The following is a 119,658-nucleotide window of genomic DNA, read 5'->3' as shown; positions in this document are numbered from 1 at the left end:
TTCCATCCTCAGCACCAGTTGAGAGATTATTTAGCAAGGCAATACAAGTTTTAACACCTAGGCGTAATAGGTTAAATGATAGAACTTTTGAAATGATTTTATGTTGTAGATCAAACATGGTTTGACTTATCATTATTGTTTTTCCAAATGTTAGCTAACAGCGTCATTGTATTATTATAAAATTAAGTCAGAGAATGACATTTCATATGTATTTTAAAAATAAACTATTTTATTTTATGTTAATAAGTAATATGTTTTAAATAAGTATGTATTTTTTTTTTTTGGCAATACAAGTTGTAACACTTAGGCATAATAGGTTAAATGAAAGAACTTTTGAAATGATTTTATGTTGTAGGGTTTGACTTATTATTATTTTAAAAACTGTTATTATTTTTTTTTCAAATGTTAGCTAACAGCTTCATTGTATTATTATAAAATTAAGTCAGAGAATGACATTTCATATGTATTTGAAAAATAAACTATTTTATTTTATGTAAATTTTTAATGTCTTAAATATATGATGTATTTAAAAAAAAATAATAGCTATATAACTGAATATTTGCAAAATTAAACATGAAATTATCTGATATTTATCTAGATAAAAATGTAATAATTTTTATCTTTATCTAGATAAAATTTAGTATAACTATCTTTATCTTTATCTAGATAAAATTAGGTACTGTTATCTTTATCTTTATCTAGATAAATTATTAGTTATCTATTCCCAACACTGCTTATTGTATAAAATGTTTGTATAGATTGTAATTATTCTTTTAATAAAAAAAAAAAAAAATATTTAAAAAAAATTTAAAAAAATATAAATAATGTAGGTACCTATAAAATAAATTCCAAATTAAACAAATCACATTCATTATGTATCCGGCTCACTCGGTCATTTGTAGTTAATACAACAATAAACTTAAAAAAACTATTAATATAGGTAATTTTAACGCCATCAGCTTTTACAGTATGAATAAAAAAGTAGTAGTAATAATAATATTATCTGTGACTTGGTGAGGCGCTGTCGTACGGTCAATCTGCAGCGGAAACGCACTGAGCGTACGTACCAAACGCAGTTGCTAGCTATCGGATGGATGATGCATTTTTAGCAAAATATCCTTGCCACACAAACAAGCGTTTTAACCCCACCCACTCAAAAACCTACAACAACAAAAACTACCCTATCAACCCCAACACACAATGAAATATGTTGCCACGGGTGCCACTAAAAAATAATAATAATAAAAACATAATCTAAAAATTTTAAGTGCCTACAAATAATAATTTTAAATAATCGAATATAACTAAAATTGTTTAGATGAATCGACTAGATTAATAAATATGTAATTTCATTCAAATTTGGACTTGAAACAATTTTTAATAAAAAACTGCATATTTTTTTTTTTGCACTATTTATATGAAACCTTGTTTTAAATTGTCACTCCTCAGCTATGAAAGCTGAATGTTTTATACACTTCAAAAACTAAATAATTTGTAAATTTTCAATTTACTTAGTGTTGTCAAAATGAGAACTATGGTTATAAAAAAAACGTGCATAATATGCATTTTCTTTCTAACTCCTATTATATCACCTTATGGAGAACCTTGTACTAAGTTTCCAAACTTTTTGACTTAATAGAAATAAAAACAAAATAAAACAGAAAATTTCGAATGTCTATAAAAAATACATCTTAAAAAGTCTTAATTATTTTGAAAATTTATACAAATATAAACGAAAGTTATGTGATAATTACAATGAAACATTAACAATTGAGCACATTGGCATCATCAGCCTCAAATACCGAACCACGCAAGATACTTAAAATCCTGTTTCACTCCACCAAGCAGTTATAGATGATACATTAACAATACAGCTACAATCAGTACATTTTAATAATATTAAAGTTGTACAATTTAAAACAAAATGTAATGTATATACCTAAATGTTTTTTTCTTGTTTAACTTATGATCAAATGTAAGCTAAAAACCTTTGTTGTTGAAGTGTAAATAAACTTTAAAAAAAAATCTATTAAGATACATTTAATACATTTTATTTTTATATAGGATATTAATATATTATTGGCAGTTACATTTGAGTTACAAAAAATTAAGTTTAATTTATTTATCCGGGGCATGTTAAGACTCTGATCCCTTACGATATTCAACGCTAAATCTTCAGAGTTTTAGGTCGAAATTAAATTGGAATTACATTCAGCAAAATGGGGATCAGAAATGTTTTTAATAAAATTGTATTCTGTAATACCAACGTTGAATTTCTTTACTGTAAAATTCCGTTGAAACCTGTTATTAAAAGTAAAATAAATTAGCTAATATAAATATACAGGGTGATTCTTTTATCAAACAACACTCATTATTTGAAAAAGTATCGACTTTTTTCAAATTTTTTTTTTTTCAAAATTGTAGATTTATGCTGTTCTAGAATTGTATATCTTTTTTATATTTTTCACCCTTATATTTATTAGGTAAACCACTGTCAACTTTTGATTTTCAAATGGTAACCTATACTTAAAATTTCATAATTGAATAAAACTATTTTTTTCATTAATTAATACGTTCTAATTTTCATTTTTCGTTAATCCGTTGATGAGATATTGCTCCTCAAAGTTAGGTGGTTTTGGGAGATAGTTATAGTGTGTAAATGTGTTATACCACTTATACCTCGTCAGTAGATACCGCAGCTATCAGGATTTTTATGTCCCAGGGCAAAAGATATCACACTTTTCAAATCAATTCAAGTAGTAGGTACAGTAAGCTTAAGTTGTGCCCCTAAATGTATTTTATAATACCCATTTGACTGGGTGTAATGTAGTTCGCCCCACTGGTCATAATAATACTTATCTAATATAAAGACCAGAAGTTAAAAGTAATAAATTCGATATCATTCGAACCCAAGATATACCTAATAGTGATAAATGATATTAATTGTACCTACTAACTCGCTACATTAACTTATTGTCATGATGTCATATTTTAAGTAATCGGACCATTAGTGTCACTCGTGGTGCCGTGGTGGCATACCTACTCACGTCGTATACCCCCGACGACCCCCCTCCATATCTATGGAGTACGCCGTAACCATAGACATAACATTATGTCTATGGCCGTGACGGACTACGGATAAGAAGACAGAACAACACGGGTAATACGATATGGTTTATTAGGCTGATTTGCGATTAGGTAAAATCGTGAGTAAAACTAATTTTGATCAGCTGTTATTTGTTTTGTACGCTGTGGACGATTAAAGTCTGGTACCATGGTTACATGATATGGAAGTAAACCTTATACCTGGTTAACGTAAATCACATACCAACAATACGTTGAGTGAATAAACGGTTATAATTTAGGTTAAAATGTTATAAGACAAGTCATAACAACAATATTTGAATCGTGAGTCGGTAATAAGTAATAACTAATAAAGTATTTTATTTGTTAATACTTAACAATTTTAAATGTTTAAATTTTAATGGTGAATTTATAATATTATTAGTTCTTGTATATACTTAAATTATAATATTTACCACATATTGTATTTTATTTAGTAATTTAATTAAACATTTAAGTACCTAAATTGGTTAATCTCACGTGAATTGGATACTTTGCAAGTGCATTTGTACAATGTACCTATTGGTAAGTTTTACTAGTTGATAAATGCAAGCAAAAATTAAAATTAATAAAACAATCTATCTCATTAGCTTAAAGAACACTTAAACTTCACATACCTATTCAATCACAAGCGATGAGAAAAGTTGTACAGATGCAGTATGTAAAATAGCGCATGCCAAACAGGCCTACTATAAAAAAATAAATCTTTTACCTCAAATAGATTAAGTTTGGACAACAGAAAATCACTTATAAAAGGCTTTGTGTGGAATGTAGATCTACATATATGGAGCAGATATTGGGACACTACTGAAGACTGAGAAAGTCAAAATAAAAGCTTTTAAAGTATTATTGTTGGAAAACGCTGAAATTCAATAGACAGAAAAGATAAAAAAATTTTGAGGTATTTAGGAGAATCAAAAATCAATACGGAGTACGCTAAGATTGAGAAGAAAAGCATGGATCGGACACGTTATAAGGAGGAAACCTGTAAAAGGAAGGGCTAGAACTCCATTTCTGAAGCAAGTGATTGAAGGTACTAGAATAGGAACATACTGAAAGTTGAAGAGGAATGTAAGTGGAGAGGGACATCAAAAATCATTTAACCGATTTTCGGAATGAAAAAAAAAATGTATTGAAAACTAAAAATTGTGCTAATGTTAAAGCTTTATAATTTGTATGCTAGTTTATAATTTAAATTAGGTGACAACATCAATCATTACAACTTAAAAGATAATATACATAGATATAGATATTTATTTTGTGTTTAATATGTAGATTATGTCCTAAATCAAATTAAGAATTTTTAAGTGGCTATGTGATTAATAATTATTTTATTTTTATTTTTTACGGACAAGCCCTTTAACAAAAAAGATATAATAATCAAAACATCCAAAAACATTAGTCTACTGTGCTACATTGTATAATGTCATAATGATAAATACTAAATTATTTCTGTCAATGATTGGTGTTGTCACCAAATAATAATTAGTACTAAATTCAAGTTAGAATATTATTAATACCATTTTTAAATTTTACTTTTTAAGTCTGGGGTGATTGAAAAGTTTGTTTTAATTTTTTGAATACATGTTTTATCTTTACTCATATTTTGCATATTAACTGCAAAACGAACATTTAGATTAAACTGTATCATCATTTTGAAATAGGTTTTTCATAGTCCTAGGCTTATTAAAGTAAAATTGTTTAACGGTTCATAATAATATCAGTATAATATGTGAGGAATTTTGTTGTGAACAGGGTTCAGGGCTAAACAGAACCTAAAATCATCAAATCAAACGCTTAAAAAAACATTTAAATAATCAAAATTAAGCAATCTAAAAAATGGTTATTCTCTCCCTAGTTTTTGTTAGTGGTTATCACTTGCATCTTATTAAAGTAGAAAATATACATTAAAAAATTTAAAACGTGGGGTGCTATAATATTTTATATTTTAAAAACATTAAATTGAGGGTATTTCACTATAATAATGATAGTTAAATCTAAAAAAATAAGAGGTGCTAAAGACCCTTTTGCACACTCTAGTTGTGCCAATGGTCTCAAACCCTGTTCGCGACATTGAAAATATGATTTTTTTTACATAAAATATAATTATAAAAATTGATCAGTGCCATATATGTATATTTGGACGTATGTCATTGTTTATTTAAATAGCTACATATTGATTAAATTCATGTGATTGGTCAAAAAGACCTAGTCCTACAACGTATATTACAACTATTGAAGCGATGTATGGTGAATTATTTATATTATACTAATATTTGATTTGAAATTGTAAATGTATTAAATTGAAATTGTAAACATAAAAAAAAATGTTGTTTATACTTAATATTAAATTAGTTCAGAGTATTGTATTTCCAGATTTGTAATAAACATATGTACCATAGTGTTATGTACTTGTCTAACTTCTTTATTCAATGTGCATGTGCTCAAATGATACTTTATATGAGAAGAGGTACAATATTTGATTTGTTAAAAAACAAAATTATCATTAAAAAACTTAAATCCTAATAGGCATTTACATGTTCAAAGTATCCATATGGTAAACAGCATTAAAAAGATATATTAAATCTATAATAATAATTAACACATTATTTTGTATTAGTTAAATCTACCAAAGCTATACACAGTTATATGTATATTATATGTATAAAAAAATAAATTAAGTTACCTATTAAGTTAATTTATTGTTAATATTATGCCATTAAGGTCCATTATTAGATATGGTTATTATATAATATATTGTACATTTATTATTAATTGTTATTGCACTCATTTATCATTGAAAATACCATTGGTTATTACTTTTGATAATACCATAGAATACCTAAATAACTAAAATTAATTTTGCCAATAGTGTGTGTAGGATGGTAGGATGGTGTAGGATTAATAAGTTTGAAGTCGTATTCAGTGCTTACTGTTTAGATTTTTGTTTTTATTATTAATTTAAAAATCTTAAAATTAATGAACTAAGCAAGTTCGTTGGGGTGTGAATGTTTGGTGTGGGATTATTGATGAGTATTTAATTGGTCCATATTTTTTTGAGGAAAATCTTAATGGCAATAAGTATCTTGGTTTTTTGAAAGATGATATACCCATACTATTGGAAAATATTTCACTTCAACAGCGCTTGAATTTGATTTGGCAGCAAGATGGTGCACCAGCACATAATACCTTGGCTGTACGTGCATACCTCAATAAGATGTATGGAGACGATAACTGGTTTGGAACTCACAGCCCCATTATTCAATGGCCACCTCGTTCCCCCGATTTGAGTGTTCTTGACTTCTTTTTTTGGGGCCATCTAAAAAATGAAGTGTATAAAGAAAAATGCAATAGTGTGGAGGAACTTAAACAAAGAATAAGAGATTGTTGCAACAAAATTGAAAACTCAATATTGAAAAAATCTACTTCCTCTGAAGTATTAAAACATTTTTGTTTAACTGAAGATGGCAAGCAATTTGAACATAAGCTAAAATATAAATAACATGTATTTTTTATTCAAATTGTATACAAATACATACATGTATATTTATGTATGTATGTTACATTTTTTCCATTCTTAACCAAAGTTTGTTAAAATTTATATTTAATATGAATTCTTATACTTACGAACGAATGAATTTTTGGCAGGCACATGTACATCAAGTTAATAAATTGGTCTTGGAATTTTATTGAAAATAACAAAATAAGTAAGTTGATAAATTAAACATATTTAAATATTTAACTAGAGCTCCAGTTAACTAGATCAGCTAGTTCGTTAAAACTACAAAGGCACAGAATATTATTTATTATGATAATATTATTGTGAAAATGTGAAATTTATTAAGTTTACTACTGTAGACTGTAGTACACAAGTAATTAGTACTTGGTAGTATCGGTCGCTGACGCCATAGCACCATGCTATAAATTATACTGACCAGTAACGAGTAACAGACAACGGAAAATAAATTACTGTACACTACAGCAGTGATTTAAAACAGTTAACAGTTGTTACAACTGTAGTACAGGCTGTCTACTAGAGTAACAAAAACGGGATTTTATTTGTGACAAATAAACAGTAAGTTACTATTTATTTTGTAAATACACATATTGGTAACACTGTATTTTCTTTATGATAGACAGTTGTTGTATTAGTTGTAATGATAAACCATGGACAACAGTAACTTTTATGGACTAAACACTAAAATAATTCTGTATTTCCGTATGTTATTCTATGGTGTGTTGGAGCATAGAATAGAGGTGAGATCGTGATCGAAGCTACAAACAGAAGCAGACCAATAATAAAAGTAATATTATGATCGTGTGTTATTGTATGTAGGTATTATCGGCGATCAGGTACAAAGATTATCGCCGCTATATCTTGGGTTGAACGATATCGAATTTATTACTTATAACTTCTGGTCTTTATAATTGATAATAATTATTACGACCACTGACCATTGACGTAATCACCTTCGTGGGGTGAACTTCGTGTCTCCCTGCAAAATGGGCATAATAAAATACATTTAGGGGCTCTAAGTACTTTATGAACTGATTTGAAAAGTGTGATATCTTTTGCACTGGGACATAAAAATCCTGATAGCTGCGGTATCTGCTGACGAGGTATAACACATTTACATATTACGATAACTATTTCCCAAAACCACCTAACTTTGAGGAGCAATATCTCATCAACGGATTAACGAAAAATGAAAATTAGAACGTATTAATTAATGAAAAAAATAGTTTTATTCAATTATGAAATTTTAAGTATAGGTTACCATTTGAAAATCAAAAGTTGACAGTGGTTTACCTAATAAATATAAGGGTGAAAAATATAAAAAAGATATACAATTCTAGAACAGCATAAATCTACAATTTTGAAAAAAAAAAAATTTGAAAAAAGTCAATACTTTTTCAAATAATGAGTGTTGTTTGATAAAAGAATCACCCTGTATAAAAAGTAAATAATGGTTTACCTTTCATCAATCTCCTTAAAGTATCATTATGATCGTCTAATACATTCCTTTGGTATATTAAAAAATGTTGAGGCCTAATTTCATATGATGGTTTTTCAAACAATGCAATACGCCTATATTGAACCCATACAGCTGCGTTGAGCCGTAAAATAATATACAATTTAATAGAACCAGATTCATTATGTAACCGACTGTCATTCTTGGTATATATTCAATATATTATTACCAAACATAAATATAAGCAGTGTTCGGAACGTACACTAAAAAAATGAATTCGTGCACGTTCAGTTCTTAAAAAAGGAACAGTTTATTGGCAGTTTATATAAAAAACCACTAACATATAGGACAACCGAAAAAGAAAAAACAATTTAGACTTTAGAGCATATACATTTTCTAAAGTATCTAAACCATATGTATTGATTTATAAATTGTCAAATTTATTTAAAAGTATAAACGTCATTAACGTTCTATTTGAAAAAAACGAGTGGCGTTCGCGTATCGTTGTATTACTAAGAACATGAACGTGTTCGTCAACGATGACGTTCTTTCCAAACACTGAAACATAGTAATTTTAACGACATTAAATATTTCAATGTAAATATACTCTAGAAATTATGAAGTACAAATATACAATCTGTTATTAAATTTAGAAAATGAATGCACAAAGTGGTAAAGTAGAAAATATTGAGAAAAGAAAAATACTTAAAAAAAATAAAAACTTCAATTTTTGGAGCACCGCAATATGAGAAAATTATTCAAGTGATTATAAAATATAAGAAAATAATTGGGTTTGAATATTTGCGAATAATCTAGAAATATCATATTAAATGACTTTAACACAAATGAGCATTCAAATATAATCTACATTCGAAAAGATTTGTATGTCATTCCACGACTTTGACGCCACCGAATAATCGGATTCGGGTTCGGACTGAAGGCATTGACGGACCGTAATAGCTGCACACCAAGCGGGCGCCCATCAGACGTGCGCCGGGTGGAACTCGAAAGTCACTATATCTATGCCATCTGCGAACTAGGTCCGTCGTACCAGTACAGCCGACCACTTCGTCAGAACGTAATTCCCAAGAATTTTTACGAATATACAATCTATTATTGAATTTACAAAATGAATGCACAAAGTGGTAAAGTAGAAAAAATTGAGAAATGAAAATATCTAAAAAAAATTCAAACGGAGATAATTGTTTGAGAAACAAAATATCATGGGGAAGTTGCTTGAATTTCATATTCAAAGCAGAATATTTTTCTAAGTATTTTGATTCATAATAATCGAATTTAGGACGAGTAGTTTATGTGTTGTGTATTTAAAGTTTTGACAAGCGGAGTAGTGGACAAACATTTTACGGGTTAACCCCGTACCACTCAACTCCGCCAATCTAAACTTTAAATACATACAACACATAAACTACTCGTCCTAAATTCGATTTTTATGAATCAAAATACTTAGAAAAATATTCTGCTTTGGAATATGAAATTAAAACTTAATGTTGTCATTCAAAAAAGTAAAAAAACTTATAAAATTATAAGGATAAAAAATATTTAAAAATATAATTTTTTAATAAAAACGTTGGTTTTTTAACAACTTGAAACCATGCAAAAAATATTTTGAAAAAAGTAAATACTTTTCGAGATAATTAGTGTACCCACTTAAAAGAATCACTCTGTATAATTATTCAGTGAAAATTTCATGTATCCGAAATAATTCGTCAAGAGTTAACACCTATAGCAAAAATAATGGTTTCTCTTTCCTTGGTATCCCCCGGCACTTGAAAACTATATTGAGAATTTTAAATTTCTAAACATATTAAAAACGAAAAGACATACATTACAGTGAAACAATACATTCCTCATTCAAATTCTGATTGGATTGGATCTAATATACTTAAAAAAATTTAAAAAAGGAACATTTTTTGATGAAGAACATCATATGGACAAGCTAATCTAGTGATTGAAAACTAAGTAAAACAGTCGAAACGACTTTAACACAAATGAGCATTCAAATATAATCTACATTCGAAAAGATTTGTATGTCATTCCACGACTTTGACGCCACCGAATAATCGGATTCGGGTTCGGACTGAAGGCATTGACGGACCGTAATAGCTGCACACCAAGCGGGCGCCCATCAGACGTGCGCCGGGTGGAACTCGAAAGTCACTGGATCTATGCCATCTGCGAACTAGGTCCGTCGTACCAGTACAGCCGACCACTTCGTCAGAACGTAATTCCCAAGAATTTTTACGAATATACAATCGTTTATTGAATTTACAAAATGAATGCACAAAGTGGTAAAGTAGAAAAAATTGAGAAATGAAAATATCTAAAAAAAATTCAAACGGAGATAATTGTTTGAGAAACAAAATATCATGGGGAAGTTATTCGTGTAATTGCAAAATATACGGAAGAAGGTAAAATTGAAAATATGGGAAAAATCAAAAAACACTATCAATATGAATATGCGAAACATATTATGAATGTTTGAATCCTATTATCCAAGTGCTAAAACTAAAACGCTGTAATAATTTGAAAAATAATCAGAAAATAAATAGTTAGAGTGGGCAGACACGTTCTATAGCTGCGGTGAAAAACGTTTAAAAGGAAAATCAACAGAAAGTGTCCAATAATATAATCAAACACAGAAATACCAAATTAATTATTAGCACCGTGAGATTATGTAAAAAGACCTACAGAGTTAAATCCACGAGAGTATGGATAATACTTGTACTATAATAAATTTTTTACTCATGGTCGTTCCGGTGTGCTGTAGAGCTTCGAATGAAGACCGTGTTCCTTGCAGAGGGACAAGAGTGTTTCGGTGAACCATTTGAACTCTGAGTGGAATGAAACTGTTTGGCCGTGTCTTGTGTTCGCATGATCCCAGTTGTTAGTAGATGTTCTTCATTGTTCAGCTGCGAGTGTACTGATGTATTTTGTGATACGCACTTGTATTTAAAGGCATGGTGATTGCGTCGATGCGTCGCGCAGGTGCCGCCCATAGTCGTTTGTAATTTGGCGTTGCGCGGCGTAGGTACCGCCCACAGTTGTCTGCCATTGGGTGTTGCGCTCCGTTTAACCTGACGTCACGGACGCTGCGTGTTGCCGTACGGTGTTGTGGTTACGTGTTGCTACGCTCTTAGTTGTTATTATTGTGATTGCTTTTCGGCGGGTTGGTGCGTCATTCTTTTTGATTTATCTCTGAATTTGATTGATTAAAAATATACTGATTAAGCGACAATTTATGATTTTGAAACGTATAAAGCGTCATCAACTTTTGACTGATAACAATTGTGTTTCTGTTCTTATCATAGTTCGTTGCGCAATCAGCTGTATATTATGTTTAATCCTAATTTCGTAATTTATCTTGTATCAGTTTATTCATTTATATGTGCCGCTCGCCCGCTCTAGATCATCAAAATCGTGGAGTTCGTTACATGCATAACATTCATTAGGACATTACACGTGGGTTTTTGTTTGGCAGAATTTTGAATGGGCACCCGTAGGTTTCTGCCATGCCTGGTTTGGAAGCGGCGGCCCCTCTCTCCAGACATCGCGAAATGCCCAAAGAGCGATGCCGCCCGTGACCGAAATTGTGAGTAAGTGAGTCAGTAACAATATTGCAAATTTTGAAATCCTGCCATTTTGAAATGGCACAATATTAAGGGCTCATTTTCTTACAGTGTCCTAAGCTACTAGAGGTTAATCTGTGTTTTAAATTTCAAAAGTTTATCTTAAGAGGAAACAGAGATATATGGGTTAGAAAAAAAGGGCGAATTGGTTCGTGTAAAGATACACTGGCATTGCTGTAACTTGGCCTGGCGCACTGCCGTGCGCTCAGATAACTTGTATAATATGTATAGACGGTATAGTCAACGTTAGGTCAATAACGTGGGCTGGAGTAATGTATGAAAAAAAGATACTCGGTAAGTGAAAATGCCAAGCAAAAAGTTCGTGTTTTGACAAATTAAATCGAACAGATTCGTTTGATTAAGTCTTCATACATAAATATATATAGGTATATTATATTATATAAATATTCTAAAATTCGAATGAAATAAAATTACACAACAAAAAACGATTAGTAATTATTAATCTTTTTATCACCTATTCATATGTGATGCCTATCATATCATTACCTAATGATGGTCGAATTCCGTAGTTTTATATTGTTCCTACAATTAAGTAGGTTTAAATTCTGACGCAAATACGCAATATTTTTATATTTTATAATGAATATTTTTTAGTTTTAGATAAATTTGAGTAATTATTCTATGTTTCACTTTAGGTGGATAAATATTTTACCCCATCTAATAAACTATCGATTGTCATACAAAATATTTAAATCATTTGATTAGCAGAACGTTACTGAAATAAGACATATAAAACGAATGAACAAAGAATAATAATTAAACAATTTCACAGTAAAACGATTTCAATTTTATTCTGTCAAATCATTAACACATTTTATGATCATATAATGCAATATTGACGCTTTATAAGTAACGTGCTAAATGTCCCAAAAAGTTTATTTATTTATCGTACAGTAAAAAATATGACAGGTATGTATATTTTTCAATGATGAAATACGTCTGCTGGAGGCCATAACCAGAAAGTTGGTACAGATTGAAAGGGTCAACGAAGATGTCAGTATAATACTCGTAGAACATTAAACAGCCGTCTTTAATTAAAATAATTGAAACAATAATAACAACAACGTTGTGAACAGAAGTGTTCCCATTAATTTTTTCGAGAGTATACTATATTATCATCAAATATAAATATTGAATACAGTAAAAATATTTTTCTTATGGTTTATAGAAGTAAAGCCAGTAAAGAGTGTGTCAATAATATGGAAAAAATGTTTAACCAAATTTTTTATACATTCCTATAATATTATGTATATTTCGTCAATCTTTATAAATAATGTATAATAATGGTATAATATCGATTATGATTGATAGCATACCCAATATACCCATAATATTGAAAAAAATTATTGAGAGTATACGGCGTATATGTAGCATACCCTATGGGAACACCCCTGGTTGGGCTGGTTGTGAATTGATATGATCATTGTTTCTACGCTGTCTGGTTGTTTAAATATATTTATAGATCATCTGACCAAACAGTTGGAATATCTCGACTTGAAAAGGAAGCCATGATCACCAAATTAAATTCACCTTCGCCGTACGTTACTAAGCTTACGACCCAGTTGGGGTCGCTAAAACATCAGAATCGATGCGAGTGTAATCCATAAATTAGTAAATTTCAAACGGTGTTTTTCGAGCTTCGAATGTTTTTTTTATAACAATTATAATCAATAAATATAAATTACTTAATGTATAATAGAGTACAATTTGTTTATCTAATTTATTCTAAAAATAGTGGGTAAGTGGATGGTGTTAAATTTGAATTCAATGATATGACGATTCTGCATTTTTAAAACACTAGGTGTGTTTTTGCTGTATACATAACACATATAGGTATACCCATTATAAAACGTAACATATAGCTAAATAATTATAATTCAGTACTCAGGTCCTGGCGTCCATTGGATTAGTGAGGAAAATGCGTATCACACTATCAACACTGAAATGAGACTCGACATGGTTTTCCAGTTAATTCTGAGGTAAAACATAAAATAAAGCAAGTTTTAATTTTTTTCGAGTTGTTTTCATTTAAAATATGTGTGCATGCCATCAGCGTTTATCTATATATTATATATTATATATAATATATTATATATTATATATTATATATAATATTATATATATTATTATATTATATATTATAATGGACTCGTTACTCGCCCATAAAATATTAAATATTTACTTGAAAACTAAAGTAGAAATTACTGTAACCATCTATAATGTATAAGTAAAAACCGTATAAGTTACAAAATGTAGCAGCTTTTATACATCAAATAAAACCATGTAAGGTTCAAACCAGTAAGCTTTATTATAAACTTAAGACCACTTATAGTATAATAATTGTTGTTTTTAATCTAATAAATATATTTTATAACATATTTATAATAGATAATTAATTTACTAAATACTAATAACATATTATAATAAATAGTAGCAATATGTGCTACCATTAAAAACTTACTATAAAAGTTGATACACATAAATTTAGTATTTATCACACAATCGATTTCATGTAAATATTTATTCATTATTTAAGTATCTATAGAAAATATCTTTAAAATAATCTTAATTGAAGTATTTATTTACTATACTCAATACTACCAAAAAAAAAAAAATAAATAAATAAATATATAACATAGGAAATCACGAAAATAATGATGTACCCATAAATTATTTTGATTAGTTAAAACATGTGTATTATTTGCGTAATTTTATTTTATTCTCGTTTTGCTTTTATGGTATAGAAAAATTTAGAAATGTGCTTCCAAACAGTTTTTACGCCATAATAAAGTAATATCGAGACGACAAACGCAATGACTAAAAGTGTGCTGATTACATCAATCAAAAAGTATTGGTACCACGTCAGATTCAGACCATGATATTTTAAGTGTGGCGCTCCTTTATGACGCAAAACGTAATCCGTCCAGTAGACCACAGATTCTGCAGGCGACATGGGTCGATCTTTAAACAACTTGGAAGCAATTTTGGCGTTTTTCTGATACCTGTACACAATAGTTGTATAAAGTGAGAATTGTTATTGAGTTTTATTGAAAGACATAACATTTCTCACCTATCGTTGTTGACCATCTTAGAAACGGCGTTGAACAACGTTTTTTCAGTGACTGATAACAGGTCTATACTGATCGCCATACCGGCAACTACCAAGTTGTCAATATTTCTCGATTGATCGTAAAAGAACGGGAATCCTAGTACAGGCACACCCGCGTCCACTGCCTCGTACACTCCAGACATTCCTCCATGACTGATAAACAGTTTTACATTAGGATGCACTAAAAAGTAAGTTCGGAATTAAATTATTATAATACTATATATAGTTATATAGTCTAGTATATTAATAGTAGCAATACGACATGATATCAGTAACTAGTCGCGTACTAAGTATGTCACGTTGTGGAAACCATTTACGAGTCATAACGTTCTTTGGTTTGTCTTTCATTTCACCATCGTATTTCCACAACACCTTCTGCGGAACCCTGGACAGCGCCTCCCGGAACGCGCCCTGAACGTTTTCCGGTAACGACGACATCGAAACTATAGATCCAAATGTAAAGTAGATCACTCCGTGTGTCGCGTCTTCGATGAATTCCAAAATATCCTTTTAAAAATTAAGCCATTTGTATGAATAAAACATAGGTATTTTAAGTTTTTAAATTCTACTGTAAAGCCATCACTAGGTGTCTCTAATGAGGGATTTCCTACCATGTTATCATTAGTTCATAGTTTTTCTTTCTATTCGCCATAATTATTACTTATTGTACTCCCCTGTATGGATTGTAATATTTCAAAATAAAATCATATTTAAAAAAAAAAGTTTTTAAATTTCATAATAATTCGAACGTTATATTGCAGGAAACTAAGTATCTGCGCGCGTATGGCGGTTTAACGAATCACGTTGCTATATTATGTGTGTTACATATAAGGTCTGTAAAATCTAAATCATATGAGTTAACCTAACCACTTAATATAATTTCTTATAAACATACGAAATTATAAAAAATTGGTGCATTTATGCATATATTAGCACAGTGATTCTCATAATTCGTAATTCTGTAGGTATAGGTTAGGTACAAAAGTTTGAACTTTCATAAAATATAGGTAAGGTAACTCTAGAAATGATGCTTGGATGATTTTCTTATCACCTTAATTCTTTATAATATCGATGATAAACCAAATATTTATTTTATTTTCATTTAATGCAGATATGTCCACGACCTGCTAGATTGCTCTCACTTCCCGAAGAGCTCCGTAGAGCACACCTTGATAACTACTGTACAAAACTAATATTATTGTTTGGTCACCTTTGAGAGGATGTCAGAGCGCAATATTTATTTTTTTTCTGGCCCACGTGGCCACGCACAGTATAGATAAAACGCTTTCACTTATAATTCTATAATCGATTGTTTTAAAATTTTTGAGTAGATGATCTTAGAGTGTAAAATAACATGCTATACAAATTATGAAGTATAATATTTTTTAGGTTATGACATATCAGTTTTATATTTTGTTATTATTTGAATTTATATTCGATTTAAAAAAAAAAAATGCATATTTAAATGATTTTTAAATGGTTTTGAAACAATATTTAGGCAAACCGATATGTCACACTATCAAAAATATTATTCTTGGTAATTTTAGTAATGAATAATTTCACTCTATAAGATTAATAAAAATATCAAAAAAATGCGTTTTGTCCGCGTGGGTGAAAGAAAAAGAAAACACAGATCGCGCTGACATGCTCTTTATGTATGTTAATGTAAATTTACAGGTGTTATCCAACTTAAAGTTAAGAACATTATTATCTATGTTTGGATATAAACATTTTTAACGAATTATGATATATTGTATAATAATAATATGTACTGTGAAAAATACGTATACTCTCGTACAACTACTAGAAATCAATAAAAATTGATAACGTTCTTACCTTTACGTTTGATAACAATGTGGGTGTGATGTCCTCTTTATTACCTTTGGTATCGGTTCGGGTGGGGTTAGATGTATGCCGCCGATTTGTACGATGTCCGGCGTCAGCGGTCTAGACGGTTCGCTGATGAAATGCGTGTTGGTGAAAATCACCGACGGTTTGACCAGATGGACGGCATCGTAAGGCCGAGGGTCTGTCCGCCGCTGCTTCCATTCGGCGTACCACGTCAACGTTGAACAGTACACCGTTAGCGCCGCGTTGGCAAATCGTTCTGCAAACGTTTTGGGAGTTCCGTGGCCAGACAGCAAGTGCCCCGCGGCCGCCGGGTTCGAGAAGTGTCCGGTCAGCGGACGTTCGTGGAACGACGCGAGCGGCGATGACAACACGTGCACCATAGGCACGCCAAGAACGGTGGCCACGTACGCCACGCACTCTGACATAAACGGTTCGGTGACTACCAAGTCGAATTGTTGGCCCACCCCGTTCATGATGTCCGCCATCAGTCGGTGTCCGTAAATCGCATCGCAACTCGCTCGTGTGATGTTCACCATGATCGGCATCAAGTTCCGCGTGCTGCTGATCGTTTCAATCAGGTACGTGGCATCCACGTCCAAGAGCGGTGGCCTTTGCACTGCAGACACGTCCACCTCTGTGTAACCTTCCCGGTTACCGTCCAGGGACGAAGTGAACACTGTCACGTTGTGGCCGCGGTCCGTCAGCACTCGCAGCACGCGTCGCATCATGTTCCAGTGACTCTTGTCTGGCACCGTAGGCACCGCTAGGATGTTCGCGGCACCGACTTCGGTCCACTGGAATATTGCTGGACACGCACAAAATACAATCAACATTGACACGAAGCTCGACATGGTTTTTCACCGTTTTCTGTCACACAATATAAAATAATCTTTATTACGGAGAGAAAAACTCAAGTTACAAACACAGTATAGTTACTCGATAGTTCGAAATTCAACGGACCGAGTTAAAAATTTGATTTATAGAGGTTTTCGATTTACCGAGTGCATATGTTTGAATAATCGAGGGAAAAAAATTAATTCAAATTAAAAAGAGGTAAACAATTGTATGTATGTACAAATTACATTTATTTATTATAAATACATATATTTTGCAATTATTAATTGACATTTATTTATTATATTATTATATTTTACATAATAAAGAAATCTGTTATTTATTTTATTTTTTTGTGATAAATTGCTGGCCACAATCTGGTCCATATAGCGTTGTCTAACTTACTGATAGTAAGGTTTTAATTCTAATTATAGAGTATGTCCCACCGACAGACATTTCGTATTATCGAGGGGACTGGAATACATGTATTTTCTTCTAATTATAGAGGTTTTCTCAGGGGACTGCGCGTTTAGTTCGATTTATGGAGTTTTTCGAATTATTGAGTAAAAACTGTAATAAGTTAATAACACATTGAGGAACAGTATAATATACCTAACATAAGTAATAATTGTTCCCTTAATAACATTTTAAATTATTAATTATGAATTTTTATTTTTCATATTTAAACACGATGGGAACTCATTTTTAATACTACCTTTATTAAAAAAAAATCGACAAAAACCGTATTATTTGCTACCATAAGAAACACTTATAGGAAAAGATACCAACATACTTGCTTATGTAGAACATTTCTCTAGTTCACTTATCAGTTGTAGGTACCTACTTCAAATAAAAAGCACTCGATAAGAGCAATCGTTTTGGACGTTTTGTTCATTTCTTTTATAATGTACCTAGCGTATAAATACTGACAAAACTTAAAACTCCGCAACATACACCGAAATGAGTTCTCGTTCATCATGGCATATTTTGAAGGAAAAACATTTTAAGAAGTTATTAAAAATTTACTTTAAGTCATGAATTTGAGTAATATGATTATTGAACCAAGTATGTGGAAGTTTCAAGGCAAGACCTCATAGATAACAAAAATAAACCACTTAAAGGCGGTATAAGATTGAACAAATAACTCGTAGGAGTTTGTTTTTAAGAAATATTAAGCTTTAATTTATATATATATTCTGCATATTATTATCTTTGACAGTTAACTTAAAATATGGTATGATCTATAGTAATATTGTAGGTACGTATGGGTGACGTGTAGGGTTCGGTGTATACCTACATATGTTATCGTGGTAAAACGTCAAACTAACTTGTTTTTTGCAATAGAATATTATACAAAAACATGATTATATTTTAAAAATTAAATGTACGCACTGAAATATATTAAGTATTATTCATTAGGTTATAATTATGTACAGACAATGTTGTTCATAATTTTGAACGAATAAAACTTAACCTAATAATTTTAAATTCATCATTGCTATACAGTATAATTTACATTTTTAAACTTAGTTATATTTATTACTAAATTAGCTGCCTAACTGTTTGTATAGCGTTTTAGGTACGTTAGAATAGTTTCTTTTTCTTTTCCTTCGCCTTCTCTTCTACGTTACAATAGTTGATAAAATATAATATGTTTAGATAAATAACCTATGTGTTATGCAATATAAAAACACTTTTACTCACTTATGATGTGTTGAATGTTTACTCGAGCACCAAAGAAGAAACTTTCGTATAATATGTGACTACTACATACACAATAATATAAAATCTTTGCCGGTCGCATTTAAAGCATACACAATTTGAGAAGATTAAATCCATACATCCATATACCAATTATATTGCAATGACTATTTTTCATTTATAGGATACTTCAATCAAATCACTGATGGAAAGATAATTTATGGTCAATGTATATAAATGAAGTAATAGTTTGCTTATAACTTATAAGTAAGTACTTACTCACTAAAATAATAAATGTTAATATGAAATAAACAGTAAACATCTTAAAATTTATTCGATCTAAGTTTAACCACTCGAACGATAAAAACTTGTGTGAACGTCACGTCCGTCACGATAGGTGTTACAAAGCATATACAGTGTAGATTATCGTTTATCACATACGTTTAGCAAGCTGCATATTGTCACGTCGTTTTCATAGTTATTGACTCAGAGGCCAGTGAGTAAATTTAACTTGAATAGATAGTGTGTATAGACGTATAGTCGCTATATATCAATAAACGTATTTAACTTAACCAGTATGATGATATTATGTACAAGGTATACTAGGCATATTTTTTTTATCGATATAAAATAAGAATTGTATGCTGATACAGAAAAAAATTATATGTGATTTCATTTTTTTCAAAAACGATCTTTTGTAATACTGTATTCAAATCATATCTAGAAAAAATAATGAATACATATAGTCTGTTTTATCACAAGTTCATAAACCACTGGCGTAGTCAGGATTTCTAAAAGGGAGAAGGACAACAAAAAATATTAATAAATATAATTTATATATTATGGCTGTATTGATTATACACCGTAGGTGCTTGTAAGTATCATAAATACTTATCACATATTATATAATTTATGATATACTTGATGTACTGATATAAACAATCAGCGCCCATTTATAACTTTAAAATAAACGATCGTTGGGTTCCAGTGGCGTAGCCAGGGGGGGGGTTTGGGTGTTATAACCCTCCCCCTCAGCCGTATTTATATCAAAAATATAATGTTTATAATATAGGAATACAATCATTTGGTCGTGGTAAAATGTATTCTGTTATTAAAACCCCCCCCCTAAAAAAAATCCTGGCTACGCCACTGTAATGGGTTCGATGTAAAACATCGTCTCCGTATAAATAATATCATAAATAATTACTTATGGTATCGGTTCGGTCGCGCAGTCGGTGTGAAAAAAATGACGTATGAACCGCCTAGTTGCACGATGCATCCGGTACTATTGCTATATTATACGACGGGCGATATACGTGGTTCGGTGAAAAATCATCAGACCGGATGCTGACCGAATGGCGCACGGTTTAATAAACAGATTAATTCTGGCATTAAGGGTGTACAGCTAAGGATCGTTCCCCTGGAGCTACTGTTCAATTGGGGCCACATCATCATCATCGACGTCGAACCTATAAGAGGCGCAGACCGTCAGCGCTACACATCGGCATTTCGTTCGGCGGCCAATGTTTTAGAAGCGCTGCGCTCGGAAACCACGTGCGTTATATAGAGACGTACACTCAATACATTTTTAGGAAAAAAGTAAACATGCGTTCTTATTACTTTACAGAGTCAATTAGTTATTGTACAGTTATCAAAATAGAACGAGCCTATGAACTTTCGATTTGCTTTATTTTTTCGAATGGTCAAATGCATTTATCCGTTTGAATACTGTTTTCAGTGCGTTATGATAGTCACAATTACAAATGTGTGGCCAGTGCTCGCTTCACTTACCTATGTAATGCATTAAACATCCGAATAAACTAAGAAAGAAGCAGTAATACGTTCGTTTATGGAACGATACCATAAAATTATCATATTATAATTATACACAGGTACCTGCAATTTTAATAAAAACAAAACGCTAGATTGACCGATGATTGAAGTAATTAAAGGTCTCATATTTTAAACTGAAAACTGCTAAATTTCAATAAATATAGGTACATCATTAATAAGGATTGAGATTATTAAGATTTAAATAATATTAACAACTAAATATTATTTAACTATAAAAACTACTAGAAAGACAAATCAATCATACTCGAATATGGAAAAAAATGTAATAAAAGTCGATTTTAGGTAAAAATAAGTTCAAGAAGCATAAGGTATTCAAATAAAAAACATTACGCGGGATTAATAACCATTTAAGTGTTGAAGCGTTTGAAGAAAAAATGTTGAGGTTGTTCAAAGCTAGTGGATTAATTCGAATATGAGGGAGCCAAGAAAGTCAGTAATCTAGTGAAGACTTGGATAGTTAATACCGTGGTAAAACTTTTAGCTTTTGAAGAAGTTTTTCGAATTTAATAATTTATGTTTACAGACTTTACACTTTTACAGTACCTTGACAAATTTAAATGCGTTTAAATATTTAATAAATTTTTATATTTATTTACTTATTTGTCCCGACAAACATCAAACGAGACGCCTTTTGTCCCGTTTTTAGAAGATGATCCCTTGTAATCCCGTTTTATCCTTATTATTATGTGTAAAATAAAATATATTAAGCTTTTTCAACATTATTTAAATTGTTAGATAAAAAACTTATTAAAAAATGGTCATGGTTTTTTTTTAGAGTATCTACCTTAAACTGTTTGTCCCATTTATTTTTTTATAAGAATGATCACCCGCCTACCTTAAATGTAAGTGCCTAGTAAATGGTAATGAAATATGGTAATGTTTAGTATGGAATGGTTAATATCGATAAAAAGTCGAAATATGTACTGAAATAGATAATTTGGTCATATAGTTATAAAAATAAGTTAAAGATTATAAAATTTACTATACTTATAATACTATTAAACTTGGCTTATGAACATTTAAATTTATGAACATAAGCCAAGTAACTACTCGAACGATGAGAGCCTGGAGTGAAAATGTCACGATACCGCAAAGTGTATTGTCGCATAGTATTTTGTGATTGTAGGGCTCAGGTTCAGTGGGTTAACTTAACTTGAATAAACAGTTTAGTCACTAAACAACAATTTACACACATAATAACTTTTTCCTTTATGATAGCACATACAAGAGGAAGGTACCTATAGTTCTGTCTTCAGAGGACTCCACACCCGCGTATGTTGTCTCTACCTTACGAACGTACAATATGTAAAAAAAATTGTAGCGTGGTAACTTTACCCCCTCTTTATTTATAATACCATAACCGAAATTTTACAACGCATTGGGAAAAACTTAATGTGCTGCAGCGTTTTTTTTTTTTTATACAGGGCGATTCTTTTAAGTGGGTACACTAATTATCTCGAAAAGTGTTTACTTTTTTCAAAATATTTTTTTAAATGGTTTCATGTTGTTAAAAAACCAACGTTTTTATTAAAAAATTATATTTTTTATCCTTATCATTTTTTAAGTTTTTTACTTTTTTGAATGACAACATAGAGTTTTAATTTCATATTCAAAAGCAGAATATTTTTCTAAGTATTTTGATTCATAATAATCGAATTTAGGACGAGTAGTTTATGAGTTATATGAATTTAAAGTTTTGACAAGCGGAGTAGTGGACAAACATTTTACGGGGTAACCCCGTACCACTCCACTCTGCCAATCTAAACTTTAAATACTTATAACTCAAAAACTACTCGTCCTAGATTCGATTTTCAGACAAATTGAAAATTTCAGTCGTCTATAAATATCTCAAAAAAAGTCAAAATATTTTGAAAATTAATTCATGAAAAGAAAATGCCAATCTAAATAACTGATAAAATTTTCAAGTATCTACGACGTATACTTTTTGAATAATAACAAATATTTAAAATCGTTTGAGGATAAATCGTTATCGTAACGCTATTTCGTAAAAATTTAAAATTCAAACGCACTTAAAATTTTTCCTATAATGATGCTTCGAGTTTTCTCTATAGCTACTTGAAGGAAAACTTATCAAAAACTTAGTGTTGTATTTTTAATCCTTAGTTATAAACGCAAACAATTTTATGATTTTTCAACTTCAAAATTACTTGCAAATTTTCGCATTTTCGACAGATTTCGTAAAATTTTGAACTATAAACGCTTATTAAAAAAATTGTGACTTACGATTTTTAAATTTTTTTAGCTACAATAAGAACAACTCATAAGGTACCTTGTATTCACTTTACAAGTTTTTTTGGTCGTCCAAAATTTTTTACCAACACTTCAAAAAAAAATTGAAAATTTCAGTGGTCTATAAATAACTCAAAAAAGTTAAAAAAATTTGAAAATTATGCTGTATATAGATAAAACTAACATAAACATTTGGTGAAAATTTCAAGTATTTACAGTGATTATATTTTGAATGACAACCATATAAAAAAATCGATTTGGTCGAAAATTGATTTTGCGTAAAAATACCCGTTTTTCTTTCATTTTTTTGTTGTTTTTCTCGATTTTGTTGAAAACTATTGGAAAATGTTAACTTTTGACCTCTATAATGCACCAAACATCTTCAATTTTACATCGGAAATCACCCCCAAAGTTTGAAATCGAAGCATTATTTCAACTAGTTATGCTGTACACAGACACAAAAAAAAAACACACATCATTGTAAAATCAATACATTCATCACTTCGTTCAGAATCTAAAAAAAAAGAAAAGAAAATATAACACATTATGTATTTAAAAACCGTTCATATGCAATACAAATTTTTAAAGTATAGAAATATGTAGTGCATGTCAAAAATATGTCAAAATATGCGAAATAAAACTTTGTATTTCAGATTTATTAACTATTATTAAAACTTATAGCTTCCTAACTATTTTTTGGACTGTTTAGAAAAAAACACACAAATGCATATAAATTCGGGCCCTAAATTAAACATTTATTATACGAGTACACTATTTTTAACAAGTAAAACATTTATTATCTGTGTACTTTAATTTTATTTTATTCACGTTTTTCTTTGACACTATTAAATAATGTTGAAATATGTTTACAAATCATTTTTAAACTGTAATAAATTATGAAATAGACAATAAACCAAATGAATAAAAATGTGATTATTACATCAATTAAAAAATATTCATACCACTGCAGGTTAAGAGCGTGAGATTTTAAATGTGATGCTCCTTTATGACGTAAAATGTACTCTGTCCAGTAAACCACAGATTCTGCAGGTGACATGGGTCGATCTTTGAACCGTTCAGAAGTGATTTTAGCGTTTTTCTGGTACCTGTGTTAGATATACATCACAGTAGTGGTGAATATCAATTTAACATTTTATTAAATGGCGTAAACTTCCTCACCTGTCGTTGTTGACAATCTTCAAAATAGCATTTAAAAACGTCTCTTTGGTGACGGAAAACAAGTCCATAGATATCGCCATCCCAGCGTCGACCAGATTATCAATATTTCTCGGTTGATCGAAGCAAAGTGGAAACCCGAGTACAGGCACAGCTGCGTCAACAGCTTCGTATACTCCAGATATTCCTCCATGACTGATAAACAGTTTCATATTAGGATGCACTACATAATAAAAATAATGCCAGATTAAAATTAATAATTAACATTATAATTCAGTATGTAAAATGTGATGGTATACAGTATAACTGTATAGTCTATAATATATATTTATACATGTCATAATTTCAACATATCTGCACGTACAGAGAATATCCCGTTGTGGAAACCATTTCCGTATCATCACATTTTTTGGTATACCCGTCATTTCACCTTCGTATTTCCACAGTACTTTTTGCGGAACCCGAAAGAGAGCTTCTCGTAACGCGCTCTGAACATTTTCCGGTAACGACGTCATCAAAATCGTCGAGCCTAACGTAAAATAAATCACACCATGAGGCGCTACGTCGATGAATTCCAATATGTCCTGTTAAAAATGTAGACCTTATTAAGTATGGCACTTGTATAATTCCCAAGGTGTTATAAACTTATAAAGTATATAACTAATATCAAATAAACAAACTGTAATAGACTATATTATATTGAATACCTTTGGTATCGGTCCTGGCGGTGTTAGATGGATGCCGCCGATTTGCACGACGTCCGGTGTCAGTGGCCTCGAAGGTTCGGTGATGAAGTGCGTGTTGGTGAAAATTACCGACGGTTTGGCCAGATCGACTGCATCGAACGGCCGGGGATCGGATTCTCGTAACCGGCGATCTTCTTGCCACAAAATCCATGAAACGTAAATCGTTTGCAACGTGTTGGCGAAACGATCGACAAACTTTTTGGGAACGCTACGGTGGAACAGCAAGTTAGAGACGGCCGCAGGGTTGGCGACGTGACCGAAGAATGAACGTTCCGTGTACGTGATTATGGGCGGTGGGACGACGTATATGACGGGAACGCGGAGAACGGTGGCCGCGTACGACACGCAATCCGAAATGAGCGCATGGGCGACCACCACTTCAATTGAATGCGATCGGCTGTCCAAGAAGAGTTCTCGCATCCGCGGATGTTCGAATATGGTTCCGCAGTTGTTCCGGGTAGAGTTCAAGTTGAACGCGATCATCGTCCGCGTAGACTGAAAACTTTTAAAGTGCGATACGTTCATCCCGACCCTCATCACCATGGCGTCAGATACGTCCACCTCGGTGTAAAAAGGACGATCGCCGTCCAAAAACGGTGTAAACACGGTCACGTTGTGGCCGCGGTCAGTCAATGCCCGTAGTACGGCCCGCATCATGTTCCAATTGCTCTTGCCGCCGTGCGTCTGCACCGCCAAGATGTTGGCTGCATCGATCGGCGTCCACGGCAGGAATGGTGTTGAACACGCACATAACGTGATCATTAGCACCAAGAAACTTAATCTCGTGGTTTTCATTGTATAGTTCCTTAAGTTCTGTTAAAACGAACTGTAAATTAAGAAAATGGGCATTGCTGCATGCATTAAACATAATACACATAGCACGTTATTGGCTACTATTTTAGATTCTGATTGAAGGTATGAATTGTATAGACTTTGCAATAAGATGTTTTTTTTTTTCATTCTCGGTATAGGACAAAGGTTGTAGAAGTACTTAATAAATGTCGGTTTGATAAAAAAAATTTTTAAAAAAGAGATTTTTTACTTGAAACTGATTTTAGTTGGTATTATACCAAATTATGGGGAACCTTGTATTGATTATTCAAGTTTTTTACAGTGAATAAAATTTTTTTGACATTTAAAGAATAAGATCTAAATAAAACGGCAAATTTAAAAAGTCTATAAGGTTAGGTTAGACTTACTTAAAAAAGGTTAGAATATTTTGACAATTTTATCAAGTAAAGAAATTAATAAAATAAACATATGGTGTAAATTTAAAATGTTTACAGTTATTTGTTTTTGAATAACAACAAAATAATAAGTACCTATGTCGGTACAAAAAAATTTAATGAATATCCAATATTGTATTTCAAATGCTCATAAAAATTTAATTCGATTTTCCGGTAGCAATGTTTATTTGATAAAAGTAGACTCATGCAGAATCGTGTATTGAATTTTCAAATCTTAGTTTTAAAAAAAAAAATTTTAATGAATTTTCAACTAAAGTAAATTGTAAATTTTCGTGATTTTTACGTATTTTGTTAACATTCAAACTTTCAATACTTATTAAAAAAATTGTGACTATCTATTTTTAATATTTTTTAACTACCACTATGACAATATATTATGTATTGTATTAAATTTTCAAGCATTTTTACTCAATTAATACAATTTTATTGTCATTAATAAAAAAAAAGATTGAAAATTTCCATAAATAACTTAAAAATATTTGAAATATTTGAAATATTTTGAAAATTTTATCAAAAATATAACAAATTATCGTAGATAAATGCAATTTTCATTGAATGTTTTGTACTGGAATTTAATATTTTTGATAAAATTTTTAAAATATTTCAAATATTTTTAAGTTATTTATGGACATTTGAAATTTTCAGTCTTTTTATCAAATATATAAAATTCCAATATAAACATTAAACATTCAATGAAAATTGCATGTATCTACCGTAATTTATTTTAGAGTTAAACCATTATCTAAAATCATTTTTCTCAAAAATTGATTTTGAGTAAAAATCACAGTTTTTCATAATTTTAGATTCTGAGCGGAGCGAGGAATGTATTGATTTTACCATGAAGTGTGTTTTTTTTCTGTCATCACGTTATGGAGCAATAAAAGTACTTCGATTTTTGACTTCAGTACCTCGTTCGATCAGAAAGTGAATTTAGTTGATACTTAGGGGGGTCAAAAGTAAAAAATTATTAATATTTTTCTAAATAATCGGGATAAACAAACTAAAATTAAGGGAAAAACGATAAATTTTACGCACAATCAGTTTTCAACTAGGAACGATTTTGGTTTTTGATATAACTTTAAAATAAATGACCATACATACATGAAATTTTCCGTTTCCGCTCAGAATCGTTTTTTGTATACAATAATAAAATATCATTGGATTCAAATTTAATTCCAACCATTACAGTAACCCACTTATTGTAACCTAATGTACAGGAGAGCAACACCCACGACTACTACTTTTAGATTCTGAACGAAAGAACTTCATAAAAGTTTTTTACATGCATTCAAATTTTAATTTTGACAAAATACATATTAATCACGAAAATTCGCAAAACTTATTTTAAACTAGAAATTCATAAGGTATTTTCCTTTTATATCTAAGATTTGAAAATTTAAAACAAGGCTCTTACATATTTTTACAATAACAGTTGAAAAATAAAATAAATATATAGCCACAATTTTTTTTTACATGCATTCAAATTTTAATTTTGACAATATACGTAAAAATCACAAAAATTCGTAAATTATTTTAATCTAGAAATTCATAAAAAATTTTCTTTTTAAATCTAAGATTTTAAAATTTTTAATAATCTATAATATACAGGATGTTATAACGTTCAGAATCGTTTTTCGTATACAATGATACCAGCTATCATTGCATTCAAATTTAACCTACCTTAGTCAGAGGTCCACCCCACCCCCAATGTACAGCAGAGCGATACCCACATACCCGATTTTTTTTTTTTGTGTGTGTGTGTACAGCATAACTAGTCTAAATAATGCTTCAATTTCAAACTTTGGGGGTGATTTCCGATGTAAAAGCGAATATCCTTGGTGCATTATAAAGGTTAAAAGTAAACATTTTCCAACAGTTTTCAAAAAAATTGAGAAAAACAAAAAAAAAATGACAGAAACGGAAATTTTTACGCAAAACCAGTTTTCGACAAAATCGATTTTTTTATATGGTTGTGATTCAAAAACTAATCACTGTAAATACTTGAAATTCTCACTAAATATTTATGTTAGTAATATCTATATACAGTTTAATTTTCAAAAAATGTTGACTTTTTATGAGTTATTTATAGACCACTGAAATTTTTGATTTTTTTGAGAATTTTTTTTTGAAGTGCCAGTAAAAAAATGTTGGATGACCAAAAAAACTTGAAAATTTAATACAAGGTTCCTTATGAGTTGTTCTTATTGAAGCTAAAAAAATTAAAAATCGTTAGTCACAATTTTTTTTATAAGCGTTTATAGTTCAAATTTTTACGAAATCTGTCGAAAACGCGAAATTTTGCAAGTAATCTTGAAGTTGAAAAATCATAAAATTGTCTGTGTTTATAACTAAGGATTAAAAATATAACAGTAAGTTTTCCTTCAAGTAGCTATAGAGAAAACTCCAAGCGTCATTATAGGAAAAATTTTAAGTGCGTTTGAATTTTAAATTTTTACGAAATAGCGTAACGATAACGATTTATCCTGAAACGATTTTAAATATTTGTTATTATTCAAAAAGTATATGTAGTAGATACTTGAAAATTTTACCAGTTATTAAGATTGGCATTTGCTTTACATGATTTAATTTTCAAAATATTTTGACTTTTTTTGAGATATTTATAGACAACTAAAATTTTCAATTTTACTAAAATTTGTCGCTAAATTTTTTTTAGCCCTATAAAAAGACTTGAAATTTTAATACAAAGTTTCTCATAAGTTATTCTTATAGTTATTAAAAAATTATAAGAAGAAATATGCACAATTTTTTTTATTAGCATTTGAAGTTCAAATATTGACAAAAATTCGTCATAACCATGAATATTCGCAAATTATTTTGAAGTTGAAAAATCATAAAAATGTTTGTGTTCATAACTAAGGATTAAAAATACAACACTAAGTTTTCTATAAGTTTTTCTTTAAGTAGGTACCCATAGAGAAAACTCGAAGCGTCATTATAGGATAAATGTTTTGAGTGTTTGAGTTTTAAATTTTTACGAAATCAGGTATATGTATATCTATGATAATATAAGGTATTATGAATTATGATAACTACATGCAATGTTTTTGGAAAAATTGATTAACCATGCCTTATTCAAAATGCGTCCTAATTGAAAAAAAATATATTTGTTTCAAAATATAATATATGACAATATTTAAATATATAATATATCCTAGACTGACAAATCATCTTCGTTCAGAATCATTTTTCGTATACAATGACACCTATCATTGCATTCAAATCTAACCAACTCTAGTCAGACGTCCACCCCACCACCTAATGTACAGCAGAGCGACATCCACTTACCCGCTTTTATTTTTTCCCCGGTGTTTTTATAACTACTAGAAATTTCAAAATTTGACCTCCTTAATGCACCAACTAGATTGACTTTCCAACCAAAAAAGCTACTGAAGTTAAAAATAGAAGCATTATTTCGACAACGTATCGCGTACATACACACGCATACACAAAATTAATTAATTAATAATAAACACACATCATTGTGAAATCAATCCATTCTCATCGCTCCACTCAGAACCTAAAATATGATAAACGCAAAAACAATCTGATGAACTTCAAAGAAGTAGGGACTTCTAAAGAATTTAAAAATATTTTAAAGACTATTCAAATACAAATGCTATAATAATGTACCTATTTAAATACGTATTCTAATCAATTTGAAAGTATTTTTAACAAGACTGCTGTTTATTATGTAGTGCTATATTACTGCTATTGGTACGTTACGATACTTAAAAATATATTATATGCCTAGAACTAGATAGATAACTTTTTCAATACCTATATAATAGAACACTCATATTACTCACCTTTCGGATTGTTGAAGTTCACTAGATTACTAAATATTAAGCTATCATAGCTACTTATAATAATTAATATAATTATATTATAGATGCCATGGCCGATCGTATAAATCGCATAAAAAGATAAAACAGCTACATTGCAATAACGACCTACAATTTATAATACATCAATTATCAATCCACTAATATAAAAAGACAAATGTTAAATATATAAAAGATAATTATTTATGACTTTATGATTAGGTACACCAGTGTTTATTGTGTTTACACGTACTATAAGTTCGTAACATAATACTTATTCAATATAGAAGTTTAAACCATTAAAATGACGAAAACCTATGAGAATGTCACGATACCAAAAAGCATATACCTACGCTAAGGTTATATTTTACAGAATATTATATTTATAGTAGAATAAAGTATTTTTGTTGTACCTAATATATAAATGATTGTCATTATATATAGTTACGTCTTGGGAAGATGAAGTAAAAACATGCATCAAAAAGTCGCGTTTAAAGCCTAGAATATAGAAATTATATATTATCTCAAATATGATAGTTGAATGTTTGTGGCTTATAAACTCATTATTTTTTTTAATTTTCACAACAGTTTTTCTGACTAATGCTTCATCGTAGGGTTCAGAAATGAGATCATACATTGGATTTTTCCTAATTTTAACTAATAAAAATATAAGGTAGTTAATACCTATCTATGTATATTCATTTATTTAAGTTTAAAAATTAAGAACGATAAGATGATTCAACTGATATTATATAGAGTATAATATTATCTAAATTACAATAGGTCTACCGTAAAAATCACAGCACACTACTCAACATTTTCCTTTTACAAAAAAATCTATGAATCATAAACCCATTTTTGTTAATTATTAACCATGGCAACGAAAACTGTACAAAACATTGATTAAAAAACATTTTCGTGTATCCAGGTTGAAAACAAAATATTCATGTTAACATATTTTAATAAGTTCAGATGAATTGTCATACAGTAAATTTTGTTTAAGTATAATTTACTATGATCAACAGTTAAAGAGTAATAACAATTAAGTACATGCAGAACACGACTGTTATAAATAGTCATCATATAGTAAAACATTTAATATTTGTGTAATTTAATTGATATGTCTTCTGTCAGGAGCAATTAATAATTATATAAATGTATGCTACACCGAGAGCGTTACCATTACATAGTCACCGTATGCGTGGCGATTTTTCTGACAGATTTCGAGTTGCCATGACAACCAAACAATAACAAAGATAAAATTAATGTTAGAGTGTTGGGTTGCCCCTAGCAACAGATTATTAATAATAATAGAATAACGTTGCCATCCTTATTATATTTAATAGATTCTAAGCATAACGATAATAATTAATATTTTTAAATTATTAACTTTTTACTTCTTATATCAAATGAAATCTACAGTAGCCGCATGACATCGCATGCCATAATATACATGTATCGATATATTTGCATGAAGCGTCAATACTCTCTTTTTTATTCACGTTTTTCTTTGACACTATGGAAAAATGTATAAATATGTTTGTGAATCTTTTTTAGGCCATAATAAGTTATTAACAATATAACAAACACAATAAATAATAAAGTCAAAATTATATGATTATATCAATCAAAAAATATTCTTACCACGTCAGGTTATGAGCGCGTGCGATTTTGAATGTGATACTCCGCCCAGTAAATGTTTTCAATGGTTATGAGAACAAGACCATGACAACAAGGTGGCCAATCAAATGTTGCGATTAAAAATCTCAGGTTACTACAGTGGTATGCAATTTTAAGTCATCGGAATGTAGAATTTGGTCGGAGCTACTTGAAATATATGTAGATGCAATTTACAGAAACGAAAAACATAATTTTCTGCAAAGCTGTATTTATGGTAAACAACACAGAGTCATTCACATCGAGTAATATTAAAACTAAAAAAAGAACTAGCGTTGTATGCTACCTACCTGTACTTTGGTCGCGTTATATATGTTATCTACCTTTCGGTTGATATCTACTTTGTACTGAGATTGATATTGCAGGTATAACCGTATAATTATAAACATCTATAATACACTCTACAGCCTACACTTTACACATATAATAGTTAGTAGATACATGACTTACGGTTTGGCTCGTAAAAGTGGTGTGTAATTAAATTATTTTTTGTCGAATCAAAATGAAAAATTGTATTGACTTTTATAGACATGTTATTTGCAATGACAAAACTTGCAACGATTTTTTAAAACAACATGGTGTTTTGACCACTGCTAAAGTATGACAACAATAAATTCAAATAATAAAGTATGTGGATGAGGGGCTATTAAGGAATATATGAAGAATACCCAAAAAAGTGATGAAGAAGGTAAAATTATTATAGAAAAATGTTAACGTTGTCAGAAGAAAGGATGCCAAATATTTCAGTCCATCAGAAAACAAAATAAATTTTTACTTATGTTGACGAAAATGGAAAAAAGTGTCAAAGTAAAATAGGCATAAAAACAAGTGGTGCCACCAACTTATTGGAATGGCAGTTAATGGGAGAGTGGTTCACTTAATGCATCCAAGAACCTTTTTGACTAGTTTTTTGAAGATATGAAAAAAAGTTCTTTCATTTAATAATGCCCAGATGCCCAGACGATACCTACAATTTACAGCTTCCAGGGCGGAAAATTGTAGATAACATACAAGGCCAACAAACAATAATTGTGGTAGTGTTACGTACCCTATCAATATTCAAAACATAGTGTACGTTTCTACTATGAGTGGTTGATATAACTAAGTAGGCAATTAACATAAAATAACATGCCGAGGTCATTGTAAAACACCAGACTAGATAATTAAACTATAAAAGCATTGTCACACGTCTCTTCTCGGAAAAGGTCTCTGTTACTAAGAAAGGATGTGAATCGACCAGAATAACCAATTACGCCAGGAGACTCAAACTCTGCCTTGTGCCAGATTTCACCACCACATACTACCACCTACTCCTACTGATACGAGCATATATAAGGGAAACCACGACAAGAGCTCGTCAGACGGTTTTTAAAATGTGAGCCAGACGGTTAGGGACATTTAAGACGCTTAGAGGCAGGTCGTAAAACCACTCATTGTCATTTAAAACAATATTTCAGAGTAAGGTCGTAACACCGCTCACCAACACCTTTATAGCATATAAACTGTATTTTTGAATCAAGTTTTAATAAATTGTGAAAATAAAGACATTATTACATTGTATACATCAATATTTCATCTCTACGTTGATGTATGAATCGACGTTCAGTCGGGACGTAACAGTAGATACATTTTTCATGTAGATAGCATACGACGCAAGTTCCCTAAATAACTACATAATAAAAAGTGAAAAATAAATTTGAACTATTTTTAAATACAGTAAAAAATTAGTTGAATGTTTCAGTAATTTCTTTAAGAGGTGGTTGTAATCTGGAATATAAAAATGCTGAAGTTTAAGCCATATTGGATAAATTTGGTATCAAAGCATGGGACGAGTGTACCTACGGGCTACCATCACACCTCAGCAACATAGCAAAGTGGAAAGGTCAATGAGAACAATCGTAGAAATGGCCAGAGCTATGTTCTTTACAGCAAAAATTTGTCTAAGACAATTTAGGCAAAATCAGTGAATACAGTCGTATATACAATACATTTTCCTCATGTTACTTGTTGAATGATATCAACTATTGTCTATTTTTATCTTTTTTCGGTGTATTGTGATAATAAATATAACTGAGTATTTGATCAAAGATTGCTCGTTTTACACATTATTCAATGTTAAATATCAGGGCTTGAAACCGATTTCAAAACCGGTTTGAGAAATCGGTATAAACCGTTAAAAACCCGAAATCAAAATCGAAAATGAAACCGAAAAAAATTGGATACCGGTATTGTAGTCTAAAACCGAAACAGTAAAAATTTGGATACCGGTATTAAAGTCAAAACCGAAATCGAAAAATTGAATATCGGTATTATAATCTAAAACCAAAACCGAAAAAAATTGGATACCGGTATTATAATTTAAAACCGAAACCGCAAAAAATTTGATACCGGTATTAAATTTAAAACCGAAATCGGAAAAAATTGGAAACCGTTATTATCACATCTCAATTTTTTTAATTTTAATATTTTAAATAATGCTTTTGTTTAATTAACGTAAATTATTTTAAAATGTACGTAAATACGTAAATCGAATTGATACACCCATGGGATCATGATTAAAATATTGATAACCATTTCACTATTTGAAAAATTAATATAGTTGTTTTATTATAAATTATAATAGGTAGTAATGAATAATAAATAATATTAATTATTGAGGCAATAGCCGTCATCAAAACAATAGAATACATACAAAAACAAAACAAAATGCTAACAAATAATCTGATACTCACTGATTCATTGAGCACACTACGAAGCTTAGAAAATACTACAAACCCATCTGACATTGCTAAGAACATACAAGAAAAAACCAACGAACTAAAGCTTAGGGGAACAAATATCACTTTCATTTGGGTATCAGGACACACAAATATAAGGGGGAACGAGACGGCAGACCAAGCAGCAAAGGGAAGCGGCACAACCTAACAACCAGAATATATACAGTTCCTGGACATAGTAACATATGACGACATCAAAACCCAAATTAAAAGCAATACACTAATAAAATGGCAAACGCACTGGTCAAAACAACGGACCAAACTCAATGAAATAAAAAGCACAATCCTAAGTTGGAAAAATCAATATCTCAGCAGAAGAGAAAAAATTATTATAAATCGTCTCCGAATAGGCCACACAAGGATGACACATAAACACCTCATGGCCAAAGAAGAACCCCCTCAATGTGCAGCCTGCGGGGTTACACTAACTGTGAAACATATAATAACAGAGTGTTATCAATATTCAGAAGTTTTGGAGAAATACAACATTCCACCCAACTTGTATGGAGCTCTGGGACCGAGCAACGAGACCACATCGAACATGATAGCCTTTCTCAAAGGATCGGATTTATACAACAAAATTTAAACATATTGATAAAAAAAAAAAAATTGTAACATTAACTTAAATAGTAACCATATGTAGTTAGCATCATATAAACATTGTAATATTCTTAACATTGTATCTTAACAAAAAACTAATAGCCTTTGTTGTTGATGTTTTTTTAGTTCAATAAAAAAAAAAAAAAAAATATTAATTATTTATCGGTAGCACATTTGACAGACGAAAGCCCGTATATGTGTCTTTAAAAAATTTAAATATTGGCTTTGGTGTAAAACAATGTGGTAATATAAAATAGTACTTGCAATAATAATTAATTATAATAGTTGATTATTATAGGTAACAGGAACCATAATTTTTTTCTGTTATAAATAGTTAAAATTATATTTTAATTTTTATACTTTTCAGTGTTCATAAATTTGTGTTTAACTATCCAAAAAAAAAAAATTCAAGTGTGAAAATACTATATTATTGTGAATTTATAATCCTTTTTTACTATAGGTATTATATTTATTTTGTCTTTAAAACAATCTAGTATTATTTCATTGTTATTCATAAAATGTATATAAAAAAAAACAGAACAGGGAGAAGGTTTGCATCAGAAAAAATATAGTCTAGTGATAAATGTAGGTACTATCTTTAAAGTTTAAACCATTGACATAATTTTGTTCTAGGTTCCTTAAAGCTTGTAATTTGTAGTATAAAATTACAAAATCACTATCAAAACCATAATTTCATAATATCGATATTGGAAAGTTGAAACCGAAATCGTAAAATTTCAAAACCAGTATCCAAAATCGAAACTGAAACCGATATTTCGTAATACCGGTATTGAAAAATTGAAACCGAAACCGAAAATTTTAGAAACCGGTATCCAAAATCGAAACCGAAATCAAAATTTTTCAATCGGTTTCAAGCCCTGTTAAATATTCACTCGTTAAAACACACAAATGGATAGACGGGAAGCAAGCATCTCAAACATCCTGTCAGAAGTTCTCCACCCAGACAACATAAGACAAATAATAAGCTTTATTACTAAGTCCAACCTTATCAATAGTATTTAATATGTAACCCAAATAACATCTAAATAATTTAGAGTTAAACTCATTGTTGCCAATGGCCATAGTTGCCGAAGCTTAATTCAAATAAAAAAAAAACACACACACACAAAATTTGAATAAACTAAAACAGAAAGTTAGGAACCGTTGTACATCCATTAATAAATGCATTTATTTTTTTTAAAACTATTTCATAATAATGGTACCATGATCGAATTAATCAAACTCCAAGATGAAAAAAATTTAATTAAAATTGACTCCTGAGAGTAACACAAAATTCAAGGAAAAAGGGGCCAAAACAATTTGATATAACTAAAATTGCAAGATATCAAAAATCAATGAAATGTTTTGGCATTGAAAGGAGAAATTTTAGTTAAATTAATTTGAACTCTTTGTTCAAAGATAGTCGATTGATGATTTAAATACGAGGGACCCGAGTAAGTCTATTATATGTTTTTAATTTTTTTTTTTTTTTTGATTAATGAGAATAAAATTGTATTCGTTGGGTAAAAATGTTTCAAAATTTAATACAAGGTTCCCAATGAGTTTATATAATAGCAATTGGAAAATATTAAAAATGCATAGGCACGACATTTTGTATATCCATTCAAAGTTCAAATATTGACAAAATTTATTTAACTGAAAATTTACAAATTCTTTAGTTGTTAAAAATATATAATACGTTTACATTGTATAGCTAAGGATTGAAAATTACATCGAGAAATCAAGCTACTGTTTTTATGTGATACGTATTTATTAAGTGTAATCAAAACGAATCCCCATTTGTTATAATTTTATTACCTCATTAACCTTAACAATATTATTAAGTTATATCAGTCCCATTTTATTATGCAACATTGTAATATTAATAATAATAGTTATAAGTAAAACGAATGTATACCCATATTCCATATACGGTATAGTGGAATGGATAGGCTAGGAATCTAGGATGTTTAAAATTCAGCACAATACCTGTACACAACTTCTAGCGCCGTCTAAAGGAACTATGAATTACTATTATAGGTACTTTTATTATGAATAATAATAATTAAAAGTTCGTAATAATAAACTTCTAAATTAAATTAAACATAATTTATATCGTAATATAGTGTCATAACTTACAATATAAGGAACCTTAGTGAAGTACATTTTATAGTTCACAAAATAAGGAACAATAAAAACCAATTATATTAAATACAATAAAATTATTATAATATATATATAATATACATATATAGGTATAAGTTATTTAAGATAAGTATAAAATTATGGTTTACATTGATGATCCCATCAAATTTCAATAAAAAAGTCTTGAGTACCTACTAAGAGGAAGTCTTCTATAGTAAGTTATATATGACATTATCTATACTGATCTCCAGACTAATTGACTGCATTAATATTTAATACATTACAACATTGATGTAATAAGGAAAAAGTATTATTGGTAACAGCCAAAATTTCATTTGAGTAATTTTTATAAATTTTAAAAAATAAAAATATAAATAATTATTATATTAAATATATTTACTCAAATATATCGATAAGGAATCGTCGAAGTATTGTTATAACGGTAAAATAATTTTCATATTAAAAATATATATATTGTTATTCAGTAGGCGGTATAGTCGTATAGGTATTCGATAAAGACATGAATCGCTTAATATACAAAAACAAAAACAATTTTTTTCCACAATTTTATTGAGACTTGAGAAAATACTTATTACCTATATTATAGACCCTATATAGGAGACGTGACTGATTCGTGTTGTTTTATTTAGTTTATTCACGTTTTGCTTTGAGATTATAGAAATATTTATTGATGTGTTTAATAATCATTTTTAAACAATAATAAATTGTGAACAATATGACAATCGCAGTAAATAATAATGTGAAAATTACATCAACCAAAAAATATTGATACCACGAAAGATTTAGTGCGTGAGACTTTAAATGTGAAGCTCCGTTATGGCGTAATACGTACTCAGTCCAGTAAACTACAGAGTCCGCGGGTGACATGGGTCGGTCTTTGAACCGTTTGGAAGCAATTTTAGCGTTTTTCTCGTACCTAAAAATGGTTAAAAATAATAATAATAATTTTATTTTTTAAAAACGGAACAATTATTACTTTTCATCGTTGACAATTTTCAAAATGGCATTCATTAGCGTATCTCCGGTAATAGATAACAGATCCATAGATATAGCCATCCCGGCGTCGACCAGATTGTCAATATTTCTCGGTTGATCGTAGAAAAACGGAAATCCAAGTACAGGTACACCCGCGTCCACAGCTTCGTATAATCCGGATATGCCTCCGTGACTTATGAACAGTTTCATATTGGGATGCACTATATGTACATAATTTAATCATATTATAATCAATAGTTCGAGATATTGTTCAGTACTAAATTATAGTGTATATGTCATCATTTAATTATCTCGGCACGTACCAAGTATATCGCGTTGTGGAAACCATTTCCGCGTCATCACATTCTTAGGTTTGCCAGCCATTTCGCCTTCATACTTCCACAACACCTTTTGCGGAACCCGAGCGAGCGTCTCTAGTAACGTGCTCTGAACATTTTTCGGTAACGACGCCATCGAAATCACAGAACCAAACGTGAAGTAAATAACACCGTGAGGCGCATCGTCAATGAATTCCAAAATATCCTGTCGACATGATGTAAAACGACCGTATAATTCTTCAGAATTTAAATACAAGTCATAAATCCATAATTCAAGTTCAGTTGCATAGGAAAGGTTATAGGCAAATGGAACCCTACGACAAAAATGCAAATTTCTATAAGGTTACAAGATTTAATTTTAAATGTTGAAGTGTCTTCAATTTTTTATCAGTGAGGTTAAAAACATGTTAAAAGTGATTGTATATAACAAATGTTTCATAAACATTAAAATATTGTACACGACTGAAATGAAATACCATTTCCCACTTTTCAGTTTATTTGGCGTGGCATCTACTATATGTATTATTAGTCTGTACCAAACTACCAAATATATAAAAGCGCGCCGGGTGGCACACGAAAATCGGTCGAAACTCGCACATGGACTGGCGACCAATGATGACAGGGCGAATAGACTCGGCCAGGGGGGTCCGAGGGTAATTTGGATGCGCTTTAATTTGGTACAAATTTTTAGGTACTGTATTTACGTGTATAAACTATATATGGTACTGTTATTATATTATTTATAACATATTATTATGGTATACATCAAATATTCGAATACCTTTGGTATCGATCCTGGCGGGGTCAGATGTATACCGCCGATTTGCACGATGTCCGGTGTCAGTGGCCTAGAAGGTTCGGTGATGAAGTGCGTGTTGGTAAATGTCAATGACGGTCTGACCAAATCCACGGCATCGAACGGTCGGGGCTCGGATTTTCTGAGTCTCCGTTCGTAGCTCCACAACAGCCATGACCCGTAAACCGTTTGTATGATGTTGGAAAAACGGTCAACGAACGTCTTGGGTACAGCGCGTCGGGACAACAAGTTGGAGACAGCCGCGAGATTGGGGATGTGGCCGAAGAACGAACGCTCCGAGTACGTGACAATGGGTGGTGGCATAACGTATATGGCGGGTACGCGGAGAACGGTGGCCGCGTACGACACGCAATCCATCTCGAGAGCTTCGACGATTACCGCGTCGAATAACCGCGACCGGTGGCCGTTCAAGATTTCTCGCATCCGCGGGTGGTCGAATACGATTCCACAGTTTGTGCGCGACGAGTTCGCGATGTGATCCATTATCGTCCGCGTGGACTGACAACTCGTAACCAACGTCGCGTTCAATCCTACCCTAACCTCCAGGTTACCGGAAACGTCCACCTCTGTGTAACCGTCTCTGTCACCGTCCACGAACGGCGTGAACGCGATTACGGTGTGGCCGCGATCAGTTAACGCCTTCATTACGCCTTGCATCACATTCCAGTGGCTCTTGCTGTGGATTGTGTGCACAGCCAGGAAGTTCGCGGCTCCGACCGACGTCCACGGGTGGACAAACGATAAGGCGATCAATAAGATCAGAAGACGCGAAGTCATTGTTCGCAGATCATTAAGAACTGTGACCTGGAATTATTCATACAACTTAATTAAAAGTGCATTTTACTCCTTCATGCGAACATAAGTTACAATAAAAAAATGTAATGACTAATAGCTTATTCTTAAAATATTATTTTATTTTCGTTTTAGCGTTCTCCTGTTCTTGCCGTCCTGTAACTTTGTTAGGTTAAGTTTTTTTTTTATAAATCAAAGTTATAGCTCTATTTTGTTTTAAAAATCCCCAACACTTCCTTGTCTGATCGTAAACGTCGACGTATTATACTTCATTTTCCCGGACGATAAAGATAATTTTTTAGACCTGTTATTTTCTTTTGTGATGTAATTCTGTAGATTTAGTGATGAAAAATACAACAATAATATTAACTATTTAATAATAAATGCTGCAATAAAGTTTACTGTAAATATGTAAATTTGCTTATTGGTTTTTAGGTTATTACGAAAAGTTGCCATAATATAGGTACGTGTAGTTGTAGTACAACCTTACAAAAACTTTAATCTTCAGTGCTAAGGCAAACGTGGACCTTTTGGATGATTTTTGTAAAGTTCAAACAGAATTATTATAATGTCAACCGTAAAGTTGGTATTAAAAATATTCGTGTTATAACAATTTACGAGGAGTGTCCAGCAACGTCCAATAATATATTCATGTACAAATTGTTGTACGGGTTTTTGTAAGTTCATGCATCATATACATGTTAGGAGGTAGCATACTTATTTCATGACTTCATGTACCTATATGGTTATTGTAATTTTGTTTCATAAGTACCTACCTAGTTTAAAACTAAAAATAATTTAAAGTTAATAACATATAATATAGCTATTAATTATTATCACTATTTTTAATAAGTGATTAGTTATTGGTTTATTACAATTTTGTTTGATACTTACCTTTAAAATTTTAAAAATTGTATCGCCTCGTACAATAGTAGTTATTTTTTTTTAATTTAAAATATGAAAGGCAAAGAAAAATTACATGTAAAAATTTCACATGAAATACAATCTGTTGGAATTTAATATACTTAACACTAGCATTTTAATATCTACGAAACATAAATCGTTCATTATATAAGTAGGTATAACTAATATGTGTACATATATAAAAGTACCTACACGGCGTGAACCTATATAAGTAATTTATGATTAAATTTAACTAAATCACGTTAATATATTATATGCATATTAACAATCAACTTCTAACTTGTATATTAAACATAGTATACTAATTATATGTAATGTGTACCTATAATTATTAGATAAAAATTAATAATAATATATACCTTTATAATTTATCAATATAGGTTAAAGACTGCAGCTAACACAATTTACTTTAAGTACATGGTACAATAATACATATAGTAATATGTTAACATTAAATTAAGGGGTAATTAAAAAATATCGTTTAATTAATTCTGTTGTTTAATCTTTAATAGTACTTATTTATTTGTATTAGGTATTATAATTTATAAAATTTTAACTTTTAAATTATATAATTTAAGGAAAATGTATAACATTTTAGTATTTAATTTTAAATTAAATGATTAATATATGATTATAGTATTATTAGATAAAATTATGTGTACGCATATGTGGCCCCTAATATAATGTTCAATGTTCAAATAGCGATAACAGTAAGACTTGTTTTCTTCCATTGATAAGGGCCCACAACCGAGTATAGTCTTCTAATCAGGATAGGACAAACAAGGGCGAAAGCACTATACAAGGCTATTAAATATATATGGGTCATCGTAAGCTTTACGCTTCAATTTGTTACCGAGTTGTTGACGATTTAAAAAGTTCCTTGTCGTGCTCATGATTTAAAGCACTAAAAATTATTTCATTATTTTCGTTCATTTTAAAATAACACTTGCATAAACGTTTTGAACACGACTTACTCTGAACATTATCGTTTAAAAATTTTTAGAAAGCGAATTTGTATCCTTTAATGCAATATAATAATTAATTTTTTTCACTGAACATTTTAACTATTTCTAGATTTTCCGTTTTAAAGATAAAGAAATAAAATAAAACTATGATAATTTGATATGGAATGTAGAAGTGTGACTAATGCTAACGTAGTAACATGAACTAACAAATTGAAAGGTGGTATTTACAGATAAGATATCCATAATCGAGATTATCTACGAGATTATTACCAAACATTATTGACAGTGCGCGGCTGAAAAACCTGTGGACGCAATTTATACATGTCGCGAGAAAACCACGGACGCAACTCGGATGGGTCGTGACAAAACTACGGACGCAACTCGGACAAAATATAATTTATAGACACAATTCGAATGCGCTGATATATGTATATCTAGTATTCTAGCCTAAATCAGGGCTTTGTATTATCTAGTTTATCAAGTTATGTAAATATATATATATATATAAGTATTTCTATTGTGTGCAATGAATAGCATTAGAAATCAATTAGATATACCAATGTTATTATATACGCATAATGTTCTCATAAAATATAATACGCGCAATACGTATAATATTGATTATTCGTGTACCTTTAATTGAATTCTATTCATATTTTTCTGTTAGAGACTTACAGTTTTTGTTCATGGCAATACTAAAAATATGTTTATAAATCATTTTTATACCACAATAAATTATAAACAAAACGACAAATGTGATGAATAAAAACGTGCTTATTATATCAACCGAAAAATATTGATACCACGTCGAATTCAGAGCATGGGATTTCAAATTTAGTGCTCCGTTATGGCGAAGAACGTATACTCTACCCAATGAACCACTGACTCCGCTGGAGACATGAGCCGGTCCTTGAACCGTTCAGAAGCGATTTTTGCGTTTTTCTGGTACCTGTGAGTTGAGGGAATAGTATTAAAATATTTTATTTAATGGCATAGAATGTCTTACCTGTCGTTGTTGGCAATTTCCAAAACGAAATTTAAAAACTTTCTTATTCGGTAACAGATAACAAATCCATAGATATAGCCATCCCGGCGTCGACCAGATTTTCAATATTTCTTGGTTGGTCGTAGTAAAAAGGGATTCTATAACAGGCACCCCCCCCCCCCGCCCACAGCTTCCTACACTCCGGATATGCCTCCGTGAGTGATAAACAGTTTCACATTGGGATGCACTATACATAATAATGTCAGATTATATAATTTACGTGAACATTAGACAATTATTATATAGGTATAATCATAATATTATAGTCTGGTATGAACTACATATTATATTTTAGTCGTGATTCAAATAAGTTTTCACACACCAAGTAAATCGCGTTGCGGAAACTATTTTCGCGTCGTTGCGTTCTTCGGTTTATCTGCCATTTCGCCTCCGTATTTCCACAACACCTTTTGTGAAACTTGAGCGAGCGCATTTCGAAACGCGTTCTGAACATTTTTTGGTAACGACGACATCGAAACCACCGACCCGAATGTGAAGTAAATCACCCCATGAGGTGCGTCTTTAATAAATTCCAAAATATCCTGTCAACAAGTAAATCTATTATTTAAAAAAAAAACTTCGAAAAGATCATAACGCAGGTACTGTTGCGTAGAATATGCAGATATCTCGAAAAGCACAGTGCGAATATTCTTATCGCTTTATTAATAATAATGTATACATTTTGTAAGATGTATGTTTTATGCATATTACATATAGATATCTTATGAATTACCCCTATACTAGAGGAATAAAGTTTTGTAAACGCTAATTTTTTTATGAAACGCGGTAAAAATTGAACAAAAAAATAATTATAGTTTTCTCTTTTCTACAGCTGATTTTGAAAATAATAATAACCCCTTTTTTTGTTTATCCATACAATATGTACCCCATCACGACGTCCACTTAATATTATCTTTGGTATCGGTTTGGGCGGAGTCAGATGTATGCCACCGATTTGAACGACGCCCGGAGTTAGCGATCGAGCTGGTTCGGTGATGTTAGAGAAATATTATTATAATATTATAAAATGCGTATTAGAGAAAATCATCGACGGTCTGACCGATGTTCTATATGATGTCGTACGGTCGTGGATCGGTCCGCCGGAGCTGCCATTCAGCATACCACATCAGCGCCGAACAGTAAGTACACCGTTAGCACCACATTCGCGAAACGCTCGGCAAACGTTTCTGGAGTGCCGCGGCTTAACAGCACGTGCCCTGGGGCCGCCGGATTCGGTACGTGGCCGGTCATCGAACGTTCCAGGTACGTGATGATCGGCGGTGGAACTACGTTAACCATGGGCACGTTGAGTACGGTGGCCACGTAAGCCACGCACTCTGACACCAATGGTTCGGTGACGACCAAATCGAACACCTGCGCCGCCGTCCCGTTCAAGATAGATGCCCACAGGGGTGTTCCCATAGGGTATGCTACATATACGCCGTATACTCTCAAGAATTTTTTTCAATATTATGGGTATACTGCGTATGCTATCAATCATAATCGATATTATACCATTATTATACAATATTTATAAAGATTGACGAAATATACATAATATTATAGGAATGAATAAAAAATTTGGTTAAACATTTTTTCCATATTATTGACACACTCTTTACTGGCTTTAATTCTATAAACCATAAGAAAAATATTTTTACTGTATTAAATATTTATATTTGATGATAATATAGTATACTCTCAACAAAATTAATGGGAACACTTCTGGATGCCCACCATCTGTTGGTGTTCGTAAACCATGTCACAATCTGCCCGCGTGATTTTCACCATGTTCGTCATCAACTTTTACGTGGAGCCAAAGTTTTCAATCAGAAGCGTGGCGTCCAGGTCGAGTTTTGACTCCGTTGGATCCGATACGTCCAACTCGGTGTAACCGTTCCGACTGCCGTCCAAAAACGGAGTGAACACGGTCACGGTGTGGCCGCGGTCAGTCAAAGCATGCAGCACGGCTCGCATCACGTTCCAGTGGCTTTTGCCAGCGACCGTCTACACCGCAAGGATGTTCGCGGCACCGGCGGTCGTCAACTGAAGCAGCGCTGGCCACACGTAAAACACAATCACCACCACGGCGGAGCTCGACGTGGCTTTTCCAGAAGTATTACCGTTTTCTAAATATAGATGGGTAAATGATAGTCTGTATTATTTAACCATGTTTATGGTGCCTATACCAACGTACCACTATGAACTCGCAGGCAATAAGGGAAATAATTGCGCGGCGAAGCGGGTTATACCGAGAACCAAATACTTATTATGAGCATTTTCAGGGTTGGTGGTGATGAGTGAGAGGATATAACGACCGACAGGTAATAATTTAAGTATTTTAATACTTATAACGACAGGTAGTAAAAAATATGACAATATAATGCCTTTTTCGGGTTATGGTGTGCGGATTGCAGAATCGTGTTTTAAGACAGTATTTTGTTTTTAGATATAATTTCTTTATATGAAGCAATATAAAGAAATACGACGATTTAATGCATGCTTTTTCATCGTGTGGCCGAGAAACCAGTTACCAAAGGCAAAAAATACTAATTTATCTTATATTAGCCATGATAGTCTTATAGTCTGTAAGATATAACCTGCAATAGCAATATCGATTTTGTCAACAATTGGTGTTGCATAAAATATATTCCTGTTTTTCCGAGATTATTTAGTGAAATTAAAGGAAATTTTCAATTTTTGACTTCAAACTACTGACTACAGTAGTCTAATTTACTAGGTACTTATACGTTATACCAGAAACTATATTCTCGAATTTAAAGATTGAATCACTTTTTTTAACCTACAATACGCGTTTACACACAAAAATATAAGCATTGTTGATCGCCGATATAGCTTCTACGAGTTCGGCGGTTGGCTATACCGACTTGCGGTGTATAGGACGTAAGGTTACCCAAATGAATACAAACTTATTAATTAATGACTAATACAATACAACCATTGTCGCGAAAAATACAATGAATTATACATAAAACCAATATATAAAAAAGGGGAGCGCGCCCTGGAATAAATACAACCATATACCAATAATATAAGATAAAAGGCACAATAAGTGCACAATATGCAAAATCTAATACAAATACAAAAAAAAAAATACAATAATAATAATAGCAACGATACCGCTGGTCACAATGATGGCGGGATCCCACGACGATGACGGATATATATTGATGTGGATGGTTTGCGCGATCTCCCGAAATCGCCAAATTATATTTTAGAAGCTCGGCGATGGTGAGTTCGTTGACCTCCCGATATATATATATGTTACCAGCCACACAAGACCTCCGCGACTTAATACATATGCACGCGACAATGCGAGCACTTGCGACAACGTGTGACGGGTGGTGTCGGACGTCGGTGAGTCAACCCGCACACGAAAAAATACAACAAAACCGACCGACGATCGATGCAATTACCACAAACTATTATAAATTATAATGCTATCGATACACGGCATATAACTTGTCGGTTGACACACGAAAACAACGTGTTATATCAAAGGCGACCGACACACGGTCACGGTAAACGATCAAGCGTAGCGAAAACGCGGTGTGTCGAGTACGACAACCACACGGCAGAGAGAGGTCGCAGACGGCGAAAAAAGTCAAATCGTCGGACACCAACAGGACGCGACGGTGCTTGCAGCCGGCGACACAAACGATGATGGGAGGGGCGGGGAGATGCTCGGGCTCATCGGCGCCGTCAACGCGGCAGGTCGTAAAAGTTGCACGACGGCGCGAAGCCGTTTCGTGTTCGAACAAGCATTGTAAAGCAAGGTTCCCTTTATATCTAAAAATAGTAAAAACTAACCTGCAGTCTTTATGAGTAATTATTTGTTTGATAATTAAAATTATTTTTGTCGATAATATTCCATCGGAGATTACCGTTTACCTATAAATTATAATACATTCGTTAGGTATGAAATATAGAAGATAGAAGGTTCATATCTCTTTCGGTTAGAGGTTTAATAAATTAAAATGTAGTCATTCATTTACTGTACTTATTAATACGAGGCATGTGATACACGTCACATCCACCAATTATTGTACCTCATGAAACAAATAAACGAATAGATAGAAGAACAAACTAAGATCATCATAGATGAACGTGATTAAAATAATATTATGTTTATGATTAATAATTCACTTTGATGCACAATGAACTACAACATCGCGTGTAATGTGTATCGACTTTGGTAAACATATTATGGCAGTTATGTATTTTCGACTGTCAGTTATCATTCATCATACTTATCACAATTTTTATTTTATAGATTTTTTTAGCCTTTAATGTTTAAATAAGTAACATAAAATATTGGAACAAAAAACTACACAAATAGGTAGGTACCTTTACTCTATAGGTGAACATATCCACTATATGTTTAGTTCAAAAAGTAGGTTCATGTGTGCGACGTGCGAGCAAATACCTTGTACCTTGTCCTTAACTTCAAAATTAATTGTTGTTTCCAAAAACTTTTACACATGTAAAAGTCTAATACAAGCTGATGCTTAACAAACAAATAATAATGGTTGTTTCACGTTTAATATCAAAAAAATTAAAAATTACATAACCATGCTTCAAAACAATATTGTGTACCACTCCTATACTTACTTATTTGTGAATACTTAATAATTACACAATACATTTCTTAAAAAGCCAAGAAGCAGAATAAAAAAAAAGTCACTTATTATGATAATATAATAAATTTATTTATTTTATTCTAATGGTAATTGGTAACAAGTTTTATGCTTATGATAACTAAATTTATAATAAGATAATTTTTCGGTAAAAAAATAACTACTCTTTTACATAGATTATACATATGTTATATACAATTATTATCCAGTCTATATTTCAATAAAAATTAAAGTAATTTATAAATAATATTGTTGAATAAACAAAACAAACTTAATATAAAATAAATTAATATGTATGGAACTGATTGATAGGTATAACATTAAAAATAATCATTAATATAATAATTCTATAAAATATGGTAGCATTAACAATTAACATACTCGAACAATATACTTAATTAGTTATTAGTAATAAATTATTGTGTTTGTATTATATATAAGTGTGCGCAGAAGGTCTTACAACTGAACCTTCATTTTTTGGAGATCACCATGACACATAAAACAGATTACATAGAACAATAAGTCAATAATCAATTTTCAATTATCTGTATGTATTACAAAACTGTAACCAATAACAATTATCTATACTTTCTAAACATAATGTACATAATAGCCAATATATTAAATTCAAATTTTTTTCCTGAGTACCTTTCATTCATCTAATACAGAAAACGTTACTGTAAACATGTAGAATTGATATATTGTCCTGTACAGATATGGAGTTCTTGGTTTATTGACATTACTCATTGAAGTGACAAATTAGACACAAGTTACTGCCTGTTGGTAATACATAATTAATTAAATATGAAATAATTGTAATAAATTGAATAGTTGCTTTTAACTTTACCTATCAAATGATCATAATTGTTATGTGCTACCTTCAATCAATTCCATCTTTAAGTTTTCAAATAAACATTTTTTATCTTTGGTAAAGCACAATTTAATACCAGCAAATGTATTGGGTGTACATTCTAGAAGTGGCATACAATAGGTATGATTTTTGATAGTACAATTAATTTAATAAATATTACTTTGCAATTTAAATTCTTAAAATATTCTTACTGATGTTTTTATATTATTGAAGGTATTTGATTTTAGTAACGAATCATTTTATCCATTTGTTCCTGAAACAACATAATTTTTTTTTTAAGATTTTCATAAAGGTTTATTAGTTTCTTATATTTCCATTTAATGTTAATTATTTTATCACTTGTAAAAAGAAAAAAAATAGTTTGTACGTATTGTTTTATCTGAGATTTTTGATTTAACCATATCCCTGCAAAAGCCCTTGTATAAAGATTTACAAAACACTAACCTTTAAAGTTTCGATTGTTGAGGAATAGCGTCTAATTTTTTGATGAAGTACTTTTATTTTTTTTCTTAAATCATGTATAGTTTTTTGTTGTGTCATTGCAATAGTTTCCCAATTCTTCTTTGGGGGTTGAAAAGTGATTTTGAAACTCTCTGATATTTTAAAGCCAGGATCTAAAAATATATACAAAAATTAACGCAATGAAAAAAAAAATCATATGATGATAAAATATAGGTAGATAAAAATTACTTTCATTATTTCTTAATGTGTGAATACTTGATTGGGGTATATCTAACACACAAGATTCGCTGGCATTTAATGTGTGGACTACACAATCTGATGGATTGATTGATTTTTGGAAACCTATATCTTCAGATATAATCGACTCTTCAGGAAGTTTCAGCACATAAGTATGGTCTGATAAATTACCATGACGTTTTCTTGCAGGCATTCGAGAGGATTTTAATCCCAAATCCATAACTTTTTTCAGAGAAGCATTATGTTTTTCATTTTCCTGAGAGTTAAAAATACTTGGAACAGCAGTATGTGTTAACTTAATAAGATCAGGTCTTTTTTGATAATCATTAATAGTAAAATGTGCTTCACAAATCAAGGTATTATTTGTGGGAACAAAGTTTTCTCTACCAAGTGCTTGTATCCATTGTGATCTACGGTTTACGTCCCTAGGAAATCTATCAAAACACAAAAAATTATAGATTTTTACAAGTTGCAGCAGTAGCGTCATAGCATATTTTATTAACCAGTTCAAATTTAAAAAAACAATACATCTACATAACTGTCTTTACTATCTGTAAAAATTGAATTATTATTATTATTATAGTCACTTGCGAAAAAAGCAGTGGCTTAGACCCCCTCCTCCCACAAAAAATATAGCCCCCAAAAATAAATTTGAAGATTTTTAAGGTCCCTTATAGATAGACCTGACCTTTCGAATCTCACAATATTTGCATCTATGACTATGACATAATAGACATAAAGAACTTAATTCGTAATAATTGTAAGTAAATTATTCTAACTATCCGCCGACAGAAACCACCAACGATTTGTGGCATTATTGCTGTTCAATTTGAACCAATAACCAATTAGAAAGAATGTTAGAAGCTATTGCAGGTAGACAACTTACTTCAATTTAATAACTACTGATAAATGATAATAGAGTATTGATATGATTGTATCGAATACAAGCATTAGAAGCAAACAAAATCTAAGATAATATGTCACTTACCTGAAATATTTGATTTTACCATTGCCTTTACTCTTGCAACCACGTACACAACAAGATGTTGGCATTTTAAAATATATAGTGTTGTCAACTGTTCCCAAATATTAAAATACGTTTGATTAAAATTAAAATCATACGGAAAAGATAAAAAAAATTGTAAGTTTGATTTAAAAAATATAAATTAAAACGTTCAAACGAATTACCATGTGACGGATAAATCGCTTTTAATGATAATATTATATTCCTATTCAAGGGCTCAAGGCTATTACAACATTTACAACACTATCTGAGATAACAGTTGACTTGGCCCTGCTTCGATATATTTTCAATCGCAATTCGGTAGCACTGAACTGAAATTACTAAATTATTATAGTAAATACCATAGTGAAACAACAAAAAATTCAATAATGACGATTCTTCATATTATAATGTTGGATAAGATATTATCCTGATATTGAAACTGAAAACTGAAATTTTCAAAAATTATTCCAAATTAAATAAAAGGTGTAAGGGAAATTATGGAGTGTTGATAGCTTAAACCCAATTTCAAAATACACAGAGTTATATAGGTACCCAATCTGGCGGTAAAGCACGATTGAGCATAGAATATTTTATGCGATGTTGCCATATTCACTTTGCCAACATTTTAAAATTATTATCACTTGTTATTACCATAGACCTTATATAGACCTTATAAGGTCTATGGTTATTACGTTATTACACCAATTATTATGATATATGACGCGAACCGTGATCCGTGAGCCGAGCTCCTCGACTTTATCGACAATGTTATCGATTAATAAATTAGTTCCGGAGCAAAACGATGTTTTAGACATTTAGCATCGGGGGCAAATGCCAAATATAAGATAATTAAGATACAATTCCAAAATTATTAAAGAAATAATATCAGTGTTTGATGTTCGATCACATACTATAGTCGTGTGTAGACAGTTATAGTGCGTTTCGTATAAGTGCTTTTATAGTTTCAATTTTTTTAATATGGATATAAGTGATATAACAATTATTTTATCAGAGAGAGGCAAAGAATTGGCCTTAGTGAATTTATACACATATAAATTAACTGGATAGCGCAAAAAAGATTAATCTTTTAAGACGGAGGTGTACGAAACTACGAATAGTAAATGTTCAGCAATAATGTTCTCAGGTTTAGTTAACGTAAAGTGATTGAAACTGCTAGACAACATAAACACGATCAAAATTCTATTGAAAAAATAGAAACACAAGTTTTGAGAGAAAATTTCAAGAGAAAAGCTGAAGAATCAATTTTCCCACGGCCACTTAAAATTATTCCCAACGAACTTATTTAAATAAATATTTTTGTACCTATAATACAGTTCAAAATTGAAAATGGCAACGTTGCAGAGTTTTTTATGCTCAATCGTGTTGGTTTTCTTTTGTATTCCAATTTCCTTTGATACGCCGACAATTTATGCTCAATCGTGTTGCGAAAAAGGTGTTTTATGCTCAATCGTGTCGCAGCCCAATCTGGAGACTGGAGAGCGGTTTTAAATATTGGTTGAATTAAATAAAGCAAGGTACACCATTGTCAATTTGCACATGAACTGAAACCATCATACATCGATATAGGTAGTGCTGTAATCAGTGGCGGCTCGTGGCTTGGACGACGGGACGATCGCACCCCCTACTAAAATTAATTAAAAGAAGAAAATTTATTAATTTTTTTAATTCTATAATTTAAAAAAAATAATTTTTATTAAGACCTAACTTAAATTTCTAGTATATTTTGTCGTATGCGAACATTAAATTTGTTTCCCTTAGATACCAGGAGCATATGGGTACGCTGGTACGCATGCACACACGAGCAGTGTATAGACGACCGGCAGCGTCGTCCAGACGTAATTCTGAATACGTACATTATAACCGATGGCACCGCAGTCGTGTGCGTGCGGGTACGTTTTAGCTGCGAACTTATTGCGGGGTCTGGACGACCGGCAGCGTCGTCCATAAAGAAAAATATTAGTGTTTATTTTTAAAATTAACCGTATACGCTCGTTGTTATCGGTTGCTAATCGCTATTGTTATTGTCAATTATTATCTTGAAACATTTTTATTATTTATGACACTTTAATAATAAAATAATATATACATGTATACATGCGTGTACATTTGAACTGCGGTCTTATATACGCGTTTTTGACGACTGGTAGCGTCGTCCGTGATATAATTATAATATTATTTTCATTTCTATTTTCTTCTGCGGCCTGCGAGGCTGCGACTAGTAGGAAGCGGCTAAGATTGTCGTCATTGCATACATCTTATAACTTGTAAGTGAACAATTTATTATTTTTTTATTTTAATTACCTATTTCAACATGTCAAATAATGTTATAATAAATGTTTCATTTTATTATTTTCATTATACTTAATTTGACAATTTGTTATATCTATGACTAGGGGGCAGGGCATTAATGTATTATATTTAAAGTCGCACCCCCATCACCAGCACCCACGAGCCGCCACTGGCTGTAATAATGTTTGATCATTTTCCCGCTAATACATATTTAATTACATATTCCCTTTAATCTAGATATCAGAATTGATTAATAATTTAATAAGTTTTGTCAAAAAATAAATGGCATTATAGGTACCAACATGAATAGTGTTACAGGCACCATTATAATAAGACTTATATTATTTTAAAAATGATTGATTGACTACCACGGTCATTAGTGCCAACATGGGTGAGTAAGTTCCCAGGGGCGAATTTATGGGGGGGGGAGCTGAGGGGGCTTCAGCCGAAATCCAGGAATTGTTTATGAAGTCTGCTTATTATGTCCTATCAGATGTAAATTTTCTAACTCATATAGGCTGAATTGGGAATTTCAGTTGGAGAAAATACCACAGCCCCCCCCCCCTAAAAAAAAATTATAAATACGCCCCTGTAAGTTGCTATATGTATAATATATTTATGATTTATTATTCAATTTTTTTTAGTTTTATTATAACTTAAAAAAAATTTTATTTTAAAAATTTAAACGGCTACCACAAGAGAATAATATTATTAAAAATATCCTCTATTCAGATTTTGATAGTTCTCTAAGCATAAATATATGTATTAGAAACTTCTAAGAACTATTAAAAATGAATTTATACTTAACATTAAATATTATTAAAAATAATGTATTAAAAAATTGAGTATAGTTAGACAATTAAAGTATTTAAATTTGATCTATATTAATATTGTATACATTATAAAAAATACCAATAAGTGTTAACTATAATACATTTTAATAAAAGTAATAATTACAAAAACAATACAATTAATATAAAAAAATATCTTGCAAAAATATCATCTTACTCAATTAATACAAGTGAATTAATATTTGCTATATTCACTATAACGAGGAGGTGTATTCCAAACAGCACTCGATGTACGTTGTTTATCACGGATATTCCAGCCTTTGAACATTTCTTTAAGACTCATACTTTTTGGACAGTCAAAGAATAAGTCCCTTTCTTTAGAATCAACATAATATTGAAGTTCAAGTACAGCTTTTCTATTTTCTCCTAAAGATTTTTTAATTCATATTTTTATAATAATTAGTTTATTCAGCTATATTAGTTATACTTAGTTGATGATAGATATACATACGTTTTGCCCAGTTTGGAACAGGTTTTTTGGGTCCAGATTCATCTTCAGAAGAATCACGAGCGGATACGTCATTCAAACCATAATCATTTTTGTTATCAATCTTTAATAAACAATTTAATAAATTACAAGACTCAATAATTAAAATTTAGGTATGAATAAACATACCTAGAATTAATTAGAATAACTCAACAATACCATGCGTGTATCAACTCAACAAAACACTAATTTTTTTCAAGTTGAAATGATTAAAAGAAAAAAAGAAAAATTTGGACAAATGGAATACAACCATGAGGCACTGCTTAAATATTAAACATCAACTGCATACAAAGATTCCAATCTAAAGCTCAACATATAATTTTGAAAGCACCATTTTATGTCTCAAATCACAATCTTCATACTGATCTTAAATTATTGTATGTCTCTGAGCTAGTCAAAACTTACTACAAACTTTTTATCAAAAGGTCTCTTAGATCACCATAAAAATTCCTTAATTTCCAATCTATCATCTGTCCCAAGTAACCCAATTAAAAGACTTAAAAGACATTGATGTTGTGATCCCCAAGCCTAACTAGCTTAATTTTATCATGTTCTAGTACCTCCACAGTCTGTCTAATCTATCATTTTATCGTATGATTATTCCATACATTTTTTAATCATTCTATTTTGTAACAAATTGAATAATAGTAAAAAAAAAAAACACTAAATACATAAAATATTTATTATGCAATAATATATGAACAATATACCTAATATGATTAACTAATCTATAAAATTAAATATTATGAGTAATACGTAACAATGTATGAAGAGATTAGGTAAGGTTAGGAGATTTAACATACATTTTTTTATTCTCAATTTGAGGAATTAAAAACGCATGTATACATTTGATTTATTCAATTTTAGAAAAGAAACCATCTTACTTTTGACTTTGGTAATGTTGCTGATGAAGTAGATATATTTGAAGGTAATGCTTTAGGATAAAGTGCCGATTTACTTTTTTCTGGTCTGTAAATAATTTAATACGTAAATAAACAAATTGTGTGCTTATTTAGCATTTATAGATAAACTAAGTACAATTATTTTCAATTTAAAAATATATATGTATATGCTTTCTTACTTAGTTTCATTTTTCTTTTTTAATTCATTCTCTTTTATAATGCGATTCATCTCAAGTTTTTGCTACAATAATTACATTAAGTTAGAATATTTTTTTAATAAAATTACAAATACACAGTAAAAATTAATCATAAAATAATTTATTACTATTTTTAAAAGTTTTGCTTCTTCGGCTAGTTTACGCTTAGCATTAATCTCAGCTAATCTAAGTTCAGCTAGCTTTTGTTTCTTTAATGCTTCTTCTTTCATCATTGTTTCTTTTTCTTTTTGTTTTTCTTCTTTTTTCTTCTTCTCTTCAGCAGCTTTTTTAATTCTTTCTTCAGCACGTTTTATTTGTTCTTCTCTCTGTTTAGCAGCCCTTAAATGTTGATCATCAAATTTTCTATGGACAATTAAATACAAATAATAAGTAGTTGAATATTCATTAGAATATAATAATAAGCTTCAAACTAAATACATACCATCTTCTACAAACAAATGGAGGAAATTATAATAATACCACCTTATTTTTAACATGGAAAAGCAATCAATAGATTTATTGCAAAATAACAAATTATTAAAAATTGTGGATGAAATTAGTTATAATGGAATGTTTCAATTTTTAACGATTAAGAGGATACTGTGTTGTCGTACTTGTCTATGTTATCTCCGTCTTACTAAAATATATAATATACTAAAATGTATCTTCAGCAGTTCAAATTTGGTACAGTTAACTTAGAGAGATTTGACATATTATCAAACTTAAATGTAAGAACATTATCTCTGTTCTCTTGTTGGTTTTTTTACCATATTTTTTTAATTCTTAAGTGAAACATGAGCATTTTAAAATATTAATATCTTATAAACACTACTCACTTAAAAATTAAAACATCATGAAAAATAATCAAGAACACAAATTATGATTTTACATTAAACTTTGATTATAGGTCAAAAAAAAATTAAGTGAAAAACACCAAATTGGAGCTGCTGAACTCCAATTTCAACATATGCGTTGGTAAGAAGGAGACAACAGATGAGAGACATGACGTTCTATTAAGATTAATTGATTATTAGTTATAAAATAACTAAAATATTTAAGAAAATAAATTTTATCGGACATTTTTAATTTCTGGTAATTAAAACTTATAAGAAATATTGTATTAAATTTTCAAACCTTAAGTATTAAAAATAACAATTTTTTATGTTCAAAATGTCAAGATATTAACTATACATAAGTTCCTAATCTATTTATAACATTATGTACCTACATTCTTCACAAGTTTGACAAATATTTGATATATAAAATGATCACTCGTGATAAAAAATTGAGACCAAGTACTAATAAAAGATAATTAATAATTGAGATATGAAGAAAGAACTTACAAGGTATCTTGTATATTTCACTAAAAATAAAACATTTTATCATACATTTGTACATGAAAATTGTATTGTGTGTAATTAATGCTAATATAAATGTTTGGTGAAAATTTGAAGTCTCAACAGTTATTAATTTTGAACTAGGTACATAAAAAAAAAAAAAACATCTATTTTGTCGAAACTAGTCTATCCACATTTTTTTTTTTATTTTTTGTTTATTTTTTATAATACGATAAATATTATGCTTTTGACACTCAAATATCAAATAAATATAATTTTCTACTAGAAAGCACCATTAAATGTTGAATTATTTTTACTGCATTAAAAGGGGATGATAAACATGAATAATAAAAAACAAAAAAAAAAATTGTAAAATCCCTATACAGAGTGATTTTTTTATCATGAACCACTTATTATTTCAAAAAGTTTCAATGTTTTTGAAAATATTTTTTTTTTAAAGTTTCATGTTGTTAAAAAACAACGTTTTTATTTAAAAAAATATGTTTTTAAATATTTTTTGTCCTTATAATTTTTAAGATTTTTACTTTTTTGAACGGCAACCTAGAGTTTTAATTTCATATTCCAAAGCAGAATATTTTTCTAAGTATTTTGATACATAAAAATCGAATTTTGGACGAGTATTCTATGAGTTATAAGTATTTAAAGTTTAGAGAAGTAGAGTAGTGGAAAAACTTTGCGGGGTAACCTCGAACCACTCCACACTACCAATCTAAACTTTAAATACTTATAATTCATAAACTACTCTTCCAAAATTCGATTTTTACGTATCAAAATACTTAGAAAATATTCTGCTTTAAAAAAATATTTTCAAAAACATTGATACTTTTTGAAACAATGAGTTGTTCATGATAAAAAATTCAACCTGTATATTCATCAAAATTAAAATAATTGTGTAATGATTGAAGATTATCTTGCTTGTGAATTGTATGAAAACTCGAGAAATCAATAGTGGCCTTTCTTTAGTACAAATGTATAATTAATATTCATTATGCTATCTATCAGAAATAGTTAACAGCATAAGCATGATATGATAGAAAAAAAAATATTTAAAAAAAGAATTTAAAACACAAATAAAATCTGTGCAAGAGAACATTTAGATGTTGAAAGATGTTATAAACAGTATTAATAATAAATAAACAATATTTTTAAGCAATAAGTATCAAGACAGACAGACTATTAATAAAAATTAATAATACTGAAATACCTCTGGTCTGCTTTGGATTTAAGATATCTTTCTTTAATTTTTTCAGCTTCGTTTTCTCTGATTTGATGAGGAGTTTGTGTTTGAAGATCTTCTAATAATTTTACTGGCGTTGATATTTGTTTTTCTAATGGCACATATAATACATTAGTTTTTTTTGCATCAATATTATTTTCTTCTTGAAGTTTTCTTTTCATTGTTCTGGTCATAAGTGATTTTTCTTCTATATTAACATCAATATCTTCTAATTTTTCACGCCGTTTATTCTTAATTTGAGATTCAAGACTGCAAATTATATAAATACATAAAATTAAGAAAAATAATTACTAGTTATCTTGAATATTAAAAAAAATGTTATACTTTTTTTTCTTAGAATTAATTTTTACTAATGTTTCAGGTTGTTTAGAATTGGATTGTTCAGTATTAATTGAAGATTCTTCTGGTAAATCAACAATTATCTCCAATTTTTTTGTTGGATTTTTTGCTGACAATCTTTTAGTTAAATCATAAGTTTTATTGGCATTAGTTTCCTTTATATGGGTTCCAATATCTGGAGAAAACATTCCAGGAGATACAGGTTCTTCAAAATTTCTCTTAACTTTTTTATCAATTACAAAAGTTGAATTCGCTGTTGGACAAGCAATAGAGGCTATATCCATAAAAGTAGATAAAGCTCTTGCTCGGCTGGCTCCTAAAATAAAACCAAGATAATAATTAAAAAAGAAATTTTTTAATCCAAAATTATCTATAACTTATTTAAAAGTAATTATTATAAATATACATATTAGCATTGATTATAAACTCTATGGATCACTAACTGTGGTACAAATTTTATTTTTACCACAGTAAGCAATATAGTATTTATAATCAATGATATTGGGGATAGGTAAACAAACATATAACAATTAAAAACATGACATTTAAATACAATTAATTTATAGCTTAATTTATTTATTTACCAAGAGTTAGTCAAGATAAAATTTATATAAAGAGGAATACTAATTTATTTTTTTAAATACACAACAATATATATATAAATCAGTTATTACTTGTAGAAGATCCAAAACTGCTGATAGTTGATGATTCTCTAATGCCTTTTATTTTATCTGATGCAATCTATAAAAGTTCAAATATATATTGATAATTTATTAAATATGATATAACATATATACTTCATAGAAAACAATAATATATCTAAGTAAATTTATCATATATATTTCAAGATAATACAGACAAGTAAAACATTAGTTGACTTAAATGAACTTTAAACAGTACTTATAACCAAAATGAAAAGAAAATTGCAGAATGATTGTACTCTTTGATAAAAATATTATTGATACAGTTTGTTTCTACTACAACAGGTAAATAAATATAATTTTAAAAAAAAAGTGCTAAAATAGTCATAAATTTCAGTGCCATAGTCAAAATATAAAACAATTATGGGTTTGTTAAATTACCATGATATTATATTTCTAAGTTAACTGGAATAATACGATTTAAAAGTTATAATTAAAGATCCAATTTATATTTTATTAAAACATCTAAAACATGATGTTAATATTAACTAAAAATCTTAAATCTTCTCAATGTATTCTTCAAGAAATTTAAAAAATATGCATAAATAATCAATGAACATATTGATATTTTATTTAATATGCAATATTAATATTTTTTTTAAAACATTTATTGAATTTAATTTTTGATTTTATCAGCATAAAAATTATTGCAGCATTCCAAGTTAGACACGATGAATGGCACGGAAACTTATGATAGGTTATATAACACTGTGTGTGTTATTGCGGTAAATGGAAAAACGTTCACAGAAAAGACTATAAATTTATTGCAATAAAATCAAATAAAAACATAATTGTACCTACATAAATTATTAATTATTTTTTGATTGACTCTAATTATTCAAATAATAAGTAACTATTATTTTCACACAAGATTTTCTCATTAAAGCCCAATATAGTTCATAAAAATAAAGTTACGATGGTAATAAATTACATTCAAACATGCATTAAATATTAAATAAATAATAATTTTACTTTATCTAATAGGTACCTATGGATAAGTGCGAAAAAACATTGCTTATCTGTATGAGTGTTAAAAATTGTACGTGTATAATTTACTAGGGAAAATTAAGTGTTGATGTATTCCTATAATCCTATCTAATATAAGACATAATATAAAGATGAAATGTGATTTAATTTTTTTTTTAATTAAACATTTACTGGTATAATAAACAAATTAGTATAACATGTAAAACGTAATTTGTGTATTGAGTGTTAATAAATTTATTTTCCCGGTTACGTTTTTCTGGCATTTATTATTGCGATTAGTTTTACATACAATTGAGGCTTGTCTTGTAGTTCTGCGAACAGGTGGAACAGCTGGTTGTTGAAAACTTGGTTCAGCCGCAAAGAGATCTCCAACCTGATCAATTTTTGTTTCTAAACAATATAAATAATCAATTTAAACTTTACTTTTAAATAAAAATTTCACTAGTCAATTATCAGAAACTTAAAAATACTCAACAGTCAAATTTGTGTAAACACATATTGCAGGAGTAGCTCATTAATTACATGGAATAAAGTCTACAACTTACTTGATTGTCTTTTGGATATATTTTTTTCAGGCACATTCTGTGCTGATTGTAATAACTCATTATAAATAGTATCTAGTTTAGATGATTGTATCTATAATAAACGTAAAAATTTTACTTAGGTAGATATTTAATAACAAAAAGGATTAATTACTTTTGATCTTATATCTCTATACAGATTTAATAAATGTGAATAATTTAAGTAACTAACCTGAAAACAATTATCCATTTCCGTAATACCATTTTCTGTCAATGATGAAAACAACTTATAAATTTCAAATATATCTGTTGATTGACAATCCATTTTTCAATATGGAATACTGAAACATTTATGATACATCTTTAAATTAACGCTGTGTCTAGAGCACCGAGCACCGGCGCCACTGGTCTGGAGTACTGGACGCCCGGATGGATAATAGAGCACCGGGCGCCCGGTAACACTGTAGAGTAGCGGGTCACACTGTAGAGTAGCGGGTCACACTGTAATTGTAAAAATATGATAATAATCATCGAGATCACGATTTAAGATATACAGGTTGCCCATCGGCATATAAGGTGAGAACCAAATTGAGTTCTTTGTGGTTCTGGAAATTACAGTAAGCGCTCCATGTGAAAGAAAAGTTAACTACCGTATCGCTGCCGGTTGCCACATTGCCTGCTGAATTTTAAATTTTCTATTTTCAGTTTCGTGTAATAAATAATAATTACAAAAGAATTATTCTTTTTACTAATTTAATTTTACAATTTTATATTATTTCCCAAACATTTAAGATTTTATTGAAGTCTACTTTCAAGCAGTACAAGTATAACAGTAATAATAAATAATAAATTATAATGTAAGCTATATAGATTTTTTTATTTTATTATAATTATCAAGCTATATAAAACAACCAATATATTTATTTATGAACTAATTAATTTATACACTTTTTACATTTATGTCCTAGCTACTTATTACCTTCTTAATCATGATTTAACTAATTATGACAATTTTTTTTAGTTCGGCACTGTTTTTTATTTGCTTGATTTATCAAAATAACAAAGTTTTGTTTGCGATTGCGACCAAGTAGTAGTAGTAAGTACTTAAAGTATATTTATATGTATGTATCTTAGATCGTGGAATAGAATCTATATTATCTATAATTCCAATATTCCATACCTATTACCCTACCAATATGGCCATAATATGGCATATTGCATATACCATAAATTCAAATTATTAAATATTTAGTGTGATAAACTGATAATTAGTTCGAGTCGTTCGAGATTTAAATTGTGATAGTAGGGAGCGCTAGCGTCGTTTTCCACAGCTGTGAGTCAATCTCATCTTCATACTTCAATCATTTCGGTATAGGTCGATGGGCAACCTGTATATCTTAAATCGTGATCGAGATATATAAACTATAGTTATAATCATAGTCCGTGATCTCGATGTATATAATCACAGATATATAAAAATACTAGATAGCAGCTGCAGCCGACTTCTATAGTACATACCACGGCTATATCCATAGCCGTGCTTCTAAGACCGTGGTTTACAAATTTAACTGATATGATAAGTGATAAGATACTATTTTGGAGGGCTGTAATATTTTAAATTTTGTTGGGACGTAAGACTTAAAAAATTTTTTTTCCTTATTATATTTATCTGGAACTATTTGATTGGAGCTAAAATTTGGAACCTTTTATTATTTGTAAAAAAATTTTATATTTTAATATTATATTTGCATGTAATTACATAGAACAATATGGTAATCGCGAGCTATTTATAACTATTAAGCATCTCAAACACATAAACAACTTGATGAATCTTAATAATAATAATAATAAGATACATGTATTATGTTATTATTTTGTAATTATAAACGAGCAAATATTACATATTAAGCATACTGTTTTTTATTTTATAAATATAAATTTTGATAAATGTACAAGACTTCCAGTAAGTACAGTTGTTATTAATCTTTTTTAAGTATATACATATTACTATGGTTTATTATTGCTGTGCTTGGGGCTGTTCAAATAAAAGAGTGCCTAATAGTGGCATTCATTTTTTTGCGTAAGTATATTTTAAAAAAACTGACATCAATGACAGTTTCAGACAAACTAATTATTTCTAAAATGTTCAGCTTTTCTTTAAAAAATAAAGAACGTACTGAAAATTGGTTAAAAAATATTAATAGGAAAGGGTTTATTCCAACTGAGTATAGTAGGTTGTGTAGTAAGCATTTTCTCCCTAGTGATTTTAAACCTTATAATAAGGAAAATGGTCGTTTACGTTTGAATGATAATGCAATACCATCAGTATTTAATTCAACAACTGAAGAAGTTCTTTGCCAGAGTTTAATAGAAAATCATGAAGTTGAAGTAGAAGGTCCTCTTGATTTGAGTATGTCTAAGTTAGATGAAGAACTTCCAGTCACACTTCAGACATCTGTATTGGTCAGTGATATTATAACTACACCTAAAACATCCACTGTATTATTTCCAGAACTTCAAATTACACCAAAAAGAGGTAGACCCCAAAACTCAATTATCATTCCAAAAACAAAAAAAAAAACAAAACAAAGCTTAAAACATTACAAAAAAGAGTACTTAGACTTAAAAAAAAAATTAATAATTTAAAAGAACTTTTACAAGACATAAAAGAGAAAGATTTAATTGACGAAAATGGTTTTTATGTCATATTAGAAGACTTTGATGGCATGTCTAGGGAAATCTTCGATAATCAGTTGAAAAACAAAAATAAAAATGCTAAAGGTCGAAGATACAGCGATGAGCTTAAAAAATTTGCACTTACTTTGAATTATTACTCTCCAAAAGCTTACAAGTACTGTCGGTTAGTATGCATTTCAGAAATTCACTTTATTAAATAATATATTTGTTTGGTAGAAAAACTTTAAAATTTAGTACAAGGCTTCTAACACATTTTAACAATAGCAGTTGAAAAATAAAATAAATTCATAGTCACAATTTTTTTTTACAAGGATTCAAAGTTTGAATTTTGACAACATACGTAAAAATCACGAAAATTCATAAATTATTTTATGCTAGAAATTCATAAAAAATGTTCCTTTTATATCTAAGATTTGAAAATTTTTAATAATCTATAATATATCCTAGACAGATAAACCGTCTCTGGTCAGAATCGTTTTTCGTATACAATGATTTAATATCATTGGATTCAAATTTAATTCTATCCATTACAGTAACCCATTTGTAACCTACTGTACAGCAGAGCGACATCCTCGACTTACCCGCCTTTTTGTCTTTGTAGTGACTTAAAACTCTTTCACATTCATCGAAAGAGGAAAAAACATCTAAAAGTTTCATATTTGGAAAAAACTTTAACTTTGAAAAAAACAAAACTGCAAACTATATTATATACTGTGCTGTACTGTACTATACTCGCCATGAGGTTGAAGGGCAAGATACTTATAAAGGTTGGTAAGGCCAATTTTTTTTTTTTAATTAAGGTTTTCGAGTTTTCCTAATAAAATTACTATTATTATATATTTAAATTAGACGCCAATATTCAAAAGCAGCATGTAATTTACAGTGTGACCCGGTACTCTACAGTGTTTCCGGGCGCCCGGTGCTCTAGACACAGCCGCGTTTAACGCTGTACAATAGTATTATAAATTATAAATATAGTTCAAAGAAAATCAGATCATTCAAAGAAGGTACGATAAATCAGTAAAATTACAATTTTAGAGCCTGCAATAGATAGCTGTAGAGCAGACAATAACAACCTACAGGTCAGGGTTATTGTCCACAATGTCATAGTGTTTATATTATGTGGTATCCAGCCGGTTTACAAAATACACACTAAACTAAATAACAAAGACTAGTAGAACTCGTCAATTTGCTATTTAAAATAATACCTAGCATAAAGTTTAGATTAAAAATTGATTTAATTTAAAACAAAACTTTAATTAATCCGGCAAAATCTTAACTGCTGCATCCAACAGCCGATGCAATATTTTATGCATTCAAATTTCCAACAGTATTGTTTCTGTAACTTACTATGGTCATAAAAAAGTTAGTAATAACTATAGTAAGGTAGGCGAGATTGACAAAATTTAAAATGCACAATGTTCACAATTATTGCTCACACATATTGTACTGTACAATTTGTACAAGTAGTTATTGACAACGGAAAATGACTCAACTCAACATATATACGACCGGTACGAAATTTTATAATTAAAAATTCTAACTAACGAACAAAATAATTAAATACGCTAGTAGGTACGTACCACAGAAGGGCAACGACAACGGTGAACGGATTACGAAATAGTACTGTACACTAATTACTAATTCCCTAAAGGAATTTGGAATAAGACATGCTAAGGCACATAACACAACATTTTAATAAATAGTGTAAAATAATTATTAATCAATAATATTTAAATATTAAAACAAGAAATTCTACAGTTGAGTTTTCCGTTAAAAATTAAACTCTCCGGCGGTGGGTCATCCTTCGCGAGCGCACGCCGGCGTCGCCGCACACTGCAGTAGTGCAGTCTGATGTCTGAAATGCGCAATCAAGAGTCAAGACAAATAATTGAGGTATATCTGTATTCAGCAACAATACGTATTTGAATCTTGTATGCGTATCCCCACTGTTTCCTATGTGTTGAGTTCTCCGATTTTCATGGTATAACATATGCGACAAATGAGAGACGGAGAACGGAACTCGGAAAAATGTGGGGAATTATATGCGTGTCATCAGTGGCGGCGCTAGGCGTGGGCGGTGTGGGCCATTGCCCACGGCCTCACACCTCAAAGGGCCTCGCGTTCCATAGGGCTTTATAATTAACCATAGAGAAATATGACAGAAGTTAAAAAAATTTTTAAAAGGGCTTCTTTAAGTCCACTTCGCCCACATGTAACTTTTACCTCGCCACGCCACTGCGTGTCATGATGTTGCTGACATACCTATTGGCTATTGTTCTAAGCCTATATACATTTTGTCATGTGCGCAATAACTGTCAATAACGTGCCAACTAATGCCTCAATTCCGGTGGCGGAATATTTGTGTGGAGCCAAATTATTTTATCCATCAGAGCTTAAGTTATCACGTATTATTTATTATCAGTATATTTTGATAAGATATTTCATAATAATAATATTGAATTGATTAGAATAATTATTTAATAATTAATAATTATAACATTTAGAGTATACCAGTATACACATTTCTAAATAATAATCTATAATAATTTATATTATTAATTATTACCTTATTTTACTGTTTTTTTAGTCATATACTTAGTATACTTGGTCAAAACTTGCTTAACTTTGAATAAAACTGATCCAAATTTTATATTTATGACCAAAAATGGCAAAAATTCCCAATTTATTATAAATAAATAATTTTCTTATGTCAAAATGGAAAAGGGGATCTCATAGTTGGTCGATCGACTTTCAAAGATACACACATTATTATATTTTTTTTTAATTGCACCAATACATGCATTCGTTTCTGCATCCAATGTTGAAACTGTTCCTCTTACAAAAAACAATAAATCGGAAAGAGGAAAAATGGCACCACAAAAAAGGATTTTTAATAAAAACAATTTTTGACTTACTACCTATTACATTTACATTTTTTTATTTTAATATTGAATATGACTACATTTATTTTACTTTTAATTTCATTTGATTAATTTTTAAAATTTTACATTTAATTTTTTTAAATATGGGGTGTAATGATAGATCGCTTCCACGTAGTACACCCTGGGCAATGTCAATGACCTATGACTAGAAGAGGACGCTACACCCGCATGTGTTGTCGCCGTCTTACAAGTACGTAACATTGCAAAAACTGTTTCACGGGAAAGAACCGAGAAGGCTACAGTCATAACTAAAAAACGAAATTCTCACCACAGATAAAAGGGAATTTCGACTGTGCAACGTTGTTTTTATTTTTTTGATATTAGAACTGAAAAAAAAGTTATTCGATTTTGAAAAATGCAAAAATAATGAATTTTGAAACAATAAGAACTTTTTTTCTATTTGTGATATCGAAAAATTGAAAACAACGTTGCACAGTAAATGTTCTCCTTTTAATGTGGTGAAAATTTCGTTTCTTAGTTATAGGTGTAACCTTCTCTGTTCTTTCCGCGCGAAACAGTTTTTGCAATGTTACGCACTTGTAAGACGGAGACAATACATGCGGGTGTAGCGTCCTCTTAATTTGACGGCAAAAGATCTATTAAACGACAAACCGTGTAAGCCGGGTCCACACGATGATAGTTACTCTCGCAAGAGTCGCTATCGTGATAGTAGCTCTCAACTATCATGCATGTATGATAGTTTGAGAGCTGCTCTCACGACGGTTCAACAGTTACTATTGCCATGTTCACACGGCGATAGTATTCGATAGCACTATCACGATAATAACTATCGCGAGAGTAAATATCATCGTGTGGACCCGGCTTAATATATTATATTATGTATTAATAATTTACAACTATATTGTGTTTCTATAAAATCCAAAATACCCATCTTATCAAATAATCTTATCAAAATATACTGATAATAAGCAATACGTAATAACTCTGATGGATAAAATAATTTGGCTCCACACAAATTTTCTGCCACCGGAATTGAGGCATTATTTGGCACGTCTGTCAATAACTGTTAATCTCTATTCCATGATAACGGTCTTGTTTTCAGCAGCAGCATCTATCATTGGTTGAGTATATTGGGGGGGGGAGGAGAAGTGATAATCATAGAGAAAACATTTCCATTTTCCAATGTTTTGAATTTTTGATCGGTTTATGCCGTTTGGGCTTATGGCTAAGATTTCAGGAAAATTGCCTACTTTTAACCCTTAAATAAAAAAAAACTAAATATAAATAACAAATTATTATAACAATATATTTGTGATAGTACACATAAGTATAAATATACAATACAATAATATTAAAGGGTAAACGGAAAAAAAGTCCCCGTTAATAAAATCATACGAAAAAACATGATTGTACGTAATTATTACATTTATCAAAACATTTAATAATTATGCGAAGCACAAAACGAATAATCGATCAAATACAGACTAATAACGTACAAATAGTGAGCACATCAATATTTTCAATTTTATCGATCGTCAAACAGGCTCGTAAATTAGATAGATGAGTAAGGTGTAGCTATACTATCCACTACCCATACCTATTAGATAAAGTGAAAATATTATTTATATTACGTTTATTTCGTAAATTACCCAGGTAATATACTGATATAATATATAATATCATCTAATCGTTTTTGAAACTTACTCATAATACCTATACCGGCTATACCATGTAATACACTACTACATTGTTGTCAAATATAGTGCGTTTATTTTACAAATAAAATTAATAATTACGTACAATCATGTTTTTCGTATGATTTTATTAACGGGGACTTTTTTTCCGGCATTCTACAGATGACAGATAATGTCAATATCATGACTACATTTTATTTAGTCATGGTTAATGGTTATACAGTTCTACAAATACGTCTTGATCCGCATTACGATTTACAACCATAGACTTAAAAAGAAATTATAATAAGAGAACAGAACCACAGTACCTACCACACACGTTTAAACTTAGTTTATAGGTATATGGACGCTACAGCAGCTATCGTCTCTGTCCTACAAATGTACAACATATCAAAAACTGTATTGCGTATATAGAATATCATGACTTGGACTGTTGTGACAGCTTAAACTTGTTGTAATCTTGTTAATCTTGTAATACAATATAATTAAGAACATTATCTGTGAAACACCGTTTTTATTTTTTTGATCACTTATATTTTTATGTGGTGAAAATTTCATTTTTTAATTATAAATTATAACTCTAGCCTTATCGGTTCTTCTCCACGTTAAACAGTTTTGGCTATGTTATACTGCGAATGTTTTCAACTTGGATCATATAATAGGTTACTAGTATATGATCTAAGGTTCTCAATAAATCTACGATTACCACCTATCCTACAAATCTTGGCATGGCGAAAAAACCACATTATTATCTACATTGTAGACATAATATTGCATCTATTTAGCACATTATTTCATATCTTATTTTATTTTATTTTATGTATACCAGTTGACTTTTTGACTTTTTGACTAATTGATATTATGTTATGTTATATATAGTTTATATGTAAGGATGTTTATACATCTAATTACCTGTAATTTGTAATCAACATCACAAATCACAATCGTGATAAACGTTTGGCCACAGACCAATATTTCATCTATTCTCAATTCTGTGGTTTGGCGGTGATCACGATTTAAGGTATATCTTAAATCGTGGCGGTGATCAATGCTCATTGATAATATATGATTACATACTGATAAGCTGTTCGTTAATCGTAATAATGCTGAACGCAAGGTACCGATCCAAATACTATTTCTGACGTTTCAGCAATAATTCACTACGCATTTTCTGGCTCGACGATTGTTGGCCTATGGTGTATTGTTGTGGACGGATTCGCACATACGCCGTCGTCGTTCGACCTGATAACGACCACGACGTCGTAGTGATGGGTCAATTGTTTTTAGCGAGATAAAAAGTATATCCACCTGTGGCTATAATAATAATTTCATCTACTCACGGTACGCGGCCTTGTTGCTGGTAAGACGCATATTGCGAAAAAATTAGCACAACAAATTAATAGGTAGCCACTGTACTAACCTCGCGTTTGGTGAATGAACAGCCTTTGACGTGTTCCCAATCCCTCAACACAAATCGATTTTGTTATTCGCCGCAGGTGTACCTACGATCTTGGCATGTGCGGTATATTTTGTTCGTTCATCAAAGGGTCAACCCCGTGTGGTGAGGTAAGACTACTGGCGTCCACTGTGGCTGCTGCTATTGCACAGTAGCCATTTCATTCTAATTAGATTTCCTAGACCCGTTTTGTTCGCAGATCAGCAAGTGTAGATCTTCACTTCAGAAGAGAGGCCCAGATGTGGGTTCCACTAATCAGATCAATGTCAATGGATACACTGCATTATTCTCAGGCAACATACTGTGGACCCAAGGGGAGCACCCAACCAGTCAGCCGTATGTTGATCGAAAAGGAAATATATTGCTGTGGAATGGTGATGTGTACAGTTGGAATCTGACGGTGAGTCTACTACAATCAATAAATATACTCGACATGTATATATTATTAAAAAGTCATATTACCAGATGAATGCTAGCATTAAGGATAGTGATACAAAAATAATATCAGATTTTCTGTGTGATGGAGGCAGCATGGAACTGCTTATGACTTCTGTCCACGGCCCATATTCCATTATCTATTACGACTGTGAACAGCATGTTTTGTGGGTGGGTAGAGATCCAATAGGCCGCATAAGTTTGTTATGGAACATTAGTGTAGACAAACTGATTGTCACTTCAGTTGGACATAAAGACATCGCAGATCTAGAAGAAGTACCAGCCATTGGATTGTTCAGATTTGATTTGAATGCTTGTAAACTCGGTATATAAATGTCTAAATATTGTTTCAATATGTAAATTTTTAACTGTATATTAACTTTTCAGAACCTCAATTATACCAGTGGTCACACACACGTATTGATTGTGATTACGATATTCCAAATGAATTGCAATATTTTAAACAAACCTGTGTTCAACATGTTACAAACCCTGAAGACTCTATATTACAACAAAATGATCAATTAAACATATCTAAGCTATTATTGCACCAAGAATTTTGTAAGAATGTCAGTAATCTGATTCACTATTTATCTCTATCAGTTGAAAAAAGAACAACAATCAATCCAAAGGCTTGTAAAATGTGCGAGTTCAAATGTGATCATGCAAAAGTTGCTATTTTATTTTCAGGAGGCATAGATTCGGCATTACTAGCTCTATTAGCTTCCAAATATGTCGAATCTGATGAACCAATTGATTTGTTAAATGTTTCATTTGAAAGACCAGCTGATTCTGGCAATTTTGAATGCCCAGATAGACAAACATGTTTAAATACATTAGAAGAGTTAAAAAATTTGTGTCCAACTAGACAGTGGAACTTAATAAAAGTGAGTGACATTGTACTAGTGGGTAGGTACAATTTATAAATTTAAAAAATGAAAACAATTAGATTTTTTTATATATATATAATATTTATCTAGATAGACATTCCAAGTGTTGAATTGCAACAAAAACGTTTAGACACGATACGCCATCTTATTTACCCTTTAAAAACCGTTCTGGATGATAGCCTTGGTTGTTCCTTATGGTTTGCCTCTCGAGGACTTGGCAAATGTAATGGAAAATCTTATAAAACCCCTGCACGAGTAAATAATTTTATCATAATGATATGTTTTAAATATCATAATATTATACTAGTTCAAATAATTTAATGTGTACTTATTTTTCCATTATTTTATAAATTATACTAAAATTATTAATATTTGTTTAAATATAGCATGTTTAAGATTGGTTATTGAAAATGCTCATTATAGTTAAACCCTGGAACTTTCACTTTTAATATTTATTAGGCCTCAACTAATTAAAATGTTTAAAGTGAGCAAAAGCAGTAATCATATATCTCAGTTGATTTAGTTATGATAATTTATTAAATGAATAGGTACTTTATCTAGATAGTGCTACAGTGAAATTTGTCATTTGTATTATACACATGTAATATTGCACAACTATTTATAAATTGTTAAATATTAGAATTAAGTTATTAAAACATTTTCAGATAAAAATTGTCAAAAATTAATGTTTAACCCTCCAAAAAAAAAATATGGATACACCATATCTTTACTAATTATGATTATGTGGTGATAGTAAAATGTAGATTTGTAAAATAAAGTAGGAAATTCAACAGAATTCTTGAAACATTATCAATAAATTGTCATTTACTCTACTTTAAAAGAAATGAGCTGCTTACAAACAATGCAAAAACATAAAAAAAAAGTTGAATATCACTAAAAATGTCTTTATTAACTTTTTAATTTTTCAATAATATTTGTTTTAATATCTATAATACTTATATAATTAAAAATATTTATCTTAATGTTATAATATTAATCTAATTTTTTGATGAAAGCTGATACAAATTATAATTATTGGTCGGAAGTTTTATAGTGAAACTGAAATATTTTCATATTGATTACAATATTTAAATAACTAGATATTATTCAATGTTTATAATATAATTTTAATTACATAGGTGTTATTGTCTGGAATGGGTGCAGATGAGTTATTGGGTGGGTATACAAGGTACAGAAAAATTTTGCAGCGACATGGATGGCAGTCACTAAATGAAGAATTAGATAAAGATTTTTCCAAAATACCATCACGTAATCTAGGTCGAGATAATCGTGTATGTTGTGACCATGGTCGTCAATTACGTACACCGTATTTAGATGAACATTTTATAGAATTTATTAGAGGACTTGCACCATGGCAACGGTTATACATTTTTAATTACTTAAATAATATTTAGAAATTTATTATTTTTATTAATATAAATATTTTAGATGTTGGCCAAAAGAACCATACCCAATCAACTTGGGTGAAAAACTATTGTTACGATTAGCAGCATTCAAATTGGGACTTGTAAATGCAGCCTGTTTACCAAAACGAGCTCTACAATTTGGCTCAAGAATAGCCAATAAAAAAGAAAACGGAAATGATTTAAGTGATAGATTATAAATTTATTTAATAAAAATATATAAATTTATTTTTTAAACACTGAATCTTATTATTTGTTTATACATCATACATATCAAGTAAAATTATTATTATTAAATAAATCAAATTATTTCTCTGTAGGATGAAAAAATAAAAAATAAATTTACTTTTGAAACTATTAATAACTATACTAAACCTTATATATTAAAATATCATTAATTGTCCAATGGCTGACCAAAGATATTCTGTCGAAAGAATTTTTGTCTTCATGTATTTCTCGAATAGTGAATACTTGCAATTTATTTTTTCCTTTTACATGACCAGTACACCTATTAATAAATTCAGGTAAAATTTAAAAATTCATTTTTAATGTCAACATGTAATATAATAAATTATAATTATTTAAAAATCACTATGAAAACACGGTTTAGCTTTAATTTTTAGTTTTATCTTATAATATATCGTAATAAATAAAATACAAATAACACAAACAATACTAATGTTCCTCTTGATATACAAGGCATTTTTCTATCTATTTCATAAAATACGCATACTATTCCAAACTTTTTCTGTTCATCACGCAAACAAAATATTTTTTCGCATTTATTACTGCCAGTTTTCACAGAATCCATAATTCCTAAAAATAAAAAATGTAAGAAAATCTGTTAATATAAATATTAATAATATGCAATTCTTTTCCAAATTCTAATTAATATTAAAATTGAACATAATCTTTTTTTTTAAGTTATTGGTCTTGAAATTATTAATTTCTGCTTAGACAACTAATGCCATTATAGCATTAAATTCAATATTTTACTAAAAAAAAATACATAATTTTAAATATATATAAATATATGAAAAAATATAGTCGTTAGTATTGAAATCTTTTAATAAATAATATATTATTATAGTTATTGGATAGATTTTATATCAATAAATAATATTTAAAACTTACCGAATACTTGGTAAATAATTTTGGTCGGTTCCAAAAACGATAACAATCGGCACCAATGGGCCACTTGTTTAACACTTCCAACCAAAAGCTTCTTGTCCTCATTAATAATTGCTTTGGATTCATCATTAGGCTTGTTACTATGATTGTGAAAAGTGTTAATAGTGGACCATGCCAATCAAATTATATGTGAAAATAATAATTTTTCAAATTAATAATGGGTAAGCAAAACCTAACACCAAAAAAGGGACGAAATAATAAATTCACTAAAACTACCAATTCAATTTGAATGGATTGTATTATTCATATTTTAAGTGTAAAAATATAATTTCAAATATGAAATTTTACATTGGATTTTCTTTGTATAAAAAAATATGAAACTTTCAAAATATAAATAGTTTTCTTAGAAGTTTATTAGTTAGTTACCTAATACGTTTTCCTTGATAGTTGTCATTTTTTTTTTTTTTTTGGTAAAAATAAATGTTACCTATGAGTCTTAACTATGTGAAACTTCCAGGTAACAGGCTGCTGCCTATAGCATAATATGTATGCAAATTATTTCATATTAAATACCTATAATCTATATCAACCGAGTGGGACATTCTATCCAGTGCTTAAATTTAAGATAAGGAGGCAAAGATACGGTAAGATCCGTATAAAAATCATCGACAAAAAATTAAACAAATTGTTCGGTACAAAAATCGGAAAATATTATTACGCAGGCGTCGGTTGAGGTCCCGTGCTTCGGCCGTACGGATGATGACGGTTGCTAGAATTCGGACTGCTGCTCGCCGAAGAGTCCATCATCTCGGTGTGCTGTCTGGAATGCAAACCGAGTCTCGGCAAGTGTAAATATATTACGTTCTTTTAGACGATAAACGCTTAGAAAGTTAAAACCTATAGCCATTCAAATATGGAGCAATGGAGCGGTGACGATACAATATAGTGTAATATAAAAGTCTTGCAATTTTGTATTAAACTATAATATCGTGAATTCGTAAAACTCATGGCTAGACAAACCATCCATGGTAGAAACTAGAAGTTTAAAACCCTCAACGCCGGCAAATTGTTGGTAAAACGGTAACTGTAGAAATGAGGTTAGTAAATACCAACCTGAATGTCCTGAATACCAAATGTTTACAATCTGCCGCAACGCATTAACAGTACGGGTGAATACTTTAATTTAATATGTGTATAGTACATAGACCTTATACTCAGTATAAGGTCTATGGTATAGTATATTTCTCTATCAGTAATTGATTTGATGTTATACTCTACGACTAAATTGGTCTATCAAATTCAGATAAATTTGAATGCTTCTTGCACAGTTGCACGGTACAGCTATTGTTTTGTGGTATTACTCTATGAGGCGGGGGCATTTGAAAAATAAACTTTGGCGGCAAATAATAATTCTACAACGATCTCCATGGAAGCGCCACCGTAAAAACCATGGTTTTGATTTTAAAAAAATATCATCTTAAAGACCGTGGTTTAAGCACAGAATAATTATTCTGTGGTTTAATATATTTTTATATATCTGTGGCTTTAAGCTTCCAACGGGCAGCAACGCGATGACAACTACTGATAAGACGACCGCCGTGATTTGCGATACAATTAATAGTAAATTAATAAAGTGTATTATACCATATAGCCATTAGCGATTAGCCATTTATGATATAGGAGAGCTGGTAGGTAATTGCCAATTGATGTGTGTAGTGTGTACAGTACAAACAAAATATTTATATTCCTATATACGTCCTCGAACTTTCGTCATTTTCGATAGCCTTTGCTTAAAAAAGTGCTTTATTCCATATTTATTTCGTTCCTGTGCTTAGTAGTGATTTATCGTATTTCCGCAATTCTGCGTTAAACGGTACGAAGAATCGCGGTGTTTTTTGTCTCGTCACATTTCATTCTCACTTTTGTCGTTTCAAACTATGTGAATCGTGAATGACATAATTTGGCGGTTCGATGCTAGTACCATCAACTGTAAAAGTATTGTTCCTGTCGAAATCTGCCGGCAATTGGCGAGGACTGTTGATGTTGAAGGTTGAACATTGTATAGTGTAGTTGCTCCGTATAAATTTAGGGTAAGTGAGCTGAAGGAGTCAATGTGTGTTTGATGTATAGGGGATTTGTATTGGACTACTTGTATTACGATCATAGATAATAAAGAATCTTTATTATCTATGATTTCGATGCTCTCGAGTAGTGACTAGTATATATATATTTAAAGTGATTATATTCCGTGTAAATATGTTATCTGGTACTTTGTAGTTATTTCCTACTATTATCCAGAGTCCAAGCTTACAGTCCTTTCCAAATCCCCAAATTGTAGTAGTTATGTACTTTTTTTTTATTATTATTATTCATAGCTAGAGAAAAGGTGTCAAACTCCTTCTAAAATGGATCAAATGTTACCGAGCCCAGGGTTCAGTATTCCTAGTATTGGAACCCCAGTACATCAACCAGAAGAAGATCAACAGATTATGCAAATGCCACCGCTACAACCACAAGGTCTAGCCATGAGTACCAGTAGTCTGCCGTCTAATAAAATATATCAGACAAACAACATGGGTTATGCCACACCACACAGCATGATGCATTCACAAACACCTGTAACAACTTATTAAATAAATAGTATTTATTTAGTAACCAGACATTAATCACAGAATTTATTTTTAGGTACATCAAAGTATGCCATCTTTGACATCCATTAGTTCATCATCTTCAACAGTTCCAGCTCTACAACCTATTCAAAATCCAGCAACGCCTGCTCCAATGACACCTATGACACCAGCTTCTGCTGATCCCGGGATTGTACCTCAACTCCAGTGAGTTATTGTTTTTTATTTAGTGCATCATTTACATAATTTTATGTTCTTATTTTTATTTAAAGAAATATAGTGTCGACAGTAAATCTTGGATGTCGGCTTGACTTAAAAACTATTGCTTTACATGCACGTAATGCTGAATTTAATCCAAAACGATTTGCTGCCGTCATAATGAGAATACGTGAACCACGTACTACAGCTCTAATTTTTAGTTCTGGTAAAATGGTGTGTACTGGCGCTAAAAGTGAAGAAGATTCCAGACTGGCGGCTAGGAAATATGCTAGGATCATTCAAAAACTCAGCTTTCCCGTGAGTCTGGTTGAAGTCTTTGAGAAAATGATATTATGTTTATTTATTTATGCATTTAAACATTTTTATTATTAGGCCAAGTTTTTAGATTTTAAGATTCAAAACATGGTTGGCAGTTGTGACGTGAAGTTTCCTATACGCCTTGAGGGATTGGTACTCACTCATGGCCAGTTTAGCAGGTTAGTTTATTCTTTTATGTTAAGTTTTGTAATTTAAGTATTTATATTTTACTAATAAAAAGTTTATTTTTTAGTTATGAACCAGAACTGTTTCCTGGACTTATTTACAGAATGGTTAAACCGCGTATTGTGTTACTAATTTTTGTTTCTGGAAAAGTTGTACTCACAGGTAATTTATAACTGCAACGATTAATTAATACAAAAACTAGGTTTATTCTATTTTAATAAAGAATTATTGTTAATGGTAATAGAATATTACAAAACACAAAAAATTAAGTTATATTAATTTAAATTCATCAATTCTAAGAACAGTGGTAGAGGTTTAACATTTCTACTCAAATTACTTTATTAGTTATGACAATTTGAATAAAAACACAAGATGCCATTGGGCTAAAATTGCCATAACTACTCAACTTTATATATGTAAGTGTCTCGCTTCACATGATTTTTTACATTTTACTTGCCTTGAAAGTATATTTTTGAATTTTTGTGATGTGTTTTTATGCACTGAAGATGCTGGCGAGACCAGAGTTTGTCTAAAGACTTAGTGTATAGATTTTTTTATATATTTAATATCTTGTCATAGTAATTTTTGTCTCAAACCTTTCTGTTTAACCTCAGCAGTCGCTTAATGAAACATGACATAGCACAATATTTACCATTATCTCTTTTAGTATTATTATTTCAAAAAAACTAAACGTTTTATTGAAACTCTAATACTTCTATTGTTCTACCATCTTAAGAACAGTTACACTTTCATGCGTAAAGTTAGGTACATCAAAAATCAATATTTTAGAATTTAGATGGATAAATTATAGTGTGTGGTGAGCAACTTTAACACCTATAAGATTAACAGATGTATTGAGATATAATGTTACTCAGTCATTTTAAATACCCTATTATCTCCTTAAATACCTAATATATGTATTTTTTACTTTGCATTTGATCAAATTGTTACTAATAGCTCTAACTACAATAATTTCATGTTTAATTATTGAAAAAAAACATGGTTTTGTGTTGCGTGCTCCTTTAACTAAATCATAAATTGATACTAAAAAAATATATTATAACTTATAATAATAAATTATAATGATAAATGTTAAACTGTTAACTTTATTTTGTGTTATTTAATTTTAGTAATTTTATGTTTGCAGGTGCCAAAGTGCGTCAAGAAATTTATGATGCGTACGATAATATTTATCCAATATTGAAAAGCTTTAAAAAAAACTAAATTATTTATTATGTAAACATTGTTTTATTTCAATGTATGTATTATTATTTATTATTAACCTTTAAGAATTTACTTTTCTCTTGACATATTTAATTATTTTAAATTGAGTTGTTTCATTGTACAAAAATGTAGAATATTTTTTACAGACTATTTTCATTTATATATTATGAAATATAATAAAAATAATCAAAATAAAATTAAGTGAGACCTCAGAGTGCCACTAAAAATATTTTAAGTTATTCATTGACTTTATCATGCTATGCATTCAAAACTACAACCTGTACTTCTACTTTCTATAGATTAAAATAACTTAGTTTTAATTTTCCTCAAAAATTAATAATCATTGTATACAAAATATTGAATTGATTATCCATAGAAATAAATTTACAGCATTTATTTATGCTATAATCTATAGTTAATAACCAATTAAGCGTATTAATTCTAAATCAGTGTATTATATTGTGTATATGTATTTGATTTTTCCAATAAATTGTTATCCTCCTTTCATATTATTGCGAGTTCTAACTCTATAAGATATATATTGTATCTTCTACGCCACCCTGCATTATCCAGCCAGCTCATATTATTTAAACCATTTCTCATCATTCCATATTCCCTAAAATCATAATGTCTTCAATGTCTTTACAGATAATATCCAGCTATTTTTAATAAAAAGAAAAATTAATTTACCATTATTTATTCGATATACAAAGAGTATAAATTATTTTTATTTACTGTATAATTAAATTAACTGTAAATTTTTAAGTTATGTTATAGAAAAAAAAAACATTTAAATTTGTTATACAATATTATAATGTACTAATATGTACATTATATTCAATGTTGTATTAATTTATGTTAAAATGTTTCAGTTATTAACATAGGTATGAAAAAATATTTTATACAACATTAAGAAGAATAACATTGCAGAACTGTTCATCTATATGGATGAGGTGCTCCAGCTGCCTTTACATTGGTCTTCATTCCAGGAGGTGGTTTGGGCATCATTCCCATTGGTGGTGTATTTGGTCCCATGCTAGGAGTAACTGGTCTACCAGTCGGAGGCACCATCATACCACCAGGAGATACTTGTGGTACCATCGGTTTTAAATTTTTACCCATGCTTACAGCGGACACAAGTGTATGCAGGTCTGCAACTGATGACGTTTGGCCAATACCAACACGAGCTCCAGTTTCCACTTCCCATTCTTCTCTAGCTTTAGAAACAAGGTCCAGTACATGATTAACTACCTTGTTGAATGCTGCCAACTGTTTTTGTGCTGTTTCAAATTGTAAGCCACCTGCTTTGTGCTCAACCTGCAGAATCAATTATACATATTATAAAATAAGAAAATGTAATAGTGATAAATGGACATAATGAGAGGAGAATATAAATAATACATTTTAGTGACCTGCATGAGTTTGTGTTCAACTTCAGGTTCGGTTTTGGTACGTAAGAAATCTGGTACAATATCGTGGGACAGGGCTGGCACTCGATTCTCAGTGATGCGTGCAAGATCTTCATCGCGCTCAGGGTTTAACATCAGTGGTAACACACTGTAGTTACGCAACTGCGGAAGTTTCTCGTAAGAGAGATATTTCATGATGGCAGTGTACTGTGTTGAGAACACTGCAAAAGTATCAAGCACCGTCGTCCAGTTGACATTGTCTCGTTCATGTTCTAACTTGAATATAAGAGCATATATCTGAGCTTTAAACTCATTCAACTTGCTCTGGAAATTTTCAAGCACCAGTTCCAATTGTTTGTCTTCGCGTTGCATTTTTGAATTTTTTGTAGTACGAGAATTGTAATAACAATTTTTTTCTAAAAACAATCATAATATTATAATTGAAGTCTCATTATGGTATTGCAGCTCACACATTATAATCCTAAAGTAGTGTATCCAACAAAATCTTAGTATAAAAATTTATTTTGTATACATTTTATGAAACATCTAAAAATTCTATAATTAAAAGTTAGAACAGCCCAAACCGTTTAACATAGTTCAAGACGTGCCCTAACAATTGTATTATTGTTGTTTTCAAGTGCTAAAACTATTAGGTGCCCAATGTACACTTTCCTCCGGCTATAAAGGGGCCTCAAAAATCAAAAGCTAAAATACAAAATATCATTGCATATAGTTAATTACAAAAATATTAGGTATCTTGTATGTAAAAGTTTCAAGTCTTCATGAATATTTTTGAATTACAATAAAATTACAAATTAAAATAAAAAAGAAAGCTGTGGCTATATCCCCGACAGTCGGGTCTTTAATAAAGACAACTATGATAACAAATGGGCATGCGCGGAAAATATAAATGATAACAATATAACAATGATAATGCCTGTGATAATCCGATAATTATTATTCATTGATTATAATATTAATTAGTAATTACTAATTGCCAATTGGTAGTAATATCATATATTTTAGAAATAGGTTAATTGTGAATTGTGTGAATATTAATAAATATTAATGTGGATATTACCTATGTACCAAAATTAAATATAAATAATTAACAAATCATTTTATCCTAACTATCAGCTAAAATCTAAAAAATAATGTACAATAATAAATCATCACTAAAATCATTTCGCTTTGTCCGTTCCCAACCTCTACCAAAAGGACAAAAACCTATTTGCAGAGCCATTTTAATCTAAAATAAATGAAACCCAGGTAGCTAAGGTACATTTTAATTTAATACAAAATTACCTTAATAGTAACATCTATACAGACTCATTTCATTTGCAAGTTCATATTCAATAATTCACATAAAAATAAAAATGTATTTTATTTGACACAGAAACATAAAATTGAACATAAAACATATTATTTACCTAGGTCATCAGTGAATGGTTCTATTTTTATTTTAATATCTCCTTTTTCTTCTTCATCTTGGATTTTATGCCACACAAGCTACTCATATTTTTTAGATTCTGAGTAAAGCGAGGAATGCATTTTAATTTTGTAGGTTTTTTTCTCTCTTAATTTGTGGTAAACCGAATGTACCATTGCACTTGGCTCTGTTTATTGTGTAAACTACACGTGTTAATCATTGCTAACAAATATATAACATATATTCATGTCACATAAATCCCTAGTATTAAACGTCCGGTTATTTAGCCATAACCATTTTCCTCTTAACCGTTGCAATGGTGACTTAAGGCGCCCTGTGCCATTTTGTCCTCAAAAATGCACTCATCAGGAATAACGATACCACCTTGAAGAATCAACCAAATTTCATAATTTTTTTTTTTAAATTGCTAGAGAGAAATATTCTACAGCCCGCATGGATCTCAGATAAAAGCATTCAGAGATCGATGTGGGTGGTAGGAAGTTTTTCTAAGACTTTTAATAAGAGTGATATAGGCAACTAAAATTTGAAATTTAATTTTCAAATTAAAAATTTGAAAAACTGGCACTAGGACCATAAGCGCAATTTTGAATAAATAACATGAAAAAAAAAAATGGAAGGACTTTTTATTTATAATTAATTTTCCCATTTACCATTGCAATTTCCTTATAATGTATAATATCCACATTCAATAATATTTATAATAATTCACAAATACCATATTTCTAAAATATTATAATGACAGTAATATGTTTACCTTTCTAGCCTATATTATTATATTAATTATTAATTATGAATTAATATTATTAAAATAATGTAAAACAATAAAAACAAAGATTGGTTTAATATATAAACAACTTATAAAATATTTTTGGTATTATCAAGATCACGATATTATTATTTTTTGGTGGGTTATTAAATAATTTAATTAATATATTATTGAATTCATTATAAATGCATTTTCTTACCTAGGTATTATTGTTGTAATGTAGTTCCTAGTTCACTTGAAATCTGTAACAGCGATGGTATCCAAGAACATAATATTATCACAGAATAGATTAAATGCATATACCTTATACTCAGAGTATAAGGTCTATGATTAAATGCTGATATTATGACCACGGCTATAGATAATATTAATTTATAGCCGTGATTATGACGGTGTTGGGGGCAGTTGTTGTCCGAAACACAGTAATCAACATTTTTATCAAAATTTACATTTTTATATACTCTTTGGTTCCAACTCGTGCAGATCTTTTATATAATATCTTCTTTGGAAACATACAATTATATCAAGAGTTACCACACAGTAACTACAGCATTTTATTCTGATAAATAAAAAAACAATAACAAATTATTACTACACGAAGTGTAGATACTGTGTTTTAAATTTGTTATGATTGTTATCTGCTAAAATATATTTGAAGCATAGTGAAATTCAAACTCAAAACATAGTAACTGCTAGCAACGTTTTGTTTTTATTTTAAAATTTTTACATTAAATAACTAATTAAAAAAAGAATTATGGACTGGGATCACAATTATGCATTACCAAGACGCCTAAGTAAGTTTTCTTAAGTAATTACTTATTATTATATTATGTATTTACATTAACATGTAATTCTATTTTTAGTTGACAATGTTGAAGATGATTTTATTCCTATTACTGTCAAAGAAGGTACTAAATGTTTTATACACACATAGTATTTAGTTGCACAACATATTAACATGTCATGTTATATTTTATATTATTTTTTTATAGTGTTTATTATATTGTTTAGTTGAAGAAGATTTGGATGACAGTGATTTAAATCCTGATTATATCCCAATTACTGAACATTTTGGTACTAAATAATTTATATACACAACAATGCATTTGTTAATACATCATATAAAAATGTCACATCAAATTGTATACTAGTATTTATATTTTTTAGTTGAAGAAGTTGAAGAAAATTTGGATGACAGTAACTTTAATCCTGATTTAACCCCAATTACTGAACATCAAGGTGCTAAATAATTTATATATACAACCATGCAGTTGTTACTACATCATATTTACATATTGTATATAAGTATTTAACATATTCCAGATAATCAAATTATTGAAGCTGCAAGGAAAAAGAAGAAGTTTAGTCCGGCAGATAAAAAAGCAGTACTAGAAGAAAAAAGGGAATTAAAGAATGTCAATGCCAAGACAAAACATCCAAACCGTTCTCTTACATGCCCTGTAGAGTGTAAAAATAAGTGTAGAGACAATCTATCCACTGATCATCAAAAGTTTTTATGGAAAACTTATTGGTCTCTAACAACGTATGTCCAGAGGAGACAATTTTTAGCAAAATGCGTAACAATAACATCTGTAAAACGTCGAACAACAGTGGAGGGTACTGTTTATAGCTTTAAAAAGTCACAATCCAGGGTTTATAAGCTTCCAGACTCCAAAAAAAATGAAGTACAGGTATGTAAGACCACTCTTTTAAATGTTCTTGGCTATACAAATGATTCTGTTTTAACAGAACTAGTAAAAAACATGAACAGTAATTTTTGTATGTCATCTGTTACTGAAAATAGAGGACAGCAAAATATTAAAAAATGTATAGCCAAGGATATTGTAGCTGATCATATAAGGCTGTACAAACCATCTGTAAGTCATTATCGGCGACTTAATGCACCAAATATTATGTACTTGCCTTTTGGTTTAACTGTAAAAGCCATGTATGATGATTTTTGCTTACAACATAAAAACTATTGTTCTCAAGAGTTTTATAGGCAAATCATAAAGGATTTAAATATATCTTTAAGAAATCCCACAATTGATATATGTGAAGATTGCTCTACCTATCAAAATATAATCGAAAATTCTACTGATGAGAATGGAATTAAAGATAATATTACACTTTTGGAAAACCATAAAGCCAAGGCTTTAGCAGCAACTTCGAAGTATAAGGAAGATTCAAAACTGAGTATCGAGTCAACTTGTATCTACTCTATGGATTTACAAAAAGTTATATTAATTCCTAATATGCCGGATACTAAATCTTCTTTTTTCACCAGTAGACTAGTGGTATTTAATGAAACATTTGCTCAATTAAAACCAAATGCCTTATGCCACTGTGTACTTTGGCATGAAGCCATTGCTGGGCGTAAAGCTGAAAATGTTACAGACTCAATATTGGCTTTAATTAGTAAACAAAGAGATGTACAAGATTTTATTTTCTGGGCCGATAATTGCACTGGCCAGAACAAAAATTGGACCTTATATACGGCATTAGTATGTAACTTAAATTCAACAAATTCATCATTTCAAAATACAAAATCAGTAACAATGAAATACCTAACTAAGGGTCATACCCATATGACTGCTGATGGGGTCCATGGAAACATTGAAAAAAAATTTAAACAAATTAGGAATATATATGACTTTGAAGACCTTAAGAATTGTATTTCCCAAAGCCGACAAAATTTAAATATTTTAGAATTGAAAGATTTTTATGAGTGGCAAAACAAAAAAAGGACTACCAATGCGAAAACAGATACATTGTATGGATTTAAAATGAACAGTGTTGTCATGGCCAAATTTTCAAGAGGATCAACTTGTATGGAATACTGGACAGATTTTGATGGAGAGCCAAAGACTTTAGACTTCTTACAAAAAAATTTTTTGAAAGACATTAAAACATATGCCCCTAAAAAAATTACTCAACATAGAGGAATTAACCTCAATAAAAAAAAAGGAATCGTTGACAAACTTGTTCCAGTAATGCCAGAAAACAGGAAACATTTTTGGATAAATCTTCCAGTGTCTGACACTTCAGAGGATTTGGTTGATGAGATGGGCCTTGGTAATGCTTTCAGAACTTCTGATTATGAATAAGACTTAATAAAGACTGAATAAGTACCTAACAATTATTTTATTATATTTTACTATTATTTATTTTGTTTATATTTGTTGTTATTATTATATAAAACTGTAAAAATTGTTCTACCTGAAGACTAGGTATTTTCAAATTATATATTTTATGCAATAAAGAAAGTGATACATATTTGTTTTTATTTTTGAATTTTATTTTAAGTGGTTATTTCTAGCTTTCACATAATTTTATTAAATCTGTCATTTACCAGTTATTCTTTAGTTTGAAACCAGTAAATTATGCAATTTAGTATGATAATTTTTAGATTGAGATTAAAGAGCATTAACAAAATACAGTTTGTGGTAAGTAAAAGCAAATGATTCATAATACCAACAAAGTGTAGTGCTTTAAAAGACTAGATTCAACCACTACCATTTGGACGTTATACTTACTAATTGAGCATTTAAATATAAATTCAATACTAGTTTAAGTAAACTAGTGCGAAATAAGCATTTGTTAATTGGTTATTGGTTTGGAACTTTCATACTAGTTTGTAAAAATACTCCACTCATAAAACAATTTAAACATTTGTTAGTTCATTGGAGTTAGGGGAGTATTTAGACTTTATTTTAGGAGAAATAGGGCGACTCGATTTTTTATTATGCCACGTCTTCTTGCCAAATGATAAATAAGATTAATGATTTTTCAAAATATTGAATACAAAATATAGATCTAGGAGGTGACGGTTGACCCATCACCCCATAGACATAATATAGATGGACTGCGCGTTCCTCCCCCCTCGCCATCAATAAATTAAGCCTAAATAACAAGACCGGAGAAGGTAAAATAGCATGGATAAAACATTTTTACTGATTTTATTCCAAGGTATTATTTTGTGTAAATAAAAGTGATAACTGATAAGACAATAGACATGTAAAATGTAAAATATATACCTTAATTATTTAAATATTTATTATTCATTTTTTTAAGAATCAAAAAAAATTTATAGGCATGTACGATGGTTGTTTTATATTATGTCTATGCATCACCCCTCTTAAATACCCCCCTAAATGGGCTTAATTTTTATTTAACAAATATAATTTACACATACTGTGTTTTAAATTAAATGTAATAAGATTTTCAAATTTTTCTATAAATTTCAAAACACAGTATCTACTATAACTATTACAGCTTAAGGAAAGCTAAAAATACCATTTTGTCGATTTAAATTGAATTATATGCATTTCCTTGATAACCATATGAAGTTTCAAATGATAAGTATGAAGTTAAGTTGGCGGCCCGACGTACTTTACAAAAATCATTTTCATATCAAATTATGAAAAATACATATACCGTGTTTTGACGATGTACACTTGAACTTTACTGTCAGCCACCGAACCATTCTATCTAATTAAATTAAATTTATCATGTCTTAAACCGTGTCATGAACTAAGATATAATAACATTAATATATTAATATAATTATTGAAATTGTATTTATGAAACCTAATCTTAGTGGTTACTGACTATTATATTTTGTAGACGTATCATCAGACTTAAGTGACTGTAAAAGTATGGCCTTACAGTATTTAGTCAAGGCAGTAGTTAGATAATAGATATTATTAATTTAAGTCATAAAAAACCTTAAATTTTAAGTACATTGCATTGGATATCACACAAATACTTTATTAATTCTAATAGTTTCATCTAACCTAACCCTGTTATCTACATCTGTCGTCTATACTATAGTGCGGCCAGCGAAACTAGGCGGGTGATCGCCGCGCGCCTGGTGGCTGTTTTCATGTGAACCAGGGATTCTAAAAGTATTGCTTATTAAATGAATAGCTGATGCAGTTGTGTTTCAGCTGTTTTATAAAAAATTTTGGGTGTCCTTACAACACAAATATTTTATTAGCGTATAAGCATTGAACACTATATAATGTAGTGTTCCATGGTATGAGGTACATCGTTTATACAATATATATAATATAATAATATGGGTACTACATACTGCCGAGGGTGAGGGTAACCGTCTAGCGCGCCGTTTTTCTATTGAAACTGGACATCTGGCACTGGAGACCACATTCCATTGACTTTATTGTACCTATTGTAATTTTATTGAAACCAAATTGTGTACAAGAACCATTTTTTTCTTCATAATGTGTTAGTCTTCGATCCTCTGCCCTTCGTGTATCTGTTGATTGCTATCGTTTAAGTTTAATGTGATTTTTTTACACGGCTGTTTTAATATTTTACAATATTTGAATTTTTTTTTGTGTTTGTTTTTTTTACTGATCGTTTGTGTAAATTATTTTTTCAAAATGTCAATTAGACCCGATATACATTCCCAAACGAAAAAAACAATATACAACGTATATACATTTTTTAAAACCTTAGCCAACTGCAAAGATAAGCCGGAATTAGCAGATTATTTTCGACAATCACAGGAGAGGACGGCCGAAGCTTGTGCGGTGAGTCTGAGAACTGTACAACGGATATGTCATGAAAGTAAAGTAACTGGAAATCGAGAAGAACTATTATGTGTCGGAAGTTCTAATGACCTTAAATTTCAATCGCCACGAAAAAAATACTGTCGCGAGAAATCTGTCACTGAACTTGATGATTTTGACAATGAAGTGGTCAGAAGAGTTGTCCATAGCTTTTACGACAAAGGTGAATTTCCAACGAGTGCTAAAATATTATCGGAACTGCGTGAAAAATTAAATTACCGTGGATCAAAATCGTCGGTAAAAATAATTTTAAAACAACTTCATTTTAAGTACAAAAAATGTAACGACGGTCGCAAATTCTTGATGGAACGGTCCGATATAGTAGCTGCGCGCGTTAAATTTCTTAGAAAAATGAACGAGTTTCGTAGGAACGGTGATACTCGGCCGGTAATCTACTTAGATGAAACCTGGGTTAATCAAAATCATACGCGTGGACGTATTTGGCAAAATGAAGAAAATACGGAAGGCTTAAAAGTACCTACAGACAAAGGCAGCCGCCTCATAGTATGCCACGCCGGATCTCCTTCCTTCGGATTCATTAAAGAATCAAAACTTATTTTTCGATGTAATTCTGGTGACAAGGATTATCATTCACAAATGAACGTCACAATTTTTGAAAGTTGGTTTTCACAAATGTTACTTAACTTAGAAGAGCCGAGTATTATTGTCATGGATAACGCTTCATATCACTCTTCTTTGGCCGAGAACTATCCGAAGTCCAACAGTAGAAAGTCAGATGTTCAACAGTGGTTACGGGATAAAAATATAGATTTTTCTCCTGTAGAAACACTTGACGAGTTACGGGAAAAGGTGAAACTTTCGATGCCGCGCGGAAAAAAATATAAACTGGATGAACTAACTTCCGAAATGGGTCATGAAGTGGTAAGGCTTCCCCCTTACCACTGTCAGTATAACCCAATAGAACTTATTTGGGCGCAAGTTAAAGGCAGAGTGGCTGAAAAAAATTCAACTTTCAAAATTGCAGATGTCGAGAAACTTGTGCATAAAGAGATCGATGCAGTTACTTCGAACGATTGGGCCAAATGTGGTGAGCATTGCGTCAAGATCCAGGAAGAGGACTACGTCAAGGCGGGACTAAGGGATGAGATATTAGAACCAATAATATTGACCATTAATCCTGACGAAAGCAGCTCAAGTGAAGATGAAGACGACAGCTGTGAGGACTAGAATATTTCAATTCGGAAAACCATTTTTCTATGTAAATATTATTATAATAGTTTTAAGTTTCATTACTTAGTTATTAGTTTTTAAATGTACATACATATTATGTAATTGCGTAAAAAATAATGATATTAATATTATTACTTATTAGCGAATGTGATAATTAATAAATAATAAGTTTTACGTATAGAAATATCGAACGTTTGTCGTTTAGTTTTTATTACAACTCCAGAGCTTTTTTAAAATTATTTTACGCGGGAATGAAGTCTTGGAAACACTGACGAAAATTGGCCACCAGGCGCGCGGCGATCACCCGCCTAGTTTCGCTGGCCGCACTATAGTGCTGGACATTGGCTTGCCTAATCCGGATCACGGATTGAAATACAGAATCTGGATTGACGGATTCAATCGGTTTTAATCGGATTATCGAATTCAATCCGTTCTCCGGATTTACGGATTGAATCGGTAAATCCGAGCAACGGGTTTAATTTATAAAGCTGAATTAATAATTTTAAAATAATGTTTATGAACAATCAACAAAGTATAGACATCATGATATTATGTATGATAATATAATATAGTATCGACTATAATTAACATATAATATATTTGTTTGTTATATTAATTATTAATTAAGTTAATTACTAATTTAATAATAATTATTGTATCAACTATCAATCTATATTCTTTTTTTTATTTCTATGTAAATTGATTATTTATCACATACTAATTCATATTAGATCATTATATTTTCCAAAAAGGTGTTTAATACTTTAATGTTGATTTATAATAAAATAAACAAATTACTACCCCATACACTGATGAAAATATAACTAGTAACTAGTAAGTACTAAGTACTAAGTAGTAACTAAATAAAAATCACATGGTTAATTTGAAAAACTATTTTTATTTAATTTTTGTACATAGAAAATGTTACATTATAAAAAAAAAAACAAATATTATTTTAATTTTGCTGCTTTGTGTTATGACTTATGAGAACGCTCTTTCTGAAGGTGTTGAGGTGGACGGAATGCACAAATATTTTTTATTATAATTTTAATTAATTATATTAATCCGGATTGGTATCATAATCCGGATTGATAATTTTTAATCCGTAATCCGGATAAACAGATTAATGACGAATGACGATTGTTTCAAACCGGATTGATCCGGATTGGTAATCTGGATACGGATTTATCCGGATTTGATGTCCAGCACTATAGTCTATACCAGTGATGCCCAACCTTTTTTCCTCGGCGTGCCACTTTGGTAAACATTTGTAATCGAGCGGGCCACCAAATATAAAAGTACTCATAATCTCAATCTTAATATAATTTAGTTACACATCGTAGGTTGCAATATAATATGGAGGTACATGTTGGACTGATTTTCTTATCTTTTTTATTGACTATAGCACAGATTACAAATTGAGGTACACGTTGTAGGTACACATTAACTTGATCAGTAGTCAGTACGCTCTTTATAGTGCACGGGTGATATCGATTTTAAATCATAAAATTTCTATTTTAAAATGTCCGACAGAAAAAAGCGCAAATACAATGATGATTACCGAATTTTTAACGAAAAATGGTCAATAAGTTACTTTTTCATTGAAATTAATAGAAAAGCTGTTTGCCTTGTGTGTCGTGAAACGGTTTCAGTTTTTAAAGAATTTAATATCAAACGACATTATGAAACAAAACATGAAGCAAAATTCGGCAATTTAAAAGGTAAGCTATTATTTTCAATATAATTAAGTTATACAAAAACTTAATGTCGTGTAATATTATTTAATTAGGAGAATTACGTGTTACTAAGTTAGAAGCATTCAAAAAAGATATCCACACCCAAAATGTTTCAAATTTATTTAAAAAACAAAATTCAACTAAAACAAATGTTGTACAAGCGAGCTATAAAGTAGCGAATTTGATAGCTAGTGAAACTAAACCTCTAAGTGAGGGAGATTTTATAAAAAAATGTATTTTAACTGTGGTTGAAGAAATAATTCCTGAAAAATTAGAACTTTTTAAGGAAATAAGTTTATCACGAAACACAATTACCAGACGTGTTGAAAATATAGGGAATAACATACTTACACAGCTATAGAACAAAGCACGAGATTTCAAATATTTTTCGCTAGCACTGGATGAGAGTACCGATATCACCGATACTGCCCAGCTGCTAATAATTATTCGTGGCATTGATATTAATTTTAATATAACAGAGGAGTTGGCTTCTTTACAAAGTATGCATAATCGAACAACAGGGGCTGATATATTTGAAAAAGTAGGTCTTTGTCTTCAAGATCTTAAGCTCGATTGGAGAAATCTAAGTTGCATAACAACAGATGGCGCTCCAAATATGAGAGGAGAGAATATTGGTTTTGTTGGTAGAGTAAATAAACTTTTAAAATTGAAAAATACTGAACCTCCTATTAATATTCACTGTATTATTCATCAGCAGGCTCTCTGTGGAAAAGTTATAGGTCTCGAACATGTTATGTCTGTTGTAACAAAAGCGGTTAATTTTATTAGGTCTCATGGCCTTACTCATAGACAGTTTCAAAGTTTTCTTCTCGAAATAGAAGCTGAGTACAATGACGTGGTGTATCATAATCACGTTCGATGGCTAAGCAGAGGAAAGGTTTTGAAACGATTTTTTGATCTACGAAAAGAAATTGAAATGTTCATGATCGACAAGGGAAAACAAATTTTAGAACTTAAAGATGATAATTGGTTGTGGGATTTAGCTTTTCTTACAGACGTAACAACACATTTAAATATTTTGATGTCGATACTTCTTTTCAACTTGAACTTATCGAGTTAAAAACAAATTCATTTTAATATGATGAATTTCAAACAATGAAAAAAAATGATATTTTAAAATTTTATTCAACGCTTTCACACGAAGATTTCCCTGCTTTGAGAGACATTATGATGAAAATGGCAACTGTATTTGGCTCGACGTATATATGTGAACAAATATTTTCACGGATGAAACAAACAAAATCAGTTCATAGATCGCGACTTACGGATGAACACCTTCATTCAATTTTGAGGATTGGAACAACTAAATTCCAACCAGATTTTTCATTATTAGTCAAAGAAACACAAGTTCAAATTTCACATTAAAAACATTTTTATATACTTTTTATTTTTATTTTTATTATTGTATTTTTTATTTATAAATTAATTAAAATCGTATTTTGTAATAATTGGAATATTTTTTGGAATATTTTGTTTTATTTTAATAATTTGTAACGGGCCACATGTGGCCCGCGGGCCGCGGGTTGGTCATGACTGGTCTATACCCTGTTAGAATAGAAGAACAATAAGCACGTATATATACAGTATAACCACAGAATAACCAGAAGAGACACTTTTTCAGTTTAACATAGGTTCAAGGTGGATTTATAAATCCACCTAGCGGCTTGCATGGGTTCTTAATTCTTATAGGGTACAGATTTGCAACACCTGGTGGAATATCAGTGCTGCCGGTAGAAAGATAATTCTCATTATTCTTTGTTTCTAGCGCGGCTGTTATTCCCCGAACAGGGGCAATTACCTTTAGCCTAATAAGTAATAAAGTCGTAAATTGCAATATACATGGATACACTGATATTTTTGAGTGCTCAGCGAGTGTCCATTCAGGTTATTCTGTGGTATAACTTACTCTATAGAGTTTAGTGATATATCAATGTTATTATTGGTTGATTACTGATAAGCTATCAGTTTATATGTTTGATGAATAATATTATTTTGTATTTGAAAACTGAATTGACTTCACAGAATAATCAGTAATCAGTAAATAATATATAGAATATAGATTACAGAGGTTCACTATAGGTAGAGAGATGCTCGACAGACACGTAGAAAATGAATTTTGAATTGGATTAGTCAGTACTTCAGTAGTTCTGCTATATTTTATTTTCATTGTAGGATATTATATACAATGTTCAGAATCGAATCATATATTACATCGATTATACTAAGTTATGTTGAAAAATATGTAAAAAACTTAAGACGTCAAGATGCTCAAGTATATAATATTAATTATAACAAACTATAAATATTAATAATAACTGTGAATATTTTAAGAATGATTATTATAGTTTAATGGTTGATATAATTTTTAGGTATCACTATGGGACGGAGAAGGTTTATTTCAAAATTTGGAATTAGACTTAGATGTTTTGGAGAAAGAGTTAAATTTACCGTTTATTGTAATAAGCGGTCACATAAATCAACTGTTAATTAGAGTTCCATGGACTAAACTAGGATCAGAATCAGTTAAAATTATTATTGACACAATAGGTAAATATCTGTTTGTAGTCACTTGGCTTTAATTGGGTTTGGTTGTTTGATTATTACGTTTTAAATGTACTTAACTACATTCTTATGTGTTTTTTAGAATGTGTTTTAAAATTAAAGACTCCACAACAGAGGAAAGCTAAAAAGAATGATACAAGGCAAGTTAGTTATTGTTATTGATTTGCGATTTGTTGGTAGTTTTATAGTAAATAAATAGAATTAGGACCAATTATAGTTATTGATAGTTTGTATAAATATTAATAAAAAAGTTAATAATATCAGATTTTAATTTTACACTTACTATGCTACATTTAGTATGTTTATTAATGATAATGGATTGGTACTGAATTAATATAGATTAATAAAAAGTATCTAATATCAAATGGCAAATTTATTTGCTTTAAATTTCTTAAATGTTATTTCGCTATACCTCTTTTTGCAGTAATATATTAAAAAATTTTTTTTATTAATATTGTTCTTTATGAAAATCATAAAGAATTATCAGATTTTTAAATTTATATCTTGAATGTTAAGTTTTTAACTTAATTTTTTATTATAGAGATGTATTACTAAATTAATTGTTATTAATTGTTAATTATTTTTTAGCAATAGAGAAAATACCGATTATAATGAGTTACCACCTCCATCATACGTACAAAGTTTGATCAACAAAATTGTTGGAAATCTTTCTGTAACGTGCAATAATGTTATTTTAAAATATATTGAAGATGATATAGTACTGTCTATGAATATTAAGTCAATTACTCTAGATTCGTGTAATTCAAGCTGGATACCTGATATTATTGGTAAGTATAACAATGAAACATGATTACAGTTTTCTGTAATATAACTATTTATACGTCATATATATTTCATGTGATTTTTTAGAGTTAACACCATCTCAGTTAACATTAAGAAAAATTGTTAATCTGTCAGACGTAACTATTTGCTTGGATAGAAGAAATGCTTCAGGATGTATAGAAACTTACTTAGAACCATTATTATATAAATGTTCATTATCCATAAGATTATGTCGTATGTTTCGAACTCCTCATTCTGCCCGACCTTATGCAACTCAAATGGATATGTTTTGTTCTAAAATTGCTTTTATTCTAACTGAACCTCAGTTACCAATGTTTTTGAGATTGTTAACTTTAATATTGGAATTAAATCCGACTGACACACCAGAAACAAATAACTGTATTGATGATGAAATTTATAACAGAAGTCCTAGCAGCTGTAGTTCAAGTAAATCAATCTTTGTTATAAAAAATAATGTATTTTATCCTGCTAAACTTACCCATACTTCAGCGATTACTACTATGTAACCTACATAAACCAAAATATCTACTCTTTTATGAATTCAATCTCCTTTTATTGTTTCCTGTACATCCTGATACCTCATATTTATTTAAAATACATTTATGTTTTTAGATATACGTATTAGGGATGGGCATGAAATTTGAATATCTGAATTATCCAAATCTGGATTTGAATCAAATTCTTATGTGGATTGTCCGAATTTGCTTTTTTTGTGACTATAGACTTGCAATTATTTTTAATGTATAGTAAAATAAATTATTTTATTATTATGAAAATTTAACAATAAATTGATTCTTAAGCTTTATGATATCACTGGTACCTAAAACGTGTTTGAATTTTTGTATACCTATGTCCAAAAATTATGTTATAGAATTAAAATATTATTAGTAAATTAAAATTAGTCATTGATTTTGCAAAATCAAGTTGAATAATCCGGATAATCCATGAATAATTTGAATTTTTAAATCTGTATATGCCCATCACTAATACATATCATGTAAAAGTAAATTAACTAAATTAAAGTTTTTGAAAACTCAAAACCCTGAATCAAAAGTTTATTATACTTTATAATTTTAACGTATAGTTTCAGAATCAAATATAGGCAATAATGATGGTTGGGTTGATTGGATGTGGAATTGGGTACCAAGTGTTAATTTAACTAGTGAAGTAAATAATCTTTCTCTTAGTCCAGAAGCAGCCATTAGTGGTGGTCATACATTAAATACTGGAATATACATTGATACGCTTATACTTGTTCTTAAAGTAAGTAATTATAGTTATATTGTTTTGTACTTATTTATAGATATTTTTAGTATCACATATTATTATTTTTATCATCACATAATATTGTTCTTTGAAAAAAATAATGTGCAGTTATCTTTCATTCTTACTAATAAATTACTAAAATATTTTATATCTAGATGGTATTTCCAAAGATTTTTTCTAAATTCAACTTATTTTATTTAACACGGCTATCAATGTTTGAAAATCTATTATAAAAAATTACTATGATAAAGAAAGCCAATTAACAATTTGTTATATTGTTTGGCTATATAAAATTATTTATCCATAGTTATGTTTACTTTTTCTAAATACAATTAATCTTTTTCTTCTCAGGTCTGGAGAGTTATAGAATATAAACCATAGTTAATAATAATTGGTAAAATACAGTTATATGTAGGTACTGTAAACATCCATTAACTTGGGGATAATAGCGTCTTAGGTCTATGCGGTCTGGTAGCTTAGTGGTAGAGCAATCGCCCGGCAAGCGAGAGACCTGGGTTCGATTCCCGGTCCGGCGGCTAGATTTTTGACGTTATTTCCCTGGGAGAAGTTAACAGTTGGTAGATACAGTACATAACAAGTTGGAAGTTCATGTAACATATATTTTTGTAATTACTAATTATCTATCATTTGTTTTGGCTTATCGACTGTATATAAAGGTACAAATCACATAAATTAAATCATAAATGTCTTTATCGAAAATATAATGTTCAAGTACAATACAAATAGGTTTTTTTTTTTTATTGATCCAAAACCCTCTCTGACAATGGCCATTAGTCGTAAACGTTACATTGATTACATAGGTTTTTGTTTCTTGATATATCTGTTCGTCATTTAGAGGTATTCAAGCTCATAGAACTCCTTAAACTTGTCTGCGTCCATCATTGAGAGGTGTTCACTAATTAATTGTGTCCGTTAAGGGAGGTTTCAATGAACATTATTATTGATCTAATATCTTGTATTATGTGTTTCTAGATCAAATCAAATAAGAAATTAAATGATTATAGACCATTATTACAAATTACTTTTAATGGTACTTTACTTGAAATGGTGTCTAATCCACCAGATTGGATTAATGTACAGTTTGGTATTAGTAAAGCGAGTATAGATTCTATAGGAGATTGTACTTGTGGTGCTCAAGATTGTTATACGGTTAGTTTAAAAACATCATACTCATGATATGTTAATAATATTTTTAAATAATATAAAAGTATTATATTTTATGTTTTCAGATTAATTATTTTTCATCAGGCTTGGTACAAAATTCATATTTATCTAAGTCATTATTTAAAGATAATAACATTAATGCTTTTAATGATAATATATTTTCATTTAATGATCATTTGAGTAAATTTAGTGGTAAGATATAATTTTTATCATTAACAGAACTTGGGGTATTATTAAATGAGTTGTATTTGTTTGTTTCTGACTAGAGCATTTTTTGAACATTTCAACTACCAATGTCCATATATTAACAATTATAACTCAACAGTCAGTTCTCCATATCATTTATTCAAATAAATTGTTTCTGTTTGTTCATATTTTAGGGAATATTATAATACACATTTTAAAACTTTTTAGGTATATTAAAGCATTCTTAGCATGTTTTAGTACTTTTTACTGTTTTTAGATCCAAACTCTAATTATTAATAATTTACAATGTGTTAGATATATGGAATTAACTAATAAGTGTGGAATTGGTTAAGTTTTTCACTATTTTATTTTGGTTATTTTTTAAAAATTTTATAAGTTTTTACTTAAAACTATTGTTATAATTTACTAATTATATATTTATAATTGTGTTATTTCTAGAAACAATTCTCTTAGAAAAGACAACTGCATTTGCAATTGACTATTTATTCACTCAAATACCTAATACATACCAGAGTAATTGTAATGACGATAATGAAAATGTTAATTTTGTGTGAGTATAATAAATTAAAATATATACTTATCAACTAATAAAACTTTTGAGAAAATTATTATGTTTGTTATTTAAGTCTTTTATTATTTTCCAACCTAGTACTAGTACTTATTGTAGCTATCTATATATTATTTATACTTTTATAATTATTTAATTTTTAGCTCTTTAACTTATTATTAGGGCCCGTAATTGAATGCATTTGCATATTTTTATTTATTAAATTAAAAATTACCCTTAACCTAATTTGTTGGTATGCCTAATTAAGTGTTGCATATTTTTGCATATTTAGAATATTTTAAAATTTGAGCATTTTTCTAAAGTAAAATTGTTATTAATAATAATACTTAACACTTTGTTGTATGTAAAACCTGAAGCAAATGTGATAAGAAAAAACTTTGCTAAAAATCAACATTCATTTTAATTTGAAATTTTATCCCAGTCTTTAGTTGTTAACTGTAACTCTCCTGGTAACCTTAAAAGTTAAAATATTGTTTTATACAAATATACTAAATTTGTTTTGATTGATTTTTATTCATGAGTTTAAATGAGTGAATGTTAAAAATGCAACATACAATTGTATACATCATATAAAATATAATTAAATTATAAGTATGCATTTAATATATTTTTTGTTCCATATTAATTATTTAATGAATTACATACATTTTTAAACTAAATAAATGTAATTAAAATGCATTTTTGTTCACATATTTATGCATATTGTAATTGCAGATTTGAATGAAGATCAGTACATATATGCATGCATATTATGTATATTTTTAGTGCATATTAGTTCGGGTCCTACTTATTATAATATTAATAATTAAGTTTTTACATAACTATACTTCATTAATTTTATTTATTGATATGTATATATATGCAATTAAGTTCGGAAGAAAAATGCTTATTACGATTTGTCACGGGACCAAGTAGTTTGAACATATCATCAGGCCTAATTCATCGAGCTGAATTCATATATAAACTAATTCTTGGTCATGATTTATTAGTATTTACTGCTCCTCATCAACTTCAACGTTCAGGTAATATTGATTTTATAACAATTATGTTTGTATATTTTATTTTTTAATATACATAAATTAATTCTTTCTTTTTTTTTTTAGATATGGAAGAAAAATATAATGCATTGATAAATTCCTATGTCCAAGTAATGGTTTACCAGTTCACAATTTTTAATCCTATGATTAAAGTATTTCCTGCTTGTCATGTTCCAATTTCAACTTCAACTCAGAAACACAAGGTAAAATTTTATTTAAATAAAATGAATTTTTTTTAATCTAGGTATTCAATATGTTAACAGAAAAATCAAAAAATTTGTTCAAAACAATTTGACCCTGTATTTGAAAATCCACCAGTTGCTATTTTTGAATTGAAAGTTCTAGATGGTCGAATTGTGACACCTAAAAAAAAATTTAAATGGTCAATATTACCTCGAAATATAATTCAAAATATTTCTGAAGAAAAAAAAACACAATTGAAAACCAAGTCTATTTTTAGGGTTGGTATTTTTAATAATTTTCTATTGTTTAAGATCGTTTATTGTTTTCAAAATAAGGGTTGATTAAACTATTAAATAATATTGCTGTTATTATTATTTTTGGAAATTCAAGGTAAAGGATTTGGTAGCAAATATTGTGTTTTTTGAATCAACACAGAAATTGTTCGTTATTAATAATATAGGATTTAATACTACAATAGATATTGATTCAAATTCAGATTGCATATTAGATATAGGTAAAAAATTACATCATTTTATAATAATTTCATATTTCTAAATGTTTACCTAACTCTGTGTATTTATGTACATTTAGATATGATCAGTTTTTCGACATCGAAAGAAAACTGCTTATTGATGTATTACATAGTTCATTCAATAATTATGTCAAATCATCGACAACTTTTACAAGTTAATAATGTTATTTTTAGATCTTCTTTGTTAGATGATACACCAGGTAATAATCATAAGTTTAGTTGTTTTTTGAAGTATAAAAATTCATTGCATGAAACCTTATAATTCCTTAGCTTATATGAACTAATTTTTTTACATTTTTTTATTATTTATCAATTTATATTGAATAATTCTTTTATCAACAAATATTGATTATTTAAAAATTGTTAAAATTTTTGAAAGTAATTTTTAGGCTAAATTAAGTTGTACTCAAAACTGATGAAAATATATAAAAAATAAATTTTTTTTTGGTTATCATCATCAAGGTTTTACTTTTTTGAATGGTAATGCATATTTTTAATTTCTTTTTACAAATCGAAATTGTTCTCAGTGTACTTTAATGTATAATAATCATATTTTTATTAGTTTATAAATTATAAGGATTTAATGTTTCAGTAATCAAATCGGTATAGGAATTCCAATCATGTAAAATGTTGGTTTTTAAGTCATGTCTTATAATTAATTACTGATAAATAACTCACCCAAAAATTGATTTTTTTGTACATTTATTGAAATAGGTAACCTAAATTATATTCTACTTCAGAATATGAAAAAATTAAAACTATGTTGGCTTTTAATAATAAAAACTTCAAAAATTATTACAATAAAAAATAGTTATAAATATATTCTCAAAAATGTTAATATTTAAAATGATGAATATTTATCAATAAAAGAATTATTCATATTTTTTCATAATATTATATAGAATCAGCACTACCCTTCCCAATGGCCTTAGTTGCTGTGAGATATTAAAATTTTTTATATAGAATCTGTTACATAGTTGTGCCTCAATAATTTGATAAATACATAAGTTGAATTTGTTTTTGTTCTAATTAAAAACCAAGGTACTTGAGAGTAGTTTATAACATAATATACCTATATTTAGTTTATTTATGTAAATTTTAGTATTTTATATTAAAAAAAAAATGCACGAACATATTTCAATAGTACTGATTTCTAACAATATTTATTCATAACTATACTTAGGTACAGTTGTATTGAAATTCAATTTAGAAGGAGTTAAAATATACTATAAATCAGAAAATCAAGTGACTTGTACTAAAATTATATTCAATAACATCAATGCTAAAATGGTAAAACACAATTCAATAAATGATATTAATCCAAATGCTATTATATTCTCAACTCAAGAATTTATTAAACACTCCATACCATTCCTTCATGGTAAGTAAATGTATTTAAAATAATGCTTGTAAATAATCACGAAGAGATTAGATTCTAGATGTTAGCTCAGATGGACTTTTTTTATGAATTTATAACTGAAAAATAAAAACATAATTAAAACTGGTTTTGTGTTAAAGTGCCAGTTTTGCTAAAAAAAAAAAGTTTTGCCTGATTAAAAACTGTGAATTTTCTATTATGAAATTTCAAAAGAACCAGAATACTATATCACATTTTATAACAAAAACAATCCTTAAAGTAGAAAATCGGAGCATTTCTTATACTAATTTTGGTTAATACTAACTAAACAAAGGCAATTTTTTTTAAAATCAATAAATTCATTGCTCCGTTCAAAATCTAAAATTTATAATAATCTAAGAATTATTTTTGTGTATTCCAGTAATTCTTCAATTTCCATCTGAAATAAATGTCAATGAAACACCTCTAATATATTTAAAAATTGGACAGTTGGATATGAATTTAGACCCTATGTTATTTGAATGGTTAATTTACGTACCTAAAGTGTATAAGCAAAAAGAAATAAAAAAGAAAACTTCTACATCTGATTTAGCATTTTTCAGGTAATATTTCTATTTATTGAGTTATAATATATATTTTTAACATTTTAATTTTTAAATTTACAGCGCTCCAAGTAGAAAAATTTCAGAAACTAGCATTAGCAGTGATCCAAAAAAAAAATACCCTAAACCATCTGTTCACAGTAGTGTTTCGGATAATATTTCATTTCATTCAGCTAACTACATGCATTTAAAATCCAAAGTAATTTATTATTTAATAATTTTAAATACTATCAATATGATATCATAGTTAGTACAATTTATGAACTTATTTTTTGAAAACAATATACATTTTATTAGGAGTGTAAAGTCAATGTATCTCTCATACATTAAAATGTTAGATTGACTATATTTTTTTTTTTTTGGTTTTGTCCATTTCTAGTCTAAAGAAAATAAAATTGTACGCTTATTCAATAAATGGAAATCATCAATGGTTTTTGTTGATACATCAAGAATCGCATTATATTTTCCTAGCAAATCATTATCAGTGTTAAAAAAATCTCAAAGCTCTAAAAATTTGGATCTAAAGGAGTTAATTGAGATGTTAAGTATTAATGAAGAAGGATTGCTTGCATTAAGAATATCAAACATTTCTTTAAAATGTGTTGTACCAAAAAATCAAATGGAACAGTATTTAAATACAACTCCAGTGCGTTTTCCTAACACATTATGGTCTCCTGGTAAGATTTTCAAATTTTAGTTAATTTTGTTTATAATTGAGATAGATGTATTCAAAAGTGTTGATGTAAATTAATTTACAATTATCTACAATTTAAAGAATATTAATTTCAAAAATCCTTGTGATTTTGTACTTAAATAATATTATAACAAAAGAATTAAGTACTATAATTCTCAATTTTATATTTTTCCAGATGGCGTATATTTTCCATGGCAAATTAATTTTTGTAAATTGGAATGCTATACAATTCATAATACTTATGATACCACATATCAAAGATCATATTCACACAAAATACAACTTCTTTATCCATTTAGTGCTCAGTGTACATTAGCTATTACAACTCAATTTCATAACAATAATATCCAAACATTGAAAAGCTTAGCTGCTTGTATACATTGTGATTCTGATCCAATTTCTATTTGCATATCAGAACAACAAGTAAGTATTTGCCTATAAAAAATATTATTTAATTAAAATCTACAATACATATTTTATAAATGTCTAAATTATAAAAAATGTTGTTAATTTAGGTACTCCTTGTAGCTAATTTATTGAAAAAACAAATGGAAGTTTACAAAGTTATATTTTCAAATATTGAATATGGAACATTTTTTAGCCGATCAGTAGCCCATGAGATGTCGTCTATTCCTGAAGATGAACCGGTTGAATCTAAAACAAGTCAATTTGGTAAAATCTGTAATTCATAAGTAATAACAAGATTTGTTAGCTTAACAATTAGAGTAAATTGACCTTTTTAAGAAACTTGATGGTAAGAAAATAATCTGTGTTTGTACGTGGATTTTTTTTACAATAATTCAATTTTTTAGCAAGTTTTGCGTATATAATAATATAGCATTAATTAGAAATGCTCATAACTCACTTAAAAATTTAATATCATAAAAAACCATCATACAATGACACATAATATTCTTACAATCAAGTTTTATAAGAAATAGAATCACTCTAGCTTTAAATAAAATAATGCTACAGGTCGGTGTATCACCTGTACCTGTATTAACCTGATGGGTGTATATTTGGTGTGTTCGCATATAAACTTATAATATTAGTTTATAAGTCTATGTTTACATACTTGTAAGATGCATACAATAAATGATAGAGTTTTGTCCCTTAACAGAGTTCTAAATGTTCGAATTTATTGTTAACATCTAAGTTATGTGTTTTAAGTGTAACAGATCTTAGATCACCTCAAAATTAAAACTTTATATTTGTAAGTAAGAATATACTTCATTTAAAATTTGAAATTCAAAATATTATCTTTTTCAGTTAACTTAAGTTTAATTAGAACTAAGACACATAACTTAAATTTATAGCTATTAATTCAATTATTTAAAACTCTGTTAACCTTAGTTTGTTATTATTGCATAAATTTTATTATCAATATTATTGAAAACACTGAGTTAATTAGTGATGTTTATTAAATGTAAAACTATCAACACTGTCTATCATGTAATGTTCTCATACAAATCAGTGTGTCACACCAGTCTTTTTGGTCAGGGAGTAGAGGTTGAAAAACGCACAACAAGAGCAAAAATAATTTATTGCCTATTACTCTTTAAATAAATAAAACAATCCCAGAATTTAAAGATGGAAAAAAAATTTCAAAAAATTTTTCATTGGGACATAACAGTCATTACCAGTGATACCAGCATATACAGTGACCTCTTCCATTTCAGAAACACTCTGTACATAAATATAATACATTTTCCAGGTATTGGGAACCCCCAAACTACTTCCTTCCTGAATATACTAGCTATTTATCATAGCATTGTTTTTTTTAAGCTTATAAATCATATAATTTGTAATTTAAGATTTAAACAAGACAGAAGAAACACTCAAATTATCTGGTTGGTTTCAATGGACTTTGGCCAAATTTTCATTAATCATAAAAAATAATCCAGAACACAGTTCATCAGAAAATGTTAAATTGGTATTAGATTTAGAAGATGTTATAAGTTCTGTAGACTTTGGGCTTTCATTCCAAAAATTAAAATTAAAAATATCATCTGCTTCTATTCAACACTTCACAAAGTAATTAATAAATAATTATTTTATTTTTTTTATTGGATCATACCTAATCTATTCAACTATTTTTTCCATTATTTCTCTTAGAAACATGAAAGAAGATCAATGGAAACATGGGCCATATTTAGGGCTTATACTAAAAGGTTATGATCCATTAAACAGTTCAGAGAAATCGTCAAAAACTGATGGTTTTTTAAATTTTACATTAACTAGAGCTATTAAAAGTTCTTTCCAAGGATCCAAGTCAAACAAGGATATCACATCCTTACATATGGTAATACATTCTTATTTTTTAGTTATACCTATAAATACAGTTTGTAGTAAATATTAGAGTTCCTCGAGATTTTTCATCATAGATAAAGTTATCTACTATTAAGGTACCTCATAAAAGTGTTTTTTTTTTTTTTTTTTTTTTGTCAAAGACTACTGTTCCTTCTAATTCCAATGATACGTATAAACAATCATCAAGATTACTATTCTAAAAAAATATAAGGATTCATCAATTTTGCGACATATACAAAAATCAATCGAGCTACATTTTAATTGTTGTGCTTTAGATTGCAATAAATATTGTTATTATTTTCAAAAATTTCAAATTTATATAATTGATCAATCAGATAAAATTACAAAAATGTTTTTTGATAGATTCACTATTCATATTGTAGAAAATTAGATCGACATAATTGTTGCAACCTGTTGTTGGAATTAAAGTTGTCTGTTGGAGTAAAAAATTAATATTTTTTTTGTGATCATAAAATTTATCTGATATATGCATGCCAGATTTTTTACTACTATACAGATTGCAACAAATAACAATTATTTACAACTAATAAAACGACAAAGCTAATTGGTAAATTTATAAGAAGTCGCCTATACAATGTTCAAGAATCCAGCAGTAAGGAGGCCCCTTAATGATAAAATTTAATCATTCTACTAAAATTACTTATTAGTTTGCATTAGTATACATTAAAAAGTTATTTGGAAATTAAACAGTTCCCAATGAATTGGAAATCAAACTTTGAGTAGTTAACATTATTAAATTAAGAGTTTTAAATTATTAGTTATTAACATTATTCTATGTTGTTTATTTTTATTAGGTCAGTGACGAAATGCTTAAGTTAAACCAACAACTAATGGATGAATATATTATGGAAATTGTAATCAAAGTGCAACCAATTGACATTGTAATATCTCCTTTAAATCTTCACCAATTTTTATCTATAATTGATCCTATATTAGATATATTTATAAATTCAAAATACATACTTAACCCTTTATCAAACTCTCATAACAAGTTAGAACCAAGTAATGAATTAATAGGTTTAACATTACCATTATTTTATTTGGATATTGCTTTATTAAGAATTTTCATTCCAATTTCTGTGCAAAATAAAAAAAACCAACATCAAGATACTGCTATAATTCAAGTAATACACATTTAAATTAAATTAAATTAAATTAGGTGTTGGATGTAATTTTTTCACATAATTTAGGTTAATTCGATAAAAATAAATCAAAATCCTGAGAACCCAATTACACGAACACCACTCAGAAAGGATTTATACGCTGAAGCTGAAAAAAGAGGATTATTAACTATTCCAGGATCAATAGTTGAAGATCGTCAATATCAAATTGTTATAAATGGATTTTCAATAAGAACTGGATTTTGGATTGATCTCAAACAAGTCTTGGAATGTTATCAAGTGTTGTCCACTTTGGAAACTGATCATCAACCAAATGCTGCATTATTGTGGAATGAAGGAAAAAGACCTAGGGCTATAGGAAATTCCAATTTAGATGACATTAATACATCAACTTTGTTTAGTAAGGTATCTTTTCACTCAGTATTTGCACCTGCAATTATATTTGAACCAGAAAATACATTAGTTTGCGGAAGTTGGATGGAAGTTAGTATTTTAAATCTAATCTTTCAATGTTTTTATTTTTTATTGTTATATATTTTTTTTCAGGTGAATACATTAAATGAAATTTCAATCACATTATCAGTAGAACAACTTCACCTATTAAATATATTAGCATCTCAAAGCAATGAATATATATTTAGTCATTTAAAAACAAATTATACTCATGTTATTATACCAGGTGAAAAAATACAATCAAAATACATAACAGATTCGTTAACTCAGGATAGCGGTATTCATTCGAATGAAGATAATGGTACATGTTTTTATCAAGAAAATGGTTCAACGTCATTGGTCGAAAATAAAATAAATACTCAATCAAATATTGCACTTTGCTTAAAAAAGTAAGTTTCCGTTTAAAATTAATTACAGTATGTCCAAGTCCTATAAGTCCTATTTTACTCTATGTATCTTCATGGCAATTCAAATAAGTTCAATATAAGTTTATCAAAAATTTAAAAAAAAATCTAATTTAATAGCATTGGTTAAAAAAAATATCTTCCATGTAATTCAATTTTAATGAATTTTCAAATAATTATTTACATTTTGTAGAAATTGATCAAGTTAGATCAAGTTATGTTTTTGACATATTTGAGAATAAATTAACTATAGACATTTTTTGTAGGAATAATATTTACATAATTTTTATGTCATACAAATTTCCAGTTTTTTTTAAAAAAAAAAAACTAATTTTAAATTGTATTAAGAGCTTATTTGTGTACTCTAATAACAAAATTCATTTACAATTGAGATTTGATAAAATCTTATACTTTTTAGCTGCTTGGTAGAATTTATGACTATCACAAGTCTAAATAACTGAACCTGTTTCAGCTAGAAAATGTAATTGCACACACATTTTTTTTTTATAAATGTATGCTTTTAAATTCATATTTTATTATTTATAAAACAAATAAATAAATGTATTTTACAAAGTGATACTTAGGATCATGTTGAACTTTATAGACATACTGTTAAAACCTTTGTATTACATTATAATAAATATTTATTATTCAGATAAATTTTAAATGTACAATAATTTTCATAGAATATAACTAATGACTTTATTTTTTAGGGATACTAATACTGTAAACAAAATTCCAATTGATGTAATCATCACGGGAAATCAAATCAATTTCAATTTTTTTAATTGCATTCAAAAAAATGATATCAATGTATCTGAACCTTTGCTCTTTGCTATTGTTCATCAACCTCATATATTTTTTTCACTATCTAATACATCTGATTCTTGTCAAGTATGAATTAAAAATATCTTGTAATATATATTTGTTTTTGATGTATTTATATTAATATATTTTATTTTAGGTAATATTTTTTGATCTGACAGTTTCATTAGCTCCAAAAAATGAATCATGCATCGAAATACCAGATTCCAAAATTTACTCAGTTCCTCTGTTTAAAACTAAATCTAATACAATGGATGAAATTCCTTTAGCACTTTTCACATTAAAAATTTCTCGTCCTATTACAATTAGTCAATATAAAGTATGTGAATAATATTTCTTTATTTTTTTATAAATTTGTATGTTATAAATAGTTGTATTTTCATAGGTTGAATTAAATTTAGGAAGAGCTATTTCTTTATTATTAAACAAACAAAAGATTGATCACTGTTATAATGTATTAGATCTTGTGAAAAAAATGTTACATAAAGGTATTTTGCTTCATGAAGATATTAACAATTATAATTCTCAAACTGATTCAAAGTAAGTTGATAATTATATTGAGTAACTAAATTTAAGAAACTATATCCTTTTATAATATTACAAAGATAATGTTATACCCGTCCATATTATCTCCGTTTTATTAACGCTTAACTAACCAAAATGTATGATCAGAATAATCTGTCATTTAAATATTAGAGTAAATTATATACTCTGTTCAAAATATAAAATGCCTGTGACAGCCAGCATTTGCGCATAAGCTTCACTATAGACTAGACCATGGGCGGGGCTAAGTAAATTGAGTCCGAGATAAGTTTGGTACATTTTGAAAGCGGTAAATTGAGTCCCGGGGAAAAATAAGTAGTAAGTAATTTGAGTCCCAGGAAAAAACAATTTATATGTATTTAAAATTTAAAAATATGCACTATAAAATTGTTATTTGAGATTTGTGCAATTGTTGTCATATACATGTAGTCAATGAATGTCTACAAATCACAAATAAAAATGTTATAGTGTATATTTTTAAATTTTAAATGCATATAAATCTTTTTTTCCCTGGAACTCAAACCTACTACCTTATTTTTTCCGGGACTCAACTTACCTACTACCATTGATTATAAATACTATAGATCGCTCACTGCCGTGTAAAATCCCCTGCGCGTTCAGCGGCGTTTGCCACTATAAGCCGCTGTAGTCGGATTTGAGTACCGGCGTTTCACGTTTGAATCGCTAGTGCGCTTTATTAGTCCCACCATTGATATATAATATAGTGGCTTATAGTGGCAAACGCCGCTGAACGCGCAGGGGATTTTACACGGCAGTGAGCGATCTATAGTATTTATAATCAATGCTACTACCTATTTTTCCCCGTGACTCAATTTACCGAGTTAGTGTCATTTGGGATTCAATTTACCAACCCTGCCATGGCAATAGGCGTGATCTAACCGTTGGCAACGTAAACTAGTCGCCGCCGCAGGCGTTTCTTATTTTGAACAGAGTAAAGACAGTGTTACTATGGAAAAGATAAAAAACTCTTAAGTTGCTTCAATATTAAAATATCAAAAATAATCCTATGTATATTATTATTTTCTCTTACCTTTAAATTTGATAAGATCTCAATCCACACTAAAATTAAAAATAATAGTATAAAATGGATTATTCTGAATAGAAAATTAGTATGTTAACTACTTAATAAAAAAAAAAAAAAAAAAAACTACTTAGTAAGAAGAAGTTAACATGTTTAATAACAATTGATATTTAAACTGATTATTTTATCTAAAATGTTTTACTCATGTTGAATAAATTAGCATGATAAATATTAATATTATATTGCTAAAAATAAAATATTTTTTCCTTATAATCATTTATCATTTTATGTTTTTTAGGTTTGACGAATTTGAAATTCTTAATCCGTCTTTTAAAATTGATTCTGTTGTATCTCAATATGTAACTGATGAATTTGATCCACATAAATATGAAAATCCAATACTTGATTTAACTACAAATACAAATGTAATTAGTGAAATAACTAATGTGAATGTAATTGAATATTCAGAGTCACCAGTTAATGAATATTGGTACTCCAAACCAATAGTTATGAATTTAACAACTCAACAAATATTTTTTCAATTATCTACTGAAAATAATGGTATGCTGTTAAAAAATGTCAGTTTTTTTTGTTGTTGATTTAATGCAAATAAATTTGTACATTTTAGATAATGTTGTGCTCAGTATTGAAAGTATTCTCTCTAAATTAAACTGTCTGTGGCGAAAACCATCTGAAAGAATGAATGGTGAAATAACTTTAAATAGTGTGACAATATCAATTGGACACGATTACTCAAATCATAATACAAATGAATTGATATTACATCCATGGACAATGACATTAGAAATTGTCTTGTCGTCTGATCCTTGGGTACCTGAATACTTAAGACCGACAAAGCAACTAAAAATATTTACGGATTATATATCGTTCCAAATTTCTCCAGATCATTATAATACATTAAAACTAATATGGAATGATTATAAATATTTATTTGAATATAACAAATATACTACAAATAATCAAAATCAAAGTATGTCCATTTTCAAAATAAATATTATCCAATGCAATTATTTAAAATAGTTAATTATTTTTAGATTCTGAGTAGATCAGAGTATAAATTATTGGTTTACGATTATATGTATTTTTGAAATTATAATTTTTATGAAATATTGTATTAAAGCACTAACAACTTATAACATAATTCTACTCAGTCTCTAATAAAAATACAATATATTATACTAATCTTAATATTTCTTTCAAGGTTCTGAATCTGATGAACAATTTTATCAAGATGATCTTAGAGCTGGAGCTTTTCAATTTATTGAAACTACTAGTTCTGACTTACCTTTGCCTTATCAGATATTTTTTTCGGAACATATATCTAATAATCCGCCTAAAGTTACATGGCGATATCCTCAACCTAGAACATTGACAAAAATTGAAATACAACCAGTTCCTATGGATGTATGTTGAATTTCAGAATATAAACTACTTTCATTGTTGTATACATACAATTCTAATTCGTAATATTTTCAAGGCGGACATAGACATTAAATTTCATTTACAATGGCATGATGAGATACAGAATTGTTTTAGAGAGCATACTATTTTCATATTTCCAAAATATGAACCGATGTTATTGCAACTGGAATCATTGGAAGCTGTTTCAAATACATGGCGTATAATTATGGATAATTTATGTGCAAATCATTATCCTTTACAGATTAAGTAATATAAATCACTTGTTTATTGTATAATATGGGCTATAATTATTTATTTATAGGAGTTTAATTGGATGTCTTAGAGTTGACTCATATTTTTCACCAAAACTAGTACCACAACTACAACTATCGTTATCAGCCTCATCAATTAAAGTAAATAATGTCCATCAATAATACATTTAAAAATGTACTAATAATATCTTAATACTTATTTAAATTTATTTTATAGATTAATATTTCTTATAATTTTAAAAAAAAACCCTATTTATCACGATACAATTGCATTTCTGGTGATCCACCAAAACATAAACTTGTTATTTTTATTTTGGATCAAGTAAATGTTGGCTTTAAACTTCAAGAAGGTATTTATTATTTAATGTTTATCAAATTATTTTAATTTTAGTTTAAATATTGTTATTTAGTAGTGCAATATCATGCAATATTTTTTGATTAAAACCAGCTATTAGTTTGTCAGAGCTAACTAGCTAAACTATCCGAACTGATGTATATTTATACCAAAATATTTTCAAATAATGGGAGAAATAAAAATTCTACAAATATTGATTTCTATTTTATATTTATTAATAAAATAAAATTGTGATTTTTTTTTTTGTCATGTAGAAAGTAAGATATGTTTAGGAGAAAATTTGTATTTAATTTGCTGTTTATAAGCCTATTTAACAATCACTTATTGTGTACTTGGAATATTTTTTTAAATTTTTTTAGGAGAAATGAATACATCAGCTCAAGCACATTTTAGAGTTGAATTATTAAATTATGGAACATTAACACAAATTCCCATTGTAAAATCATTTTGTTTATTTACTAGTCATCATATCACCAAGCCAAGTAAATATTTTATTTATTATTATATTATATATTATTAAAAACAATGTTTGCAACCATTATTGTATAATATTCATACTATTTTAATTTAAAATAGAACCAGATATTCAATACAACATTCAAACTGGAGAAATTGCATGTCAATTTGGTCCAAATATGATTAACTCTTTGATGGCAGCAGTTCAGCTATGGAAAAATAATACTTATTTTATAACCACACCATATATTATTTGTAATGATACCAATTTTGAAATAATGTGAGTTCCTAATTATTATTATTTAGGCTAGATTTTAGGCTCTTTTGGAGACAGTGTTACTATGTAGTATGTACTAATAGAAGTTATGTAGTTTCATTAAATTTATACAATTACAGATTAAATTTTTTAACTTTGAACTAAGAACCACATAATATTATAGAATTTTTATCAAATAATATCATGAAATCTAGCTTCTCATAAGTTACAATATTAAGATTCTTTACGTTATTCAATTTAAGAAACGTAGTTGGCAGCCAATTTTTTGCGCAAAAAGGTGTAGCTTCATTACGATCATGCACCTTGAATAATACTAAGCAATTTTACAATAAATATTATTAATAGTTATTATTTATAATTCAACAAAAAGGCTCGTAACTAAAAACATGTCATACATTGTGTGTCATTGCACATCGGTAGTGCATTTGAACAGTGGGGAAATAATGGGCAGCCGCCTTCAAAAATTGGTTGCTGATTACATTTTGTAAGTTGAATAAAATAGAGTATATTAAAGACAATTTTTATTTATTTTTGTAGATTTGGCCAAGCATGCACTAATGAAGTTATTACTCTCAATAGTTTACAATCTTATCAATACACATGGCGAGTGCCTACTGAGAATCCTCATATAAGATTTAGTGTTGGAGCTGGCAAAAAGTAATACTTATTTAAAGTAAAATGCAATTATTTCTTATACATTTATTAATAATTTATCAATATTTAGATTATCATGGAGTGATGAAATAAGTTTACGAACTGAAGCTTTGATGTCTATAACAGTAAAAAACCATAAAGGAGAACCTCATATTTTAATTGTATCAATCACAAATGTGTCACCTTCTCTTATAAAAGTATGTCCTAGATTGTTTAAAAATATTTTAGATTCTGAGTGGAATGATGAATGTATTGATTTTACAATGATTTGTGTTTTGATTTTTATATTTTATTTTTCTGTAACTCGATAAGTTGTTTTATAAGCATTTAAAGTTCTAATTTTGACATTTATTAAATTAAAAATTTATAACTTAATTAGTTATTAGTTATTATAAATGTATAAACATTCAAATTTTATAGCTAAAGATTGAAAATTTAAAACAAGGTTCTTTGTAAATAGTCCATTCTGTAATCAAAAAATATATTTACACAGTTTGTTTGTATTTATTTCTCAAATTTGGACAAAATCACTTATTAGATTATCAAAAATAACAATTTTTGTTATACTGTTGTAATTTAAAAATATTATTTATTATGGGTACTTGAAACTCTTAAAGTACATTATTTTATACAAATTATTATATTATCATATGCAAATAATATTAATTCAACTTACCTGCTACAGTTATAATAATAACAATATAAATAAAATATAAAATATTGTTGGCCGACAAATGGTCTAAACTCAGAAGTCAGAACCGTTATTTTTAAACAATAATATTATATCATTTAATTCAAATTTTATAGCATCCTTTGCAGTGATCCACTTATACATCTTTCTATACTACACTAACTATACAGCAGAGCAATAACCTCTGACCCGCTTTTTATTTTATAATTATGTGTTATATTAGGTTATTGTATCCAGTCAATTAAGTGTTTTAAATAAAACAAATTATTTGTTGGATGCTCAATTTACCAAAGTCAAACAAGTAGAAGAGCAAAAAGATCACCATAACTTAGTTTTGCAGACTTTATCAGTTGCCCCAGAAAATAATTCACCATCAATAATGTTATATAATGGACTTAAAGTTACTTTAAAATTAAGTTTTCATACTCCTAATCATGAAGGTCCTTGGTCTGGACCTATTCCATTGCATGCTATTGAATTAGTTAATGGGAATCAAAACTCTTGGTTAGTCAAAAGTAAGTGTTTGCTTATAAAACATAAAGAATAAGTTTTTAAAAATAATAATTTTTTAATAGTTCCAATGAAAGATAATATGAAGAAATATCGTAGTATATGGTGTCGTTTGATCATAGAAAACATTAATAAAATACCTCGTATGTTGGTACGTAGTAAAATAATAAATATTTATTTCGTCTTATTAATTATTAAATTTTAACAATTCTAGATTCTATTAATGCCAATGTATGTTGTTCGTTCATACTTACCTTATAGTACTTTATTAAACTTTGAATTAGTTGATAATAAATTAGAACGTAATACTATTATAGAAGCTAAATCTGCCATGGCCTTAAATGATATACAACATATTGATTTACCTGGTACTATGAAAGATGTCTACAATTTAACTATTAAATTAAAGTCAGTAAATTATTATATTAAAAATTATAATCATATTGTAATAAAAATAATATAATAAATCTATTATTACAACAAAAATTGTAATATTTTTAGTGAGGAGTCTTCGGTGTTTTCTCCACCTGTATCTATAACTTATTACATGAATATTGAAATTCCTGAGTTATTTAATGATAGTTATTTTACCATTGAAGATCTCCTTAATGGAAAATATACTATAATGGATTCTGATCTTCAATGGCCATTTATTGGTCAACAATATTCAAGCATCAAATGGAAACAATGTGAATTTCCAGACACTGAAACTACTGTTAAAGTAAAATTTATATTATATGTACTCAGATAATAACTTGTTGATTAGCAATTATAATATAATGTGTTTGTACATATATTTTCATCTTAACTGTATGAAAAATAACAATTCAATTAAATAAAAATCTATTAAAACGTAGGTTCAACATTATGGGCATCTTGATCACAGTAATGGTTTAAGTCGTGTAATTGTCATACAACCTTGGGCATTAATAGTCAATACTTCGAGTCAAATCATAACATTATGCAGTACAACTGATGTCCTTTGTAACATAGATAATTTTTGTGTCGTGGCACCTCCAGTTATTGAAGTGAGGTTTTTTATAAAAAAAATTCATCTTTATAGATTACCATTCATTTTATTATTTGTATTTTGTATATAATTTTATATTATAAAAAAATTCATAAAATAGTTATATCTTTTGTTTGATAATTTTACCTATATATATAATATTAAAATAAGTTATATTTATAATTCACTTAATGAACAGTGTTAATGTAAATTTTCATGAAATTTGTATTTATGATTAATTTATTTTAAATTTGTTTCATTTTTAGAATACATTTTACATTGATCTTAATATTGAAGATACCACTCATCGATCACAACCTCTTCAACTATCTAATAGTCAGTCATTCTATATGCCATCAGTCAATGGATTAATCCCTTTAAAAGGTCATACATCTGTTGTTATAAACTGTGAAAATCAAGTAAGTTTTCTTACATTATTATTTATATAACCAAAAAGTATAACACATGCACATTTAAACTAGATTGGTTATTTAAATGTTTGCTCTTTGGAACATAATAATATGAGAGTTATTCATATTCAAAGTTTATACATTGCTACAAATCATAGTTCAATTGATCTAAAAGTATTAGCAGTTTGTGCGATACCATCTTCTGGTGTCTTAGATATTCCAGAAAATGTTGAAGAGATTTCTGTTGATTTACCTAAAAATTTAAATGATCTGTAAGTTTTTTAATTTTATATTAAATAATAATAACTTCATAAGTTTGTTATAAATAAAATATTTTTGTTCTTATGTACAATATATTGTTTAATATCACCACACACTTCAGCAGTGGTGGTAAAATTCTTATTCCTTGGTGGTGCCACTACAGTGGTAGTAAAATATTGTATTTAGCTTCATTTTTCTGTAACCACTACCACTACAGTAAGGGAACTTTTGTGAAAACATAACACTGGCATTTGTTGTATCTATCTTACCAGTGCGTAACATACCAAATGTTAGGTAATAAGGTTAGGTAATACACTGACCTGTAGCTTTAAACCTGTTAGCTTAAAAATTATATTGAATCAATCTCTTATGAAACTTCATGGTAGGAATATTATACATTGTGTTTTTATGAGTTTTTTTTACAAAAATTCAGTTTTTGAGTGAGTTATTTTAAATTTATGCTATTTAATACACAGACAACTTACTAAGACATTGGATTTTTGTGAAAACCCCTCATACAAACACAGATAATGTTTTTACCATAATTTGCGTAAAATGTAAATTTATTTTGATTTTAAAAATAAAGCTACTCGTGATCTATTGAGTATAAATTTCCTATGGTATACAGAGACAATAAATGTCCATGTTATGTTATCATAATTTATTATAAATTAACTAATAGTTAGTCTAAGTATGATTACAAATATGTAAAACAGTTAAACTATCAAAAAATGGTCAGTATTTTTATTTTTTAACACAATAAATTATTTAAAATATATTTTTCTGTAATTACTATAATTAAGTAATTTATATTTATTCATTTTAGTGGTAAACCATTAGTAATGTGGACATTAATTGGTAAACAATCAGCTAATGAAGATGTGGTGCAATATTTAATACTTACTTCAAATGGTAATATTAGTTGTCCTATCAAACTAACTGACATTATGAAAGAAGAACGTCCATTTCCTGTTTTATTTTCAAGCTGTGATTCAAATCCATTAATTTGTGTCACATTACAAGAATTAGATAATCAATATTTCTTCACGATATATAATCAACCATATCCACAATTTATTCTTTACAATTATTGTCCAGTGTCATTGACTCTTGCCCTTAGTAAGAAATCTAAGTCTAAATTCAAATCTAAAGAGCCAATGCCTTTTTCAAATGATTGGAACTGGACATACAGGATATCTTCTGGAAAAAACGCAAACATATCATTTCCATACTCAGTATCAAGCAAACAAATTCCTAGAATATTAATTGGAGTTGATAAAAAACCTTTTAAAGGTAAGTTATTATCTTAACGCTTTCATATATAAGGTGAAAAAGTCATAATAACTAATAACATTTTTCACTTATTAGGTTGGTTTGCAAGTATAGAGTTGAGTGTTTGTGAAAGCAGATTAGTGCCAGTGCCTGGTCAAATGAATGACATAAAAGTTTTAATTACAAAAAGAGCATTTACGTTAGATGTCATTTTCAAACCAGCTGCACAGTTTGAATTTTCAGCTAATGAAGTGAGGTTAAGACTATCTAAAAGTGACAATTTTAAAGGTAAAAAAAATATATATATTGAATTGTACTTCAATTGTGACATTTTTAATTATTCTAGGTACCTTATTATCAAACAATGAAGCACTGAATAATGTGATACTAGAAAATGTTAGGACTCCTACAAGTCCTTTACAAAATATGGATTCATTATCGAATAATAGTAATAATTAATTTTTTTGTTTTTATCATATAAAATAATATTATATACATTTTATATAAATTATATATTAAGATTATACTTAATTAATCATATAATTAAAATTTTTTCAGAGCTTTGGCCTTCAATAAAATGCCATATTCATACATTTATACTCATTTTATTTATTGATGACATTGGATTCAATTCTAAAGCTGTAGTTTCAATGACATTTGATAATATTGCTGCAACTTTAGATGAAAATTCGGTATATACCTTTTGAATAAATCTTTAATTATAATAATTATATATTTATATATTATATTATTATTATATATTATATAATATAATATAATATAAAATATAACATATATAATAATTTTTATATATTATATTATTATTTATTTATATATTATATAATTATATATTATAATAATTTACATTACTAAAATGATACCAACATCATATTTTCTTATTTTTCTGTGTTAGGTTTATGTAAAACAGATACTTACTCATACATATACATGAATATGATAATATGATTATTTTTATTTGATCACCCCCTTAATAAAACCCCCCTTTAAATATATATATATATATTTTTATATGGTTAGGGCTTCAACAACTAAGGTCATTAGCCTGGGGAACTGTAGGGGAAGGTACTGTAAGGTTTTAACTCAGTGGGTTTTTTTGGCAGAATTTTGAATGGGCACCCGTGGGTTTCTGCCATGCCTGGTTGGGGGCCGTTGGCCTCTCTCTCCAGACATCGCGAAATGCCCAAAGAGCGATTCCGCCCGTGACCGAGATTCAAACCGGCGACTGCGTGCGTCGCAACGGACGCCTTAGGCCGCTCGGCCACTCCACCCCCTTTAAATATATTATAAAGCTGTATGCAGCTATTTTATGGTATAATAATAAAATTTAACCATATTTTAGGATTCTTCAATAGGAGAAATGAACGTTGTAGTTTCAATAAATAACATTCAAATTGATAATAATGCATTTATTGATGGGCATTATGATTTTCCTGTGATACTCGTAAAACAAAAGAAAAATGTTGAAGAAGTTTATTGTGACACAAGTTTCTTGAAACCATTGTCAAGTGTAATCAATGATTTAAGACAATTCAATTCTGCCATTATTATAAAATTAACATTAGATAAATCTTACTATTTAACACCAGGTATTTAAAAATCAATAATCATAGTATATACAATATGATTGCTTTTTATGACGTATTATAAATAACCAAAAACATTAAAAGTGCTAATTAATTACTTTTTTGTCCTATGTTTGTTTTAGTAATTTTGGATCTAGAAATAACATTATTTACTTTTGAAGTATTTATAGAAGATCGCTACTGTTATTATATGTTGGAAATATTGAAAAGTTTTAAATCAACAATTTTTACTACAAAAGAACATAATCTTGTGATGGATGAATTCATTCCACTTCATTACTTAGTACTGGCACATTCCCAAGAATTTCGTAATCCTTTAGTATTTAGAAAATTTACTATAAAACCTTTCAAAGTAATGATAAGCTTACATACATCAACAACATTCTATGTGGCTCTCGACCGGTCTCCTTTAGATTTTACAGAATTCTCAAAAACAGATTTAATTACTTCTTATTATCAACTTGGTCGGAGTTTGTCTTTGCACTATTTTTTAAATGCAATATATGGTACTGGATGGGCATTGGGTTCATTAGAATTCTGGGGCTCTCCTGGCGGTCTAGCACGATCTGTTGGAACTGGATTGTATGATTTTGTGACATTATCTGCCCAAGGCATAACTGAAGGACCAAAAGAATTTTTTGTTGGTGTCTTAAGTGGATCAGCATCATTAGTCAAGCATGTTACAACAGGCGCATTATCATCAGTAACAAAATTTGCATCTAGTTGGTCTAGAACATTCAACCGATTAACATTAGAAGCTGAAGATTTGGAACAAATTGAAGAGATTAGACGTTTACGACCACAAAATTTATCACAGGGAATCATACAAGGTCTAAGTGAATTTGGAATTAGTTTATTGGGAGCAGTTGGTGGATTAGTAAACCATCCAATACAATATGCGATTCAAGAAGGCCCTGAAAGAAGAAGGGGATTTGTCAATACTGTAGCTATAGGTTTTGTCGAAGCCATTACGAAACCAATAAGTGGAGCTGCTGAACTAGTAGCAATGACAGGCGAAGGTTTTTTAGCTGGCGTAGGATGGATTAAAAGTCCTCAGGTAGCCTATATAATAAATGATAATCTTTTAAAATTTTACGTATACATAAGTTTTACATTCATTTTTTATTTGTTTACTTATCTGACTTTATTTCTATTGTTTAGTTGCGTTCAAGTCTTTGCAACAGTGAAATAGGATTTGGTGTGTCAGAACTCAGATACTCTTGGCTAATATTAAACAAATATTTGAACACAACAGAACAAGTTTTATTGACTTGTGATGCAACTGTGGATAATTTAAACCAAGAACTTAAAGTATCAGAATTGACATTAGTCTTGACAAATAGATTTTTATATCTAATTAAAGATCCAAATTGTATGATGCCGAATGTACTGCGCTTACCAATAACTCAAATTGTTACTCCCTGTCTACGGCACCATGATCCATCATTGATTACAATAACTATTTGTATAACAGCACAGGTAATAAAAAAAATTAATATAATAAAATATTCAGTAATCTATATTCAAAAAGTTTTTAAATAATTTGCATTTTATCTACAGAATGATACAGCATATTCTAGAGTTGCTGATTATGTACGTAAATCTCAAAGTTTTTTAAATATGGAATCAAAAACTGAAACAGATAATCCTGATCAAACACATAAATTGTTGGTCGGTCCACAGATACGAAATCACATATTAAATTCAATTGAATTCCTCAAACGACATATTCAAAATAATGGATATGCAGTGATATAATATACCTGAGTATTAACCTAAAAATGTCGTGCAATAAATAAGCATTTTAAAACAGCCTGTGATAATTACAGTATAATTTTTATTTATTTATGAATATTACTAAGGTTTTTATTTATTTTTAATTACTTTATTTACAAAAAGTTATCCTATCTTTATTCAAAACATAATACAGTTATTATTTATCGGAAACATATGTTTGTTAATAATTATTTATTTTGAAATATTATTATTAAAATGATTATATTTTTAGTATCAATTGTTTGTGTATTATATTATCTAAAGTGAATTCAAATATTACATTTATTATATTTTTATATAATATTATATGAATTCTGTCTTTGCTACTTTTTGTATTCATGTTGTTTTATACTTTTATTGTATTTGGGAGTGGTTTGGCAGTGTTTGATTACTGTTTATTTTTTGGGGAAGAGGGGGCATGTTTGTAAATAATTGACATTTAAAATTTATATAAAAATAGTAATGCTTTGTCTGAAACCAATAAAATATAAATAAAAGTAACATCGAGGAACGGCTCTGATGGGGGCGCACATAAAGTTGGCTAATATATGTTATGAAATGAATTTGTATACAAAAATTTTTTTTTTCGGAAACATATTTTGTTGCCTTGTTGGTATTTACATGAACTGTATTTCTTAGAACCATATCTAGTCAAAAAAAACCAGAAAATCAAAGAACATCAAAAATATAAAAATTGAAATTAAACTATTTTTTTTTTGGAAAAAATTCAAAACTGCAAATTTGTTTTAAATTTAAATTGTTGAATCACGTAAGTGTCATCGGTGGGTGGCTTCTTCATTTAAAATTTCATTATATTGTCATTGTCATTAGCTCATACTCTTATTGTGCCGATTGCGTATAGATTGTATATTTATTAATAAAGTAAAAAAAAAAAAATTGTTGAATTATAAAATAATAATTAAATTTAAAGTGTAACAAACATTACCCATAATAACATAAATACATAATGTATTATTTCTTTGTTGTTTCTGTAATACTGCTGCAGTATATGAATTTTAATCACTTAACTAAATTATGTGTATAGA

General features: G+C 29.1%; 14 protein-coding genes, 1 long non-coding RNA gene, 1 other non-coding gene and 1 pseudogene across 42 annotated transcripts; 9 read left to right on the top strand and 8 right to left on the bottom strand.

Moving 5' to 3' along the window:
• The first annotated feature begins 3,395 nt into the window (after positions 1 to 3,395).
• On the top strand, positions 3,396 to 5,530 carry LOC149054378 (uncharacterized). The gene is made up of 2 exons (XR_016192281.1): positions 3,396 to 3,648; positions 3,714 to 5,530. It is a non-coding gene; the product is annotated as an uncharacterized LOC149054378 (long non-coding RNA).
• An 8,518-nt stretch (positions 5,531 to 14,048) lies between these two features.
• LOC107166952 (UDP-glucosyltransferase 2-like) lies at positions 14,049 to 20,729 on the bottom strand. Of its 6 annotated transcripts, none has more exons than XM_015515808.2 (7): positions 20,467 to 20,725; positions 19,539 to 19,979; positions 19,263 to 19,461; positions 16,754 to 17,591; positions 15,161 to 15,380; positions 14,835 to 15,054; positions 14,049 to 14,766 (listed from the first exon to the last, which is right to left on the bottom strand). In XM_015515808.2, exons 4-7 carry the CDS (start codon positions 17,573 to 17,575, stop codon positions 14,481 to 14,483), a joined length of 1,548 nt encoding a protein of 515 aa, XP_015371294.2. In that variant the 5' UTR covers positions 17,576 to 17,591; positions 19,263 to 19,461; positions 19,539 to 19,979; positions 20,467 to 20,725; the 3' UTR covers positions 14,049 to 14,480. The 6 variants fall into 6 exon arrangements, with proteins under 6 accessions (XP_015371294.2, XP_015371296.2, XP_015371295.2 ...); XM_015515810.2 differs by having other exon boundaries at positions 19,543 to 19,979; XM_015515809.2 differs by having other exon boundaries at positions 19,539 to 19,802.
• Positions 20,730 to 23,652: 2,923 nt separating this feature from the next.
• On the bottom strand, positions 23,653 to 26,080 carry LOC107166944 (UDP-glucosyltransferase 2-like). 2 transcript variants are annotated; one of them, XM_089230326.1, is made up of 5 exons: positions 25,247 to 26,080; positions 24,904 to 25,123; positions 24,543 to 24,762; positions 24,326 to 24,469; positions 23,653 to 23,877 (listed from the first exon to the last, which is right to left on the bottom strand). In XM_089230326.1, coding segments are annotated over exons 1-5 (1,419 nt in total). In that variant the 3' UTR covers positions 23,653 to 23,876. The 2 variants fall into 2 exon arrangements, with proteins under 2 accessions (XP_089086452.1, XP_015371285.2); XM_015515799.2 differs by lacking the exon at positions 23,653 to 23,877 and having other exon boundaries at positions 24,070 to 24,469.
• LOC107166941 (UDP-glucosyltransferase 2-like) lies at positions 25,969 to 41,639 on the bottom strand. 2 transcript variants are annotated; one of them, XM_089230328.1, is made up of 6 exons: positions 41,411 to 41,639; positions 39,689 to 40,528; positions 38,893 to 39,112; positions 38,571 to 38,790; positions 38,427 to 38,510; positions 25,969 to 26,111 (listed from the first exon to the last, which is right to left on the bottom strand). In XM_089230328.1, the coding sequence occupies exons 2-6, from the start codon at positions 40,499 to 40,501 to the stop codon at positions 26,102 to 26,104; spliced, it is 1,347 nt and encodes a 448-aa protein (XP_089086454.1). In that variant the 5' UTR covers positions 40,502 to 40,528; positions 41,411 to 41,639; the 3' UTR covers positions 25,969 to 26,101. The 2 variants fall into 2 exon arrangements, with proteins under 2 accessions (XP_089086454.1, XP_015371281.1); XM_015515795.2 differs by lacking the exon at positions 25,969 to 26,111 and having other exon boundaries at positions 37,668 to 38,510; positions 41,411 to 41,638.
• A 168-nt stretch (positions 41,640 to 41,807) lies between these two features.
• Positions 41,808 to 45,592, bottom strand: LOC107171604 (UDP-glucosyltransferase 2-like; annotated as a pseudogene).
• Positions 45,593 to 48,155: 2,563 nt separating this feature from the next.
• Positions 48,156 to 51,971, bottom strand: LOC149054377 (THAP domain-containing protein 2-like). Of its 5 annotated transcripts, none has more exons than XM_089230343.1 (6): positions 50,667 to 51,971; positions 49,670 to 50,112; positions 49,424 to 49,593; positions 49,140 to 49,232; positions 48,956 to 49,079; positions 48,156 to 48,885 (listed from the first exon to the last, which is right to left on the bottom strand). In XM_089230343.1, exons 1-4 carry the CDS (start codon positions 50,729 to 50,731, stop codon positions 49,203 to 49,205), a joined length of 708 nt encoding a protein of 235 aa, XP_089086469.1. In that variant the 5' UTR covers positions 50,732 to 51,971; the 3' UTR covers positions 48,156 to 48,885; positions 48,956 to 49,079; positions 49,140 to 49,202. The 5 variants fall into 5 exon arrangements, with proteins under 5 accessions (XP_089086469.1, XP_089086467.1, XP_089086466.1 ...); XM_089230341.1 differs by having other exon boundaries at positions 48,956 to 49,232; positions 50,667 to 50,754; positions 50,867 to 51,971; XM_089230340.1 differs by having other exon boundaries at positions 48,156 to 48,576; positions 48,757 to 48,885; positions 48,956 to 49,232; positions 50,667 to 51,970.
• Positions 51,972 to 53,853: 1,882 nt separating this feature from the next.
• On the bottom strand, positions 53,854 to 60,985 carry LOC107166938 (uncharacterized). The gene is made up of 11 exons (XM_089230325.1): positions 60,807 to 60,985; positions 60,599 to 60,689; positions 60,343 to 60,443; positions 59,040 to 59,106; positions 58,351 to 58,681; positions 57,994 to 58,275; positions 55,560 to 55,794; positions 55,414 to 55,475; positions 55,217 to 55,301; positions 54,297 to 54,396; positions 53,854 to 54,211 (listed from the first exon to the last, which is right to left on the bottom strand). Exons 1-11 carry the CDS (start codon positions 60,897 to 60,899, stop codon positions 54,021 to 54,023), a joined length of 1,638 nt encoding a protein of 545 aa, XP_089086451.1. The 5' UTR covers positions 60,900 to 60,985; the 3' UTR covers positions 53,854 to 54,020.
• A 7,753-nt stretch (positions 60,986 to 68,738) lies between these two features.
• LOC107166942 (asparagine synthetase domain-containing protein 1) lies at positions 68,739 to 72,313 on the top strand. Of its 5 annotated transcripts, XM_089230323.1 has the most exons (8): positions 68,748 to 69,231; positions 69,314 to 69,437; positions 69,527 to 69,727; positions 69,793 to 70,087; positions 70,150 to 70,671; positions 70,747 to 70,907; positions 71,792 to 72,033; positions 72,102 to 72,313. In XM_089230323.1, exons 2-8 carry the CDS (start codon positions 69,387 to 69,389, stop codon positions 72,274 to 72,276), a joined length of 1,647 nt encoding a protein of 548 aa, XP_089086449.1. In that variant the 5' UTR covers positions 68,748 to 69,231; positions 69,314 to 69,386; the 3' UTR covers positions 72,277 to 72,313. The 5 variants fall into 5 exon arrangements, with proteins under 5 accessions (XP_015371284.1, XP_089086449.1, XP_089086448.1 ...); XM_089230322.1 differs by having other exon boundaries at positions 68,748 to 69,437; XM_089230324.1 differs by having other exon boundaries at positions 68,752 to 69,437; positions 69,510 to 69,727.
• A 7-nt stretch (positions 72,314 to 72,320) lies between these two features.
• On the bottom strand, positions 72,321 to 74,626 carry LOC149054376 (spermatogenesis-associated protein 22-like). Of its 2 annotated transcripts, none has more exons than XM_089230346.1 (4): positions 73,926 to 74,626; positions 73,211 to 73,386; positions 72,748 to 72,892; positions 72,321 to 72,584 (listed from the first exon to the last, which is right to left on the bottom strand). In XM_089230346.1, the coding sequence occupies exons 1-4, from the start codon at positions 74,012 to 74,014 to the stop codon at positions 72,446 to 72,448; spliced, it is 549 nt and encodes a 182-aa protein (XP_089086472.1). In that variant the 5' UTR covers positions 74,015 to 74,626; the 3' UTR covers positions 72,321 to 72,445. The 2 variants fall into 2 exon arrangements, with proteins under 2 accessions (XP_089086472.1, XP_089086471.1); XM_089230345.1 differs by having other exon boundaries at positions 73,211 to 73,347.
• A 59-nt stretch (positions 74,627 to 74,685) lies between these two features.
• Positions 74,686 to 78,269, top strand: LOC149054375 (uncharacterized). Of its 5 annotated transcripts, none has more exons than XM_089230335.1 (7): positions 74,686 to 74,827; positions 75,583 to 75,825; positions 75,893 to 76,041; positions 76,107 to 76,350; positions 76,426 to 76,529; positions 76,604 to 76,698; positions 77,684 to 78,269. In XM_089230335.1, exons 2-7 carry the CDS (start codon positions 75,613 to 75,615, stop codon positions 77,758 to 77,760), a joined length of 882 nt encoding a protein of 293 aa, XP_089086461.1. In that variant the 5' UTR covers positions 74,686 to 74,827; positions 75,583 to 75,612; the 3' UTR covers positions 77,761 to 78,269. The 5 variants fall into 5 exon arrangements, with proteins under 5 accessions (XP_089086461.1, XP_089086460.1, XP_089086462.1 ...); XM_089230334.1 differs by having other exon boundaries at positions 74,755 to 74,895; XM_089230336.1 differs by having other exon boundaries at positions 74,808 to 75,297; positions 76,254 to 76,350.
• Positions 78,270 to 78,441: 172 nt separating this feature from the next.
• On the bottom strand, positions 78,442 to 81,739 carry LOC149054374 (mediator of RNA polymerase II transcription subunit 8-like). Of its 2 annotated transcripts, none has more exons than XM_089230337.1 (3): positions 81,585 to 81,739; positions 79,173 to 79,585; positions 78,442 to 79,077 (listed from the first exon to the last, which is right to left on the bottom strand). In XM_089230337.1, the coding sequence occupies exons 2-3, from the start codon at positions 79,539 to 79,541 to the stop codon at positions 78,697 to 78,699; spliced, it is 750 nt and encodes a 249-aa protein (XP_089086463.1). In that variant the 5' UTR covers positions 79,542 to 79,585; positions 81,585 to 81,739; the 3' UTR covers positions 78,442 to 78,696. The 2 variants fall into 2 exon arrangements, with proteins under 2 accessions (XP_089086463.1, XP_089086464.1); XM_089230338.1 differs by lacking the exon at positions 81,585 to 81,739 and adding an exon at positions 79,640 to 80,032.
• Positions 81,740 to 81,964: 225 nt separating this feature from the next.
• LOC149054373 (uncharacterized) lies at positions 81,965 to 84,661 on the top strand. 3 transcript variants are annotated; one of them, XM_089230319.1, is made up of 5 exons: positions 81,965 to 82,179; positions 82,249 to 82,293; positions 82,397 to 82,459; positions 82,553 to 82,624; positions 82,709 to 84,661. In XM_089230319.1, exons 1-5 carry the CDS (start codon positions 82,140 to 82,142, stop codon positions 84,490 to 84,492), a joined length of 2,004 nt encoding a protein of 667 aa, XP_089086445.1. In that variant the 5' UTR covers positions 81,965 to 82,139; the 3' UTR covers positions 84,493 to 84,661. The 3 variants fall into 3 exon arrangements, with proteins under 3 accessions (XP_089086445.1, XP_089086446.1, XP_089086447.1); XM_089230320.1 differs by having other exon boundaries at positions 82,378 to 82,459; XM_089230321.1 differs by lacking the exon at positions 82,397 to 82,459.
• A 1,667-nt stretch (positions 84,662 to 86,328) lies between these two features.
• LOC149054372 (uncharacterized) lies at positions 86,329 to 88,354 on the top strand. Its single transcript, XM_089230329.1, has one exon. It carries the CDS (start codon positions 86,791 to 86,793, stop codon positions 88,165 to 88,167), a length of 1,377 nt encoding a protein of 458 aa, XP_089086455.1. The 5' UTR covers positions 86,329 to 86,790; the 3' UTR covers positions 88,168 to 88,354.
• Positions 88,355 to 89,402: 1,048 nt separating this feature from the next.
• LOC149054370 (general transcription factor II-I repeat domain-containing protein 2-like) lies at positions 89,403 to 91,375 on the top strand. The gene is made up of 2 exons (XM_089230347.1): positions 89,403 to 89,891; positions 89,960 to 91,375. Exons 1-2 carry the CDS (start codon positions 89,693 to 89,695, stop codon positions 90,265 to 90,267), a joined length of 507 nt encoding a protein of 168 aa, XP_089086473.1. The 5' UTR covers positions 89,403 to 89,692; the 3' UTR covers positions 90,268 to 91,375.
• LOC149054371 (general transcription factor II-I repeat domain-containing protein 2-like) lies at positions 90,409 to 90,987 on the top strand. Its single transcript, XM_089230286.1, has one exon. It carries the CDS (start codon positions 90,409 to 90,411, stop codon positions 90,985 to 90,987), a length of 579 nt encoding a protein of 192 aa, XP_089086412.1.
• Positions 91,376 to 91,936: 561 nt separating the features above from the next.
• LOC107166937 (intermembrane lipid transfer protein VPS13B-like) lies at positions 91,937 to 119,175 on the top strand. Of its 4 annotated transcripts, XM_089230313.1 has the most exons (53): positions 91,948 to 92,199; positions 92,297 to 92,474; positions 92,572 to 92,629; positions 93,078 to 93,277; positions 93,360 to 93,719; positions 94,378 to 94,556; positions 95,553 to 95,729; positions 95,810 to 95,936; positions 96,390 to 96,501; positions 97,390 to 97,541; positions 97,623 to 97,759; positions 97,820 to 98,017; positions 98,130 to 98,253; positions 98,331 to 98,471; positions 99,455 to 99,652; positions 100,050 to 100,230; positions 100,294 to 100,429; positions 100,610 to 100,907; positions 101,100 to 101,347; positions 101,440 to 101,596; positions 102,739 to 102,958; positions 103,040 to 103,226; positions 104,050 to 104,379; positions 104,446 to 104,859; positions 104,923 to 105,218; positions 105,947 to 106,127; positions 106,198 to 106,377; positions 106,444 to 106,598; positions 107,942 to 108,204; positions 108,272 to 108,634; positions 108,866 to 109,068; positions 109,142 to 109,332; positions 109,388 to 109,478; positions 109,555 to 109,687; positions 110,052 to 110,174; positions 110,269 to 110,428; positions 110,963 to 111,082; positions 111,150 to 111,276; positions 111,994 to 112,285; positions 112,346 to 112,431; positions 112,495 to 112,688; positions 112,782 to 113,001; positions 113,138 to 113,308; positions 113,556 to 113,708; positions 113,772 to 113,971; positions 114,787 to 115,253; positions 115,329 to 115,520; positions 115,579 to 115,680; positions 115,791 to 115,924; positions 116,593 to 116,839; positions 116,959 to 117,893; positions 117,998 to 118,315; positions 118,397 to 119,175. In XM_089230313.1, exons 1-53 carry the CDS (start codon positions 92,113 to 92,115, stop codon positions 118,592 to 118,594), a joined length of 11,094 nt encoding a protein of 3,697 aa, XP_089086439.1. In that variant the 5' UTR covers positions 91,948 to 92,112; the 3' UTR covers positions 118,595 to 119,175. The 4 variants fall into 4 exon arrangements, with proteins under 4 accessions (XP_089086442.1, XP_089086441.1, XP_089086439.1 ...); XM_089230314.1 differs by lacking the exon at positions 91,948 to 92,199 and having other exon boundaries at positions 92,460 to 92,474; positions 92,572 to 92,633; XM_089230316.1 differs by lacking the exons at positions 116,593 to 116,839; positions 116,959 to 117,893; positions 117,998 to 118,315; positions 118,397 to 119,175 and adding an exon at positions 116,354 to 116,586 and having other exon boundaries at positions 91,937 to 92,199.
• TRNAA-GGC (transfer RNA alanine (anticodon GGC)) lies at positions 95,025 to 95,103 on the top strand. Its single transcript has one exon. It is a non-coding gene; the product is annotated as a tRNA-Ala (tRNA).
• Positions 119,176 to 119,658: the final 483 nt, after the last annotated feature.

Source organism: Diuraphis noxia, unplaced genomic scaffold (genome assembly GCF_037042655.1).
Source record: "Diuraphis noxia isolate RWA-SAM2 unplaced genomic scaffold, SU_Dnox_SAM2 contig0007, whole genome shotgun sequence".
NCBI lineage: Eukaryota > Metazoa > Arthropoda > Insecta > Hemiptera > Aphididae > Diuraphis > Diuraphis noxia.
This window is presented reverse-complemented; position numbering and strand designations above follow the sequence as displayed.

Coding starts and splice junctions, on each gene's coding strand:
- LOC107166938 (XM_089230325.1), bottom strand. CDS start 60,899: ATGGATTGTCAATCAACAGATATATTTGAAATTTATAAGTTGTTTTCA. Junction 60,444..60,598: donor TATATCCAAAAGACAATCAA/GTAAGTTGTAGA, acceptor TATATTGTTTAG/AAACAAAAATTGATCAGGTT. Junction 59,107..60,342: donor CTACAAGACAAGCCTCAATT/GTATGTAAAACT, acceptor GAACTTTTATAG/ATTGCATCAGATAAAATAAA.
- LOC107166952 (XM_015515812.2), bottom strand. CDS start 17,575: ATGTCGAGCTTCGTGTCAATGTTGATTGTATTTTGTGCGTGTCCAGCA. Junction 15,055..15,160: donor TCCACAACGTGACATACTTA/GTACGCGACTAG, acceptor CTTACTTTTTAG/TGCATCCTAATGTAAAACTG. Junction 14,767..14,834: donor AAGATGGTCAACAACGATAG/GTGAGAAATGTT, acceptor TATTGTGTACAG/GTATCAGAAAAACGCCAAAA.
- LOC107166937 (XM_089230313.1), top strand. CDS start 92,113: ATGTTCAGAATCGAATCATATATTACATCGATTATACTAAGTTATGTT. Junction 99,653..100,049: donor CTCCATACCATTCCTTCATG/GTAAGTAAATGT, acceptor TGTGTATTCCAG/TAATTCTTCAATTTCCATCT. Junction 115,681..115,790: donor GGATTCATTATCGAATAATA/GTAATAATTAAT, acceptor AAATTTTTTCAG/AGCTTTGGCCTTCAATAAAA.
- LOC149054373 (XM_089230319.1), top strand. CDS start 82,140: ATGGACTGGGATCACAATTATGCATTACCAAGACGCCTAA. Junction 82,180..82,248: donor TGCATTACCAAGACGCCTAA/GTAAGTTTTCTT, acceptor TTCTATTTTTAG/TTGACAATGTTGAAGATGAT. Junction 82,625..82,708: donor CCCAATTACTGAACATCAAG/GTGCTAAATAAT, acceptor AACATATTCCAG/ATAATCAAATTATTGAAGCT.
- LOC149054371 (XM_089230286.1), top strand. CDS start 90,409: ATGCATAATCGAACAACAGGGGCTGATATATTTGAAAAAGTAGGTCTT.
- LOC149054375 (XM_089230335.1), top strand. CDS start 75,613: ATGGATCAAATGTTACCGAGCCCAGGGTTCAGTATTCCTAGTATTGGA. Junction 75,826..75,892: donor TGATGCATTCACAAACACCT/GTAACAACTTAT, acceptor ATTTATTTTTAG/GTACATCAAAGTATGCCATC. Junction 76,699..77,683: donor TGGAAAAGTTGTACTCACAG/GTAATTTATAAC, acceptor TTATGTTTGCAG/GTGCCAAAGTGCGTCAAGAA.
- LOC149054370 (XM_089230347.1), top strand. CDS start 89,693: ATGTCCGACAGAAAAAAGCGCAAATACAATGATGATTACCGAATTTTT. Junction 89,892..89,959: donor AAAATTCGGCAATTTAAAAG/GTAAGCTATTAT, acceptor TTATTTAATTAG/GAGAATTACGTGTTACTAAG.
- LOC149054377 (XM_089230343.1), bottom strand. CDS start 50,731: ATGCCAACATCTTGTTGTGTACGTGGTTGCAAGAGTAAAGGCAATGGT. Junction 50,113..50,666: donor GGTAAAATCAAATATTTCAG/GTAAGTGACATA, acceptor GTGTTTTGATAG/ATTTCCTAGGGACGTAAACC. Junction 49,233..49,423: donor CAACAATCGAAACTTTAAAG/GTTAGTGTTTTG, acceptor ATGTTGTTTCAG/GAACAAATGGATAAAATGAT.
- LOC149054376 (XM_089230346.1), bottom strand. CDS start 74,014: ATGATGGACTCTTCGGCGAGCAGCAGTCCGAATTCTAGCAACCGTCAT. Junction 72,893..73,210: donor AATTATTTACCAAGTATTCG/GTAAGTTTTAAA, acceptor TTTTATTTTTAG/GAATTATGGATTCTGTGAAA. Junction 72,585..72,747: donor TCAAGAGGAACATTAGTATT/GTTTGTGTTATT, acceptor ATTTATTAATAG/GTGTACTGGTCATGTAAAAG.
- LOC107166942 (XM_089230323.1), top strand. CDS start 69,387: ATGTGCGGTATATTTTGTTCGTTCATCAAAGGGTCAACCCCGTGTGGT. Junction 69,728..69,792: donor TGTACAGTTGGAATCTGACG/GTGAGTCTACTA, acceptor TCATATTACCAG/ATGAATGCTAGCATTAAGGA. Junction 70,908..71,791: donor CTTATAAAACCCCTGCACGA/GTAAATAATTTT, acceptor TTAATTACATAG/GTGTTATTGTCTGGAATGGG.
- LOC149054374 (XM_089230337.1), bottom strand. CDS start 79,541: ATGCAACGCGAAGACAAACAATTGGAACTGGTGCTTGAAAATTTCCAG. Junction 79,078..79,172: donor TTGAACACAAACTCATGCAG/GTCACTAAAATG, acceptor TTGATTCTGCAG/GTTGAGCACAAAGCAGGTGG.
- LOC107166944 (XM_015515799.2), bottom strand. CDS start 26,080: ATGAAAACCACGAGATTAAGTTTCTTGGTGCTAATGATCACGTTATGT. Junction 25,124..25,246: donor CGCCAGGACCGATACCAAAG/GTATTCAATATA, acceptor CATTTTTAACAG/GACATATTGGAATTCATCGA. Junction 24,763..24,903: donor TCCACAACGGGATATTCTCT/GTACGTGCAGAT, acceptor TTTATTATGTAG/TGCATCCTAATATGAAACTG.
- LOC149054372 (XM_089230329.1), top strand. CDS start 86,791: ATGTCAATTAGACCCGATATACATTCCCAAACGAAAAAAACAATATAC.
- LOC107166941 (XM_015515795.2), bottom strand. CDS start 40,501: ATGACTTCGCGTCTTCTGATCTTATTGATCGCCTTATCGTTTGTCCAC. Junction 39,113..39,688: donor CGCCAGGATCGATACCAAAG/GTATTCGAATAT, acceptor TCATGTCGACAG/GATATTTTGGAATTCATTGA. Junction 38,791..38,892: donor TCCACAACGCGATATACTTG/GTACGTGCCGAG, acceptor ATGTACATATAG/TGCATCCCAATATGAAACTG.